Below are 144,179 nucleotides of genomic sequence, written 5' to 3'. Positions count from 1 at the left end.
TATTCCTATACTTATTTTGACTAAGTTAGATTCTCTTTCCAGTTGAAGTTGAAACTACTCATGACCAAGCATGTAAGCCTTCAGTAGTAGTCTTGAATAGAAAGGCCTAGACTAGTCTGTGGCTTTGCTGACACATTTTGTACTGACTCATGGACTGTTCAGTAGTAGTAGTTTATAAGTTTGTCTGAACTTTTTGAACAGCAGAACTTGTACACTGTTCAGAAGTCAAACACCAGGTAAATTATAGATAAAGTAGGCCTACACTATTTCCTTCCACAATTTCTAGAGCTTTGAGAAGCAGAGACCCCAGAGACTAGTGGGTGACGGGTCCCTTGCTGAAGCTTGATTCAGTACAAAAAGCGGTGGTAACACCCATAACTGTGAATACTCCCCTCTAGTGTTCATGTGACCAGTGGGGATGCGACTGATTTAGAAGTAGGATTCCAAGTCATAGAAATACTGAGAGATTAGGCTAAGGTGGGTGCTTTGGTGAATATACTCTTTATATATTATATATATATATATAATCTTTAGCTGGTCCCAGCCAATATTTTTTTCAGTGAACAAGAGATTTTTTTTTTAGATAATTCTTTTTTTACTTTAACTTTACCATGTGCGTTGCCTACCATCCCATTTTATATTTTGTACTGCAGAATGAGACAGGTGATCATTACCAAATTGCCACTATTACTAATTCCTCCAAACCACTGGTCCTTATCGGAGAGTGGCTACTCATTGTGACCCTTCATTCCTATTTCTATTGGAGCTCTCATCTCCTGATTCGAGTGCCACTTTCTCTTCATAGTCTCTAAAAATAATTATTCATAGACTGTTGTGAAATGTGAAAACAATATTATAGCAAACATTTAGGTGTTTGAATCCTTCTCAATTTTCTCCTCTCAAAGCAAAGAAATTTCTTCCTTGATAGCTATTAAACTCACTGGGACTGAGTTTGTGCTTCCAACTTGTGGCACTATGGCTTACTTAAGAATGTTTCTGGCCCCAATGTGTATAGGTGCATCTATACCTATTGTGGGATATGAAAGAAATCTTTAGAGTTGCTCCTAGGTTTCCTGGAGGACTGAATGCAGGTAACATCAAGAGGAATGATGGACTCTACTCAATAATGCAGGGACAGGGTAAGGAAGACCGTACACTCCAAAGACTATGGAAGCACATTTGAAGCCAGAAGAAAGTCTGTGCTCTGCCTTGGAACACAGAAGGAAGGAGTTAAAGAGGAAAGGGGGGGGGTCTATATTCCAGACTCGTATCCATGTGATACTAGTGAGTCCATTTCACTCATTAATTATACAACTATATACTGTAGTATCTATAGTGTCTTGGATATATCAAATTTCTTAAATGAGCAATATTGCTCAAAAGAATCATCTGAGATGATGTACAATTCCCAAACTCTCTTAAAGAGCTATTTTAAAGGAAAATCCAGTCTTAGAAACACAAATTTTCATATAGGAGTGCACTTCACCAAAAACACTAAGTTGAGGGACGCCTGGGTGGCTCAGTTGGTTAAGCGGCTGCCTTCGGCTCAGGTCATGATCCCAGCGTCCTGGGATCAAGTCCCACATCGGGCCCCTTGCTTGGTGGGGAGTCTGTTTCTCCCTCTGCCTCTGCTGCCACTCTGCCTGCCTGTGCTCTCTCTCTCTCTCTCTCTCTCTCTCTGGCAAATAAATAAATAAAATCTTTAAAAAAAAAAAAAAAACCACTAAGTTGAGGAGCTGTAGAGATGATCCAGAACAGGAAAGAGTGATTTAGGGCAAGAAAAGTCACCCCTAGAAGGAGCAACCACTGATAGTTGGCTCTTTGAAGTTGTAGTTTATCTATCAAGGACAAGTTCTAGGTGCTGCCAGCCAAAGGAATGTTCTTTGGCAACAGGAGTAAAGGTAGCTTTAGGAAGATGGCGTACCCTGCCCTATCAAGCACATTCAGTTAGATCTCCCTTGAAGAAGATGGTGAACCTCTGTGTATAGTGATGCTTCAGTTGTTAGTCTGGGCTGATCAGACAATCTCTGGTTAATTTCTGTTTGAGAATTCAGTCTTATGACCTGAGTAGGAAACAGGATCATAATTTTCAGGCACTTTTTTCTGATAGCTTGAGCCAATTACATAGGCTCTAAATAGTGAAGTGGCTCTCAAGTTCTAACTTGGGAGGGAGTAATAAAAGGAAAATGAATTGTATATATTCTCTTCCAAAGTAGTCCTACTTAGTGACAACCAACTCCATTTTTATCCTGTAATTTTCCTTCCTTTCCTAATACACTGATTTATCTGGCAAACAGATAATTATACATTTGTCATTTGGAATTATGCATGAAATTTCAATATCTTAGTTATAAAGACTACATTTTCCTTTTTAAAAACTGAACTTGGTTATTAAATTTTATTGTGGAAAATTTCAAATAGAAAAAAGAGTTGTATAGCCAACCCCTGTTTATCCATTATTCAGCTCCAGTAAGATATAGTCAATCTCGTTTCATTTAACAACCACCTCCAGGCCCTGGATTATTATTTTGTCCCTCCTCTATCCCACCTACCCCCAACATCCTGGTCAGGGATTATTATTATTATTTTTAAAAGATTTTATTTATTTATTTGACAGAGATCACAAGTAGGCAGAGAGGCAGGCGGGGGGGTGGGGGGGCGGAAAGCAGGCTCCCTGCAGAGCAGAGAGCTCGATGTGAGGCTCAATCCCAGAACCCTGGGATTATGACCCAAGGCGAAGGGAGAGGCTTTAACCCGCTGAGCCACCCAGGCACCCTGTCAGGGATTATTTTAAAGCAAACTCCAAGCGTTGCTATTTTGTAAATATTATTTGCACATCCAAACACCATTATTCCCCCTTCCCCAAAAATGCTTGGTTAATATAAAATATCCAGTTAGTGTTCTAAATATCCTCATATACTTCATTATTTTATTTTTTTTTTTTGCGGGGTCTGTTTCTTCAAGTCAGAATCTACACCAAGTTTCCACATTGCTTTTGGCTGGTAGGACTCAAAAGCATCTCTCTTTAATATTTCTTTTAATCTGCTAGTTACCCTTTCTTCGTTTTTCTTGCCATTTTTCCCATTAAGAAACCACATCATTTGTCCTGCAAAATTCTCACATTCTTGATTTTTGTTGCTTGCATGTTTTTCTTAAAAAACACATTATCTCATTTTTATCTACAGGACTACCTGATGAGGTAGGTAGAATAGATGTTCTTGCAATTTAGCATATGAGTTGATCAGAATACAGGAGAAAAAGTAATGGATATTGCTGCTATAAACATTGGGGAGCAGATGCCCCTTCAAATCACTGTTTGTATCCTTTGGATAAATACCTAGTAGTGCAATTTCTGGGTGATGGGGTATCTCTATTTTTAACTTTTGGAGGAACCTCCATACAGTTTTTCAGAGTGGCTGTACCAGTTTGCACTCCCACCAACAGTGTAGGAGGTTTCCCTTTTCTCCACACCCTTGCCAACACCTGTTGTTTCCTGACTTGTTAATTTTAGCCATTCTGACTGGTGTGAGGTGGTATTTCATTGTAGTTTTGATTTGTATTTCCCTGGTGCTGAGTGATGTGGAGCATTTTTGTGTGTGTCTGTTGGTCATTTGGATGTCTTCTTTGGAGAAATGTCTGTTCATGTCTTCTGTCCATTTCATGACCAGATTATTGGTTTTTGAGTGTTTAGATTGATAAATTCTTTATAGTTCTTGGATACTAGCCCTTTATCTGATAAGACATTTGCAAATATCTTCTCCCATACTGTAGCTTGTCTTTTAGTTTTGTGGACTATTTCCTTTGCTATGCAAATGCTTTTTATCTTAATGAAGTCCCAGTAGTTCATTTTTGCTTTTGTTTCCCTTGCCTTTGGAACCATTTCTTGAAAGAAGTTGCTGTGGCTGATGTTGAAGAGGTTACTGCCTGTGTTTTCCTCTAGGATTTTGATGGATTCCTGTCTCACATTTAGGTCTATCATAATTTTGAGTTTATTTTTGTGTATGGGTAAAAAAATGGTCCAGTTCCATTCTTTTACATGTGGCTGTACAATTTTCCCAACACCATTTGTTGAAGAGACTTTTTCCCATTGGATATTCTTTCCTGCTTTGTGGAAGATTAGTTGACCATAGAGTTGAGGGTCTATTTCTGGGCTCTCTATTCTGTTCCATTGATCTATGAGTCTGTTTTTATGTCAGTACCATACTGTCTTGATGATTACAGCTTTGTTTGATTGATTATTTATTTATTTACTTATTTATTTGATTACAGCTTTGTAATACAGTCCAGAATTGTGATACCACCAGCTTTGATTTTCTTTTTCAACATTCCTTTGGCTATTCGGGGTCTTTTCTGGTTTCATACAAATTTTAGGATTTGTATTTTAGGATTTTAGGATTTGTTCTAGCTCTGTGAAAAAAGTTGATATTTTGATAGGGATTGCTTTGAGTGTATAGATAACTTTGGGTAGTGCAGACATTTTAACAATATTTATTCTTCCAATCCATGAGCATGGAACGTTTTTTCATTTCTTTGTGCCTTCCTCAATTTTTCCATGAGTGTTCTATAGTATTCAGAGTATAGATCCTTTACCCCTTGGCTTATGTTTATTCTTAGGTACTTTATGGGTTTTGGTGCAATTGTAAATGGAATTGATTCTCTGATTTCTCTTTCTTCTGTCTTGTGGTTAGTGTGTAGCAATGGAACTGACTTCTGCACATTGATTTTATATCCTTCCATGTTGCTGAATTCCTGTACAAGTTCTAACAATTTTTGGGTGGGTTCTTTTGGGTTTCAGCATACTGTATCATGGTATCTGTAAAAAATGAAAGTTTTGACTTTTTTGCTGATGTGGATGTTTTCTATTTGTTTTTGTTGTCTGATTGTTGAGGCTAGGACCCCCAGTACTATGTTGAACAACAGTGGTGAGAGTGGACATCCCTGTCATGTTCCTGACATTAGGGGAGAGGCTCTCAGTTTTTCCACATCAAGGATGATATCCACCGTGAGTTTTTTGCATGTGGCTTTTATGATATTGAGGTATCTTCCCTCTATCCCTGCATTGTGAAGAGTTTTAATCAAGAAAGGATGCTGTATTTTGTGAAATACTTTTTCTGAATCATTGAGAGGATCATACACTTCTTGTCCTTTCTTTGTGTTTCACATTGATTGATTTGCAGATGTTGAGCAACACTTGCAGCCTAAGAATAAATCTCACTTGGTCATGTTGAATAATCTTTTTAATGTACTATTGGATCCTATTGACTAGTATCTTGGGATTTTGCCATCCATGTTCATCAGTGATATTGGTCTGTAATTCTCCTTTTTAGTGTGGTCTTTGTCTGATTTTGAGAACAAGGTAATGCTGGTCTCATAGAATGAGTTTGGCAAATTTCCTTCCATTTTTATTTTTTGAAACAGCTTTAGAAGAATTAAGTATTAATTCTTCTTTAAATGTTCAGTAGAATTCCACTAGGAGGCCATCTGGCCTTGGGCTTTTGTTTGTTGGGAGATTTCTGACTACTGCTTCAATTTCTTTGCTAGTTATGAGTCTGTTCAGGTTTTCTACTTCTTTTGTTTCAGTTTTGGTAGTTTATATGTTTCTAGAAATGTATCCATTTCTCCCATGTTGGCTTTTTTTTTTTTTTGGCATATAGTTGCTCATAATATGTTCTTATGATTGTTTGTATATCTTTAGTGTTTGTTGTGACTTCTCCCCTTTCATTCATGATTTTATTTATTTGGGTCCTTTCTCCCTTTCTCTTTTCTTTTTCATAAGTCTGGCCAGAGGCTTATCAATCTTATTAATTCTTTCAAAGAGCCAGCTCCTAGTTTCTTTGTTCTACTGTTATTTTGTTGTCTATTTCTTTGATTTCTTCTCTAACCTTTATTAATTCTCTTCTTCTGCTGGGTTTCAGATTTATTTGCTGTTCTTTCTCCACCTCCTTTAAGTGTAAGGTTGTATATTTGAGGCTTTTCTTGAGAAAGACCTGTATTGCTGTATACTTTCCTCTTAGGGTCGCCTTTGCTGCATCCAAAGGTTCCAAGATGTTCTGTTTTCATTTCTGGGTTGTTTTTTTTTTTTTTTTTTCATGATTTAAAAAAATTCTTCTTTAATTTCCTGGCTGACCCATTCATTCTTTAGTAGGATCCTTTTTAACCTACATGTATTTGTGTTCCTTTCAAATTTTCTCTTGTGATTGAGTTCAGGTTTTAAAACATAGTAGTCTAAAAATATGCAGGGAAAATCCCAATCTAAAAGTAAAAATTAAAATTGAAAGAGGCTTAAAAGTAGAATAAAATAGAAATAGATAAAATAAGAAAACAACTGAAAAGAAGAAAAAATAATCTGACAGACTAAAGAATAATAATAAAAAAACAAACTGATGAATGCTATATACTGTTTTTCCCCAAGAGCTGAAGTTTTGCAGTTCTCTATGGTCAGTAATCTTGGTGTTAGCTTGATGTTCCTACTGGTCTCCTGAGGGAGAGTCCTGTTGTGCTGATTCTCAGGTGTTTTAGTGCTGGGTGGAATTGTACCCCTCCCTGCCGGCAGTTTGGGCTTAGTGGAAGCTACTGTGCATTGTACTATGTGGCACTGTTTTGTTCCCTTAAAGCTTTCAGCACAGATGGAGAGGATGAAAATGGTGATGTCCCAATCTTTAGCCCTGGAGCTGAAAGTTTGTGTCCCCACTCTTCAGTGAGCCCTCACAGAAAAACAATCACTCTTGTCTCCCTGGTTTCTGTCTGCACTCTGTGTTCACCCAACAGATGACTGAGCATTTTTACTTCAAGTATGTGACCCAGTTTTGAGTCTCCAAACTTTATGGACTCCTGTGTTGTGGACCCGTACTGTTCCTCCTACAGGAGGGAGAGGGGTCTTGCCATGCTTCTGTCTTTTGCTGGGCCTCTGCTTAGAGAGTGGTTCCTGTATGGTGTAGCTGTTTGAGGTTTATTGCAAAACCAAGCAGGAAGCTGGCACCTAGACTGGCTGTTTGCAGCCAGCTTTCTTGCTCCAGTGCTTGGGAACTCTGCTGTACTCAGACACTCCATTCCTTTTGCGACCCCAGGCATCCTGAAACCACACTGTCTCACCAGGGATTTAGCCTGGCTTTGGCATCCGAGTGCCTTTCAGGCAGGGACATCCCTCACTGAAACAGACTTCTAAACTTCCAATTTTGCACTTTGCTGCTTATATCACTTTCCAGTAGCTGACTTATGGAGGCTCCCTCCCCCCATGGTTTATCTTCCAGTATATCACTTTGGATTCACTTCTCCTCACCTCCTACCTTGCAAAAAGTGATTGCTTTTCTACGTAGCATTGCAGCATTCTTTTCTCAGATCTCTGGTTGATTTCACAGATGCTAAGAATGATTTGATAACTATCTAACTGAATTCCAGGGACCTGGCAAAATTAATGTTCCCTACTCCTCTGCCATCTTAACTCCATCCCTTCAAGACTTTCTTGAATTTATTTTTTCAAAGTATTCACTCATTTGATTATTTCTTTGTCTCATTTGCTATACTAGATTCTAAATTCGGGGTTCAAAATCCAGTATTAGTTTATTTGCAATTGCTTGCAGTCAAATGTATGTGACTGATATTCAGGATCTTTATAGTAAGAAACAAAGGCAAAGGAGGCTGTGTAAATTCTCATTCACTGCTGAGGTAGAAACAACATTTTCTAGGAATAACGAAATATCTTCTATGTCTCTGCTTATTTTTCACTGCCATCTACTGGTGCCTGATGTTTTCGACTAAAATCCTTTAAGGAAATTTATCAAAAGGACTTCTACAGAGAAAGGAATTATGAAGTCATAAAAATTATTAAAGAAAGTTCTTTTGAAGGAATAACTGCTTTCTTGACAGGTAAATCTACCTTAAATATACAGGAAAAATCACCAACTTCTAAAAAAAAAGTTTTCATTATATCTATTACAATATCCCCCAAGCATTATTAGGACTGATAAACTTGCAGATCATCACCTACAACTTTTTATAAAATTAACATATAATGTATTATTTATTTCAGGGGTATAGGTCTGTGAAACATCAGTCTTACACAATTCACAGCATTCACTATAGCACATACCCTCCCCAATGTCTACCACCTAGCCACCCTATCCCTACCCCCTGCCCTTCCAGCAGCCCTTAGTTTGTTTCTGAGATTAAGATTCTGTTATGGTTTCTCCCTCCCCAGTTCATTTTTCCCTCCCTTCCCCCATGAACCTCACCCTGCCTCTTAAATTCCTCATATCAGAGAGATTATATGATAATTGTCTTTCTCTGACTAACATTTCCTTAGTATAATACCTTCTAGTTCCATCCACATCTTTGCAAATGGCAAGATTTCATTTCTTTTGATGGCTGCATAGTATTCCATTGTGTATATATACCACATCTTCTTTATCCATTCATCTGTTGATAAACATCTAGGTTCTTTCCATAGTTTGGCTATTGTGGACATTGCTGCTGTCAACATTCAGGTGCACGTGCCCCTTTGGAGACTACATTTGCATCTTTAGGCAAATACCCGGTAGTGTAATTGCTACGTTCTATTTTCAACTTTCTGAGAAATCTTTATGCTGTTTTCTAGAGTGGCTGCACCAACTTGCATTTTTACCAACAGTGTAGAAGGGTTCTTTCTTTGTACACTCGCCAACATCTGTCATTTCCTGACTTGTTAATGTTAGCCATTCTGACTGATGTGAGGTTGTATATCACTGTGGTTTTGATTTGTATTTCCCTGGTGCTGAGTGATTAGCACCTTTTCATGTGTTTGTTGACCATTTGGATGTCTTCTTTGTAGAAATATCTATTAATCTCTTCTGCCTATTTTTTGATTGGATTATTTGTTCTTGGGTGTTGAGTTTGATAAGTTTTTTTTTATAGAATTTGGATACCAGCCCTTTATCTGATATGTCAGTTGTCTTTTGGTTTTGTTGACTGTTTCCTTTGCTGTGCAAAATTTTGATCTTGATGCAATGCTGATAGTTCAGTTTTCCCTTTCTTTCCTTGCCTTTGCCAGTGTTTCCAGGAAGGAGTTGCTGTGGCTGAGGTTGGAGAGGTTGCTGCCTGTGTCGTACTCAGAGATTTTGATGGATTCCTGTCTCACCTAGAGGTCTTTCATCCATTTTGAGTCTATTTGTGTGTGTGGCATAAGGAGATGGTCCAGTTTCACTTTTCTGCATGAGGCTGTCCAATTTTCCCAACACCATTTGTTGAAGAGACTGTCTTTTTTCCATTGGACATTCTTTCCTGTTTTGTTGAAGATTAGTTGACCATGGAGTCGAGGGTCTATTTCTGGGCTCTCTATTCTGTTCCATTGATCTATGTGTCTGTTTTTGTTCCAGTACCATACTGTCTTGATGATTACAGCTTTGTAATAAGGCTTGCTGTCTGGAATTGTGATGTCGCCTACTGTTTCAACTTTCCTCTGGCTATTTGGGGTCTTTTCTGGTTTCATACATATTTTAGGATTATTTGTTCCAGTTCTGTGAAAAAGTTGATGGTGTTTTGATAGAGATTGCATTAAATATGCAGATTGCTCTAGGTAGCACAGACATTTTCACAGTATTTGTTTTTCCAATCCATGAACATGGAACACTTTCCCATTTCTTTGTGTCTTCCTCAATTTCTTTCATGAGTACTTTATAATTTTCTGAGTACAGTTTCTTTGTCTCTTTGGTTAGGTTTATTCCTAAGTATCTTATGGTTTTGTGTAAAATTATAAATGGAATCCTTAACTTCTCCTTAACTTCTGTCTCAACAACTCCTTAACTTCTTTTTCTTCTGTCTTGTTGTTGGTGCATAGAAATGCAACTGATTTCTGTTCATTGATTTTATATCCTGACACTTTACTGAATTCTTGTGTAAGTGCTATAAGTTTTGGAGTGGAGCCTTTGGGTTTTCCATGTAAAGTATCATATCATCTGCAAAGAGTAAGAATTTGACTTCTTCTTTGCTGATTCAGATGCCTTTTATTTCTTTTTGTTGTCTGACTGCTGAGGCTAGAACTTCTAGTATTATGTTGAATAGCAATGGTGATAGTGGATAACCCTGCTGTGTTCCTGACCTTAGGGGAAAAGCTCTCAGTTTTTCTCCATTGAGAATGATATTTGCAGTGTGTTATTTATAGGTGGCTTTGATATATTGAGGTATGAACTCTCTATCCCTATACTGTGAAGAGTTTTGATCAAGAAAGGATGTTGTACTCTGTCAAATGCTTTTTCAGCATCTATTGAGAGTATCACATGGTTCTTGTTCTTTCTTTTATTAATGTATTGTATCGCATTGATTGATTTGTGGATGTTGAGCCATTCTTGCAGCCCTGGAATAAATCCTACTTGGTCATGGTGAATAATCCTTTTAATGTGCTGTTGGATCCTACTGGCTAGTATTTTGGTGAGCATTTTGCCATCCATGTTCATCAGGGACATTGGTATGTAATTCTTTTTTTTTTTTTTTTTTTTTTTTTTGATGGGGTCTTTGTTTGGTTTTGGGATCAAGGTAATGCTGGCCTCATAAAGTGAGTTTGGAAGTTTTCCTTCCATTTCTATTTTTTTGGAACAGTTTCAGAAGAATAGGTATTAAATCTTTAAATGTTTGGTAGAATTCCCCTGGGAAACCATCTGGCCCTGGACTCTTGTTTGTTGGGAGATTTTAGATACTGCTTCAGTCTCTTTACTGATTATGGGTCCGTTCAGGATTTCTTTTTCTTCTTGGTTCAGTTTTGTTTGTGTTCAGTTTCAGTTTGTGCATTTCTAGAAATGCATCCATTTCTTCCAGATTGTCAAATTTGCTGGTGTATAGTTGCTCATAATATGTTCTTATAATTGTTTGTATTTCTTTGTTGTGATCTCTCCTCTTTCATTCATGAATTTAGTAATTTGGGTCCTTTCTCTTTTCTTTTTGATAAGTCTGGCCAGGGGTTTATCAATCTTATTAATTCTTTCAAAGAACCAGCTCCTAGTTTTGTTGATTTGTTCTACTGTTCTTTTGGTTTCTATTTCATTGATTTCTGCTCTGATCTTTATTATTTCTCTTCTCCTGCTGGGTTTAGGCTTTCTTTGCTGTTCTTTCTCCAGCTCTTTTAGGTGTAGGGTGAGGTTGTGTACCAGTGACCTTTGTTTCTTGAGAAAGGCTTATATTGCTATATACTTTCCTTTCTAGACCACATTTGTTGTATCCCAAAGTTTTTGAAAAATTGTGTTTTCATTTTCACTTCTTCCCATGAATTTTTAAAAATTCTTCTTCAATTTCCTGGTTGACTCTTTTATTCATTAGTAGGATGCTCTTTAGCCTCCATGTATTTGACTTCTTTCCAACTTTCCCAATATTTTGGTACTAGTTGAGACCTGATTCGTGAACTAGGATGTGATCTATTCTGGAGAATGTTCCATGTGCATTAGAGAAAAATACATATTCTGTTGCTTTGGATGGAATGTTCTGAATATATCTGTGATGTCCATCTGGTCCAGTATGTCATTTAAAGTCTTTTTTTCCTTATTGATCTTTTTTTTCTTTCTTCTTCTTCTTCTTCTTTTTTTTAGGTGATCTGTCCATTTTAGTGAGGGGGGGCATGTTAAAGCCCCCTACTATTATTATATTATTGTTGATGTGTTTCTTGGATTTTGTTATTAATTAGTTTATATAACTGGCTGCTCCCATGCTATGGGCATAGATATTTAAAATTGTTACATCTTCTTGTTGGACAGGGCCTTTAAGTATGGCATAATGTCCTTCCTCATCTCTTTTTATAGATTTAGGCTTAAAATCTAATTGATCTGATATAAGGATTGCCATCCCAGCTTTCTTTTGTTGTCCATTATCATGGTAAATTGTTTTCCACCCCCTCACTTTAAATCTGGAGGTGTCATTGGGTCAAAAATAAGTTTCTTGTAGCCAGCATATTGATGGGTCTTGTTTTTTTTTTTTATCCATTCTGATACCCTGTGTCTTTGATTGGGGCATTTAGCCCATTTACATTCAGGGTAGCTATCGAAAGATATGAATTTAGTACCATTGTGTTGCCTGTAAGGTGACTGTTACTGTATATTGTCTCTGTCCCTTTCTGATCTACTACTTTTAGCCTCTCTCTTTGGTTAGAGGACCCTTTCAATATTTCCTCTAGGTCTGGTTTGGTGTTTGCAAATTCTTTTAGTTTTTGTTTGTCCTGGATGCTTTTCATCTCACCTTCTATTTTCAATGACAGCCTAGGTGGATATAGTATTCTTCACATATTTTTCTCATTTAGTGCTCTGAATATATCTTGCCAGTCCTTTTTGGCCTGCCAGGTCTCTATGGATAGGTCTACTGCCAAGCTAATATTCCTACCATTGTATGTTATAGACTTCTTGTCCCTAGCTGCTTTCAGGATTTTCTCTTTGTCACTGAGACTTGTAAGTTTTACTATTAGATGACAGGGTATTGACCTATTTTTATTGATTTTGAGGGGGACTCCCTGTGCCTCCTGGATTTTGATGCTTGTTCCTTTCCCCACATTAGGGAATTCTGTGCTATAATATGCTCTCATATACCTTCCCCCCGCCGTCTTCTTCTTTTGGGATTATCCTAATAATTATTAATAATTATCTCAAATATTCTAATATTGTTTTGTCTTATGGTATCACTTATCTATCGAATTCTCCCCTTTGTGGTTCAGTATTTATCTTTTTTTTCAGCTTCTTTATTTTCCATAATTTGGTCTTCCATATCACTAATTCTTCTGCCTCATTTATCCTAGCAGTAAGAGCCTCCATTTTTTATTGCACCATATTAATAGCTTTTTAAAATTTCAGCTTGGTTAGATTTTAGTTTTTATTTCTCCAGAGGGCATTTTTATTTCTCCAAAATGGGATTCTCTAGTATCCTCTTTTTTTTTTTTTCAAGCCCAGCTAACATCTTGATAATCATCATTCTGAACTCTGGTTATGACATCTTACTAATGTCCATATTGATTAGGTACCTAGTCATCAGTACTGCCTCTTGTTCTTTTTTTTTTGAGGTGACTTTTTCTACCTTATCATTTACCCAGATACGAGTAGATGAATGAGAGAACAAAATATTAAAAGGGTTGCAACAACCTCAGAAAAATATATGCTAACCAAATCAGAAGAGACCCAAAACTGTGGGGAGAAGAAAGGAGAAAGGAAAAAAGAGAAAACAAAATATGATTAGAACAGATCCATACACTTGATTTTGGGTGTATTTTGGTCTGTTAGAAGAAATGGCCTCCCCAAACTTTAAAGAAAGAAAACTTTTTATGTATATAAAAAGAACGGTAAACATGATGAAGGGATGGAATATGATTATAAAGATGAAAATTTTAAAAGATTATAGAAAAGGAATTAGTGAGATGAGAATTTGGTTGAAAAAGGAAAAAAGAAAAAAAAAAAACAACAGAAACAAGAGAATGTGATCAGCCTGGAAACTAGAACAAAGTTATATACTTAGGTTTAGGGTATATTTTGATCTGTTAGAAGAAACTATCCCAAAATTTTAAAGAAAGAAAGACTTATATGTATATAAAACATAAGATTAAATACAATGAAGGGATAGAATATGAGTATAACAATAAAGATTTTTAAAAGATTTTTAAAGGTATTGATAAAAGAGTTTTAAAAGGTTAAAATACGAAAGAGGAAATTTTTTTTTTTAAAAGAGAATAAGAGAAAATAAAAAAATGTTAATTTTGAAAGACTGAAGAATCATAGGGGAAAGCTATGAATTCTATGTGTTTCATTCCCCTAGCTCTGGAGTTGCATGGTTCTCGTTGAATAGTGGATTTAATCTTGGCTGGATGTTTTTGCTGGTCTACTGGGGATAGGGCCTGTTGCAGTGATTCTCATATGCCTTTGCTCTAGGTGGAATTGCACCACCCCTGCCAGGGGCCAGGATAAGTAATCTGCTCAAGTTTGCTCTTGGTAGCTTTTGTTCCCTGAATGCTTTCTATACAGTTTTGGAGGAAGAGAATACAGATGGCAGCCTCCCAGTGTCTGGCCTGGAGTAGCTGAGAGCTCAGGGCCCCACTCCTCAGTGCACCCTCAGAGAAAAGCAGTTAATCCCTCCTGTCACTCTGGTCTCTAGCCACACTCCATGCTTACCCAGCCTGTGATTGAGTGTTTCTGTCTCTGGTGCATGGCTCCATTTGGAGTCTCCAAACCCAGCCAGTTCCTGTAGTGCACTCCTGTGCCTCTCCTCCTAGAGGAAGAAGGAGGGGGTCTCCCTGGATCTGCCACTTTTGGAGGTCCCTGCTTGAAAAGCAGTGACATGGGTTTGTGGGGAATCACAGTTTTTGACAATCCCAAGCTGAGAGCCCACTCCTTGGCTCCATCTCTGCTGCCAGCTTCCTGGGGCCTATACCTGGGAGCTCTGTCACACTTAGACATCTCTGGTCTTTCTTGCCCTGTGCGTTCTGAGACCACACTGTCCTGGTGAGCGCTCCATCCCCTGCTTAGCATCTGGAGCGATGTTCCTCAATGGAGCAGACTTCGAAAAGTTCCAATTTTGTGCTCTGCTGCTCTACCACTTGCCACGAGCAAGCCCCTCCCCCCACAGGCTATCTTCCTGTATATTCACTTCTCTGCATGTCCTACCTTCCAGAACGTGTTCGCTTTTCTGTCCCTAGAATTGCTGCTTCTCTCTTCAATCTCCTGTTGAATTTGTAGGTGTTCAGAATGGTTTGATAACTATCTAGCTGAATTCCTGGGACCTGATAAAATTTAGGTCTCCTACTGCTCCACCGTCTTGCTCCTCCCCCATCACCTACAACTTATAAGGCATAAAATAATTTTAACTTCTAGCCAACAATTCTTATCACAATTCTTACCACAATCACTGGCAAACTAATTTTCAACAATATAACAATATAGTGCAATACATCTGATTGTTAATTATACACTTTATATGTGTGTGTTAGGTTCTGAAAATGGAGGAGGACAGATAAAAGCCATGTCTTATCCCCAGAGAGGAAAATTGCATATTATGGGGGAAGAAGGTGGAAGAAATTTCTTATCATTTATATTTATCTACTTATATACAAAACACATCAACAAAATACATTCAAAATTTACTTAATCTCAATAGGAAAAAAGGTATTTTTTTGCACTTTGAATTTATTAAAATAAATACGGTTGAATTAGCTCTCCAAGGTGCTAATAGGATTTAGACTTTTTGATATATCTTATTATTGAGTCTTGTGTTCTTTTGTGACTATTTCAGAGAGAATAAATTGCTGAGGTATTTTTAAAAATCATAGTATAGTTGACATAGTATATAGCCTCAGGGTTTTTTTTTTTTTTGTAAACTATATGAGATGTTGCTGTTCCAAAGCTGGACATTTTATTATATAAATATACCTACCATTTTTATAAATCATTAAAAATTTTCTCACCCCTATTACAAAATGGCAAGTAAAGGATTTTTAAAACATAGAACTAAGGAAATCAAGGTTAGAGACTAGTTACCATGTCTAAATTTACTCAAAAACAAAGCAAAGATGGTATAGACTTTACCTTCACAATTTTCATGGTAACTAGAGAAAGAGAAGATAGATGTTTTGTAAATTAACTAGTTGTTTTAACATATGTAGGATAAATTGTCTATTTTTTTGTATTGTTGCCTTTCAGTGGTTGATGGCCCCAGATACATCCACATCCACATATACATACATTGCATAAATATAACACATATTTAGTGTCAGAGCCAAATACTGTACCTAATGGCCTGCAACAGATACTTGAGTGTCAAGGTGGGGCTCTTTGCTGGTTAATGGGCCTCAGAACCATGGTTTGTTAGTCAGAGTCTTATCATTTGTTAATATACTCACAAAGAATTTGAGTTTTCTAAAAATCTGATTTTATATTTTCCAAAAAACCCAACACCTATTCCTTTTTAAAAGGAGATATAAGGACATATAACATTGTGTTAGTTTTAAGTGTACATGAAAATGATTTGATGTATATATATTGTGAAATAATCAGCACAAGACTCATTAATAGCCATCACCATACATAGTCGTATTTTTTTCTTGTAATGAGAACTTTAAAGATTTACTCTCAGCAACTTTCAAATAGGCACTACAGTATTCTCAACTCTAGTCACTATGCTGTACATCATAACACCAGGACTTACTTGTCTTAGAACTGGAGGTTTGTATCTTTTGACTACCTCCACGCATTTCACTCCCCTCCCCACCACACCCCATTTCTGGCAACTACCAATCCTTTCTATGTATCTATGAGTTTCTTTCTTTCTTTCTTTCTTTTTTTTCTAACGGAATAAATTTGACATAACATTGCATAAATTTAAGGTATACAAATGTGTTACTTCAATACATGTATATGTTGAAATATGATTGCCATTATATTTATCACATTATAGCATAGTGTTGTCTATATTTACTATGCTTTAGTTCTCTATAGCTTATTTACTACTTGTGACAAGTTTGTACCTTTAAACAACATGTCTTATTCCCCATCTCCTGGTAACCTCCATTTTACTCCACCTTTTTATAGGTTTGACTTTTTAGATTCCACATTTAAGTTATAATCTTACATTATTTGTCTTTCTCTGTTTGACTCATCTCCCTTAGCATAATATGTTCATGTTATTGCACCCATGTTATTGTAAATGGTAGACTATCCTTCTTTCTCATGGCTGAGAGATAATCCATTGTATACATATACCACATCTTCTTTGTCCATTTATCTGTTGATAGGCATTTAGGTTGTTCCCATATCTTGACTATTGTGAATAATGATGATACAATATGAGAGTGCATATGTCTTTCTGAAATCCTTTCCTTTGGATGGAATCCAGAAGTGGGATTGCCAGATCATATAGTAGATCTCTGTAATTTTTTTGAGAATCCTCATATTGTTTCCCATAGTAGTAGGACTAATATACTTAAAAAAAAAAAAAAGCTTTATTTGTTTTTATTTGAGAAAGGGAGAGGGAGAGGAATGGGGAGCACAGGGAGAAGAAGTACTCAAGCAGGCTCCATTCTGAGCACAGAGCCTGATGTAGGGCTCAATCCCAGGACCCTGAGATCATGACTTGAGCTGAAATTAAAAGTCAGCTGCTTAACCAACTGAACCACCCAGAGGTCCCCAATTTGCATTCTTAAAACAGTGTATAAGAGTTCCCTATTAACCATGTTCCCACCAGCACCAGTTGTCCTTTGTCTTGATGACAGTTATTCTAGCATATTTGAAGTAATATCTCATTGTGGTTTTAAACTACAGTTCCTTGGTGATTAGGGATGTCAAACATCTTTTTATGTGCCTGTTGTCCATTTTGATTCTAGAAATTTATTCATTTCTTCCAGGTTGTCCAGTTTATTGGCATTTACTTTTTCATAATGCTCTCATACAATTGTTTGTATTTCTGTGGTGGTGTCTCTTCTCTCATTCATGTTTTTATTTATTTGGGCTTTCTCGCTTGCTCTTTTTTTTTTCTTTTTCCTTGATAAGTTTGGCTAGAGGTTTATCAATTTTACTGATTTTTCCCCCCTCAAAGTACTCTTGGTTTTATTGATCTGTTCTATTGGTTTTTTAGTTTCTATAGCATTTATTTATTCTCTGATCTTTATTATTTACTTCCTTCACTGCTTTTAGGTTTTATTTGTTGTTCTTTTTCTAGCTCCTTCAGGCATTAGGGTTATGTTGTTTGAGATTTTTCTTGCTTTTCAATGTAGACGTATATTGCTTTAAAATTTCTTCTTAGAACTGCTTTTTGCTGGGTCCAGAAGGTTTTGACCAATTGTTTTCATTTTTATTTCCACGTAATTTTTTAATTTCTTATTTGATTTCCTGGTTGACACATTCATCATTTTGTAGTACGTTATTTAATCTCCATGTGACTCTTGTCTTTCCAGATTTTTTTTCTTGTGGTAGTGTAGTGGTCAGAAAAGATGTGTGCTAGGACTTTGAACTTTCAGAATTTGTTGGGGCTTGTTTTGTGGGCTAATTTGTGATCTATTCTAGAGAATGTTCCATGTGTACTTGAAAATAATGTGCATTTTGCTGTTTTAGGATGGAATTTTTTTTCTTTTCCTTTCTTTTCTTTTTTTAAATAGACTCCACATCAGCATGGAGCCCAATGCGGGGCTTGCACTCACAACCCTGAGATCAAGACCTGAGCTGCGATCAACAGTCAGATGTTTAACCAATGAAGCCACTCAAGCACACATAGGATGGAATGTTCTGAATATATCTGTTAGGTCCATCTGGTCCAGTGTGTCATTCAAAGCTATTGTTTCCTTACTGATTTTCTTTTAGATGGATCTAGCAATTGATGTAAGTGGGGTATTAAAGTCTCCTACTAATGTCTTATTATTGATTAGTTCCTTTATGTTTGTTATTAACTGTTTCATATATTTTAGTGCTCCCTTATTGGCTGCATATTTATAATTAGTATGTCTTCTTGTTGGATTGTCCCCTTTATTATTATATAACATACGTTTTTGTTCTAAAGTCTATTTTAACTCAGTGTTGCTACTCTGGCTTTCTCTTGACATCCATTTGCATGATAGGTAATTCTCCATCTCTCCACTTTTAATCTGCAGGTGTCTTTAGGTTTAAAATGAGTCTTGTAGCCAACATACAGATGGATCTTGTTTTTTAAAAATCCATCCTATGTCTTTTGATTATAGGATTTAGTCCATTTATATTCAAAGTAATTATTGATAGATATGTAGTTATTGTCATTTTATTACTTGTTTTGTGGTTGTTTCTGAAGATTTTCTCCAATCCTTTCTTGTCTTTTATGGTTTGCTAGTATCCTTTACTGATATGTTTGGATTTAACTTTTTTATTCTTTGCATACTTAATGGTTTTTGATATATAGTTACTGTAAGATTTTTATATAACCTCTTCTGCATAGAGCTGTCTGTATTAAGTTGATGGTTGTTTAAGTTTGAACCCATTCTTTATTCCTCTCTTCCCCATGGTTTAGATATGTGGTGTCGTATTTAATTTTTATTTATTTATTCATTTTTCAAAGAGTTTATTTGTGTGTGTGAGAGAGAGCATAAGCAGGGGGAATGGCAGAGGCAGAGGGAGAGGCAGGCTCCTTGCTGAGCAAGAAGCCTGATGTGGGACTTGATCCCAGGACCCTGAGCTGAAGGCAGATGCTTAACTGACTGAGCCACCCAGGCATCCCATATGGTGTCATATTTTATATCCTTTTGAGTTCCTTGGCTGATTTTTTTAAATAAAAATATTCACTTTTACTGCTTTTGTGCTTCCTGACTTCATGCTGTGATTTTGGTCTTCTCTTTCCACTCAAAGATTTCCTTTTAATATTTCTTCCAGGGCTGGGTTAGTGGCCATGAAATTTAGTTTTTGTCTGGGAAACCTGTTTCCTTTCCTTCTGTTCTTAAAAATAGCCTTGCTGGATAGAATATTCTTGGCTGCAAGTTTTTCCCCATTCAGCACATTTATTCATTTAGCCAGCATATAGTACATCATGTTTTTGATGTAGTGTTCAATGATTCATTAGTTACATATAACACCTAGTGCTTATCACCACATGTGCCTTCCTTAATACCTATCACCTGGTTACCCCATCCTCCCACATCCCTCTCTTCTGTAGCCCTCAGTTTGGTTCCTGGAGTCTAGAGTCTCTCATGGTTTGTCTCCCTCTCTGATTTCTTCCAATTCAGTTTTCCCTCCCTTCTTTCGTGATCCTCTGTGCTATTCCTTATGTTCCACATATGAGTGAAACCATATAATTGCCTTTCTCTGCTTGGCTTATTTCACTTGGCATAATCCCCTCCAGTTCCATCCATGTCAATGCACATGGTGGGTATTCATCCTTTCCAATGGCTGAGTAATATTCCATTGTATATAGGGACCACATCTTCTTTATCCATTCATCTGTTGAAGGGCATTTTGGCTCTTTCCACAGTTTGGCTATTGTGGACATTTCTGCTATGAACATTGAGGTGCAAGTGCCCCTTCTTTTCATTACATCTGTATTTTGGGGGTAAATACCCAGTAGAGTATTTTCTAGGTTATAGGGTAACTCTATTTTACTGTCTTGAAAAAACTCCATACAGTTTCCCAGAGTGGTTAAAACAGCTTTCATTCCCACCAACAGTGTAAGAGGGTTCCCATTTCTCCACATCCTTACCAACACTTGTTTCCTCTCTTGTTAATTTTTGCCATTCTAACTGGTATAACGTGGTCATGTCACTCCCCTCTGACTTGGAAAGTTTCTACTGAAAAATCTGGTAATAGCCTTATGGGGTTTCCTTTGTATGTATGTAACTGTCTTCCTTTGTCTTGTTGACTTCAATATTTTTTTAATCACTATATTTTGCCATTTTAATTACAATATGTCTTGGTGTAGATCTGCTTTTGTTGATTTTGTTGAGGTTCTCTGTGCCTCTTGGATATGGATATCTGTTTCCTTCCCCAGATTAGGGAAGTTTTCAGCTATTATTTCTTCAAATATATTATTTGCCCCCTTTTCTCTCTCTTCTGAAATTCCTACAACGCAAATGTTAATACATTTGTTGGAGTCACTGAATTCCCTCTGTATATTCTTGTTTTGCAGTTTTTCTCTGGTTCAGCTTGATTACTTTCCATTACTTTGTCTTCTAGGTCATTAGTTCATTCTTCTGCTTCTTCTTGCCTGCTATTCTCCCCACCAAACATGTGTCTCATTTTGTTTTTTGAGCCCTTTATCTCTATGTTATTCCTTATCTCTGTTAATGGTCTCACTGATGTTCTCCACTCTTATCACATCTGGGTAGTATCTTTATGATCATTAAAACTTTAAATTTTCCATCAGGTACATTACTTATACCTGTTTCATTTAGATCTCCAGTGATGGCCTTGTCCAGTTCTTTCATTTGGGACAAATTCCTCTGCATTCCCATTTTGTCTACGTCTCTGTTCCTGTTTATCTGTGTAACATAAGTCCATCATGTCTCCTGTTCTTGAGGATAATGGCTTTATGAAGAATAGGTCCTGTAGTGTCATGCAGTGTAGGGTCCCTTGTTCTTTAGGGCCTGCTGCTTTTGGGAGTGTCTCTAGTGTGTGCTGTATGTGCTTTGCTGTTGTGTCCTGACCACATTATCCTTCAGGCCAGTCAGCTGCAGAGGCTCTCTTTCCCTGTCATGGGTAGTTTTTGGTCCTTGGCCTGAATGTTGTGCATTTTAACTAGGTGTGCTCTGGTCTGTTTGTGAAATGAGAACTGTCATTGCCACCACCACTGGAACCAAGGCCTCAGAAAACTTCTGGGTCAGGAATTGTGTTGGTAGGGGTTTGGGCCAGTCTTCTGAGCCCCCCGCCCCCCATGCTGGGACTCATGAGGGTCAGCATGACTGGGAAGGGCAGTTCCACTGGAGTGTAGGGGACAGGGCTTGGTGTAGATTAGGTAGTAAGTGTGAGTGCTGTGCTGGTTCCCATGGGTAGCCCTGTGCTTACGCTGAGGGATGGATGAGGGAAATGGCTCTGCCAGTTCCTTTGCTCCTGGAGAGGTCTGTCTGTGAATACTGCCTCTCTGGCATGTGCTCCAAGATGAACAACCTCTTCACCGTGTGCCCCATGTGCTCTTCAGATTGCTGTTTCCACAATGTGTCCATGGGCTGTTTGTCCTTCCTTTTCTCCAAGAGTAGCCCCAATGTCTTCCAAGCTCTCCCAGAGCCAAGCATGGTGACCTTTATAATCTGAGCTTTAAATCCCACTGGTTGCAAGAACTCATGAAAATTGGGCCTTATCACTTTCCAAGCCAATTTCTAAAGTTTTTTTTTTTTTTAAATTTTTTATTTATTTGACAGAGAGAGAGAGAGAGAGAGAGAGAGAGAGAGATCACAAGTAGGCAGAGAGACAGGCAAAGAGAAGGGGGGAAGCAGGCTTCCTGCTGAGCACAAAGCCTGATGTGGGGCTCAATCCCAGGACGCTGAGATCATGACCTGAGCTGAAGGCAGAGGCTTAACCCACTGAGCCACCCAGGTGCCCCCCAAGCCAATTTCTATAGGGATTTACTTTCCCTGTGTGGTAGCGTGTCCCTTGTCCTTCTCCAGGACTATAGCTCCCTCTGTTTCTCTCCCAAGCTGCATCTGCACTTCTTTGATGTGGCCTCTTTTCTACCTTTAGTTGTGTTGTTTGTTCTGTCAGTCTTCAGATTGACTTCTAGAGTATTTAGGACGATATGATAGTTATCTAGTCAGATTTGTGGGACACAGGAAACCTAGGGCCCTCCTACTCTGCTCCCATATTCCCTTCTCCTCAGATCTTTCCTTTTTCTTTCTTTCTTTTTTTTTTTAAGATTTATTTGACAGAGATCACAAGTAGGCAGAGAGGCAGAGAGGCAGGCAGAGAGAGAAAGCAGGTCCTTGCTGAGCAGAGAGCCCAATGTGGTGTTCGATTCCAGGACCCTGGGATCATGACCTGAGCTGAAGGCAGAGACTTTAACCCACTGAGCCACCCAGGTGCCCCAAATCTTTCCTTTTTCTTAATGAAGGTTTTTCATCACTATAAACTTATAGTGGTACTGCTTTTGCTGCCTCCCATAAGATTTGCTGTTTTATTTTCATTCAAGGCATCTTTTTTTTTTTTTTAACCCATTGATAGTTTGATAGCATGTTGTTTAATCTCCATACATATGTAATTTTCTAGTTTTCTTCTTGTAATTTTTAGCTTTATAATATTATGATCAGAAGTTACTTTAAATGATTTGAAACTTATCATATTTACTAAGACTTGTTTTGTGGCTTAACGTAAAATCTGACCTGGAGAGTCCCATTTGAGAATGTCTGTTCTGCTTTTGGGTGGAATGGTCTGTAAATGGTCTGTAACTTGTAGTCTTAGACTACAAGTTAGACCAGATGAACAGACATCCAATGTTTTTTGTCTTGTTGATTTTCTGTCCAATCTATCCATTGATAAAAGCGGGTGGAGACTGACATATCCTACTATTATTTTATTACTATTTCTACCTTTAACATTTGCTTTACATACTTAGGTCCTCCTAATTTGGATGAATAAATATTTACAAGTGTTACTTCGTTTGACCCCTTTATCATTATACAGTGACTTTGTCACTTACTAGTCTTTGTTTTAAAGTATATTTTGTTGGACAAGCATAGCTATGTCAACATTTGGTTTCCATTTGTAACAGCTTCTTTCTCCTCATTCCTGAGCTTATGTGTGTCCTTAAAGATGTAGTAGTTCCAGTAGGCAGCATAGTTGGGTCTTGTCTTCTTCAATTTGTCCAGCTATTGTTTTGATTGGAGATTTCAATTCATTTACATTTAATTATTGGTAGGCAAGACCTTACTAGTATCATCTCATAATTGTTCTCTGGCTGTTTTATAGTTCTTTTCTTCCTCTCGCAGTCTTCCTTTGTGAGTTGTTCATTTTCTGTAGCTATTCACTTTAATTTCATTTTTTTTTTTTAAAGATTTTATTTGAGAGAGAGAGCATAAGCGAGCACACTAATGCACAAGCAGAGGGTGAGGGCAGAAGGAGCGGGAGAAGCAGAGTCCCTGCTGAGTGGAGAGCCCAACGTGAGGCTTAATCTCAGGACCTTGAAATCACAACCCTAGCTGAAGGCAGATGCTTAACTGAATGAGCCACCCAGGTGCCCCAGTTCTCTTTGTGCATCTATTATAGGTTTTGGTGTGTAGTTATCATGAGTCTTACATGAAACATCTTTAAATCCATTAGTCTATTTTATGCTAACAATTTACTCTCCTACAAAAACTTTACTTCATTCTCCTTTTGTGTATCTGATGTCACAATTTGAATCTTTAGTATGAACAAATTACTGTAGTTATTTTTACTACCTTTGTCTTTCAACCTTTATACTAGATTTATAAAATGATGGACCCACCAGCATCACATTATTCAGAATCTATGTATTTATTTTGGTCAGTGAGATTGATACTTTTTCTTTTCTTTTTTTTTTTTTTTAAAGATTTTATTTATTAGAGAGAGGGCACAGGCAGAGGGAGAAGCAGGCCCCCTGCTGAGCAGGGAGCCTGATGTGGGGCTTGACCCCGGGACACTTGGATCATGACCTGAGCAGAAGGCAGACACTTTACCAACTAAGCCACCCAAGCATCCCTCAATGTTTTGTATTTACTAATACCCTTTCATTTCAGCTTGAAGAAATCACTTTAACATTCCTTGTAAAGCTTGTTCAGTGATGATTAATTCCTTCAGCTTTTGCTTATCTGTAATACTCCCACTTTTAATTCTGAAGGACAATTTTGCTATGATTCTTGGTTGGCAGTCACAAGTTCCCTCTTTGTTGTGGCACTGCACTGGGGGGATGGGGTTTATAAGACTGTGTCATTGCTGCTTCTGCCCACTCTAGTGTGGGTTTTTCTCTCATTAACCTGATGGATAGGAATCGCTTGGCTACTAGTGTCCGGATTTCTCTTAGAGGGAATTGTTTTGTACATAGCTGTAGATTCAGTGTGTCCATGGGAGGAGGTGACTTTAGGAGCCTCCTATCTCACCACTTTCTACTGGGACCAATTCTTTTTTATTTGAGGATGTAAAATTTAAAATGTTTAGAATAGTAGTTATTTAATTAATATGGAACAATTTATATGGAACAGTTTTTTTCTGGACATTAGCACAGATCTTTCTGAATAGGTTTTTGATCTGTATCCCTCTTTTTTTTTTTTCAAATTTATTTGAGAGAGAGAGAGTACAGTGAGAGAACATAAGCAGGGAAGCAGCAGAGGGAGAGAGAGAGAGAAGCAGACTCCCCGCTGAACAGGGAGCCTAATGCGAGGCTCGATCTCAGGACCCTGAGATCATGACATGAGTTGAAGGCGGGTGCTCAACTGACTGAACCAACCAGGCACCCCCTGTATCTTTTTTAATAGGACAGCAGGTACTAAGGAATGCACTCAAGTGAGCAGTGTAACCAACTGATCAAGACATTATACTGGCTGGTCTGGCATTAGCTTGCGGCCATAATTTGGGTTAATCACCTTTCACAAAATAGATTCAACTGCTAACAAGGGGACTGGGTGACGGTACAAGAAACTAAGTGCAAATTTAGTGTTAAATGTAAAAAAGATTCAAGTTGTAAATCACTAACACTTTGGTGTATGATCAGTAACACATTTCTACTTAGTCTGGTGGCTAACTTAAATTCCCATTACTCTTACCAAAAATAAGCTGTTCACCAGAAGAATTTAGGTGTCTTTAAAAGTTTATGTGTAAAGTAGCATACTCTAGAAAGATATTCTTCTCATCCTCAGAATCAATTACAGGAAACATTACAAAAAATTTAAAATATATTTTGTTAATTTTGTACTATTTAATAGTCATAATGGACTGAATGTGTCTAATTTAAGACATTTATCTGAGTTTGGTAGACCTATGGCCAAATTATATAAAGAATCTGTTTTAAAAGGGCTAAAAAATATTACTGCATTGAAGGCTCTCATATTCTAAGTATCTATGTAAATGTGTCCCATAGGAAACAACACAGCAAATCTGATTATTGTACTTAAGAAAATTCCCGCTTTGAATACTGTTAGAAAACAAAGCACAAATTTAAAGAAAACTTTTACAATATAAAAATAATTTCCTTTTCCTTTATCTTAATCATATACCTTAAGTAAAAAAGATAAAAGATCTTAAATAAAATATGCAAATTGGAATAGGTAAGCATCACTAACATCAAAAACACAAACTCCAAGTTGTTTTACATAGCCACATATTTAAATGTATCTAATTTTCAAATACAATTGCCTGATAGAAAATGCTCCAGTCTGCTAGAAATGGTGTTGTGTTACCAAAGGTCAGCTGCACACAAAAATGATGTTGCTGAGAGAAATGGCCATTTGACCTGGCACTCTTCAGGGTGATCCACTGCACTTACATGGCTGTTAAAACTGTTAATTCTGCCAGCTGTTCTTGAGATACTCAATGACACCTGTGATTGCAGAAAATTGCTTCCTGATAGATATTGTAGGATATATATCATTTAACAGGACTCCCAGTAGCCTTGGATTTAGAGCCAACTCCATAGGCACCAGGTTACAGGATATATAATGTTTACTTTTTTTATTTTTACTGCCTATAACGTTTCTCAATAAGTTTGGAATTGTATTTATATTTAGTAGTATAGGTACCTATAAACCTATTTATGGGTTCAGTGTCAGAACTGTGAATTACAGACACTTGGGAGAGAGGAACCATCCCTTAGATTCCTTCTACATATGCCTCAGTGTCCAGCACAGTGGTATTTGCCTAATTGATATGTTAATTCAATAAACATTTACCAAGACTTCTTTACATCTTCCATTTTGGAATTATTGTGGAAAGCCAATTTTGAGATTTCCAGGCAGTGAAAATTTAACATATGAAAGGCACTTGCCATTACTGATCGTATTTCAAAAAGGTGGTATTAAAGTTAGAAGTGGCAATTATTCTGTTACTGCTCACATATGTGAAGTGGAATCCAAGGGTAATAGGACTTAAAGGATTCAACTGAAGCAAAAATGGAGGGTATGAATAGGATTAGACTAGAAAAAAAATTTTTTTGGTAGATATTGCAGTGATAAAATAATTATCTTCATGAGGAAATACTGAGAAGGAGATAAAGTGACATCAAATAAATCTTCCAATATAATAGAGCATAATTCTAGTAAGTTTTTGGGGAAATTTTTTTTTAATTTGCGGACCTCTTTCAAACAATTAGAGTTTTTAATGCACTCTGAACTGTAACTAAACAACTACACATTACTGACATGTTTTGTTAAGATGCAAGGAAAATTCCAGATTCTTTTAGTCTGAACAACCAAGAAATGAAAAGAGCCCAGCCTTAGATTTATATACTTTTCTTATAAAAATAAGTTGTTATGCCAATATTTATCTGAAAATGGCAGCATTCAACAGCAAACTAATAAATGGAATAACCGCAGTGTCATTATGAGCTACAGTGAAACAAAACAGTAAAGTTACTTTTCCTATTTGAATAATAAATCAGACGAGTGAAAAAAACTTCAACTGTGGGGGGAGGGGAAGAGGCAAATGTAAATAAAGGATCTATATCAAAACAAAGTCCAGAAGACAAAAACCATAAATATTAGAACAATACTTCAAAAGTCAATTACTATCGCAGGGTAAAACTTCTAAGAAAGCTATTCAGAAGATAAATAAACACCTATGTTTAAAATCCAGAACTCTAAATACCTGATATACTTGATATACTTGGGCCCACTACACAGCCCACTTACCAGCTCCAAATATTGTTTTCCTCAGGTATTTCTAGAGGCTGTAGAAATCTACTGGGTTCATTTATTGTTACAAAAACTTTTCTCAATTGTGAAAAATTAAAATCAGTTCTTTAAACTTTAGAAAGAAAATGGAAAGTTGCTTCACTATAAAACACCATTAAAACAGGGTATGTTTGCCACAATGGGAGTGTGTTTTTTTTTTTTAAAGGAAACAGAATCTGTTTCATCCCATTTCAGAACAGGTGACAAAAACTAAGTTACGTCTCTTCAGGCCAGCCACAAAACTTTAAGAAATAAGAGACCAGTTTCGTACAACTTAGACACATATGTACATAACTCAACAGGCTCCTGTTTGTGCCAGCCAGTCTTAACATCATTTCCAGGGGTCAGTAATCTATGGCCCATGAACTGAATGTGGTTTGTGGTCTGTTTGTGTATGGCCCTGAGCTAAGAATGGTTTTTGCATTCTTTTAAAGGGCTGTAAACAAAACAAAAACAGTATGTGACAACTATATATGGTTTACAAAGCCTAAAATCTTTACAATCTGGCCTTTTATAGAAAAAGTTTGCAGACCCTTCATTTATACCAGTGTTGTACAGAATTCAGACAGTGCAATTACAAGTCCAAGATAATGTTCATTTATTCCCACCAAGTAGTAACATCCTAAAAAGATGTCTTCTGATGTCATTTGTTAGAATTCCTTCTCTTTTTTCTTCATCTTTAACATCATTAAAGTTCATCCTATAATAATGTAAAAGTGATTGAAAGAAAAAGTATGAATTTATATTAAAATATTGATTAGTTTATAGTATTCTACCTTTTAAAAAATAACTAATGGATCACTGTATGAAATACACCTTGCCTAATTGTCACAATGGAAAAGGATATCTCTTAGTTCTTACCTGTCCATGCAGATACTGCTAATTACACTTAAGTAATAATATTGGTATGTTTTTAAACTTAATTTCATTTATGATATTCTGGTTTACGTCTAATAACATTTTCTATTTCAAAGGTTTAACTTGAGATAAGAGTCATACTTTAAAACCTCTCGAGGAAGCTGATCTGGTAAAAACATCGGAAAAATGTTTTTATAAAGAAGATAAAGATTTATAACTCCCAAAACAGGATGTAAGCCCTCTGTGTTGGAGTCTGCAGTTCTAATATGGCTCTGCAAGGCCAGAGGTCTCTAGCCCTCTCCAGAATCTGGGTTGTTCTTTTTTGTCCTTCTTTCACCTTATAGGGAAAGAATACAAAAAACCTCATACGTGATTTTATTAAATTCCACTCAGAAGCACTCCAGCACTCTTTGGCCTGTTTTTAAGTATGTCCTAGGATGACAATGATTTTAAAAAGGGAAAAAAGAACAGTTCTTTCACAGAATAGCAAAGGGCTTGCACTGCCTCTTGAGTAAGAAAAATTCAAGAAGGGGCCAAGACGAATATGGTTCCAATATATCCTGACCCTACCAGAGTAGATATTTTGCCTTATAAAATATTTTATGAGGCTCCAGTATATTTATTCTCAACAAGTCAATGCTTTATTTATAATTGAACAAAATTTAAATAAAGTAGTGAACTATGGCCATAACTTGAGTTAAATGGTTTTATGTATCTAAATTTCTATGCTTATTAGTGCCTACAAGCTACATTCTGATTATCGTATTTTCCAAATTAAGAAATTTCAACTTTACTATTTTTTGAAGCTTCTACTCTACCTGTTTATTGATATAATGTACAGTAAGAATAGATAATGTTTGCCAAAGCTCTAGATTTAGTCCTTACCTTATCTCTCTTTCCATGATTTTGGAGATTTTTCAATTTTTCATATATGAAGGTAGCAATCTCTTTTGCATCTCTGGAATCTATTTGCTCTCCCCAAATATTTCTCTAAAATTAAAAACACTCCTGTTATAATCTTTAAGGTATCTATTCAAAACATGACATTTCCATTTAAGAAATTTGATTAAATATTCCTTAAAAGTTCTAAATATTTGAAACTCAAATTTCTTCAAGGAAATAATGCTGCAAAAGCAGTTAACTCATAATTTACTTAAATACAATACTGTTACGGGAACATGAAAATAATTCATTGGAAAAAATGATATTGCTAACTCCAATTGCCTTAAAATAACTAAACTGTAAAGAAAAGACAGCCCCCATAGGATTCAAATCATTCCAATCTAATACAAATCATAGGCACAGTTAAAATCTTGATCAACAACACTGGAAAGTACTGTATGTCTCCTGGTTCTCATTTGCTCAGAGCAGGACGGTGGCTGAAAATCAGGGAAGGGGGCAGGTCAATATATCAGGCTTGCTTTTCTTGGATCTGGTGTTATTTATTTCCTTCTGGGTGGGAACTCCACACTGTATGTTAGGATTTTGTTTTTTTTGTGTTCCTGCCCACCTGATTCGTACTGCTATTTACCACAATCATTATTCTGCTTTGATTTTCAAATCTGGCCTGGACTTCCACCTCTGTCTTTTGGTTTGGACAGGGGTATTTGGGGTCCTAATGTCTTCTGGGCTTCTCCTGCCACATGGTAACATCTTTTCAAACAGCTCTTTCTATGGCCTGATTAATTCTGTGACTGCTCATTATACTGATACTTCCCTAACACCATCTGAGTGAAGACCCCTATCTATGTCATAAATTTCTCAGCTGTTCTGAGAATCAAAGTCGAGTCAATGATTCCAAAGAAATGAAGATTCAGGTACTAGTATAAGCTCCTTTACTCTCACTGAGTTCTGCTTACCCCAGGCTGTTCTTAAGACAGAATTAACCTCTTTGCCAAATCAAAATCCTTCACTGAAAAATTGAGATGACAACACTAGACTTCTGAAATTCATCATCCAATTTCATTATTTAACTCCAAAATATAATTTCTAATAAATAAACATGAAATCTTAAGCTGATGAGCTTTCTCAAAAAGTATAAAAATATTTGAAATGACTTACTTCAAATGTTTTACCAGAAAACATGAATACATAGCCAATCCTTATTTAATTACATTGTCAAAAATGTCATGCTTTTTACCCAGAAAGATAGCAAAAGTCATGAATACTTTCAGTTAGCAATTATATTGGTTGAAAGGTATATGCATTTATATAAATGACCATAGGGGTTATCACCTGAATTTTAAGAACCATCAGTGGATGTCTAGTTTTCTTTTTGAAGGGGGAAAAAAAAAAAACATAGTGGCCCACAGAAGGGAGCTATAACCAAACCAAGGAACCATAAGTTTTATTTTATAGTCTAAATCACTAATTTATATTTCTCAAGATAAATATTTTGGTACTAGTCTATTTCAAAAATATTATGAATTATGATAGTATTCTTTTAATTTTTTTTTGTTTCCTGGGAAAAATAATAATAAAGGTAATATTTTTCTAAAAATAGGAAATACAGAACTTCACAGAAAATAATTACCTTAAATCTCCACTCAGAAAACTACTACTAATATTCTAGTATGTCTCTTCTGTAGTTTCTGTAATCTAGGAGTACAAAAATTTTAAGGCAGTGGGTCATCTGAACTTTGAGACAGAAAAACCTTTTAAAATCACGTGATGCATATTTTACTGAAGCTTCTTTTCACATATACAAATGAAACAAATGACAAAGGGAGAAAAAGCTAATAAAAACATTCAGACTAATAACAAACCTTTCCAACTTGGTCTGCTAAAGGAGAGGCACATATACGAAGGCCTTGTACGTACCTTTGTTCTTTCGTAGGGAAAAAATTTAACAGTTGGATAGGCTCTGATGCCAGCTTTCTGGCATGTTTGGGCATAAGCCTGACAGTCTACTTTTCCAGCTTTCACTTTTCCTTTAACCATCTGAAAAGAGAGAAATATGGTTTGTCATTCTCTGTGGTATAAACTATTTTGGCAACCACAAAGCAACATAATACAAATATTTTCAAATCTTTATCACTGTCAAGACTTAAGCTTTCATCCTTTCCATCCTGGTAAGACCCTTCCAACTTTTTACTGGCTCTTTAAACACCTGTTTACCCAGAAACACCTCTCCAAGAGCAAATAAACTCTTTATCTTATCAAGAAAAGCTCCTTCCTGGTACCCACACCCTGTCCATCACACCACAAACACCTCAGATTCTGTCCTCATCCACCTTCTTCCTTTCTCTGGTCTCACATGCTGAGGGAGCACTCTTCCTTTTGTGGAAGGCTCACAACTCTACCTAAGCCTCCAGTCCCTCTGTATCAGGCCTCTGACTTGCTCTTCAGGGTATGGTCTTTTTCATATTGAGTAACCTTCTGCTATATTCAAGATACTGTTGCATTACAAAATAAGCTAAATACAAAGGGAGTAAAACATTTTGTTGAATTATTAAAGAAAAAGGAAGCATAAAAAAAGAAAAAGATCTAGTAAGTGGAAAATAACCTCTTATTTGAAGGACAATCCAATAACTAAACTAATCTTTTATGACTCCTGGAAATCCCTTTGCTGAAGAAATCTCCATGGCTTGGGATTTTCAGCTTTTGTTTTAGGCTGGTGAAACTGGAGCTTTCTCATTCTATTGAGTGTTTCACAGCCCATGGGCAAACCTCCCTGAAGTCAGGAAGCTAACAATCTGGATAGGCTAATGAGAAGGCTAACAGTGACAGAAACAATAAACATTCAGACTGTATTCAGTTTATGCATTCAGTTAAGTTTTATAAGCATTTACTGAGTTAGACAAGACTTGTAAAACTAGCCCTCAAGAAGCTCAGTCTTATGGAGGAGACAGGTAACTAAGTATTTAACATTCATTATGTAAGTACACCAAAGGAGTACAAGATATTAAAGTGAACTGACTGAAATGGGGACAGTGAATACAGAAGTGCCAACTGAAGCTGGGTTTTGTAGGATAAGGAGGAAAAGATCCACATGACCAAGATAAGGAAAAGGCATTTTAGAGATAGGGAACAGCATGTACTTGTTCAACAAACTTGGAGTACCTCGTTGTGGCTGAACTGTAAGGTTTGGGGTAGGGACAGAGAGAAAGCCAAAGAGATAGAAAGGGTCCCATCAGAGACATGATGGTGCAACCTAGGATGCCAGGTCAGAAAATTGGTTCACAGGAAGCCTGAGAAGAGAGTATTTCAGAAAGATGATCAGGGCAGAACTGAAGAAGGCAGACTGGCAACATGAGAGTAGCTGAAAGGTACACGAGATGTCTCGATGAGATGATGAGGGCTTGAACAGAGAGGCTAGCAGAAGAGATGGAGAGGAGATGTCAAATTTGAAAGGCATTTAAAAGACAGAACTGATAGGATCTATGATGGCCTGCCAAGCAGCAGAGTAAAGGAAAGAAATAGGGAACAAGCAAAACTGAGGTATCTGGCTGTTAGGTAGACGATGTCCTCAATCAAGACAGAGGTGTTAGCTAAAAGCGTTAATAAAGAAGGAAGAAATCTGCAAAGATTATAGTCGTAGAAATGAAATGGAATTGAAAAAAAATTCACAGGAAACTTAAGAGAATTAATATTTAAAATAATTATAGCTAATCATTTAATATAGCTACTTTTAAAATAACTGTTATTTTATCTAATTATTAAAACATGTATATGACTACAAGTTATTTAAGTAGAAAGACAAGACTTACCCTAGCTAAGAGCTCAAACTCTGGAGCAAAATTCTGGCAAGGTCCACACCAAGGAGCATAGAAATCAACCACCCAGTGATTTTTCCCTTGTGTAACTTTTTCATTGAAAGTCTGAGGCGTCAGATCTATGGATGCTTGAGGTAAGAATCTGTGGCAAGGGATCAAATTATTTTTCATTATATGAAACCAAAGGAAACATCTAAAATATAATACTGTAAAAGTTTCTAAGTAAAAAAGGCCTTCCAAGTTATCTTGGTAAATTATAATTCCTTACGAAGTAATTTAAATTGCCACAGCCTTAAGCAACTCACAATAAATGTAGCTAAAGACATAAGAGGAAGGTAAATAGTACTGAATCTATTTTATATGATGATGCATATTTTGATTACTCACCCTAGACCCCAAATTCTCAGGGAATAAGCATCTCTATTCCATCCATTGTAACTACTGAAAGAAGAAAATTGAAAAAAAAGTTTTAAATACTATATTCTATTATTGGATATGCTCAGAGAACCATCTCTCTGCAGCAACTGAGAAGTTTAACTTATTGACTAGATACCATTTCCCTTCTCAGATACACCTACCTATAAATGCTGCTTACATGGCTTTCCAAATAAATTTTTCTCTAGTCTAGGTGTTTTTTTGGTGCTCCAGACAGCCCCGAAGTCTAACTGCCTTCTGGACAGCTCCTATAGATGCATGGGAATGGTAACACTCCAAATGTCTAAGACTTCAGTTTAGAACCTTTATTCTGGTCATTATGTCTGTCAAATTCCTACCCACTTTTTAAGACCCATGTCAAAAGCCACCTCTTAAATGCAGCCTTTCATGATTTCCTCTCATAGCTGTGATCCTTCCCTCCTTTGCAATCCATGGTTCAGTTTTACTTTTTACATAATGTTCTTTATATTCTGCCTTGCACTTGAGTTTTCTACCCCAAATGCCATGTGGTGTTACAGAAACAGGATGGGCATTGACACAGACTGGGCTGAATCTTCAATTATAAACCTTAGCAGCTGTGTGACTCGACAAAATTATTTAAGGTGTGTTAATCAGTTTACTTATCTGTAATAGGAGGAAAGGCAAGAATTCTTATTTCTCAGGGTCTATGGGAGGACTAGTGGGAATAACATGAACAAAAGGATCTAGTATAACACCTGAAACCAAAAACTAACTTACTAAATGTTAGTACTTCCTCCGTTTATTTTTTTCTATAATGGCGTGCCAGCTTCGTAAACACTGAGATCATTCAATTCTTTTTTCATCTTCAGAGGTTCTCATTAGCACATCATCTTAAAACACGGGGGGCTCCCAAAAAATATTTGTTGGGTTAACGTCTATTTAATTAAGATAATTTTTTTTTAAAGAAGCTTATTTATTTAAGTAATCTCTATACCCAACATGCAGCTGGAATGCATGACCCTAAGATCAAGAGTCACATGTTCTTCTGACTGAACCAGCCAGGCACCCCTAAGATAACTTTAAAATTTTAACTGTTTAAAAAAATGTTATAATAAATGTCTTTACATTTTAGGCAACACTTACTGATACTGATAAGCTTTATTTGATTTTGGGGGGAAAAATCTTATCTCAGGGTATCTCCGAACATTTTCTTGGGCACAAAAAGAATGATACTGTTGGCAGTCTATACTGCCCACATTGATCAGTCCAGTTAATGTCTATAAAAGAGAAAGAGAGAAGATAAACAGATCAAAGTGATTAGAATAAAATTAGAATTAGAATAAAATATAACTTTATGTTTATAATAGAGAAATTACCACTGTGAGATGATTATTATTTTTCAGTGACTAGAACACTTACAGTAATGAACTGAGAATGTAATGCTGTAGTTAGGACCCTACTACAATTATTGCAGATTAAACAACAGATTTCATTCATGTTCTATGTGGGGGGAAATTACGTATTTATAAAATTAAGTGTTAGAAACAAGGAACTAATGAAGTTCCTTGCAATGGTATTTCAGTTCTTTTTCAAATAGAGACCTGCATTGCAACACATTGAAATCATGCCCAAATTTTAAAATTTTACTGAAAATCTTAAATGTGAAGATACTAGAAATCACTTTTACCTGTTTGGTTTGTTCACTTTTTCTTAGAAATATAAAATAGAGATTTCATTTTCCATTCTCTTATTTAGTAACTTTCTTCCAATCCTTCATAACACTATGTCTATTTGTATAGAAAATAAAGGGATTTGGGGGTTGACTTTGGCAAAAATTTGGCCAGATACGTACCAAACAAGTGACACAGGAAAAAAAAAAAAGGTATCTATACCATTCACCCAACCAGACAGAAAGAGAGTTGAAATCTAACTGGTATAATCAGAACTGTTCTAAGTGATAATCTAGATAGAGGTGGGTTCATCTCAGTTTCAAAACAGTTTTGTTAAATACACATTCATGCTATATGTTAAGATTTTTTAAGAAACTACTATACCCGGGCCATTCTCTTCCATTCTGGCATTAGGACTTGACAGGGATGACACCAAGGAGAATAGAAATCGACCATCCAGACTTCATCCTGTTTTCTCTGTTTAACTAGTTCGTTGAAAGTGGTGGGTGTCAGGGTGATCACTGAAGGATTCATAAGATCCTAAAGAGAATATAACTTTCATTATAACAATATAAAAAAGTGTTCACATATTCTTGGCAAATTGTTGTCACTTAGAAAAGTTCCTGTTTCTGAATAATAAAAAGATACTTATGGATGTTTAAAAGATAATCGACAGTGAATTATTTTAAAAAGGAAGGAATTATTCCCAGTTAAGTTTAGACTTTGCCCATTAGCCTTCTTAATTCAAGGTTTATTATAATTTTTTCTTACTTCTATGTATCATTAAAATCATCTTAGTAGAGAACAGAGGCAACTTCACTTAAGGTGACATTAGATGGGACAAAAAGTTCTAAGAGGTGCCCAGATAGCTACACAGGCCAAATAGTCTTGTTCCAGAACCAATGATTGGTTTAGAAACGATCCTTTCTTTAATCATTAATGAAAAGCCCATTACTCTATTTTCCTGACAGTCTGATTGGAGATACTGCTCAACCTCCCTAAACGCTCACTTGCTCCAAATGCTGTCTTAATACAGCTTCAGTCTACCATGATAGGGTAATACTAACAAAAATGTTAGCTTCACAGGGGAAATAATAAAAAACAAAACAGCACAAAACCAAAAACCAGTTAAAAATAATTTACCTCAGTAAATTACATACTATAAATTAAAATACCTCTATGAATTCCAAGATCTGTTCAGCAGAGTGGTGTCCTTCATATTCATGAACATTGGACTGGTTGAAAACCACTGTTGTTGGATAAGCCTGAATGTTATACTGTTAGGAATAAGAATACAAACTAAAGATTTTATGCATTTTACCTCTTGGTTGCAAATTTATAACCAAATTGCTTTTAAGTAGCAACAGTAACATTTTAAAAACCCATTGCTAAACTGCTGGTGACTGAAAAATTTTAGCCTGGCCAAATTTGGCAAAGAAATGGATTCACAGTTGCACTGATAAATTACCCTTTTTTATAGGTAGTCCATTAGCCATAAAATCTATGGGCAATGAAACATTGAGAAGTGCGCAAAGCCATAATATGGCTGATTATGAGCGTGGGCCCTTTTGACTCTCTTGAAGCAAGATGGATAATACATTCTGGGGACATGAGTCATAATTCCTTAAGTTAAAATATGGTTGTGTATGCATTATTCTTTCTTTATCCTTGCTACTTCGTTTCCTTTATTTTCTTCTACTACTAGACAAATTGGAGCATTATTGTGGTTTCAAAGACTCAAGTCAGAGATTAGCCTTCTCTTTACAGCATTATCCATCTTGCTTCAAGAGAGTCAAAAGGGCCCATGCTCCTAATTAGCCATATTAGGGCTATGCTGTGTGAATTCTCTGTAGCTGATCTTTGCATCCTTAAAGTTGACAAGCACTCAGCAGCAAACTGGAATGTTTGATTAGGATTCAAAAAACTCATTAGGTATGACTGTTTAGCATATGCTGGACATCTTTTTAGCACTGAAATATGCAGTTTCTCTTCTTAAAAGCTTTTATTTATTTATTTGAGAGAGAATCTGAAGCAGATTCCTTGCCAAGCACAGAGCCTGACATGGGGCTCAATCCCATGATCATGAGATCACAACTTGCGCAGAAACCAAAACTCTTGAGGCTTAATTGACTAGGTCACCCTGGTGCCCCTTAAATATGTAGTTTCTAATCTATTCTGTATAACAACTCTATTCAGAAGCTAAAATTACCACATCAACTTTACAGACGAGAAAATGGAGGTATTGAGAGGCTATGTGACTTGGTCAAGCTCCACCAATTAGTGAGTAATGACTCCTGGCCTCTATTCCAGGTGAAGCTGACACCACAGTTTTAAAATCTTATGTTTTACTCAATTATCTCAAGGATATTTAATAGTTTTGATAAAAAGTAGAAAAACTAGAAGAATTCAAATTAAGGTAATCATTATTTATCACATGGTTTGTATCTTGCTTAAGAACTTTTCAATGTCACATATAAGACGTTCAAAACCAAAGATCTTACATTAGTTTTTAGTTAAATGAAATTTCAAACAGAATGAAGAGGGAAATCACCTGACAAATACCCAGATATCCCTTCTCAATATTTAAATTTAACTTCTTTGTCACCCTGGCAGATTGCTTAAATTCTGTTTTTTGATCACATTTCCTTTCCTCCCTGAAAGTAAGAGCAATCAATATCCTCAAATAAGTATATATCCAATCCACAAATGTTTTGATACTTTTGTGACATGCATAAGTATCCCTGGGTAATATAGTGAAATGCTGAAGCATTAAAAATTTTTCTGTAATTCTATCATACTCTGTAAGCTATTCTGCAGCTTGCTTTTGTCATCTTACAATGCATTTTTGAGACTTACCCATGCTGGTAAAGATAGATTTAGTTTTAAATGCTCTATGGTATTCCATTACATGACTGGATCATTTATCGATATACTTGCTATTATCAGATTTCAAAATTTTTGTTAATTTGTTTACAGATTAATTTGATGGATTGTTGTAATTTGTACTTTCTTGATGGTCAGTGAAGTGCAAGATTTTTTATGTTTGTTGGATTTTTCTAAAAAGTCTCAACTTTCTCATCTACTTAAACTCACTTGTAGTCAAATATTTTGGCAGTAAGGTTTTCTGTCAGTTACATGTGCTATAGTTTTTGGCAATAGTTTTATCATTTAATGTAGTCAAAATCATTCACATTTTTACCTTGTGTGTGTGGACTGAGAAATTTTTCCTCACACAGATGCCATAAAGATTTCACTCTACATTTACTTGTTTTTAAAACCTATCATTTTCTTTTCCTTCCTTCTCCTCTATTTTTCTTTTTCTTTTTCAAGTTGGCTTTTATAGAATATTTAAAATACACATGCAGGCAGACAGCAATACATTTGCATATACTCTTGTAGCTATAATAATCTTCCACGCATGGGCACACTTACTTCATTTATACTCCCTCCCAACTCTATTCCTATACCAATATTATTTTATTTTATTTTATTTCTTAAAGATTTCACTTGCTTATTTATTTGACAGAGAGAGAGAGTGACAGACAGACAGACAGTGAGAGGGGGAACACAAGCAGGGGGTGAGAGATGGAGAAGCAGGCTTCCCGCCGAGCAGGGAGCCTCAATGACCTGAGCCAGGGATCAATGACCTGAGCCGAAGGCAGACGTTTAACAACTGAACCACCCCAGCACCCCCACCGATATTATTTTAAAGCAAATTCCAGATGATTTATTGTTTCATCCATATTTCCGTATATTTAAAATATAAGAACTTTCCTTCAAGTGTATATACACACTTACATAAAATATAAGGCCTTTCCTCCAAGTGTAACTACACTGTCATTTTTAGACCTAAAAATGAACAATTCCTGTTAATTTTCAGATACCCTGTCAGTGCTCAAATTTTCCTAACTACCGGTTGCTCATTTTTTTGCAGTTGGTTTGGCATCCAAATGAGACCAAAACATTGCATTTGAGTGATATGTCTTTTGAATTTCTTTCATCTCTTTTCCCACCTTTCAGTGTACCTGACCAATAAATTAGGTATTTGTCCTGTAAGATCCTCTACATGCTGGCACTCACAGATTTCATGCCCATGGTTTCATTTAATGTTCCTCTAACTGATTCCCTACACATGGAGAGATCTCAAAGTGTGATTTGATTTAGGTCTCAGAGACTTGTTCCAAGAATATTTTATAGATGGCATATACTTTCATTACAAGATATATGGTTTCTAGGTATTCCTGGAACTGAAAAATGAACATTAATTAACCTAAGAAAATATTTTATTATAAACAAAGGTTCAAAAATCTTGTTCATTTTTAAAATTTCCATCTACTAAGAAAACAATTATGAGGAAAACCTGAGAATCAAACTACAGACTGCCAAAAGGCAATATTGCATCAAAAATTATAAAGATTTTAAATAATGAAAAATCATATATTTTATCACATAAACTAAATATTTTCCTATGTTTGATAAATAAGACCATATCCACATTCAACTCTTTTTGTTGTCTATTCATGTTTTAATCCAATCATAATTTTATATCATTTTTTGAAATATTTATTACTCCTCTAAATATAGATGCACATTTTAAGTTACACTGACAAAGGTCTCTATTTCAAAACTATTTTACAATAGTGTTAATTAGAACAAGTATTTTATACGTACCATGTTACAGAGTCCCTCATGAACTGTACAATCTAGTGTACCAAACTTAAGCTGACCGTAAAGATGCTTTGATGCTTTTCGTAACTCTGGCAATAAAGCTCGACACGGTGGACACCACTATGAAAGAAAAAATATAAGCACAGAGTTACAGGGAACAAAAAAGCCACATTTCTGCAACAAGCAATATATACTAAGTAAGACAAACCATACTTAGTGGCAATCTTTTGTGTGCCTGCCTGTGTATTTAATTCTTGGAGGGGCAAGTACATCCCTGCCCCCTTGGAAGCAGTATCTGATAGGGGCCAAAGTGAGTAGCACAATTTTGGTATTCATGGCTCAAGACTATCTAGAAAAAGTCTTTTTGCTATGATAAGAGAAAATCTGACAACACTGAAACAGACAGATAAAAATTACTTACTGGGGCAAAAAAATCAACGAGCCACGGTTCCTTGTCATTGGCAGGAAAATTTTGAGGTCCAAGTGTGGTAACATGAGAATTAACACTTTCTTTGGCAAAGGCAAGTATATCATATAGAATCTTCTTTCCTTTGAAATTGAATAAAAGAAAAATTAAAATCCACATTCTTCCTTTCTACCCATATAAACATTTCAAAGTTTTTATACTTAATATATGAAAAAAATGAAGATAAACTTATTGAACCCACTGATTTTGGTGAGGGTCTAGTGTTCTTTATACTATACGTAAACAGGTTTGCTCTGCCAGGAGCACCTTTCTTATATGCTTCTGTTTCTTGGAGGACCTATCTTTCCAATATTTCTTTATCTTCAGAGGCAGAGTAACCACTTCTTGCAGTATTTGTGTTCTTTATGCTTACCTGAACTATTACTGTGGCCCAACTACTAAATCTGCTTCTTCAAACTCAACTTCCCTTATGAATTCAAAACCTGTATTACCAACTACCCAGTGAAAGTATTCACATGGATGTCATACAAACATTTCAAATATATTAAAACTGAAATTGAGTTATTTTCCCCAGGACTTGCTCCTTTTCTCACCTTCCCTATCTTGGCAATGACATAATAATTCACTAGGTCGATGAACAGAGTGAGAACTAAAAAAGAAATAAAGAAATAAAATATATAAAAAATGAGTCAGAGGCCAAAGAATACAGTAACTGACACTAAAAACACATGGGAGGGAATGAACAGATTAGAAGCAGCATAATGGACCAGGAATCTGGAAGACAGAGTTGAGGAAATCCCCCAGGCTGAAAAGCAAAAAGAAAAGAATAAAAAACGAGTACAGGTTAGGTTAACGGACCTCTAGGACAGCATCAAGCATACTAATCTTGACATTATAGAGGTTTCAGAAAGAGAAGAAAGAGACTAAAAGGCAGAAAATTACCTGAGGAAATCAGAGCTGGAAAACTTCCCTACCAGGGGAAGGAAGCAGATACACAGATTTAGGAAGCACAGAGAAAACCAAACAAGAAGAATTCAAGTAAATTCAAACCCAGACACATTTTTAAAATGTCAAAACTACAGAGAAACAGAAAATCTTAAAAGCAGCAAGAGCCATGCCAATAGTATATAGCAGGGTACCCCCATATGATTATAAGCTGATTTTTTCACCAAAAATATAGCAGGCCAGAAGGGAGTGATATAATATATTCAAACTGTTGAAAGGAAAAACTCTACAACCAAGAATACCCCATCCAACAAAGTTATCATTCAGAATCAAAGGAGAGAGTTTCCCAGGCAAACAAAAGTTCAAGGAGTTCATCACCTACACCAGCCTTAAATGTTACAGAAACTTCTTTAAGCAGAAAAGAAATGGCCGCAGTTAAAAGAATGTTATGAAAAAAAAATCACTGGTAATGGCAAACATTAGTAAACATGCAGAAAAGGCAGTGGATTGATCACTTTTAAGGCTAGTACGAAGGTTAAAGAGAAAAAGTAGTAAAACTTGTATCTACAATAATTAGTTATGGGATACACAAAAGATGTAAAATAGGATGCCAAATAAAAGTCAGCAGGGAGAGTAAAATGTAGTGCTTTTAAAATGCATTCAGGGGGCGCCTAGGTGGCTCAGTGGGTTAAAGCTTCTGCCTCTGGCTCAGGTCAGGATCCCAGGGTCTTGGGATCGAGCCACGCATCAGGCTCTCTGCTTGGTAGGGAGCCTGCCTCCCCCTCCCTCTGTGCCTGCCTCTCTGCCTACTTGTGATCGCTGTCAAATAAATAAAATCTTTAAAAAAATAAAATAAAATGCATTCAAACCTAAGTGACAATCAATTACTATACACATAGGTTGTTACATATGATCCTAATGGTAACCAAAAACCTAGAACAGATGCACAAAGAAAGTAAAAGAAATGCAAATATAACACTAAAGAAAGTCGTCAAATCACAAGAGAAGAAAGGAACAGAGAAAAACTACAAAACAGGCAGAAAATAATGAAGAAAATGTCAATACATACCAATTATCTGTAAATACTATAAATGTAAATGGACCAAATGCTCCAAACAAAGGACACATGGTGGCTGAATGGATAACAAAAGCAAACAAAACAAACCCCCCTCTATAGGCTACTTAAAAAAGCCTTACTTCGGATGTAAGGACATACAAAGTGAAGGGATGAGAAAAGATATTCCATGCAAATGGAAACAGTAAGAAAAATAGACTAGCAGCACTTATAACAGACAAAATAGACTTTACAACAAAGACTGTAATAAGAGACAAAGAAGAACATTTCATAATGATAAAGAGATCAATTCAACAAGAGGAAATAATTATAAATATCTATAAACATCAACATAGGAATATCTAATATGTAGAACAAGTATTAACTGATATAATGGGAGAAAGTGACAGCAATACAGTAATAATAAAGGACTTTAACACATCACGTACATCAATGGATGACAAATCATGCAGACAGAAAATCAATAAGAAAACAGTAAACTTCAATGACATATTAGACCAGTTTGATATTACAGATATATACAGAACATTTCTTTCAAAAACAGAATACATGTTATTTTCAAGGGCACACGGAACACTCTCCAAGAGATTCATGTTAGGCCACAAAACAAGTCTCAATAAATTTAAGAAAAATGAAATCATACCAAGTATTTTTTCTGACCCAATGGTATAAAATTAGAAATTAAAACTAAACAAAACTGAAAAAAAAAAAAAACCCAACCCCCCACAAACACATATACGTAGAGGCTAAACATGTACCTAACAACCAACGAATCAAAGAAGAAATGAAAGAAGGAGACAAAAAAATACCTTATATGACAAATAAAAATAAAACACAATGTTCAAAAATCTTCGGGACCTACCAAAAGCAGTTTTAAGAGGCAAGTTTAGGAGCATCTGGGTGGCTCAGTGGGTTAAGTGTCTACCTTCAGCTCAGATCATCATCACAGGGTTGCTGGATTGAGCCCAGCATCTGGCTTCAGTTGTACTGAACAGGAAGTCTGCTTCTCCCTCTGCCCCCTCCGTATTCTCTCTCTCCCTCCCTTACCCTCTCTCAAAAAAAAAAAAAAAAAAAAAAAAAAAAAAGCAGCAGCAAGTTTATAGAGATACAGGCATAAGAAAACAAGAAAAATCTTCCTCAGAAAAAATTTCTTCAGGAAACAAGAAAAATCTCAATCTAACCTTACATATCCTTACATATTAAAGAACTAGAAAAAGAACAAATAAATGACTCTCTGCTCAAAAACTAATAGAAAAAATCAACTCAGTAAAGTAAAAGGACACAAAATTAATATACAAAAATTTGTGTTTTTTTATTTCCTTTTTTTTTTTTTTTTTTTTTGAGGGCAGGGAGGGCTGCCTGCAAGACATGGCTGAAGAAACAGAAGAGGACAGAAATAAATACAGTCCTCATAGACTGTAAGGATTAATGTTATTAAAATGTCTATATAGGGGCACCTGGGTGGCTCAGTTGTTAAGCATCTGCGTTCGGCTCATGTCATGATCCCAGATCCTGGGATCAAGCCTAGCACTGGGTTCCCTGCTCAGCAGGAAGCCGGTTTCTCCCTCTCCCACTCCCTCTGTTTGTGTTCCCTCTCTTGCTGTGTCTCTCTGTCAAGTAAATAAATAAAATCTTAAAAAAAAAGTCTATACGATCTCTAAAAATCTACATGTTCAATTCAATCTCTATCAAAACATCAGTGGCATTTTTTTACAGAATTAGGACAAATTACCTTAAAATTTGTATGGAACCACAAAAGACCATGAAGAAATCAAAGCAATCATGAAAAAAGAAAACAAAGCCACAGGTATCGTACTCTCCGATTTCAAGATATACTATTAAAGCTATAATAATCAAAACATTATGGTATTGGCACAAAAAAACAGACAGATATATCAATGGAACAGAACAGAGAGCCAGAATAAAGAGAAACAAATCCATACTTATACAGTCAATCTGTGACAAAGGAGATAAAAACATAAAATGGAGAAAGACTTCAATAAACGGTATTGGGAAAACTAGAGCTACATGCACAAGAATGAAACTGGACCACTTTCTTATACCATATGCAAAAATCAATTTAAAATATATTACAGACCTAAATATAAGACCTGAAGCCGTAAGACTCCTAAAACAAAACACAGGCAGAAGACTCTTGGACATCTGTCTTACCAATATCTAGAAAACAAAGTGAATGAAGAAGCAAAACAAAATAGAAGAGACTCATGAGAATAAACTGGTGATTGCCAGAGGAGAGGGAGGTGGGAAGAGGGTGAAATAGTTAAAGGGGATTAAGAGGTACAAACTTCCAGTTACAAATAAACAAGTCACAGGGGTGTAAAGCATAGCACAGAGAACTAGTCAAAAATAATGTAACAACTTTATATGGTGACAGATGTTAACTAAACATCATGATGATTATTCTGCAATGTACATATAAAAGGGAGTTACTATATAATACACCAGAAACTAAAACTGTATTCCAATTATACTTAATGAAAAAAAAACTTAAAAATACTTAGAGAAATCAGCAAAGTCAAGGCAGAAAAATGACGTGAGACTGTCAATTTTACCAAAGGATCGTAAGAGAGTAAATGAAGGAGATGATGAACTGGAAATAAGGCAGCATACATGGGACTGAGAAGGAATTGGAATTATTTCAGAGATAAAGAAGAATAGAACTCCATTATTAAAATGTGGTCATTTTTAGCATTTTCAGGAGACAGTACAGTTTAGTGCTGCTATAATCCTAGGCTCTGGAGTAAGACATATTTGGGTACAAAATCTACCTTGACTAGTTACTAGTTGTTGATCATAGGCAAATAATTATCCCGAGCCACTGTTTTCTCCCTTGGTGGGCTGTTGTGAAGATAAAAACAGAAAGGGAAAAGTATGTGAAGCCTTTGGAAAAACATCTGACTTGTAAAAAGTACTAAATAAACAGGAGTTACTGTTAGGTTCATCTTGCCGAGACTTCGCTCACACAGCTCCTTCAGCTTAGCCTCACTTCTTGCTTTTCTGTATTTGCTTTGAGAAACTGAGCATTCAAATGTTATTTCAACTCAAATATCATCTCTAGATCTATACTAAACATAAGTCTTTTGATCTGATCTTATAATTTATACATACTGGCCATTACAATGTTTTTCCTACTTTTCTTACAATTTCCTGTCAACTACACCAGATGATATTTTAAATTTTTTTCTTTTAAACATTTTTTTAATTCATTCATGAGAGACAGAGAGGGGCAGAGGAAGAAGGAGACTCCCCGCTGAGCAGGGAGCCTGATGCAGGACTTGATCCCAGGACCCCAGGATCATGACCTGAGCTGAAGGTAGACACAACCAACTGAGCCACCCAGGAGCTCTGGTACTTCAAATTTCTTGAGAGAACTTTGCATTCCTAGCATATAACATCAGTCAGTATCTGTTTTTCACTTAGCTGTGTTACAGTTAGTAGTATTTGCGTTTCTTTTGTACATTTGACCTTTTTCAGGACAGGGACTATGAGGTAGCCCAAATCCTCATAATTGCAACTGTACCTACATGAATGCAGAACTAAAGTCCCACACAAGCTGAAATGTAAAAATGTAATTATAAATTCAAGAGAGATAAAAGTAGCCATAGAAATATTTAATAGTCTAGCGGGAAGAAAAATCTGGAAAATGCCCATGGTTAAAATACCACTTCGGCACACTAGAAATGGAAACTATAGGTATTGCTTACTTTTGTTAATAAGACCCCTAAATTTTGAACTAATCTGACAATGTCACCAGCATTCTTGCTGAAACACTAGTCAAAATAGTGAGCACAAAAAAAGTTAATTATTTTAAAAAGAGAGTAAAATAACTAAATATAATTCAAAAAATCTTTCTCCAAAAGAAACCTATTTACTAATAAAAGTAAAGTTATTTACAGTAAGTATATTCATATAAAATAAGGTAAAAAGAACCACAAAAGATCCCAAGTAGCCAACATGATCTTGAAAAGGAAGAACAAATCTAGATATCATGGTCCCTGATTTCAAGATATAGGACAAAGCTATATAGTAAACATGACAGTATGCAATGGCACAAAGACAGACACTTAGGTCAATGGGACAGAATAGAGACCGCCAAAATAAACCCATGCTTACACCGTCAGTTATCTTTGACAAAGGAGACAAGATTATACAATGGGGAAAAAGAGTGTCCTCAGTAAATGTTCCTAGGCAAACTGACCAGCTATATGCAAAAGAATGAAATTCAACCACTTTCTTACAACATACACAAAAATAAAACTCAAAAGGGAACAAAGACCTAAATGCGAAGCCTGAAACCAAAGAAATCCTGTAAGAAAACTTAGGCAGTACTCCCTGACATTGGCCTTAGTTACAATTTTTTTATAACTGTCTCCTCAGACATGGGAAATAAAAGCAAAAATAAACTGTCAGGACTACACCAAAATGAAAAACTTTTGCACAGTAAAGGAAACAACAAAAAGAAAAGAAAACATACTGAGTGGGAAAAGATATTTTCAAATGATACAACTTTTTTTTTTTTAAGTTTATATACAGGGATAGAGAACGTGCGAGTGAACTGGGGGGTGAGGGGCAGAACAACAAAGTTATCTTTTTTTTTTTAGATTTTTTTATTTCAAAGAGAGAGAAAGTGCCTGTGCACTGAGCAAGTGGGGGAAGGGGCCGAGGGAGAGAATCTTCAAGTAAATACAGAGAACTGGTGGTTACTTGAGGGGAGAGCAATGGCAGGATGGGCAAAATGGGTGAAATGGCATCGGAGTTACAGGCTTCCAGCTATGGAATGAGTAAGTCCTAGAGATGAAAGGTACAGTATAGGAATATAGTCAATGGTACTGTTAATAGCATCATATGGGGACCAAAGGTAACTACACCTGTAGTGAGTACAGCACAGCATACAGAGTTGTGCAATCACTGCTGTACATCTGAAACTAATGTAATTGTGTGTCAACTACATGTCAAGTAAATTAACTAAAAAACAAAATAAAAAGTATAATTAAAAATTAATATTTGAAAACGAATATAAATTTTTATCATTTTTTCCCCTTCTTACCATGATGAATTTCGTATTCCCTGGTTCCTTGTCCTTTAAATACTGCCAAACATGGCTGAAACACATACAGATTACTACAGATGTCTGGTGCAGAGGAACAGTCAAACTTGCCAACCTGAAGTAGAAGTTTAATTTGATGAAGACAAAATCACATGCATTCATTTTTAATATATTCATAAAGGAATGACATTGCTCTAACAATAGTTTCTAAACAGAAATTAACTGGCCATGAAAATAAAAGATGGAAATAAATAATTTACATTAACACTGAAACACAATTTCGTTAAGGGGGAAAAAAAAAACACCTTCTAGAGAGTTCAAAAACCTGAGAGAAATTTTCCAGAAAATAGGAAGTTGTTTAAAAAATCCACTTTTTTGGGGCGCCTGGGTGGCTCAGTGGGTTAAAGCCTCTGCCTTTGGCTTAGGTCATGATCCCAGGGTCTTGGGACTGAGCCCGGCATCGGGCTCTTTGCTCAGCAGGGAGCCTGCTTCCTCCTCTCTCTCTGCCTACTTGTGATCTGTCAAATAAATAAATAAAATCTTAAAAAAAAAAAAAAAAAGAAATCCACTTTTTCGGGCACCTGAGTGGCTCAGTCGGTTAGGCGTCTGCCTTTGGCTCAGGTCATGATTCTGAGGTCTTGGGACAAAGCCTGCACGGGGCTCCCTCCTCCACAGGGGCCTGCATCTCCCTCTCCCTCTGCCTGCTGCTCCCCCTGCTGTGCTCTCTTTCAAATAAATAAATACAATCTTTAAAAAAAGTTTAAGAAATCCACTCTTCTAAAAATATAAAGGATATATTTATATAATTTGAAGTGTGGGGGAGAGAAAACTCTTTCAGACCTAGAAGCAGACATAATAAAGCAAAGTGACGATTTCATTCACTGTAAAGAAAAACAGCATAAAGAATACTAAGAGGGAAATGATAAACCAAGCAAAAAATATTTGAGTATTTCAGAGGATCCACTAAGAAAGAAAAGATAAACATCCTATTAGAAGAAAGAAAATGGGCCAAAGACAGAAAATAGAAAAAAATGGTAATTTGTCAATAATCACAAAAAACTTTTTCAACCCCACTAGGAACCAAATAAATGAAAATGAATATTATTAACATATCACTGTGGCTTATCAGAATGGTGATTAAAAATGTTAAAACCATGGTTGGCACAGGTATGGAGAAATGGTTACCAACATGTGGTAAGAATATAAAATGATACAAACATTCTGGAGGACATTGGTAATGAGGACAATTTAAAAAAATATATAATCTTGGTTAAAAACATTCTCCATACTGCATTTTTACAGTATGTGTTTTTGATATAAAAAATAATGGAAACAATGTTAGTAAAGGAGGATTTGTTAAACAATTATGGTGTAACCATATAGTGAAATACTACCTAGACTTTAGGGAGGATGATATCCCTAGGATGATATTTATATCATGTTTAATAATGTACTTAATATATTTATCATCTCTAAAGAGGTATATATTTGTCATCTCTAAAGACCAGGCAGTACTTTGTATACACATATGTACATATACATATAGACACATATACACATATTCACATATACACATACATACACACACCAGCATATAAAAAAATAAATGATATTGTCAAATGGAAAATTCTACAAGAGAATACAGCAATGGTTTGTCAATAATCATGGTTTGTCATAATAATGGTTTCACTTTCCATAATTTTGGTTCCCACTGGTTAAACTATAGTCCAGAAGTATGATTCTCTTTCTCAGGCATTTTCAGGTCAGTAGTAGCTTAACATGTCACAATGCCTGCGTCATTCACCTGACTTCATCTCATCATGTAGACATTTTACCATCTTGTATCAATTCACAAGGGTGAGTACAGTATAGTATAATAAGACACTAATACATAACTTTTATTATAGTATATTATTATAATTGTCCATTTTATTGTTATTGCTAATCTTTTACTGTGCCTAATTCATGAGTTAAACTCTATTAGGGAAAAAAAAAAAACCAAAAAACTCTATTAGGGATATGTATGCATAGGGAAAAAAATAAGTACATATAGTGTTTGGTACTATCTGTGGTTTCAGGCATCCACTGGGGGCCTTAGACCATATCCCCTGTAGAAAAGAGGGACTACAGTATAGTTAATCCATTTTGGGGGGTTTTCTTTGTTTTTGCTTTTAAAGATTTATTTTAAAGGAAGAGAGCCAGATAAAGAAAGCAAGAGTGGCAGGGGGAGGCAAAGGGAGAGGACAAGAGCAACTCAAATAGACTCTACACTAAGTACAGAGCCAAACGTGGGGCTCCATCACATGACCCTGAGATCGAGAGCTGAGTCGGAGACTTAACCAACTGCACCACCCAGGTGCCCCTATACTCAATCCATTTTCATTAAAAAAGCTCATAAATAAAGTTACAGGTATGTCTATTACACTGGCTGTTACAATACGCATGATGTAAACACACATATCTATGCCCACATACTAAAACATATGCAGAAAAAGTCTGAAAAGTTACTCGGTAAATTTATAGTAGGGCTATTAACAACAGTAAAAATATTAAATATTTTAATTCATTTTCGAGCTTATTTATATATCCTAATTTTTAAACTATGAGTACAAATTACTTATATAAACCAATAAGAATTTTAAAAAGGGAATGATATTCTTCTATGGTATGCATTCCAAAAAACTGTCTGATACAGATATATCACATGCTAGCTACTAAAGAGAAATGAAAGTTAACTGTTTTCAGACATCACTGTAGATTCTTAATAGAAAAACAAAATCACAGCAGAAGAACAAAAGCACTTAGGGCTTTCTAAACCTAGATTCCAATAAGCATTTTTATGTTAATTAAAATATAATTTCATATATTAAATTAATAAGAAAACACGCTAGCATAAGGCTAGGCAAAATGCTTTTTTCTTACTTGAATATGTTCATTTTTAAGTAGAGTTTTTAGTTTCTTCAATTCAGGATCATTTGAATTTTCATGTTTTCCAAAATTAAAAAATATGAGCCACCGATGATGAGCCAACCGATCCTTCGAAGTGATAAAAAGGAAAAAAAAAGTGATAAAATAATGTCAGAATCAAGAAATTCTAATGGCCCTATTCTTTATTTCTTTGATTTAAATTTTAGCTACCATACCCATTACTTCAAAATACTAAAATTCAGCCTTATTCACACTTATATTCTGCATTTCTTTGGAATGTTATGTAAGTCGATCCTATATTAAAGGCTAAAAATCACCAAATTATATAATCTAAAAGCAGATACCTGTGCCAAAAATTATATATAGTTTTAATGATATATAGCTAAAAAGTTGGGGGGTAGGGAAGGAAGCTTTTTCAGGTTTGGCAGAGTTTGGTAGGGATACAGACTTAGCTCTGGGATCACTGAGTAGAAAAAAAAATGATTTTACTACAAACTCAGTCTTTCTAAAGCTGCTTCTTAGTTCTCAGTGAACAATATAAACAGTTCTGTAAGCAAGAACATAAAATTCTAAATCAGATCCAAAGTTACTTTGTGATCAGAATCTTGGCTTTTCTGACACTCCCGCTGAGGCACCATTCAGGACTGATTATGTTGTCTTGAACTCCAGACTCACCCTGAAGTTGCAACTCCAGCAATTAGAGTTTAACCTAGAATAACTAATATATATATATATATGTTATATTTATATATGCAATCCTTTGAAACTGCTACTTTCTAATGATGAATAAAACAAATGCTGATTTTAAAATGTAAGACTTGAAATGTTACCAACATTTACTACCATTTATTACCATTAACAGAAATATTACCTCTAGTGTGTTTGCCGAAAGTAGTTCAAAATCTGGAAGATTATGCATTATTTCCAAATATATTTCTTTAGCATCCAATGAATTAAGGAACTAAAATAAGAGAATCATATTATAATCTTTTAAATCGACATCCATTTATTTTAGTGTCTTTTTTCCATATAATTCTTTTTTTTTTTTAAAGATTTTATTTATTTGTCAGAGAGAGAGAGGGAGAGAGAGCAAGCACAGGCAGACAGAATGGCAGGCAGAGGCAGAGGGAGAAGCAGGCTCCCCGCCGAGCAAGGAGCCCGATGTGGGACTCGATCCCAGGACGCTGGGATCATGACCTGAGCTGAAGGCAGCTGCTCAATCAACTAAGCCACCCAGGTGTCCCTAATATCAAGAGAGGACTGATTTAATTAACAAAGTATGTCACATTTAGTGGATGGATTGTTACTTAGGGATTGTTGGTTTATCCATTTATGTGTTATTTATCTCTAGCACATAGTATATAATATACATAGGCACTATATATAGTGTCCACTTACATGCCAGATAATCTTCTAGGGAGTTGAGGTATAACAGTAAAAAAAAAAAAAAAAAAAAATCAAACTTAAAAATGTATTGTGGGAGAAAAATAAAAATACAAAGATAATATATTAGTGTATACTATAAGGGGATAAATGCTCTAGTAGCAGTGGAAGTGGATTTTAAAACGATTTTAATGACAGAGTCACAAATTCTCCTGATACAAGTTATAGACTATGAGAAAAAGAAGAGTTAAGAATGACTGCAAGGTATTTGACCTGAATGATAAAGGATGGATTTTTTTTATCAACTGAGATAGAGAAAACTGTGGGTAGAGCAGATTTATGGGAGGATATTAGCAGTATAGGTACAGATATCTAAGTTTGAAAAAAATCAGTTCATATTCCAGGGGAGATGTCAAATAGGCAGGGGAATATGTATGTAGGTCTGGAGTGGAGGTCAGAGGTTTGGGCCACAGATAAAAGTGGAAAGTTATCAGCATGAAGTCCTACATATATGTATGTAGAGATCTGGAAGAGTATTTGTCAAGATTTGATGGTGCTTATCTACGGGTGGTTTGGTTTTAGAAGAATTTTGATCTATCTATATACATTTCTATACCCACACATGAACTTCTGTAGTGAATATGTGTTACCTTTGTTGACATCAAGAAAGCAGAATTAAAATACAGAAATAAAACTATTGACACTTTGTCTTAATTTATTATTGTCTTTTGAAGTTCCCTAGGGACCTATCTAATATCCCATTATTTATCTTAGCTCCTTGATAACTAGCTTGAGCCTCAGTCTCCTCATTGATAAAATTAGGGAGGTGAACCGTACAGTAGATTGCCAAACTGAGTTTATACCAGAATCTAACAGAGTGGTTTAAAAAAACAAACACGAGTTCCAAACATACAAATGATCTATATTTTAACATTAGAAAATACACATATAAATGGAAACCAATGAAAATTCATATAACCTAAGAATGTTTTCCATACTTCTGGGTTGTAAAGTGCAATGGTTTTTACCACTGTAAAATAATCCTTATAGCAGACCTTACCATTAAATAGAATCCCAGAAATTAAATACTTGTTCTAAATATCAAATGTTTATTATAAGTGGATTCATTTCCTTGTTACTGTTTACAAAATGATTTATAATGTTTGAATGTATGTGTTCACATATATATAAAGAAATTAGTAACTCATACCAAAACACTGCTTTTCTCTTTGTTACTTAAAGTGGCTCCAGGAGGAAAATAGGCAGTAGTACTTGTTGTAATATCCAAACTTTTACAAAGGTTGTCCTGGGTGGCACAGTCCATCCACCCTACATTAACAAGACCATCCTATAGTGCAAAGAAACAACAACAAAAAAACCCCCAAACAGGTCACGTGTTAAGTAAAAGAGAAAGTTAAAGGAATTTAGTTTTATTTAGAAAACCCCAACTTTCCTACTGTAAATTTAAAATTTTTTTAAAAAGTTTAAACAATAAATGACCAGATTTGAATTACATGATTAATAAAGTTGGTCTAATAGATATAAAAATTCTACCAAACATATATAGAAAACATATTTTTGAGCACACATAGATTCTTCATAATTTTCCTAACTGATAAACTTCCAGGCAGCAAAGGGAGCTCCTACAGTGTTAAAGTATCAACAACATACAGATTACATTCCCAACCATAATGTGATGAGAGCTAAATATACAACAAAATAACAATATTGCAAAAACAGTAAGAAATAAAGTTTGGAGGGACACAAACACTTATAAATACCTCTTTGATTAAAGAAAAATTCAGTTAGGTTAGATATTTAGAAGTGAATGACAATGAAAGTACCACATGTCAAAATTCTAATTAGGAAGAAAAGTTTTATAGCTATGAATACACTTATCAAAAAACAAAATTTACAAGTAAGTGTTTAAAGAACTACGAAAAAATATTTAGAATCAATTCTCAAGTGTCTTTCTTAATACGGTCATAGTTTTACAAAATAATTGATGCTTACCAACATGCCACTGAGCCTGAGTTGCGTCTGTGAAGTCAAACAATCTAGCGAGGAAAAAAATTGTAACACAATTTTAGCTTTATTAAGTCTGTACTTTATTTTGCCTTTCACCCCAAACTAACACAGTGATTCTAAGGCAACTGACTGGACTCCACTGGTAAATGTCCATACATGCTGACACACATGCACACGCATGCACATTCTCTCCCTAGTTTCCCAGGATTTCTAGCTAAAGGTAATCTCTTTACAATGATCCTCTTAAATCTCTGCTCCTATCAATAATCCCCTTGATCTAAGAAATCTCATGATTTTGGAGAAATGAAATGTAATGGCTCTATTTGATAAAAATATATAAAGAACATTTAAATTTAAAATACACCAGTCTTTTATTTAATTTTAATTCCAGTAGTTAACATGCAGTGTTTCAGGTGTACAACAAAGGGATTCAACAATTCTATACATTACAGTGCTCTTCATGGCAAGTGTATTCTTTAATCTCCATGACTTTATTCACCCATCCCCCCACCCACCTTCCCTCTGGTAACCACTAGTTTGTTCTCTATACTTCAAAGTCTATTTCTTGGTTTGTCTCTTTTTCCCTCTTTCTTAAATTCCATGTGTGAAATCATATGGTATTTATCTTTTTTTCACTGACTTATTTCACTTAGGATTATAGTCTCTAAATCCATCCATGCTGTTGCCAATGACAAGATTTCATTATTTTTTTTAGGCTGAATATTCCACTATATACCATAATGCCACTTCTTTATTCATTCATCTATTGGTGGACACTTGGGCTGCTTCCATAATTTGGATATTATAATTAATGCTGCAATCAACACAGGGAGCTATGTATCTTTTTCAACTAGTGTTTTCATATTCTTTGGGTAATTACTGGATCATATGATAGCTCTATTTTCAACTTTTTGAGGAACCTCCATATTGCCACAGTGGCTGCATCAGTTTGCATTCCCACCAAAAAGTGCACAATGGTTCCTTTTTCACCACATCCTCATCCATACTTGTTTCCTGTTTTTGATTTTAGTCATTCTGATAGGTGTGAGGTGTGAGATGCTCAACATAACTCATGATCTTTTTGTGTGTGTTGGTCATCTGTGTGTCTTCTTTGGTGAAATGTCTATTCATGTCTCCTCCCCATTTGCAAACTGGATTATTTGTGTGTGTGTTGAGCTACATATGTTCTTTAATATTTTCTTCTCCCATTCTATATATTGTCTTTTAGTTTTGTTGTTTCCTTTGCTGGGCAGGTTTTTATTTTGATGTAATCCCAATAGTTTACTTTTGCTTTTGTTTTTCTTGCCTTAGGAGGCATGTCTGGAAAAATGTTGTGGCTGATAGAGAAATTACTGCCTGTGCTCTCTTCTAGAATTTTTATGGTTTCAGGTCTTACTTTTAGGGCCTTACTTCATTTTATTTTTGTTAATGGTGTAAAAAAGTGGTCCAATTTTCCCAACAGTATTTGTTGAAGGGACTTTTTCCCCCACTACATATTCTTCCTCCTTTGTAGATTAATTAACCACAAAAGCACGGCTTTATTTTTGGGCTCTCTACGCTTTCTCTTGATCTGTGTCTATTTTTGTGCTAGTAGCATACTGTTTTAATTACTATAGGTTTGTAGGAAATCTTGCAATCTGAGATTGTTATACCTCCAGTTTTGTTCTTTTTCAAGGTTGCTTTGCTATATGGGATTTTTGCAGTTCTATACAAATTTTAGGATTATTTGTTCTATTTCTGCAAAAAATGCTGTTGGTATTTTGATAGGGTTTGTAGTAAATCTACAGATTGGATTTGGATAGCATGGACATTTTTAACAATTTTGTTCTTCCAATCCATAAGCATGGAATGGTATCTTTCCATTTGTTTGTATTGTCTTCAGTTTCTTTCATCATGTTCTATAGTTCCATAGTGTACATCTTTTACCTTTTTGGTTAAGTTTATTCTTAAGTATTTCACTACTCTTGGTGCAATTCTAAATAGGATGATTTTCTTAATTTTTCTTTCTGCTGCTTTATTATTAGGGTATAGAAATGCAACAGGTTTCTGTATATTGATTTTGCACCCTGCAACTTTACTGAATTCATTTATCAGTGCTAATAGTTTTCAGTGGAGTCTTTAGGGTTTCCTATATGTTACTTGCAAATAGTGACTATTTACTGATTACTATTACTATTTACCATTTACTGATCTAGATGCCTTTTCTTTTTCTTGTCTGACTACTGTGGCTAGGACTTCCAGTACTACACTGAATAAAGTGGTCAGAGGGGACATTCTTGTCTTGGCCCTGATCTTAGGAGAAAAACTTTCAGTTTGTCACCACTGAGTATCATGTTAGCTGTAGATTAGTATACAGCCTTTATTATGTTGAGGTATGTTCCTTCTAAACCTACTTTGTTCATAAATGAATGCTGTACTTTGTCAAATGCTTTTTCTGCATCTACTGAAATGATCGTATGCTTTTTTTTTTTTTTTTTTTAAGATTTTGTTTATTTATTTGACAGACAGAGATCACAGGTAGGAAGAGAGGCAGGCAGAGAGAGGAGGAGGAGGCAGGCTCCCTGTTGAGCAGAGAGCCCAATGCGGGGCTCGATCCCAGGACCCCGGTATCATGACCTGAGCGGAAGGCAGAGGCTTTAACCCACTGAGTCACCCAGGTGCCCCCATCATATGGTTTTTATCTTTTCTTTTGTTGATATCACATTGTTGATATCACATCGATTGATTTGCTAATGTTGAACCACCCTTGTATCCCAGAATTCAATCCCACTTCATTATGGTAAATGAATTTTTTAATGTATTGTTAGAGATTTTTGTATCTATGTATCTATGTTCATCAGAGATATTAGCGTATAGTTTTTTTTTTTGTAGCATCTTCTGGTTTTGGTATCAGGGTAATGCTGGCCTCCTAGAATGAATACGGAAGCTTTGCTTCATAAAATACAATATAGTTTTAAAAAAACTCATCATTTTTATGAAAATGCTAGGATACAATGAGACATATTTAGAAGCAAGGGAGCTGTAGCACCATACAGCTTTTAAAGATATGTAACAACAACCTACCTGGGGTGAAAAGTAAAAGAATGTCAGAAAGTTTAAGTTTTCTTAATGTGTGGAAAAAACAGAAATCTATGCATTAGACCAAAATGAAACAAAATCCCTCAATGATAGCCTAATTTAAGGGTTATTTTTGCTTGAAGGCAATATCTTCCTAAGATGGGCCTTACAGGATAGGGGTGAGTGGCTGATTTTAGCTGAAGGCAATTTGTTCTCAATACAGTAGCATGAAGCTGACAGGTAAAGTCTGGGTTAAAGACCCATGTTGGAATTAAACATATGAAAATGTATTAATGAATTGGGGTATTCTGTAATAATGGGGCTGATTTTTAACCGATCTCATTGTTTGAATAGAGTTTAATAGTTTGTGGTTTGGTACCTAGAGTACTGAATTTTCTAACTAATTTACTGGTAAAAAGTTTCCTAGAAATGGAAAGTTGTCATCTTCAAATATTTTATAAGGCAACATGCATACATTTTTGATATGTTAAGTATGAGACAAAGTCCATAATACCAAAAAATTATTATTTTGGGAGGGTTACATCTGTCAACAACTAATTATTTTTGCAAACTGCCAAATATATCTGTGGTTATCCGAATGTACTATTTATAATGAGAATAATTAAGTTGAAAAACTGGACCACCAAACAAAATCATAAATGAAATAAATGAAATCTCAACAAATTAGTAATCTATAACTTATGTGTAAATTAATAAATAATTTAAGTATTTGTTAAATGAAAAATTGTAACTGGATATGAACTGTAGTTTGAAGTACTGAAATCAATTACAGTAGAATACTTAAGACTGACAGCTAGTCAAAAGGTACAAACTCCTTGTTAGAAGATTAACAGGTTCTGGGAATGTGATGTACAGCATGGTGATAATAACCGATATTACTGTATCATACACTTGAAAACTGCTAAGAGAGTAGATTTTAAATATTCTTACCATGAAAAAGAAATGGTATTTATGGGACAGAAATGCAGTGTTAGCTAATGCTATGGTGGTAATCATTTTGCAATATGTAAGTGTATCGACAGGTTGTATACCATGAAGGTACATTATTTATATGACAACTTTATCTCAATTAAAAAAATAAAAATTAAGTATCTTGGTTTTTTCATCATTACAAAATAAAAAAATTACCTCCTCCTTTGGAACAAAAAGTGATCAGCCAGCCAACACCAGCAGCAAAAGCAGTTTGTATGGCATTAACAAAATTCCCTTGAAAGAAAATTAAGCAAATTTCTGATTATCTATTACTGGAATTCAGGAATTCATAAAAATCCTCTTGAAGCATATCAAATTCCTACATTAACTTTCCATTGTTTTCATCATCTAAAATCTTAATTCATTATTTCATTAAGAAATTGGTAACTAAAACTGGTAACCAAGGCCTCTGTGATCTGAGCTTTGTCTACCCATTCAGCTAGCTGTGTTTTGCCTCATACTATTCCACCTGCTGCCCATCTTTCTGTTAGGTTTATGGCAAAGTAATGGCAGTTTATAACGTTCACAGTGCTCTTTGAAGGCTTCCTCTTCATTTTCATGACAGATTGGGTCTGACTTCATTCAAGAAGTATCTTCTAATCCTTCCAGTTTTCCTCATTTGAATTCTTTTATATCCTTCATGTTTCCCTAAGACTGCCTCTACCATAATAGTTATTACACTGCGTTAATGGTTTACTAATGCCTTCCTTGCTAAAACAATGAGAATTACATATTACTGCAGCCCTAATATTTAACACAGTTCCAGAGACATTACTTGTATTCAGTGAATGGTGTGAACATCTTACTAGATATGACTACTATTATTTCATGGGTATCACAGAGTATAACCCACCTAAAGTCACTTGATGAATTAAAAGTCTAAGATTAGAGGAAAGAGTTTTTAAACTTTAAAATTACACTGGACCAGGAATTGACTGCTTGATACAGTACACTTATGAAAGCAATAAAATGCTTGGTTAACTAAACATTGTACTCTGAAAGCTGCCATTACACCTAGCATCACACCATATTCATTTCCCATATCTTAATGCTTTAATTTCTATACAAATCTGATTCACTTGTTAAATACCAACTATTTAGCAGAGGTCAGAAAAATAACAAAATTCCCTTCTTTTTAAAAAGCATGGATAAGATAGCTTAAAAATTCAATATTATGACCAACGTGTTAACACTATTACTGAAAAAAAATTAAAATACCAAACTCAAAGTATCCTTGAAAATTAAAGAAATGAAAATATAATTACCTGTCCATAATTCTGTCACGGTGCTTCTAACATGCTGCATGGCAAAACTCACTAAACTTTCCTTTGATCTGTCACCATGATATTTCACTGCAGCCTTTTTTTTTTTTTTATAAAAAGAAAAACATCTTTTATTGTTTCTTTTAAAAACTCAGTAGGAATAATACCAAATGCTTTCAACTTTACCTTATTTTGAATACAATAAGATTTATTTCTCAATACTATTTCCAAACGATATACTGCAGATCTTGATTGTATAGATTCCACAAAAGACATTTCAACAACACTATTTATAATAGTTTTCTAGTTTGTTTTTTCATTAGAAAAAGAAGGAGATATCAGAACTTTATATTCAATGAGACAATACAGGTAAAATATTTTGTGAACTATGAAGTACAATATGCATAATGGTTCAGTTAAGACAGAAACCAATGGTAAACATTTAATTTTGAAATAAAGAAAGGTCAAAGTAATGGCATTTAAATTATTCACAATATAATCCAAAATGTTTATTATGACCAGACTCTAGTTAGATGGCACCTAAACTCATATTTAAAGATCAAAACATTCTACAAAATCATGTATTGTGTTCTCACTAGTATTTTCCTTGTCATAAAGTTCCAAATTTAAAAAATGCCAACTTTACCCCTTACCATTCCAGACCTAAAAATGAAGAGGCTGGGATAACTGTTGACTCCCTTCATTCGGCAAAGCATTCTATCATCACCACAGTTTACAGCACCAATTCGAAGTAATCCATCCACTTCTTTAGCAAAGTCTCTCCACTAGTAAGAAAAAAGAGTAAGTATTGCCCTGATAAGGTAATTTTTCTTTCCTTGAACACTCCTCAAGCTACGCATTCTTAAAGAAGAGTATTTTTATCAAATAAAACCATACATATATGAAAGTATTTGATAATTGATAGTTATCATTACTATTAACAGAAAAAAGTCCTAATATATTAAAAAAACACTCGGCAGATCAGAATAAAATTTTAACAATCAAGATGTAAAAAAATACATACTGTGGGAGCTAAATCATGGCAGTGTGAACATCCTGGAGAGTAAAAGTTCACAAACCAAAGTTCTCCAGAATTAACAGCAGCATCTAAAGCATATAAAACCAAAACAACTTAGAATTATTTGCTGAAGGTTTGTGCATATTTTAGTTAAAATTTTGTTTTAGTCATACATCTTCCATACTACCTTTGTTATTTTCTGTGGAAGTTTTTCTTTCTTTCTTTTTTTTTTTTTAAAGATTTTATTTATTTATTTGACAAAAAGAAAGATCACAGGTAGGCAGAGAGGCAGGCAGAGAGAGAGGGGGAAGCAGGCTCCCCGCAGAGCAGTGAGCCCGATGTGGGGCTTGATCCCAGGACCCTGGGATCATGACCTGAGCCGAAAGCAGAGGCTCAACCCACTGAGCCACCCAGGCGCCCCTGTGCAAGTTTTTCTATAAAAAGAGAACATGTTACAGTTGACCCTTGAACAATATGGGCTTGGATTTTTTTCTGATACAGTAATGTACCTGTATTTTCTCTTCCTTATGATTTTAATAATTTTTCCTCTAGTTTACTAGTAAGAATAACAGTATATAACATATATACAAAACATGTGTTAATCTACCATTATGTTACTACAAGGCTTCTAGTCAACAGAAGGCTATTAGTAGTTATGTTTGGGAAAGTCAACTGGGTGGGAGGCCAGTGCCCCAACCCCTGCACTGTTCAACGGTCAACTGTGTATCAACTGTCAAACTAACAATATTGCAAAAAACCTCCTTTGGGCACATACTTGACTAAAGCAAGACACACTTGTCACCATGAAGCTCTGAAGAGATGTGGCATAAGGAATCAGCAGCCAAACCTCATACACAAGTTTGTGTGGATAAGAGAAATAAATGAAGAGGAGAAGCAGTGAGAGAGCTGGAAATTTAAGTTCATCTACTGACTGCAGAACAGGTTAAATACCTGGGTAAATCAGTTCTGACAGCTACTTCAAATTTTCAAAGAATGAAATAAGACAACTACACAAGACAGTAAGGACTGTGGAGACTAAATTTAATCTTTGTCCTTAAGTCATTTACCTAAACTCTTTTATTAGAAAAACATTAGATCACGGTTTTTAACAGTTTAAAACACAAACACATATTTGCTAATATAATGGATCTGAATATCACATGATATCTAGCCAATAATCTATTATGCGTTATAATCTATAAAATGACCAGATGTAAACTCTTAAGAAGAGAACATAGACAGTAAATTTCTTTGACCCCAGCAGTAACAACATTGTTTTAGAAATGTCTCCTAAAGCAAGGGAAACAAAAGCAAAAATAAACTATTACATCAGAATAAAAAGCTTTTGCACAGCAAAGAAAACCATCACCAAAAAAAGAACCTCCAAAATCAGAGAAGATAAATACATAAGAAGTTTATAAAATCCAATACCAAAAACCCCACATAATCTGATTAAAACTGTGCAGGGGATCTGTATATTTTTCCAAAGAAGATATACAGATGTATGTAAAAGATGCTTAACATCACTAAACATCAGAGAAAAGCAAATCATAACCACTATGAGATATCACTTTACATCTGTCAGAATAGCTAGAATCAAGACGAAATAACAAGTACGGCAAGGATGTACAGAGAATGGGACACTTGTGCATTGTGGATGAGAGTGTAAATTGTTATAGGGAGGTTCCTCAAAAAACTAAATATAGAACTAACATATGATCCAATAATTTCACTGGGTATTTACCTAGAAAAAACAAAAAACTAATTTGAAAGATAACATGCACCTTTGTGTTTACTGCAGCATTATTTATAATAGCCAAGATACGGAAACAGACCAAGTGTCCACTGACAGATTAACAGATTAAAAATGTGGTATCTATACAATGGAATATTAGCCATAAAAAGGATGAGATCCTGCCATTTGTGACAATAAAGATGGACCTACAAGGTTATTATGCTAAGTGAAATAAGTCAAAGAAAAACAAACACCATATGATTTCACTTATATGTGAAACCTAAAAAACAGAACAGATGAATAAGTAAACAAAAAGTACAATCAGACATGTAAGTACAAACTGATGGTTCCCAGTGGGGAGGATTGTGTGGGGAAAGAGCAAGATGGTAAAGGAAGTGGGAGTTACCAGCTCCCAGTTATGGAATAAATAAGTCATGGGAATAAAAGATACAGAGAATACAGTCTGTGGTATTGTAACAGCATTGCACAGTGACAGATGGCAGCTACACTGGTGAAGAACACAGCACACCTACAGAGCTGTTGAGTCACTAAGTTGTACACCTGAAACTAATGTAACATAGTGTGTCAACTCTACTCAAAAAACAACTCAATGTTTACTTTCAATTTCAAGACACATGGATCTGTAGAGAAAAGTTAATCTGTACATTAGTGGTAAAGCATATAATTTATCATTTTATTAGCTATTCCCTGGCAATGTTTAGAAAGTCTGACCAACAGATCATTCTATCTAAGTGCCTAAAATAATTGCCATATAAACTTGGACCACCAACTGGTAATAACTTAGGTAAAACTTTTATAAACTCAGTGAAGACTCTAACAGAAACAGGGTTGTTTCATTAGCTATAAATAAGAAATGAGATGGGTATTTATATATAAGAAGATAAAGAAATGATTAGACAAAATAGGACTGATCATAAGTCTTTTTTTTTTTTTTAAAGATTTTATTTATTTATTTGACAGAGAGAGATCACAAGTAGGCAGAGAGGCAGGCAGAGAGAGAGGAAGGGAAGCAGGCCCCCTGCCGAGCAGAGAGCCCCATGCGGGACTCGATCCCAGGACCCTGAGATCATGATCCAAGCCGAAGGCTTAACCCACTGAGCCACCCAGGCGCCCTGATCATAAGTCTTAAATAAAAGTATGACATATGACAAATCTGAATGGCATTTAAGTTGAAACAAAACTGTTCACAGTGAAAAAATGTCCTTTTGGTACTTTTGTTTTCACAGAGCACTTTTAACGTATTTATACAGTTCCCACTGCTGCTGAGTAAAATTAAAAATATTCTTAATGCTGTGTTATTGACGCTCAATGTTTTTACAAAACCCAGCAAACAGAATAAAACAAGTATATTTCAGAATGCAACTTTCAGCTTCTAAATTCTACAATTACAGTAGTGTCCACTTATATCCACACAACGACAGCTAACAACTTGTTAGCTTAGAAAAATGTAACAATAGGATGAGGTCATAAACACGTGAGGTAACAGAGATCAAAGAGTTAAGAGCATAAATTACTGAGTAAGAGAAAACTAAATGTACAAGTGGTAACAGAGATCGAAGAGTTAAGAGCATAAATTACTAAGTAAGACAAAACTAAATGTAAAAGTATAGGGAATACAGTCAATAAGACAATTGATGAGTAACTCTAATGCTAACAGGTTCATTTCATTTAAGAAAAAAAGAGCAGCACAAGCATAGGCTTTAAGATGAACCAGAGCTGAGTGTATGCCCTATCTCTGGTACTGTGTCAGTCAGGAACGATTATGCTATAGTACACAAGTGATTCCAATTATGCATGGGCTGACAATAAAGGTTTATTTCTACCATTTATTACATGTCTATACTGAGTTGGCTGCAACTCTCCGTGACCCCTGGCCGGTGGAGCAGGCTCTATTTTCAACAATGCTATTTCTCCTGAGAGAGCAAAATGGTGAACTACATGTTGGCTCTTAAAAGCTTCTGCCCAGAAGTGACACACATTACTTCTGTTCACATTTCATTGGCCAAAGTAAGTCATGTGGTCATGCCCAAGTTCTACAGAGTCGGATGTATAATTCTCCATCACAGAGAAGGAGAAACAATCAACATGGATGAATATAGTAAAATATACCACAAATACCTAATAGCTGAACTTAGGTATGTAATTGTTTTTTTCCCCTCAAATGCAGTTTGTAATTTCTGGGGAAAAAACCCTAGTATCAATATTGATGTTTGTTGTGAAGATTAGGTATGTTAAATATTAATTGCCTGGAATAGGAACTGATGCTCACAAATTAAAGCAATGTTTTATTATTCTCTTCCACTTACCTACAAAACATTCTTATAATATGACCACTTATTATTTGGAAGAACTTTGTCGTAATAACTCACTAAGAGGCAGCACAGGACTTGCTGGCAGACAGCACAGTTGTGAAATCAACAGCTCCATGAAACTGCACATTAAAAAATTTTTGCTACGATTTTTGTCCCTCAGAATGAAGCCTTTTAAGAGGATGTTTATTTATTCATTGATTCACTTTAGTTATTGAGAAATAATTCACTCCCTGATGTGACTATTATGGAAAAAAATTAGAAAATTTAGGGTATTAAAGGAAGTTTGTGTTATTATTCCCAATGGTAGAATTTCATCTTTCTTGTCCCAAGGAAAAGGGTTTCAAAAAAAAGTCTTATCAATGAGAAGCAATCCAGTATAGCCCCTATTCCTGAGATTCCCCAAAACCTTACTAAGGATCCAGTTATGCACACATTCCTGCAAACATGGTCCAGAATGTTGAGAAGTTCACCCTATGCAGGCTGTGCTTTGTATCATTTCAAGACTGACTGGGTTTTGTTAGATGCCTTTACATCTTGTATTAACTAGATATGTCTGCTTCATAACTACAAGAATTACAATTCATAATCGTTAATTGAAATTAACAATAACTACTCTTCAAAAGAAGAGTTTTCTGACAAATAATTGAACAAAATCCTAGATTTCACCTTGTTAGATGATGGGGATTTAAGAAAAAAGAAAAGAAAAGAAAAAAGGCAGAGGTGCTGTGAGCTCCTTTGCAATTTCTTGAGTTTGTCTTCAAAAGGATGCCTGTATTATGTAAGTACTATTCAGAATGACTAGTAAAATTGAGATGTCCTCTGCTTTTGCAGATACTGTCTAGAATTTGCTTATAATGACTAAAAATCTACTTTTCTGTAACACATAAAAAGACAGTATGAACCATGCTTAGTAGGAAGGATGAGAACCTTAAGTAGAGTTTACTAATGAGATTTTCTCTTCTGTACTATAAACACTCTAGAGTTCAGTACTGATAAAAGTGAACTATGTAATTAGCACTAACTCTCCCACAACAACTGCAAAATTGGACAAAATATAAGACTTCTGCTGAAAGCATCAGACATTTACCAATATAGTAAAGAACTAGAGGGCCAAAGCATGGAAGGAGGTGAAAATCACAACGCCGGCATTTTCAAGAAAAGGTAGCTGACTGGCAAGAAAGTGAGCAGAACTTTCAATACATTCATGAGGCTAGAGGGACAAAAATAGAGTACAGGGCAAATCTAAGAAAGGGTCCTCTAAATAAAGATGAACTGGAAAGTGACCAGTCCTCTCAAAATCCAAAGCTCGGCTTTTGAATCATTTCAGTCTCTGGATAAAACTGATCTGAGGCTGTTAGTGACCTCAGCCAGAAGAAAGCGTAACTCCTCTCTGGGAAAAGAGAACAACATAATTTTAAAATATCTTTGCAATTATATGCATAGTTATACAACAACAGAACTAAGTAACACAAACCAACAGAAATAACCAGTAATAGAAAGAAATACACAACCAAGTAGGTCAATGTCATATTTACACAAGTACAAATTGATACTATCTTGCTTCAGCTTCTTCAATTAAAACATCTGGAGCAGCTTGCTTCAGCCCAGTTACAGAGTACCTTCAGAGATCAGATGCCATGGTGCCAACTATGCACTGAACCTATCAGTATTAGCTTATTATTTCCGAAAAATGATCTCTAAGGTTTTGTGGCTGCATTTTTAACTACTCTTTGGGGGCTGTACATGAATTATTAGCAGTTTTTAATAACTGTTCCATAGTGACACACCTGAAAATGTTTGAACCCATATGCAATATAACCATCAGGAAAATCTCTCATTCTGGGTTACCCCATTTAATTGGTCAGTTTTCAAGTTCTGTTCAGTTCTTCCAATTCTATCTCTGATTCCAGTTTTCTGCCCTACTGGTCCCCAAACACTCACTGGCAAACCAGCTGATGAGAGGTAATAAGAGCCATAGAGGAAAGCTATAGCTTCATATAACTACATTCAGTGGAGTTATGATTCTCTAGCTTGTGATATGAGTACCATTTCTGTCCACCAAAAATCCCCCCCCCCCAAAAAATCAAATTTTTCCAATTTTCTTTGTATAGAAGACACACCTTTTTACTTTAAGAACTTGTTCAAGTGTTCATGTATAGGACTATTGACAAAATGCACTGAATATCTTTGTAGGCCTAAGCTCACCAACAGGATAGAGAAAATAAGTGCAGTTCTTGGTCAGAAGAAACTGTTCAAAATCAAGCGACTATTAGACATCTTTGATAATGATGATGTGTGAGAAACACTATATGCATTATTTTTTGCAGCTAGTATGCTATTTTTATTTTCTAAATCAAATGAGATAATAGAACAAAATAAAATTGAAATTTGAGGTAAAATATTTATTTGAAATAGAAAGACTAAACCTATTTTATACATCTGCACAGCCTTTGAAAGTAAGAATCTAATCCAATAGTTTAGAGTTTCTAAAATGCAATGGAAGATTTTAATAGAACTGTTATTTTTACATCCATTTTCACAAAAATGAAAGTCAAAGTAAATCTGTTTCCAAAATAACCACAGTTAACCAAAACTCTGAAATCCAAAAGCTCCAAAACTGGGAATTTATACGTAAGTTTGCAGCAAGCTCTCATGGCATCCAAACCTGTCCTGACCTGTTCTGGGGCCACTTATCATTCATTCTTTTTCTTTCTTGTGTACATACTGACACATTTACTCTGCAGAAAATATTAATGTTTTAGAAAAAAGTATACTGCCCAACATTCTGCAAAGAACATTATTTAATCCACAGTGTATTGATGAAAAGTAATAAAATGAAACTTCACTAGAGTTGGAGGCTGGAATGAGAGACCATACCTCTCAGCATCAATTACAGTAAGAACTGTCAATTATAAACCCCAACAGAATCATTATTAACAGAAAAGAATGATCAATTATAGTCTGTAGATCTGCCAATTAAACTGTTGTCACTGTGAACTCTTGCTTTCCTCCAATGGATTTTCATTCAGAGCAACCCTTCCCAATTTCCTCCTTTTTCCCCATAAAGTAACATTCCTCTCTGCTGTTTGTTAGACTTGCCTATGTTTTTGCCCTACCTTGCATGTCCCAAACTGTAATTCCCTGCTATTCTTGAATAAACCCTTTCTTTTTCTGGTAAAATATCCTGTTTTCAGGTTGACATTATTTTGCTCCAGGCAGGACCCCAACAACTATGAGACAGGTGAGCAGCAGATGCTGGCACCCACAGAGTCAACTGAGCTAACTCCTTCCTTACAACTCTGTAATCTGAGGTTAGGTTTTTTTTCCTGGATTTTGAGTTCTGTTCTCTGCATTTTGAGCTCTCCAGGATTTATTCAGAATCTGTTTTAAGGCTTTGTTCTTCTTGAGAGTACTCGTTGGGCCTTTGGTCCAACTCTTCTTTGGAGCCAGACTGTTTCTGTGGGAACTGCACTGGCCTTTGGTTCAACTCCTTTTTGGGACCAGACCTTTTCTATAGGGACTATTCTTGTTGGGACTGTACTGGCTTTTAGACTGATTCCTTCTGGAACCAGACTATTCCTACTGGAACTGTGCTGTTTAGGAATTTTTCTTTTTGCTTTAGGAAAAAAACTCTAAGAAATGGGGTACTAGTCATCAAAATGCTTTGAGGGTGTCTGTACTTCTAGGACTTCAGCAGGTTTTATGTTTAAAAACTATGGTCCTTCCTTATGCATATTTCTAAGTAAATGGACCCACTTAACTAAATTTAATTTTAGAACTTCAGTGACCATTATGGTGAACTATGGATCTCCCCAAACTTACTTTCCTCAAAACTGAACTGGATAGCCATGGCTCTACAGCTGTCAAAACTGAATGGGATGCCTGTATTCCCTGGTATTTTGAAGCATCTTACCAGGAACCTAAAATTGCCTCTGCAAAATACAATTTTTATACTAAATGAGGAGAACAATTAAAAAAAAGGCTAAAAGGCTTCCTAGGGCTCCTTCCCCCTCCCCGATCTGGCCTCAGAATGTGTACAGCCCCCCACGCTCAGGCCCCACCTCCACTGTCATCATCCTCCTTCCCTGCTACACACCTCTACCTCCACCTCCTCCAGGCCCTTGGGTTCCTCATTTGAATTTTCTAACTGCACTTCTCTGAGTTATTTGGAACCTCTCCCTGCTCCCATCTCTCCTGAACCTACTAAACCTGCCCCATTAGAGACTTCTGAGAATCCAAATAAACCCCCAAATTTCTTAGGTTCCCCGGACTAAAGCTGAATTACAAGCCATAGTTAGTTTCCTAAAGTGAGTGATGACCCCCATAGGTCTGCTGAAGATTTTCGCATAGTTATTCAAACTTACCAACCTGGTCTCTCAGATATTTTTCAGTTAGTCTACATGCTTGTTCATGAGGGCCAGACCAAACGCTGGATGAAATCAGCCCAAGGAGAACATCCTGAAAGGGATTCTGAGAAACAGACCCTGAACTTTTGGCAAGATGTTAGAACACTTGGCTATAAACCTCCACTGAGCAATTATAGCAGCCTTTCCTAAGCCTGTTGCCTGGAACAAAATTCAGGCTTGCGCACAAAAAGCCTGATGAGCCTGTTCATGAGTATTACAATGAACTTCAAATTATCTTTAAAGAAAATTCTTTTCTTACTGTGCATGCTGAATCCACACAGGTAGCATTTAACTTTATGTTTATTAGCAAGCTGAACCCGGGTCTCTTTTAGTTAAAAGAACCAAGACAAAATGGGAAACTATGTCCACTACAGATTAAATTTTGCAAACCAGCCTGTTCACAGCCTAAATGAATCACCTGAAAGACAAACCACTAAAATTCTTAATTTTCAACCCCAGCAAATGAAAGCCGCTAAGCAAAACCAAAACCTCCTAGTGTCTGCTGTTGTTGAGAAGAGCCAGGACATTGGATAAAAGACTGTTACCCTCTTAAGTGCTTCAGATGTCTTTAGTCCTCTAGACACCTTTCCAATGCCTTCCTAATTCCCACTGATAGGGATCCAAGGAACTACCAGGCATCTTCCCAATCTTCCCACTTAATTAGCTTGGAAAAACTACTTGTTTTTCCCTGTCCCTAACACCAAAGCTATAGTCTTTCTGCTCTACCTCACTGCTATATAAAGTCAACTTGCCCCAGAGTACTGAAATAGTTCAAATAGTGCGGGTCTTTAATCAACCTCAAAAGCCTCCTAGCTCTGACCCTATTGCCTTTTGTCTTGGGTCTTTAAGAAATATCCACCTTTATCTCCTTAGTTCTGCCACTCTATTCATTTACCAGGTTGACATTTCTTAGAAAAATATTATGCCAGAGCAAGGGCTACATTTTGAATTCAGGTAGGCTTCAGTGGATCCCGAACTTCCCCCCCAACTCGGAAGCTAATCTCTAATTGCAAGGTTTTCTTGGACTGACTGGACACTGCTGAAAGTGGATTCCTCTGGCTCAACTTCTATATGCTTTACTAAAAAAAAAAAAGGACACACCTGACCCTGCTATTTGGAAAGAGTGGATAGACACAGCTTTTGGGACTTTAAAGAAAAACCTAGTAAAGCCCCTAATAAATGCTTTTAGACATCCAACTTCCCTTTTCCTCTTTGTATGTGAGAGAGAAGGGAAGGCTTTGTCTGCATTTTCCAAACCTCTACAACAGGGGGAAACCTCTTTTTTTGATCAGCTTTTTGGAAATAGCCTGATCCTGTGATCATGGATCATGATCCATGATCATTAATTTGATCATGATCCTGTGATCAAATTAATCCTTTACTTGGTTTTTTTCTGAAGGGTTAGAAGGTTGAAAATTCACAAGTCCTTCTTTCATCTGATGTGTTATCTGACTCTGGAACTCTTATCCAAATTCATGGTCTCTGAATTTGCAACCTTACAGGTTGTATGGTTAGATAACATTTGTTTCTAAAAGTTCTTTTGAGATAGCAATATTGTTTTAATACATCTTTGAGGTTTTGTTATTTTTTGCAACAAATTCATTAACTATTGCTTCACGTATACTTGCATTGTACTGTCCCAAATGCACTTTGTAAATTCGTTGTGCGCTTGCAATACTCACTGATTGGCTTTCATAGCCACCTAAGTGGGGACTTCCAAGAGGCATCCATAACTCTGGGTTTGTTTCTGTTGGGAGAACCTTTCTCCCCTTTGTTGGAGGAAGTGCCAATAAATATTTTCAGTTAGTTACTTTTTCTTTTTTTTTTTTTTTAAAGATTTTATTTACTTGACAGAGAGAGATCACGAGTAGGCAGAGTGGCAGGCAGGCATAGAGGAGGAAGCAGGTTCCCTGCTGAGCCGAGAGCCCGATGAGGGGCTCGATCCCAACACCCTGAGATCATGACCTGAGCCAAAGGCAGAGGCTTTAACCCACTGAGCCACCCAGGTGCCCCAGTTAGTTACTTTCTGATCTAGGGTCTTGGTTTAGAACCCTCATAAAATCTGATTTAGGTTACTTCTTCTGTTTTGCATGATATATTTTAAGCTTTGTATTTTATTGCCTGGCAAACTTTTGTAAAAATCACATACCCAGTAAGGAGATGATCTCCAATGCTTACAATCTTGATAAATAGGAACTATACATGAGAAATGCCTAACCTTCCTTGTTATTCAAATGTGACCATAAATGGTTTCTAACTACTACGTACTTTCCTTGAAGTAGGATGTGTGGACCAGAAAAGGTCCTTCCTGGCACTGAGGAACAAAACCATTAAACATGGAAATCCTGGCTCTTATCAGAGATGCTTTTGGATAAAGATCCTGACCAAAAAGGGAGAAATGTGGGACAACCTCATTAAAGTAGACTGGGAAAGTTGAAAAGGGGAGGCACACCACTCAAAGTCAATTACAGGAAGAACTGTCAAATGAAGATCCTAACAAAAGAATCATCAAGAGTTAAAAATGATCAATTACAGGCCACAATAGGAAAAGATGGACATTGAGTCTTCTATAAGAAATTGACTACCCCTGCAAATCAGCTAAAGAAACTGTTATCACTTGGAATTCTTGCTTTTCTCTAATGGACTCTCATTCAGAAAAACCTCTCCCAACTTCCTTCTCCATAAGATAAAAGTTCCTTTTATTTGCCTATGGTTTTACCATAGCTTGCATGTCCTGAGTAACAATTTTCTGCTATTCCTGAATAAACCTATTTTTGCTGGTAAAATAACTATTTTATTTTAAAAGTTAAAAATACTGATTATCATGTTAAAACAACAATAACAACAAAAATTCTAAATTTCAAATATATCTGTCCTTAAGAGTTTTAGGTAAAAGATGGTCTTGGACTAGTTTTAGAAAACCATATGATCATGAACTTACCAAACTCTCTTCTATCCAGTGTTATGATTTCAGGATCATCATCATAAATACCTAATTTAAAAGTTAAAATTATAAATTAATAGTTCATCACAAAAATAAATTACCACAGAAAAACAGGTTACTTACTCTTGTTTATTCATCAAAAATCAGATTACTATACTAAATCTCAAAGTTGAAGAATGTGCAACAAACGAACAAAAATGAGAGTAAATAATACCACTCGTGATGCCTCTGAAGAGTTATAAAAAACAAAAAAAATCCATTTCCTGATAGGGACTCTTATAGTTGTGCATAGGAGTTCCTAATATTCCCATGATTTCATCTCCACAGAAAATTTCTATTATTATTTTTTAATTGTTTATTTTGTAATAATTAGAGACTCAAAGGAAGTTGTAAAAATAGCAGACCTCTATGTACCCTTCCCTTAGCTTCCCCTAATGGTGACTTATGTAGTTTAAATAAAATATCAAAACTAGGAAATTGACACGATCTGTTACTCTTAACTCGACTACAGACCTTACTTCCTTCTCAGATTACATGGTTTTTTAAATAAATGGTATCACTAAAATATTTTTTAATAGTCTTAGGATTTTTATAGTAGAGATCAACTTATTTAGTAAATATAAATTGTCATAATTAAAATCAATGTGAGAAAATTTCTTACTATGTGAAATATAAAAAAATAATACTAGTGATGGATAAAGACCAGGTGTTAGCAAACTTTTTCTGCAGAGGCCAGTTAAATAGGCTTTGTGGAATGTATAGTATTTGTCATAGCTATTCAACTCTGCCCCCAAAGTGAAAGAAGCCAAAGATAATATGTAAATAAATGAGCCTGATTTTACTCTCATAATTATCATAGTCTCGTAATTCTATGATTAATAAAGCTCTATTTATAAAAGGAGGTGGCAGGCCAGATTAGCCTGTGAAACATAGATTGCTGACATCTGATACACCCTACTGCACTGCAGTGATTATAAATGAAAATACTATTTTGGAAAAAAAAAAGTCAGTCTAGAGAAAAAAATACTCCAATATGAATTTAAAGTATTTATGTGGTCTACTACAAAAGAATATCTCAGTTCTTAGCCTGCATTTCAGGATAATGAAAAATGAAGAGAAATGCTGGGTAAGTGAATGCTCCCTCTTGCCTTGATACCTGTGTTTATTTTACTTCCCCTCCCCTCCTTTGGAATTCTGCTCCAATGTTATATTTAAAAAGTGACACATATTAACTACATAAGCTTAGTAGTAAAACAAAATTAGTTTTCAAAATTTACTCAAATAAAAACGATATTTCATACAGAGTATCATATCATCTTACCAAAATCATAACGATAATAATTCCAGCTTTCATACTGGCCTCCTTCTTGATTATCTGCAAGTCCCTTTTCTCCGTATTTGTCATACTTTTTCCGCAGATCTTCATCTTTGAGTACTTCATATGCTCTATTTATTTTTAAAAAATCACTATGTGCGTTTGGGTTATTCTATTAAAAATATTAGATATAACATTTGTTTTAGGTATGTGATCAAGTCTCTTCAAAGCCTATATGAAGATTTAATTTAATCTTAAAGATTTCTGGGAGAAAAAGTAAGGAGGAGATGACATGAAATGTGTTATCACAGGTTAAAATAAGAAAGTATTTCTAAAAAACTACAATCTTCCAAAGAAAAAAAAGAATAAGGAAAGTAACAGAGAAATGAGAATTGATGCCTCCAAAGGCTGACAGATACGGTTTTACAGTGTATCATTCCTTCTAAGAAATGCAACTGAGAAAGACTAAACCTTAGAAACATTCAAATTTGTAAATATTATGCTACCTCTAAAACCATTACAAAGAAATTTGTTGGTTATTTTTCCATTTGAGGCAACAGCAACTTAATATTAACTAAAAACCACCCCAAACAAAAAACAAAAGGTATGTGCCCCAATCCACCAGATAATTAAATGGGACTGGTGTCAGAGTAAAACTCAAAACCGGATTAGAAATGTTCCTCATTTGTTACTGTTGCACAGAAATGATTTCTAAGGAATGCTTTCATCTAAATAATAATTAGCTATAAAAGGACTACCATCTTTCATACAGAAACTTTAAAAATCATGTTCTGTAATTTTGAAAGAAAAATAAGAAAAATAAAAATTCTAAATAGAGTGCAGATCTCAGGAAAGATAGCCAACTAACAAGAGTTCTACTGCTAAGCTGTATGCAATGAAAATAAAATAACTCTATTTAAAAACTTCTACAGAGGAAACAGAAAATTATAAACCATGCCTTTCTTCTTGATAAGCCGAATCTCATTAAAAAGTTACAGAAATTACTAAAAATATTCTAAGTATTAAAACATTTTATTTTGAAAAAATGACATTATTGAATACATAATCAAATATTGATGATGGGAATTAACTGGCTTTGGCTGTTATTAAGTTTTAATTTGTAGTAATTTCTGATTCTGGTCTGGAATTTGTATGTGGGAGAAAACAGTGAAAGATGAAGCATGGTTCTTACTAGCTCCTACTGCCATTTTTAGCAAGAACCTTTCCAGTTCTAAGGAAATAATTTTTGTTACTTTTTTTTTTTTTTTTCTTTTTAAGATTTTATGTATTTCTTAGCGAGAGAGCATGCACAAGCAGGGAGAGTAGCAGGCAGAGGGAGAAGTAGGATCCCTATTAAGCAAGAAGCCAGATGTGGGACTCAATTCCAAGACCCTGGGATCTTGATCTGAGCCAAAGGCAGAAGTTTAACCAACTGATCCCACCCAGGTGTCCCTTACCTAACTTACTTTATTAAAAAAACTACTTAAACTACTCCACAACATTTTTGTTGGCTTTGGAATTAACACCTGTAATGGACCTGTTGTAAATTAGTTTTCAAATTAAGAGGGAATTAAATTTTTGGTATCAACATTCCTTCACATTGTTCTCAACTAGAGTATTTCGCTGCTTCTTAGTACAAAAACTGAACTGTGATTTTTGACATGATTTTTCTTAACCATGTGAGCACTTATTTAAAATTTAAATATGTATCAAAACTTTACTAAAATACATTAATTAGAGATATTTAAAAAGAAAATTTTACCTACCGGGTTTTTATCAGGATGTAGCTTCAATGCCAATTTCTTGAAAGCTTGTCTTATTTCTCTACTGCTTGCAGTTTTGGATACTCCAAGTAAACTGTAAAAATCCTGATCTGTGCCCACTAAAACGGCCATATATACTATTAGAAAACAAAGAATGATCCTTTTGAAGTCTCTGACATAGTCATTTTTATTTAACCAGACTTCCATTCTTTTTCTTATACAAGTTCTGATTTAAGTGAACATTAAAATACACCGCTGGTTCCAGCTGATATAATATGCAAGTTGGAGAAGTTCTGTTCACATTACTCCAAGAGTGCATCAAGCATCATGAAATTGTCTCCCAAAATGTCAATCTAAAGAGAGGAAACCAGGTAGTTAAAAATACATTTTAAAAAATAGTACTAACACTATTAAATAACATGACCAGTAATAGTCTCCATTCAGTGGCAAATCACCGTTGAGGACCCAGACTCTATCCTCTGGGGGCCCCTTCACTGCTTCCCTCTCCAATTTGTGAAACTACTCAAGAAAGGAGATAAAAGGTAAAAGGTAGTATGTAGTTGTAGCTAGCTAGAACACTTTAAAAACAAACAAATTCAACTATTTGCTCTGATCAGCACCAGAACACAAGCTTGGGAAAAAGCGGTTTCCTTCCCTTTGCTATCTAGCTTAAGAACTGCTCTTTTGTAATATCATTTCCTTTTTAACTACTTATTTATTTATTTATTTTTTTGCCACTTAAGTCTACATCGGTTTCATTTTAATCAGATTTCACTTATAGGAAATATCCTTTGGAGGGGCTAGAAGGAAATATAGGGTCTTTTTTAATATAATTCTCCCAAGAATGGCATGAATTTATATTGTTTTAAGAGACAACATATTTGGTATGGCCGTTTTATCCTGAGTTTTCTCAAAAAGTGCTTACACTATACATAGAGACTACTTTATACAAATAGCAGAATAACTACTAGAAATGTAATTTTATTGCAATGTTTCCGTTTGAGATAAATAAAAAGAGAAAAATAAAAAAAACAGAAGAGAAGGAATCACTTATTTTGACATGCTCACCTGTAAAGGGTAAATAAGTTCCACTTCATCAGATCACAAAAGATCTCAAACTGCTTTGAAAAAACTAACTTTAGCATTCTCAGTTTTTCCTTTCTTCATTTAATTCTAAAGGTCTATTTCTAAACTTTCTTACCTGCAAATGGTCTTTGGCTCATTCCTAACTCCTCCTTTTCATGCAACCAAAACATACCTTTGTAAAGTATGGTGATGGAGAGTAACAAATACCCAGACTAGAAAGCAAGACTGGAGAGCAGGAGAGAACATATTCCTAAACACCCCTTTGGGATAAGTGGTGTTCCCTGCCTAGCGGTCGTTCTCAGCGTGGGTGTGGCTTACTCGATCAGTGCCAAGCTTCGGGGACAGGTGGAAGCTGCAGGCATAATGCAATCCGAAGGCTTTCTAGCTGCCATCACTCCAGAATGGGATGCGGGAGAGGGGAAAGATGGGACGCATTGCGTGAAAGAAACTATTAAGTGTTGCTGGTGTATGAAGTCTCCGGCCGGACATGGGAGAGAGGAGCTTGAGTAGCTGAGGTTTAAGTGAGAAACTGGAGTTAAAAGCAGGGAACCGAGGTCGGAAGGAGGGTGACGATGTAGGTAATCGGGTAAAGATGGGGAGCGAGAACACAATAAGCCGGCCGCAGGGGCGGAGGAGAGGGAAAGGGAGATTGAGGTGCACAGGCATTTCTCTCGCCCTTCCTGGAGAGCCCAGGCCGCCGCCAGCTCCGGCTGAGCCCCGGGCCCCGGCCCATGCCCACCTCGGTGTAGCGGGGTCGCTTCCTGCAGCTACTCCCCCATCCTCAAGTCCCGGCGGCGGACCCCACCCGACCGAGCGCAAGCTGTGCGCGCGCGAACGAAGCACGCCCTCTCGGACCGCCGGGCCGCCGCGCTCGGGACGGGGGAGGACAAGCCGCACCGGCAGCAACGAGCGCGGCAGCTCCAGTCGGCTCCTCGCGCCCCGGTCCCCACGGCGAGCCGGGGCGGGGCCTGGCGCGGGGCACTGTGGGAAAGGCGTGGAGGACGCGGCCTGGGAGGACCTGCGGCAGGCTCTGCGGGTGCGACGGCAGCAGGGTGGGAAGGGCGGTGTAGGTTTAGGTTGACGTGGCCGTCTGCGCGGAATCCGGCTCCGGCTCCGGCTCCGGCTCCGGCTCCGGCTCCCACTCCAACCCCGACCTAAGAAACCCGCTCAACCCTAGAACGCCGCGCCCCCGCACCAAAGCGGCTGGCGCACGCGTGAGCCGGACGTAGGAAGACGGAACCCGCCCCTTCCTGCTCCAGTTGCTACGGCGACGGAGAAACCCAGAGGGCACGATTAGGCGTTCAACTTCCGTGTAGCTCTGTTCTTAAAAGGAAGGCAGCGTCGTGAAGCATTTTTCTGGTTGGTGGGTGGGTGTGGCAGAGAAGGAAAATTTTGTGAGAGAAGGGTAGGTTGGCCAAAGTGATACTAATTACAGTGGCAGGATGAAAAGGAAACTTGGGAGAAACAAGAATGTGTGTGTGTGTGTGTGTGTGTGTGTGTGTGAACAAACATTTGAGGATTCTACAGTATTGTCTGGTTTCCTAGTCATCCAACCTAGAAACTAGGGAGTTAGCCATATTTCTCTCTCTCACTTTTACATTTAAATGATATGGTACAAAAACCGCATTTTTCATCTCCGGCAACATAGAACAGTTGAAGTAGCTACATTTGCCATCATCAAAAGAAAAAAAAAAATAACATTATGAGGATACCTGCTTAGAGCATTAACCCTAACATGAAATAAGTCATAATTGGTATGAATTTCTTGGGTAGTAAATCAAATGTAAGCTTATAAAAAACTGATGACTGTATGGAATCCATAGCTGAACTTACTATATACTGCAACAAGGAGGAGGAAGTAGGTTAACAAAAGCAGAAATATTAGAAGAGTCTAATATAATAGTAAATATGTACCAGGAACTGGTCTAAGCACACATGTATTAATTCAGTCCTCCAAATCTCATAATGACTATTCCTCAACTGAAAAATGGGTATAATGAGATAAATATGTGATAGACCTGGGAATCACATTTAAGTAGCCTGGCTCCAAAGACTGTAGTATTAATCATTATGCCACACTGTGTGAACCAACAAAATCTTTAAGCTGGAAAGAAAAACAGAACACTGGAAGATCAAGCAGGGATCAGATCACAGTGAGTTTTACACTATGATGAAAACATAGGCTTCATCTTTTTGGTGATGAAAAAACTACTTAAAGCTTTTAAGTAAGGGACTGAGATTGTATTTGAAGCTGTTGGAAAGTGAATCCAAAGGGAACCAGATCAGAAATGAAGAGCAGTTAGGGGAATGCTAGATAAAGTAAATTTGGCAGGAGATGGTGACTGGTTGGATATTAGAAAGAAAGAAGAGGAAGGATCTAAGGTTACTTCTGGTTTAGGTAACTGAGCACATCCCCTGAAATGAGAAACTCAGGGAAAAAAGAAAGTGTTCTTATTTGGATATACCTATTTCAAAGTTCTTGCATTATGTCCAAATAAATACATCCAGCCTAAAACTCATGGGAAGTGTCTAGATTGAAGAAAAAAAAAAAAAGGGATATTATCAACTAATCTGTGGTAGTTGGAGTCATAAGTATTAACTAAGATTACCAAGAGAACGTATGCAAAATAAAAGCTGTGAGCCAAGGATAAAATCTTGGGGAATTCTAATATTATGACTGCTGCACAACAAAGGAAACCATCGACAAAATGAAAAGACAACCTGTGGAATTGAAGAAAATATTTGTAAATCATATATCTAATAAAGGGTTAATATCCAAAATATGTAATGAACTTATACAATTCAAGAGCAAAAAACCCCCAAACAATTCAATTAAAAAATAGGCAGAAGATCTGAATACACTTTTTTTCAGAGAAGACATACATGTGGCCAACAAGCATATTAAAAGGTGCTCAGTGTCAATCATCAAGGAAATGCAAATCAAAACCACAATGGGATATCCCCTCATACCAGTCAGAATGAGTAATATCAAAAAGACAGAAAAATAAGTGTTGGCAAGGATGTGGGGAAAAGGGAACCCTTATAGGGTTGTTGGGAATGCAAACTGGTGCAGCCACTATGGGAAACAGTATGAAAGTTCCTCAAAAAATTAAAAATAGAACTACCATATGATCCAGCAATTCTTCTTCTGGGTGTTTATCCTAAGAAAGTGAAAACAGTAATTAGAAAAGATATACACACCCTTATATTCATCGCAGCATTATTAACAATAGCCAAGATATGGAAACAACCTGTCGATTGGCAGATGCATAGATGAAGAAAATGTGGTATATATGTAAGATAGAATATTTTGCATCCATAAAAAAGAATGAAATCTTGTCACTTGTGACAACAAGAGTGGATTTCAAGGGCATTATGCTGAGTGAAAAAGGATGTACAGAAAAAGATAAATACTGCATGATCTTATATGTGGAATCTAACCCCCCCCCACACACATACACACACACCATGAAACTTATAGATACAGAGGACAGACTGTTGGTTGCCAGAGACTGGGAGTGGGAGGTGGGTGAGATGGGTGGAGAAAGCAAAAATGTATAATTTTCCAGTTATAAAATATATGAGTTCTAGGGATGAAATGTACAGCGTGGTGACTATAGTTAATAATACTGTAATGCATATTTGAAAGTTACTAAGAGAGTAGATGCTAAAAGTTCTCATCACAAGAAAAAAAAATTTATGGGTATGTATGGGACAGATGTTAATTAGGTTTACTGTGGTGATCATTTTACAATATATATAAAAATAACATCATCATGTTGTATATCAGAAACTAATATAACGTCAATTATACCTTAATTAAAAATTCACAAATTAAGAAAAAAAGAACGTTAGCTCATGAAGACAGGAATTTTTGTTTGTTTGAATTACTATTGCATCCCTAGTTGCTCTTGGCACGTGATGGGTACTAAATACATATTTCTTATATGAAACAAATTAATTTGAGGCCTGGGCTGAAGAAGAGCTCATAAAGGAGTAAAAAAAGAGATGATCAGAGATGTACAAAAACAGCTGAATATCAAGGAAGTTATTAAGAGTGATCAGGTGAGACACTGACTATAAATTGATAACTGGGCCTGGCAGTTAGGTTATACCTACCACAGCAAGCACATATTTGGTGGATGGTATGAGTGGAAGCCAACTTGCAGTGGACTGAAGATTAGATAGAAACTGGGGAGATGGAAAGAGCAAGTGTATAGGACTCTTGAAAGTTTGGATGAGAAGAGAAGCAGGGAAATTGTGTTACAACTTGAGGAGGATATGGTTTCAAAAGATGAAATGCTTTAGGCCTGGAAAAGCTTGAATATGTTTCAAGGCTGATTAGAAGCCAAAGGAGAAGGAAAGAGAGATGGAGGAGGAAGAGGAGAGAGGCAGGGCAGGAGAGAAAGGCTGCTGATATAGAAGAGAGGACAGAATCAGGGACAGAGATGGATGAATTAAACATTTCATTTATTCAACAAATTGTTTATTGTCCACTGGCCTAGATCCCTGGGGTATTATGGTCAGCAAAGACATAGCTCCATCCTGAAGAAGCAGTGTAATGGGGGGGGCACATCAATCAATTATAAAAACAAATCTATAATTATGAAGGAAAAATACGTAGTGCTGTGAGAATGAATAATGGGGAATTGATCTAATCCTGGGTGCAAAGATTTTGAAAAGGTATTGCCAAAATATATAAAATAAAAAGAAAAAAAATTTAGTGAATATGGGCAAGGAATTAGGGAATGAATGGTTTAGGCAGAAGTAATAGGAAATACATCGGCTTCATACTTCTAAAGCATATGGATTGTTCAAGGAACAAAAAGAACATCAGAATGCAGTAATCCCAGGGGCACCTGAGTGGCTCAGTTGGTTAAGCGTCTGATTTCCCCTGAGGTCACGATCCCAGGATCTTGGGATTGAGCCCTACATTGAGCCCCACATCGGGCTCCTTGCTCAATTTCCCTCTGCCTGCTGCTTCCCCTGCTTGTGCTCTCTCTCTGTTAAATAAATAAAACTTAAAAAATAAATTCAGTAAGTCCCAAGGAAAGATTCAACAAGATGAGACTGGAAAAGTAGACAGGGACAAGATCATGTCAAGTTTCATTTTAAGGATTTTGGTTTTTTCTCTAAGAGCAGTGAGAAGTCATGGACAAGTTTTAAACAGTGGAATGCCATTATTATTATTGTTATACATTAAAAAAAATCTGTGAACAATCTCAAAGTAACAAAAAAGTTCAAAGTATAATTTAAATAACTTTGTTTCCCTCAGCCTTTTTTTTTTTTTTTAAGATTTTATTTATTTATTTGACAGGCAGAGATCACAAGTAGTCAGAGAGGCTGGCAGAGAGAGAGAGAGAGGAGGAAGCAGGCTCCCTGCTGAGCAGAGAGCCCGAGGTGGGGCTCGATCCCAGAACCCTGGGATCATGACCTGAGCTGAAGACAGAGGTTTTAACCCACTGAGCCACCCAGGTGCCCCTCCCTTAGCCTTTTGAGAGTAAATTGCTGACATGTTTCCCCATTACCCCCTAAAATTGTGGTGTGTATTTTTTTCAAACAAGGACATTCTTTTGTAATCCACAACACGATCATCAAAAATCAGAAAATTAGCAATGATACATTAATACCATCTAATCGTCATATCTCCTTCAGGCTTTGCCATTTGTCCCAATAATGTCAGTAGGATTCAGGGTGTAATGACATGTTTCATTAGCTGTCATAGCTCCTTAAACTCCTTCAGTCAGAAAAGGTTTTACAGTTTTACCTTGACTTTCAAGACCTTGATACTTGTGAAGAATACAGGCCCACTATTCTGTAGATGTCTCCCTCTTTTGGTTTGTCTGATGTTTTGTCATGATTAGATTTAGGTTATATATCTTTGTCAGAAATACATTTAATAGAAGTGACACTATGTTATTTTCACTGAATCTTAATCAGATGGCCCCAAAGTTTGTTTTGTTTTATTATTGTGGTGTAAACTTAGATCGCTTGAAGAGTATGTGAAGCCCTTCTACTCTAAAGTTACTTTTTTTTCTTGGTAATTAAGAAATGCTTTGTGAAAGGTACTTCCTAATTCTGTGAATAATCTATTCCTCATCAGACTTTGAATTTATTCATTATGCTATTATGGATTCATGGATTCTTATTTTAAGAGGTTAAGATCCATTACTATCATTTTTTTGGATGCATAAGTTGTTCTAGATTTGAACTTTTTTTTAATTTAATTCAATTAGCCAACATATAGTACAAAATTAGTTTTTGATATAATGCTCAATGATTCATTAGTTGTGTGTAACACCCAGTGCTCATCAGATCTTGTGCTCTCCCTAATGCCCATCACCCAGTTACCCCATCCCCCAATTTGTATTTCTTTCAGACTGGCTTCTGTGTTCTTTTGATAGTCCCCATCACTTTTTGATTGTGCTTATTTTACTGCACAATAAGATGTTCCAGACTCATTCTGGACTTTTCCTGACTCAGTCCTGATATCAGCCATTTCTATGGTTCTGTTTCTTTTTTTTAAAAGATTTTATTTATTTATTTGATGGATAGAGATCACAAGTAGGCAGAGAGGCAGCCAGAGAGAGAGAGGGGGAAGCAGGTTCCCTGCTGAGCAGAGAGCCTGATGTGGGCTGCTCAATCCCAGGACCCTGAGATCATGACCTGAGCCAAAGGCAGAGGCTTAACCCACTGAGCCACCCAGGTGCCCCTATGATTCTGTTTCTTCTGAAGAATGATATTTAGATAGCAAGATTTAGGTGCTAGATATGTTCCAAGCTTTTGGGATGCTGTTACTCCCAGGCCTTCTTAGTGGACAGAAGTAAGAAATATATATGTACATACTCACAAACATGCTCATATTTACATATTCATATTACATATATATGATATATATATATATATATATATATATATATATATATATATGACTTTTAGTTCAGACTAATATCTCCAATGCCTATACAATGCTACAGGAGTCATTCCATTTGTTCTAGTTTTCTATTTTTCCTGAGAGTAACTCTATTCCCTGAAAATGAGAAACATGGTTCCCATTATCCTTGATATACATACACCTAATATTCAATTCTCTTGTATGTTACCAATCTCCCGTTTCTGACGCTGGCCCCTCTCCTGTGCATTTGCTCTCTTCATCCCACTTGGGTTCCCACACAGTATACTGGGCCACTCTAGGTGCCCTGCTTACTTCACTTCACACTTATAAGTTTCCAACTTATGCCAGCTGCCCTCCCAACAGGACACCCTGAAAGAGCTCCATTATGCAATAAGTCATTACCACTCCCATCTCTCCATCTCTACCCTATATGGACACTCTTCTCACCTTGATTTGGCTCTGACATTGTGCCTGTCCTATCTGATGGCTTTTGGTTTGGATTCAGAATGGGAAAGGGCCATGATTATTTTTAGTAATCATTTTAGCTATAGGTTGAAGAATATATTATAGAAGGGCAATAGTAAGTATAGGAAAGCTGGCTAGGAGACCTTGTAGTGGCCCCGGTGATAGATAATGATGTCCTGGACTACAGTGGAGTTAGTGCAGATATAGAGGAGTGAATAGATTGAAGAAAAAAGTAAGAGGTAATATATATAGAGAATTTGGTGATGAACTGGTCATGGTGGGGAAAAGAAAGGTATTTGGAGACACATTTCTATGTCAGGCAATTGACATCATGATGTGCACCTGCTTCAGGGAAACCAAACCCTTACTAGCCTCAGTATAATAAATCAAAACTTGATACAATAGTTCTGTCATGCATGAAATATGTTATAGCAAGGACTGTTTTGTTTTTATTCTATCTAGGGCATTGTTACTCATCCAAGATCAGCTCACTTTTCTTCTGGAAAATAATTTTCTGTAAGCCATTCAAGCATATTTGAGCATTTCATCCTTTCCTATTGCATTTGTTACACCATATTGTAATTAAGTTTCATTGTTCAGTCTACTATAATGAATTCTTTGAGATCAGTAATCAGAATTTATTTACTTTTTTCCTCAGTGTCTAGCTAGAACAGTGCTTGGCACCTATTCAGTGCATGCATATTGATGGAATGAAGAATCAATATTTATCATGTGCAAAGAGGAAAGAATGGCCCTTTGTTCCTAAAGTCATTATTACCTGGCCTGGGGAGGAACATGAAGAACAGGTATTCACATGTAGAAGCATAATAAAATAAATGTCAAATGAGTGGTAAAACAATATGTTCCATAAGGAATCAATTTGGGGCTCAAGTGCTCAGAATGGAATCAGAGTGCAGTAAGGGTGTTTCCGAATTTTAAAAAAATGCCTAATAAATTTGGAATTTCAGAGCCAGGTAAAATCTTTCAGGTCATGGAGTCCATTCTTTAAATTTGCAGAGGAGGAAACTGAGGCCCAAGAAACTTAATGAGTGACTTGCTTAAAGATACTGAAATGCAAATGGATGAAATGAGAATATAACCCATGTCTCCTATTTTCCTAGTCGGTGTGAAATGGTAATCATAACTAAAATTTAGATGTGCTTTATATGTCCCAGGCACTCTACCAAGCACTTTACTTGTATTAACACATTTAATTGTCATAACCACTCTGTGAGGCAAGTGCAATTATTATATTAATTTTACAGATGGAAAAACTGAGGCTAAATAACCAATGTTACACAGTTAGGAGGCAGTAGAATTTGGATGCCAGCCTGGGCAGTCTAGATCTGGAATCTATAAGGAATACCACAGTCAATTAATTGAAATATTCCTGATGGCGTGAAATTGCAGAAATCAGCATTTCTGATTTAAACTAAATAAGGTGTTATTTTCATATAATTTTTCATAACAACATAATAACCTGTCACAAGTGTTTGATCTTGGGGGTAAATTGTAATAGCTTATTAGATCAGATCAAGTTTGTAAGGACAAAATAGCTGATGTCTTAAAATCACTTAAAGCATATACTAATGGAATTGGTATTTGATATATGTGTTGAGTTTAGTTGAATTTGTGGTTGCTTATATCTGTGATAATTATAATTTCTTATTCATCTCCAATAAACAAGTCAACCTTCAGCTGTAGCTGACCTATCTTTCATGCTTACTTCCCTACTTCCCAACTATTTCGACACTATAGTTTGTAGTGCTAAATAACTTATGTGTTAAGGGGCGCCTGGGTGGTGCAGTTGGTTAAGCATCTAACTCTTGATTTTGGCTCAGGTTGTGATCTCACTATGGTGGGATTGAGCCCCTCATTGAGCTCTGCTCTCAGTGTGAAGTCTGCTGGTGTTTCTCTCTCCTCCCTCTGTCACTCTCCCTGTAATCTCTCCCTCTCTCCCAAACAAATAATCTTTAAAAGGAAAAAAAAATGTGGTAATTAAACACTTAAGTTAATAAAAGTCAAAATAAAGCAAACATACGAATGTATACACATGTATACATATGTATAGACACACATATATGTACATATATTTTGTAAATATTGGTTTTACTTGGCACTATTTCCTACATAAATACTTACTAAGTTGAACTGAAAGCAAATAAAAAGCAAATATGGATTGACAGTCCTAGTGAACTTATTTTTTTATTTTACTTGATAAACAGTAGGGGACCAAGAGATCAGATTATAAACTGGTAAAATGTGCCTGCCAGCCTATTACATCCCAAATCTTTGGAAATGATAGAGAAGTTCATTAAAACAAACAAACAAACCCCACCTCATCGTTGCAAAACAAGTACCCTTCTCCATGGACCAGAAAGTCTGAGGAATCCCTAAAACGTCAAAGGCAAAAGATGTTAAGTGGACAGAAGAAATCACTGAGCAAAGCATAAAGAAAAATGCTGTAAAATGTGAGATGGCTTCGGATGTTTGTAAGTAAAGAAGAAAATAACATGACAATGAGGGAACTTGTAGCTGTTGGTTGAAGGACTGTATTTAAGGGAAGCTATGCAGGCTGGCCCCTGTGTTGGATGTCCCCAAGAATCACCCCAGGTTTGATGATTCACTAGAATGATCCATTGAAATAAGAATATAATTGTACTAATGGCTAAGATTTCCTACAGGGAAAGGGAACAAAGCAGAATCAGTAAAGAGAGAAGGTGTATGGGCAGAGTCTGGAGGAAACCAGTCGGAGTTACACAGGTCCTCTCCCAGTGGAGTCACACAGGACACACAACTCCAGCAATGAGTTGTGGCAACATGTGCAAAGTGTTGTGACCATATGTAACAAGGGAACCTCAGTAGTGACTAGGTGACCAACATTTTTACTGGGAGCTGAAAGTGTAGGCATCCCTTGTTTAGCATGCACCAAAATTCTAGACCGTGGAAGGAAAATAGATGTTCAACACAAAACATAATGTTTTTAGAGTCCAAACACAGGGAGACATGCTTGCTATTTAAGGAAAGATTTTTTTTAACAGGAAGTTGTTTATCAGCCAAGTTCCCAGACACCGGGCAAGGACCAAACTTCCAAGCAGAACTTTCCAAGAATAGGAGTCTTAGGGTTGCTCTGTTAACTTTTTGGAAGATGTCATATTCAGAAAATTAATGATTGTTACAATTCTCCCAGTCACACATTTTCTCTTCCTTTGTGAGCATAAAGGAGTTTGTATAGTGCACAGAAGTAGCAAGAGAAGTTAAGGAGTATACACAAAATGGGCTGTGTGCATCTCAGATGGTACACAGTTGATTGTCTGGCGGTGGGAGCAGGGACAAATTTTTTTAACATTTTATTTTTAATAAAAAATAATTTGAAAAATTTAACTTGTATTATTAGAATGCTAGCTACTTGGAGTCAGGGATCCAGAACACTGATCATGCTAGAAAGGGGCTAGTGTTTTCCCAGTCAAAATCCCCACAGCACTAAGAATCTGAATCTGATATCTGGCCTTCTAAATGCCTGGGTCCTAGCCCATAATGTGATAAGCAATAGAAGACCTGGACAACAACTACTTCTTTCTCAGAAGTTTTATCACAGGCCTGGTGTGTTCGATGTCTCTTCATTTGACATTGTTTGCTCAACAATTGGCACGAAAAATTAGGGCATCTGAGCCAGCATTCCAAGGTCCGCAGATCAAAGACCTACTCTGGAAATGAGAAAAGCCCAAATAGGGCAGTATAACTAGCTTCAAGGATTGGGAAGGATAATTACTAATGTTACAAGAACTAGTCCTTTGAAGTCCCAAGTTTCTTGAACAGTAAATTTGCTGAGAATGTCAAGACCTGGGGAGCTAGATTGCCAATATTTCATGGCTGTTATTAGGGCCTTCGAGGGAGTTGCATAAGACATGAAACAGAAGGATAAAGGTGAACTGAAACTGCAGGTGAAAGTGCTAGCTGAATATTCTGGTGGGTGCAATATGCAAAGAATTTTTAGATAAAATGAGACCAAGTAAATGGATCATTTCCCTAACCCGTGTTCTATAACTAGAGCAATGTAGGTTGTCACATAAACAGGGTATACACTATACAGTAAGAGACAGAGCATGTTATTAGGGTACTATGTAGAGTAAGAAGAGGGGGAAGCATACAGTGTGTGGTCCTCATTATCATCCCTTCTGCTTCCTGCTTCCACGAAAGTGATAACCTTGAAGGAGACCAAGTAAACTAACAGAATTGCTAGGCAGGCCTTCACAATGAGATGACCTCTTTCAGAAAGCTATGTAGTTATGGCATTTAAATAAAGGGGCCAAATGGTAGCTGCTACCCAATCCCACCAACCATGATCCCAGGTCATCTGATGATTCATACATTAAAGCAGAGGCATTGACTGTCCAACTGCAGATGCCCAGAGTTAAAGCCTTGAGAGTATGGTACTGTTTACTTTGAGGCCATCCAGAGACACTCCAATCAGACATGGGTTATACTTTATGGCCCAGAGAAGAGTAAGCTGATCTGTCTAGCATAGGATCATATGACTATTCCATGTACGTAGTACCTGCAGAGTGTGTGGCTATGAAGTGCTGGGATAGGTGCCCCAAATAGATAAATTTCAATTGTCTGCTGCTCAGCATGCCATTGGAGACCAGCTGGACCTCCTGCCTAATGCTTTATCTGCCCTGGGTACATCTCCTCAAAGGTTTATTTGTTCTTAGCCATCTTTTAGCAATCCAGAAAACGGGGCACATGAAAATGTCCTGAGCAGAACAAATACAGCTCAGTACCCAAGCCCAGATGACTTCCCACAATCTTTCCTTTTCTTTCCTACCCTCACTTGATCAATGAGTTAGGAAGCCCAACCTGCATCCTGTGCCAGTGGTGGGTGGACACTAACCTAGACCCACTGCTCTCTCCTGACTCAGTGGTGGCCACCCTCTCTACCTCATCCCTTATAACAGTGCACTTCTAGGTGCAGACACTGCACTTACGCACTTATACAGACACTCTATTTTGGACACAGCCCTTATCATACTTATGAAACGTGCACTCATTCTTATCTCTATGAAAGGTGGAAGAGTGTGGTGGTAACAGGGGAAGTCCTAAATTCCAGAGAAGCTGGTATCTGGTTTGGTGGATTAGATAACACTTTATGATTCAGTACAAATTGCACAATCACTTGGTAGCCCGTGGTGAGACATTATTATCTGCCAGGGTCTAGCAGAAAGCCAAGAACTACTTTCATGTTGATCATAATTGTTACAAAAGGATACCATTGCCATAAAACAAAACTCTAAAGACCTAGGCTGTGATTTTCTTAGTGGAGCATATTAATAGTACCTTATGGTAGTTCAGTCTGCCAAAGGCACTTTTAGTATCATTGGTTGTGTTGGTGCTAAGGTCCAAGAGATGGGACCATTACATCACAGCTTAGATCTACTTATTTCAGACTCTTTCACAATTCAAGTCCCTTTAAAACTGGTCAGTCTCATGAATTACTTGGTATATGAGTTGGAGTAATACATCTATATATTGTAGATACACTCTCTAAAATTTAAGAAGCCACCAAATGTTGAACCTCTTTCTTTATGATCAATGCAGCAACTCATCCCATTATGCCATTGGTGTCATTTATACCATCATAACTTGTATCAACTCATATCATTAGACCACTTTAAAAGAGATACTCCAACGTGTCCTGGACCACTGGACCTCTAGCAACTTTACCAACATGGTGAAGTCCTGAAGTTTATCTCCTATTTCTGGCATATGTATGCCTTAGTAAGCCTTGGTACATTCTGTTTATCTGTTCCAAGTCAATATAGCAGATCAGTATGATGGTCTTTAGGATATCAGAATGATCAAAATTCCTCCAAACAAAATTATGACAGTAAGAGGTTTGACATAGTCCTGGAATAAAGATGTGCTATACCTGGAGGTGCCAGGTACATGAAAATTGCTTCTGTTTTTTCTTATATAAGTAAAAACCTAGCATTTAACAAAAGTTAGCATTTACTAATGGTGTATCAGGGGCCAAAGATTGTGCTTGATTTTTTTCAGCTAAGAAAATATATTTGAAAATGTAACTTTCTTTAGCATTATCACTTTATTCTCTAAGAATCTATGATTTTTGTCTTAGCTAAAAAGGCAGTTAAATGAGTATATGTGAAGAATCACCAGCCCTGCATGTCTCAAGCCTTTAACGGTGGAATTATGTCTGACACTTACCCAGAAATGTAAATTTTTCCTTTGGTTTACTTTTTTTGTGTCTGTGGGAACAGTTTCAGATGCTTCCATTTGACCCTTTCTAGCATAAAAGCCCTATCTCCCCTCAAGGAACCAAATCTGGGATTCTGCCAGTTACTGAGCATACCTGTTTAAAGCATACATTCTAAGGCAGGGAAAATAACTATAGAATGGGTTCTCATTCTCTGGATCTACTATTAGACTCAGGCTACGCTCTCTGAGCTATACTTTGCTTAGTAGATTATAGTGGCATTTTGGGTTTCTAGGGATCAACACAAACTCAGAATTACTGTCTAAAAATTTCCATAAAGTCTGATTCTTTTTCTTTCCCAAGGACAGTGTCAGTCTGGACAAGGGCCCTGGTCCCCCTGAGGCAGGCGATGGGGGAAAACTCATAGTATATTCCTGATCTCATGTTACAAATCTCTCTCTCACTTGAGTTCTGGGCGTTGGTTCTATCAGGGAGCTAAGTAAGTCTGCCAATCTCCACTGTGGTAATTTATTTTTCTGTCCAGGATACCTAGAAGTTTTCCTTCTGTATATGCCAAACAGTACCTTAATAGCAGACTGTCATTTATATTTCTTGGAACCTATAGTCAACTAGCCATTGCTACAGATTACTGCAGGTCAAAATACTTTATTTTCATTCCATTTCTGTAATAATTGCACCCTCCTATTCCTGCTAGTTAATCCTACCTTCTGGCCTCTACAATTTGGGAATTTTATTGTAGAGTCTTATCTCAGTGAGATCAGCAACTCATTTCTATCGTAATATTCTCCATATAGCATTTGTGGCCATTAGGGCTCTTCAAAGATGCTGCTGCCCCTCTCCCAATGTGTTTATTAATACTTGGGTGAAGTTAGTGTTCTTTTGTTCCTCCTGAAGGGATGGTTTGGGAGAGGGAGAGCAGGTTGAAGATCATTGATCTGTTCCAGCTTATCCTTTCTCCTGAGCCTTTAGACTTCTTCCTCTATAGTATTCGAGGGAAATTCTGACATTTTGACCTCATTAACCACAAGCCATCATTTAATCTAGTCTTCATTTAGCTGACCTAACAGATTATTAGTAGGTGCTAATGCCAAAACATTAAACATGATATCCTTAACTTACGTCCATGAATTTGGCCCAAGTTGAATATTCTAGATCTCTTGGTCTAAATATTTATAGAACTCCTCCATCTACATGCTTCCCAGGCCTTGCTTATTATGTATTGGAAGTTCTACTATTTTTTAAATTTTTACATTTTTCTTTAAAATTAAAATAATTGAATAATTTTGATTTATAGAAAGGTATAAAGATAGTACAGAGAGTTCTTGTATATTCTTCAACTAGTTTTCCTAAATATTTATACCCTATATAGTCATGGGACATTTGTGAAACTAATATTTTAACATTGGTACTATACCCTTAACTCTACTACAGGCCTATTTGGATTCTGCCAGTTTTTTCCCGCTAATAATTGGCAATTCTTCTACTTCATATTGTGTGCACACTATTTCTTGGGGAAGCAGGTCTGGTACTGCTCAATCTGGACTTTCTTGGGCCTTGAATGTATAAAGCCTGGAGTGTTACTGAATGTATAAAGCCCAGGGTGTTACGGGCCTAGAATGAATGAGAAGTAGTAGGGTAAGTTCTGGGAGTATCATCAGGAGGCACCGAAAGCATCTAATATTCAAGGGTGGAAAAAGAAAGCTTCAGTAAAAATTCACATTTGAAAAAATGTATAATGGGAAATGTAAGTCGACAAACACATATATCGAAATTCTGAGCACAGATCATACCCTGTTGGATGTGAAAAGCAAAGCAGAAAAAGTCAGTCCTATGGTTAGCCAGTATGACAGCTTTCTGAGGTTATCTCCTTTTTACCTTATTCTCCCTGGTTTCTCTACTTTCTAGGCAATGCTCCTTTCCTATTATCCTCTATAGTCACATCTGAGGAACCACTGGGAAGGAAAGGTAGAAAGAATGAATTTATTAAGGTAAAAGAACGAGTTTATAAAGTGAGAAAAAAAACAAATTGAAAACCAGGAAATAGCTAACACAGATGAGAGAATAACTGCAGTCCGGGCTCTGTTCTAAGTACTTTTCACCCTGTCATCCCTTTAAATTTTATGAAGTCTTCTGAGGTAGATATGATTGTTCCAGTGTCACAGAGGGAAAGTGAGGCACTGAGAAGTTGCCCAGGGTTGGACAACTAGTGGGAACAGACCTGGAATTTGAACCTGGGTATCCTGTTTCTAGAGTCGGCACTTTTGAAATAGGAGTAATGCTGGCCTTATATGCACCTTTTAAGAACTGCTTCTTCGGGGTCACCCGAGTGGTTCAGTGGGTTAAGCATCTGCTGTTAGCTCAGATCATGATCCCAGGGTCCTTGGATGGAGCCCAGAGCCCCACACTGGGCTCACTGCTCAGCGGGGAGTTTGCTTCTCCCTCTCCCTCCACGGCTCCCCCACCTTGTGCTCTCCCTTTTTTTCTTCTCTCTCTGTCAAATAAAAAAACTGCTTCTTTGTTTGCCTTAGTTCCATGAATCTTATGGATGTGTGCCCTGCTGGCCCTCAAGAGTCAGGGGTCTTGGGGTCCTATCCCTTGGATGGGAGTCTTAAAGTTGGGGTGCTGGATACATGACCCAAACTCCTCACTTCTCAGGGAGAAGCTGGAAGCTGGGTGTTCCCTCTTGATTGTATGGTGCCTGTGCTAGGGTGATGTTTGTGGCAAGAATGTGTCTCAGCTTTTCTTACCCATCTTGATGTTCGTACTCTCTCATTTGCCAATGTGCAGGAGGCAATCAGTAGTTTCTGGATATCTTTCAGAGGGTATTTCTCTGAGTGTAGCTGTACATTTGGTGTATTTGTGGGAGGAGGAAATTTCAGGAGCCTCTTGTGTTGCCATTTTGGTCTTTCCATCTTTTTCAGTTTCTTTCTAAGTACTATTTTAATCACATAAATCTTGATACCTTGTGTTTTTATTCTTATTCAGTTCAAAACATTTTCTATGCCTCTTGTGATTCTTCTTTGACCTGTGGGTCATTTAGATGTAACGAGGAGAATAAACTAGTGCTTACGGCAAAGAATTGTTGTGAAGCGGTAAAAGGACCATGGTAGAAGTGATGTGTTTAGGGGCAGTGCCTGACATCTAAAAATTGTTATGAGTCAGATATTGTTTTCACCTCCAAATTTATCTTTGGGGTTCCTCACTCTGCTTTAAGAGGAAATCTAAATTGTCTCTTATCTTTGCTACTATAAACCTTGCTTATTCTTTCACACCCCTTGTTACTACCAATGTGAAATAGGAATGCTTTGAGAACCCAGGCTTTCTTATATTGCTAACATGTAATTGGTCTCTTTAATTAACCACACTCTGTGGATAAGAGGAACCACTACCTAGTTTTTGTTACTTTTACTTGCTTAGCAGCCATGTGCCCATTAAAATTCTGTGGCCAGAACAGAACAAGAAAAGAACACAAGTGTGTGTGTGTGTGTGTGTGTGTGTGTTTTGTTGTTGTTTGTTTGTTTGTTTTTTTAACCTTATTGCTCTTCTGATTGTCTTTTTCAAACAGAAAAGTTTACTTTAGCCACCTTGGAATACATTAGTCATAACCAGTTTCAAGTTAAATGGCTCTCTTCTTCTCAATGAATTTATTTTATACCTAAAAGAATTTTTTTTAACTAAATGCTGTTTCCAGGGGTTATTCCTTTTATCTCAACATTTTAAAACATCAAACAGAACTGAATGTGCCTCTTGCCCAAATTAATATAGTCCAAGCTCAGATTACATAAAAATGTTAAAACCTCATCTGCACACTAATATGCAAAAAAACATCCTCATGTTGAATAAAGATGTTAAAGAAATAGCACAGATTTCTCTATCTCTAAATGAGGGAATAGGGTTTCAGGGAAGGAAGTGGACACTGAAAGGCTTCTTTCAGATTTTCAAACATTGAACTACTGTTCCTGTTCGTCTAGATACAAGCACCTGACCAGGTGATGACATCTTTTGGACTTTTCATACCTAACAGCTAGCCTCTCACATTTTGATATAGGTTTCTACTCTGTTCCCCAAGGAAAACTTTTAATTTCTAGAATAGACTCTTCAACAAGAGCTTAGTATTAGATTGAACAATTCTGTTGGCATAATTGAGCACAAAAACCTGGTATGTTCCTTCTCAATAGCAGTGGATACTTCAATGCAGTTTATTCCATTTATAAAAAAGTTTTATAGCATAATGATGAAATCAGCAATAAATCTGTGGTTAAGTAAAACTGTTTAATTCTACTGTCATTTTTTTCCCTTTGAAGACTTAATCCTCATCAAGATTAATTTATATCCAAAGACCTAATCTACTTCTTGTAAAAATGTCCTCTTTGATGCCTTTTTAAAAAATTAATTAACAATGTTAATTAGTGGAATAACTTTTTTTTTAATTTACAAAGCTAAGGGGCAGATTGTCACCAAGGCATTGGCAGCAAACATACTCTCACTATGCCTATCCTCCTGTCTCTATTATTGTTGTTTATTTCAATTTGTAAAAATGTGACTGAGCCAGGAAAAATGCCACCCACTAATAATTAGGCAAAATGGGCTGCCAAAGTGTACTGGGAAAGAAAAGTATCTTCCCAGTGAGAAAGACTTTACTTCATATAATTTTATTTGAAAAATTATTATACATGATATTTTCTTCTGAAGATAACTGGAGATTTTGAAATTTCTCCTGTATTCTTAAATGTAAACACTAAAACTTTGATTTTATTTTATTTCTGCTTCAACAATTTGACAGTTGCAAAAGCAAGAAAACTACAGGCTGTAGCTTGCCACGTTCTCTAGGACATATCGGAGAAAAAAATCTTTAAATATTTCAATTAATCATCAGAACATGAAATACGGTCTAAGAACTCTTGGGGACCCCAAACTGTTTCTAGGTATCCTAGAGGTCAAAACCATTTCCATCATAACAATGACATGTCAATTATTTATAAACTGTTTCCATAATAATGGTAAGATGTAAATTGCCTATAAATGATTTTCATAATAGTGAGGTATTAATTATGCTTTGCTTACTCTCATTCTGTTACAAGTAAAGTTTTTCAGAAGCTACATGATGTATCATATCACAGTAGACTGGATGTAGAAGCAGGTGTGAAAATCTAGCCATCATTTATAAGGGCCAGATATTAGAGACTCACAGAAATGTAAAGTATTATCATTTTCCTAGTTAATTTTTTAGGGAAAAATTTAATAAACATGTTAATATGTAATGATTTATTATTTTTAAAATGAATTAATACATATTTTTAAATTTTCAACTAGTTTCTAATGTGGTAAATACCGGTAGACATGATGGACTCAAAAAAAATTTTTTTGAAGTCCGCAGTAATTTTATGCATATAAAAAGACCTTGACAAAAGCGTTTGAGAACCCCTAATTAATCCAATTGCCGAGAAGACTTCCTACTTTATCGCTCTATCCTGAGAACTGTGCACTTGAATTTTTACCTAACATGCTTACTCATTTTAATGACCTCAACTCCATTTCTAGTGCATACCTTCTTCCTGCCGCCCCCTCCCCCATACAGATCTAGATTCACTGCTAAATCAATTACCTTGGATCCTGAATTTTAGAGTCCTGAATACCTGCAGCAATTTGGTGACTTGAGAGGCAAAATCTCTTGGTGAGGTATGGAGAGATAAGTGTCCAAAGAGTGATCTTCAAAGAACTGAGGTTTTGTAATTGGTAACATTTCTCCTATACCTCCTATGTTCATGTAAACAAGGCAGCAAGCACTGACCAGAGCTAGGACCTTACCATCTATGGATGGTCTATAATACATTATACTTTGTCTTTTGCTTTTAATCCTTACAATTTGGAGCTATATAGAATTGACTCATCTCAGTAGTGAGGACACTTAGGTTTGGAAATGATTTGTTCAAGACAATGCAGCTAATCTGTAGGGTTAGGATTTTCAGCCCAGCTTCATTAGCACATGGCCAGGTGAGCAAAAGGTGCCTTTCAATTCTTTTTGTGATACTTCTTCATTAGATTTTACATTGAGGGAGGTCTGGACCATAAAAGACATTTAATGAATACATTTTTGTATGGAGGCATAAATTTGACCCACCCTAAAGAGTTAAGTTCTGTTTAGTAGGTTTAGGATTCTTTCTCTTTTCTCTCAGATCATTTCAGCTCTCTGATTAGAATCAGAAATTCTAACTGTTCCTCTGCTTATAAAAGCATTGTAATCAGAGATCTTTTAGCATGGAGATCACTGACTTTTCGAGTGCTGAAAACATTAATGAGTAAAGACATGCCTGTCTCTTCCAGAATGTAAATTGGAGTTAGTCTAAGAGGAACTTAAAAATAAATTGTCACAGGAGTCTGAAGAGCTATTAGAAATAAAGACTAATCCCAAGTAGGATTTTTTGTATAACATGAAATATATGTCTTGAAATATTTCCCCACACCCTCTCCTGCAAAGAAATTCTATCTTACTTTCATTGTCTATTTAGAACAATTTGGTTGGTTAAGTTCTGCTTTAACATTTGGCCTAAAGTATGTGGACAGTTTCATGTCATTAACTTCATCTCTATTTGCCTTTATAACTTGAATTCTTAAAAGGTAATGGTTATTCTTCAAGAAAGTCCTTTGCCTTTCCTACATCTGAAAGATCACAAGGAAGAGAGTGAATAATTCACACAAATCCAAACTGATAGATTTCAACTGCTACTTACTCATTTTATTTTGAACAGGAAAAGACTTCAATTAAGACCAGTTACATCAATAGTAGCAGATGAGTAAAAGAAACGAAATCTTGCCATTTGCGACAACATGGATGGAACTAGAGCGTATCATGCTTAGCGAAATAAGTCAAGCGGAGAAAGACAACTATCATATGATCTCCCTGATATGAGGAAGTGGTGATGCAACATGGGGGCTTAAGTGGGTAGGAGAAGAATCAATGAAACAAGATGGGATTGGGAGGGAGACAAACCATAAGTGACTCTTAATCTCACAAAACAGAAGGGGGGTGGGGTTATGGACATTGGGGAGGGTATGTGCTTTGGTGAGTGCTGTGAAGTGTGTAAACCTGGCGATTCACAGACCTGTACCCCTGGGGATAAAAATACATGTTTATAAAAAAAAATTAAAAAAAAAGTGGAAAAAAAAATAGTAGCATATGAGTAACACAAACCACGTTGCTATTAAAGAGTTTAGACTGGTTCAAAGTAAAAATTATTAAGGTGGCATATGAAAATAAGTTAAGAGAAATCTAAATAATTAAGAAAATAGGCTTTAAAAATATTGCTCTGTTTTAATATCAATTCCTTTATATTTCCTTATTCAGAAATATTTTATAGTTTTTATAATTATGAAAAATAAGACAATGAGTATCTGTTTTCTCTGACTTCATCTTTAATTCATTGCATATATTTTATCATGTGCATCACATTTAACCTCCTGTGCACATTTCTCCTCTCCCTCACTACAGTGCAAGCTCAAAAGGTCAGAGAACTTACTGTTCATCTTATATTCCTCACTAAAAGCAGTAGAGTGCTTTACATATTCTTTATGTCCAATAAATATTTATATATTAAATTATTACTCACTACACATGCTAATGTTTCTCTCACAATTTCAATTTTAATTCTATATGGGTTTCTCTAGAAAAACCTAGACTCTAGAACTGCACATTTGAGTCCTGCTTAGATTTTGTTTATTTATTCATATTCTTTAAATGAGTGTCAACATAAAATGCAGGAATCTCCTAAACAATAATGAAAATTGGCATTATTAGGATTGTCTCAGTCAGTTACTTTTGCTGGAATAAAAGTTCTGGTCTTTGATCCTACCCTGGAAATTGCATCTCCTCTGTCATATTTTTGAAGGTGGCTTAGATTCACAAGAAAGTGAAAGTGAATATGTAACTTCAGACAAATCCAGCAGTCTTTGTTATTTGGACGCAGGTTTCAAAGATAAACACATCTTAACTTTTAGGATGAAATAAAATATAAATAAAACTGGGCAGAAAATAAACACGGTATTCATGTCAGGGAAGACATATTTCCTTTCATGAAAACTAATGAGGGTATGTATTCCATGGATCTTTTTTTTTTTTTTAATGGGAAAACTCCCCACAGCTAATTTGCTGTATGTTGTATTTTAGAGACAGTTGAGTCATGAGAGTAAGGTATCCCCACAGTGAAGCCAACCTGAGTAAGCCACTAATTTTTATTCTCAGGAAATGTGACTGCTATAAAAGTACTTGTGTTGTCAAGAAGAGTGATAAGATGGTGGCAAAGAAAAGTAGTTTTTCTCATAAGAGAGAAAGCTGGAGACTAAAGCCTTGTCTGTTTTTTTGTTTTGTTTTGTTTTTTTTCCCCAACAGAAACCTGGAGCCAAATGACCAGCAGCCTGAGCACCATGATCAAGAGCAAGGTCACAGGAGAATGAGACAGATTTGCTTTGAAACCCAGCTGTGCCAGTTCAGCCTGGACAGGTCAGTTAACTCCTTTTCTCCTTATCTGTAAAATAGTCATAATGATTCCTTCATAGATTGTTGTGAGAATGATAGAAGACCATGTTTTTAAAAAAGCATGGTACATAATAAACATTCACAAATGTTAACAAAGGAAAAAACAAACTTGTTCTTTCTACAGAAGCATTCTTACGGCAGGGAATGGTATTTCATCATGTCATTTTAGCCTGGTGGAAATATCTGTTAAGAGCCTGCCACTATCCTTGAAAAGTTCTCTACGCTAAGTAACCTCCTATGTTCTATTACTTTTTTGAAAACGAATTAACTCATCAGATAACAAATATGCAGTGTAAAATCATACGTCTGTAGTCTTTTTTTTCTCTTTCAAACATTATTTATTTATTTATTGAGAGAGAGAAAGAGAGAGGACAGTGAGCGAGAACACAAGGGGAGAGGGTCAGAGAGAGAAGGTGAAGCAGGCTCCCCGCTGAGTAAGGAACTGGACACGGGCTCAACCCCAGGACACTAGGACTCTGGGATCATGATTTGAGTCCAAGCAGAGGCTTAACCCACTGAGTCGCCCAGGTGCCCCATATATCTGTAGTCTTGCTTTTAAATCAGTTTCTTATAAAATATATCATATACATAAAAAATACCAGTGCTTTTTTATTCCCTCAGGGAACTGGAAAAATCAATTTTCAGAAACTAAAAAGTAAGACAGATTCAGTCCCAAAATTTGGTATATTTACCAAAACACAGCAACTTGGGAGCCTGAAACAATTAGCAAATCATACCCACTTCCTTAATAGGAAAAGAAAGAGTGAATTGCTACCTGAGTGTGGAGAGTGGGTAGTACAGAGTTTTGTCTAGAAGCATTATTTATCCTGATGAATACAATTCCTAGCCTTGTTTCCTTTGCGAAGGTTCAGGGTAAGGGCTGGAGCCTGAATTTTACTACTTATACCTTTTTCCTCGAGTTATAACTAAAAGAGAATAATCATAGACATTTGACTCAAAAGGGATCAAGACACGAAGATTATTATTAATAAAGGGCTTTGTCAGGGATAGACATACAGTCTTTAATACTTAAGAATCACTGAAATATATTACCGTCTGATCCTCCTGTTAGTTGGTAAGTATTGCCAAGTGTCTGAAGAGGTTCTTTGGGAGCTAGAGGTCTCAGGGCCAAATGCACTGTGTTCTCATGTTCTCCCACATGAGTATATTTAGAGATGAAATCAGCTTGAAAGGAACAGTAAGAACAGTCTTAAGGGAAGATGAAGTCATAGCCCAGCAGTTTTATCTCTTTGCTTTGGTGATGGGGTATGTTATGTGCTCACCATGTGCAAATGTCTCTGGGCTTTAAAAGGAAATATATATATTTTTAGGATAAGCATAAGCATAAAAAGGAGTAGAAAAAGAAAAATTTCTCATATACTCCCCACCTCAATATGATGACACTTTTCTGTGTATCATTTAGTTTTTATAAATCTGTAAAAATACTGAAAAGATATTTTTTTGGATTTTTATACTCAAGAATCATAATATATTTTTAATGTTATATCATAATCCTTATAAACATATTCAATGATAGCATAGCATATAATATTTCACTAAATGAATTCAGCATAAGTTATTTAACTAGTCACCCTATGGTTATTTTCAGTTTTTAAACTTGTTTCCAGGTTTCCCTTTGCTAATAAGTAAATAAATAAGAAAAAGAGAAAAAAGAAAATGAGTAGGCAGTATAGAGAATGGGAGAAATGATTTAAAAAAAAGTCTACCTGATAAGGGTCTAGTATCTAGAATATATAAATAACTCTTACAACTCAACAAGGAAAAGAAAAATAACCCTATTTAAAATGGGTAAAGATATTTCTTCAAAGAAGATGGATAAATGTCCTGCAAGCACATAAAAGGTGCATAACATTATCAGCCATTAGGGCAATGCAGATAAAGTCAGAGATACCACTTCACATCCACTCTGATAGCTAGAATAAAAAAGATAATAGCAAGTGTTGACAAGGATGTAGCGAATCAGAACCTTCATACATTGCTGGTGGGAATGTAAAATGATGCAGCAACTTTGTAACAGTTCCTCAAAAAGTTAGAGTTACCATATAATCCCATAATTCCACTCTTAGGTACATGCTTCACAGTAATGAAAACATATGTAAATGCAAACACTTATTCATAAATGTTCACAGCAGCATTAATCATAGTAGTGTAAAAGTGGAGACAACCCAAAAGTTTATCAGCTGGTGAAAGGAAAACAAAATGAGATATACTCATATAATAGGATATTTTTGGCCATATGAAGAATGAAGTTCTGATACACACTCTAACATGGATAAACCTTGAAAACATTATACCTAGTGAAAAGTCAGATACAAAAGGGCACATATTGGGTTCCATTTATATGAAATGCTTACTACAGGCAAATCCTTAGAAACAGAAGTAAGGTAGGAGCTGCCAGGAAATAGTGGGGGAGGAACTTTTAATGAATATGGAGTATCTTTTCAGGCTGAAAAAAATGTTCTGGAATTACATATGATGATGGCTGCATAATTTTGTGAATTTACTAAAAATCACAAAATTGTTCAATTTAAAAAGATGAAGTTCATGGTATGTGAATTTTATCTCAATTGAAAACAACAACAGTAAAAACCCTGCTAAGCCATAGTCCAAAAGCAGATGAGTTGGATAAATGACAATTACATGACAAGACTTTTATTCTTTCCCCCTAGGAAAAGAATTTTGAAAGAGAGCTGGAAAATGGATTTATAAAAAAAACTAATAAATTAGGTAATCTCTGACTATGTAAGATATAATCATAATAACTAGAAAAATATAAATTATCTGAAATGACCCAAGAGGAGGTAGACGTGTTTGCACTGATTATTGTGTAGGCAATGCAAAAGGTTTTTAGAGATAACAATAAAAAGTCACTAGGCCCAGATTATTTTATACCTGAATTCAATCTAACTTTCAAAGGACACGTAACTCCTTTGTTATTAACTATTTCAGACCACATTTTTAAAGACTGGTTCATGTGTGCATGCAAAATAGACACAATTTGTTTTTCAAAGACAACCTTCATACTGAGCACTAGTAAGAATAATTTTTAAAAAATACATGAATACAGATATGACCATCATAACACAGTAGCAAATTAGATTCAGCAACGCATTAAATATTAATAAACCATGACCAAGTGATTTTATTTTATTTTATTGTTTTGGTTTTCAGGGTTCGAAGATAGTTTAACACTAGGAAATCTATTAGTATAAATCATGACCTGAGCAGATTAAAGAAAAAAAACACCATGTAATTATATTAATTGATGTCTTTCTTTTTGGTATTGCTGGCATATTCGGAGGGTATATTTTGGAGTCAATTCTCACTCCAGTCTGCACATAGCTTCTGGAGTACTCAGCAAATTTTCCAGTCCATAAACTTGTAGAGAGAAGAGCAAGGAAAGGAAGAGTGTGGAGAATCTTTTATAGTTTCTCTAGAAAATCAGGTTGCTAAGGCCAGTTAAATCAAGTTCAGACTGGTTCAAATCAAGCTCATTAACTAGTTCCGAATCATTATATGATATATGATGATTAAGCTTGCTTTAATGACTAATGGGATAGATTTTGTGTCTTATTAAAATGCAAATTATCTTGGCAGGGGTGTTATATTCAGGTTCATTTGCCAATTACAACAGAAGAGACTGTTAGGGAAGTGGAGAGGAGGAAAAATATATTGGATACTCAAGATGGGGAGACAAGTGTACCATCAAGAAAGCAAAAGTACTTCAGGAGGAAGCAAATAATATATTATGTGTTAATAAAAAAAATATATATTTAAAAAAGCAACAAACCCTTCAGATGAATAGCATCAGAAGGTATGGTATGAAAGAGCATCAGAAGGTATGGTATGAAAGAGGTCATACCTGACCTCTGACTCAATGAGAAAGGGAAGGGTAGATTCAGAGGATGGGCAGACAGGAGAGATTAGCATTCAAGAAATGCCTTCCATGGTCTTGGCTTTTGACAGGCATTTTAATAATAGCAAGCACATGACTGTTCACAATTTATAAATGAGGAGACTGAATTTCAGAGAGGTTATCATGTACAAGGTGATCCAGCTCTTAAAATGCTAAGCCAAATTTTAATTCCAAATTTGTCTCTAAAGTCAGTATTGTTTCCATTGAAATAATTAAGGGAAAGAATAGTCAATGAAATAGTTTTCCTCAATAATGAGAATATGAGATGTGTATTATATAAGCATATTGTACAAAGCATACAAATAATTCCCAACTAATTTACTAAATACTTTTTATCAAACAGAAAGAAGAAAAATAGCCAGTAGGGATTATTTTATTCTCTGATATATGTTTCATTAAGCATTGAGACCAGGTCAACCATCTGTCTCTCTTTGATAGCCAAGGTTTTACAAAGTTAATTTCTGCATATATATTCTCTCTCTCTCTCCCTTTCTCTTCGAATTTTATGTTATATAAAGGACACAGATGTATCCTAATATGTCATTTAATAAATCATGATTTTAATATTTATCTGGCCAATAAAAGTTAAATGGTTTGCATTTTAAAAAGAATTCTAAAGATTCCTTCTTTAGGAATGCCAATGTGGAAGTCCTTGAGTTGATTACTTATAGGAGAGTTTCCAGGTTGGGTTTGTAGTCTACTTTAAAGCAGAATAAAAAATAAACTAGTGAGTTTTTCTTAGTTAGAATTGCTTAGCTTAAGTGTCTAAATAGCTTACTTTCCTCATATATTTAGTTAGCACTTTATATTCATCAGAAAATAAAATATATAATATTTAATATGTAACATACATAATATATATTTCTCTTTTTCTTGTTCTTTAGGTTTTTATCTAGAAAGTAGTTAAGCCCTTGATCAGTGGAAAGTTTCAAGCTTTTCCCCCTGCTTTATTTTTTGCATTGACTGCATATTTTGGACAATTAAAACTTTGGATAATATAAGTGGTGTCTTGCTGGCTCAGTCTGTAGATGATGGGACTCAATTTCAGGGCTGTGAGATCAAGCTCCACACTGGGCAATAGAGCTTACTTAAAAATATTAGATAATGTTAAACTTGTCAATTTTCTTTTCTTTCTTTTTTTTTTTTATTGTTTCTGGATGTTGAGTTAGTGTTAGAAAACTTCTCTACTCCCGGTATATATAGTAATTCTTCTGGTCTTGCACTTGTCTTCTCCCCAAAATTGTATAATTTTTTTTTTTCCATTAAGATATTTGACCTATTTGGAGTTTACCTTTGTGGACTCAGTTTTTATTTTTCCATATTTACAAAGTGCAGTCAGTTCTATTGTAACATTTGTTTTGAAGACACAAGTTGTTCCAATGTAATTGGTATATTAGGGAGCAGTGTGAACAGTATAAACATAATATTTATTGTTAATATTAATGAACAATTCTGACTGTGGGAAATACTAAAGGCACACAGAAAATTATTCAGCTGATTAGAGCTACACTATTAAGGAGAACACAGTATGCATGCAGACACACACACACACACACCCCTCAATTATCTACCCCCTACCTCAGTTCAACACAAGTTTTATCCTATAAGGTTGTGTTTTGCTATTACTTCACACATTTGTAAACCTCCTATGCTAAAAAAAGAAAAACAAAAAACAATAACAAAAAAAAAATCCCCACTCATTCCATATCCCAAACATGTCTAAGCATCCTGGATCCAAAATACCAACCAGTGTGTAGAAGAAGAAAAACAATAAAACGTGAAATAGTAAAGATTTTCAGAGAAATGAGAAAGTACATGATTCCCTTCAAGCAGAAGGTATGAAGGAATTTACATTGCAGACAATCAGAGACTGCACAAATATAAAACATACATCTATGGCTGGAACAACCTCAAGTACTGTGAGGTCAAGAAGAATAACACTTTATTTTATTTTATTTTTTTAAAGATTTTTAAAAAGATTTTATTTATTTATTTTACAGAGAAAGAGAGAGAGCACAAGTAGGCGGAGAGGCAGGCAGAGAGAGGGAGAGAGGATGAAGCAGGCTCCCGACTGAGCAGAGAGCCCGATGTGGGGCTTGATCCCAGGACCCCAGAATTATGACCTGAGCTGAAGGTAGAAGCTTCAACCCACTGAGCCACCCAGGCGCCCCTTATTTTATTCTTTTAAAGATTTTATTTATTTATTTGACAGAGATCACAAGTAGGCAGAGAGAGGAGGAAGGGAAGCAGGCTCCCTACTGAGCAGAGAGCCCGATGTGGAACTCGATCCCAGGACCTTTGGATCATGACCTGAGCCGAAGGCAGAGGCTTTTACCCACTGAGCCACCCAGGCACCCCAAGAACAACACTTTAAAGAAAGGGAAACAATGGAAAGACAATGGAATATGGATTGAAGGCTAAACTATGCTGACAACAACTTTTCTCACAATGAAAGAGGAAAGTATAATCTAGATATAAGGCCTTAAAAAGACATGGCCAAATCCTGCAGAATTGACTTCTTATTTGGAACTATTGGTTTGGTGATTTGAAACATTGCTACAGTTTCAAAGTCTTCAGCTGTCTGGCAAAGATAAGAGTACAGAAAAGAAAGCCACAAAAGAATTTTCAGCAATGAAACATATTAATTGAAGTAAGCTATATAATGTGTCACATTACAGTTTTGATGAAACAAGTCCCTATTAAAAATGCATGCCCATCTCAAAGGGAGCAAAACAGGCTATTTAAGTATTTAAGGTTGGGAAACCGTGACAATTCTCTTTCTACTACTTCATAGTGAGTTACAGGCTGCACCCTTTCCTAAGTGTCCTTCTGCAAGCGAACTTCAGGTCATTTTCAAGGTTGAGTTCCATTTTTACTCTAGTTATTTATATATTTCTTAACCATTAAGCATGTGTAAGTTTGTGCTATACTTTTAAAAATTAAATTCCTGTCTTTTTATGTCACTGATGGCTTTTTTTTTAAGATTATTCATTAATTAATTTATTTGAGAGAGAGAAAGAGCACAAGCAGAGGGAGGGCCAGAGAGAGAGTGACAAGCAGACTACCACTGAGAAAGAAGCCCAACCGGGGCCCCATTCCAGGACCCCGGGATCATGACATCAGCTGAAGGCAGACGCTCAACTGACAGAGCCACCCAAGCGCACCCGCAGATTCAATTTTGTTTCATGGTCAGTCTGACTACCCATATGCCAATGCTATATTATTTTAATTTTTGAGGCTTGATAATTTAATATCTAGTTTTTGAGGTTTGATAATTTAATATCTAGTTTTAATATCTAATTTTTGAGTTTGATAATTTAATATCTTCATCTTTCTGCCCACCTGCCCAGGCATAGTTCCTATATTTTAGGGTATTCCTGTCCTATTTTTCTTGCTTGTTTTGTCTTGTCTTGTCTTTTCTATTCTTTAAAGATTTTATTTATTTATTTGAGAGAGAGAGCAAGCATGAGTTGGGGGAAGGGGCAGAAGGAGAGGGAGAAGCAGACTCCCTCCTGAGCAGGGAGCCTGACATGGGGCTCAATCCCAGGACCACGAGATCATAACCTGAACTAAAGACAGATGCTTTTTCAAATTATGTTATGTTAGTCACCATACAGTACATCATTCGTTTATGGTGTAGTGTTCCATGATTCATTGTGTATAACACCCGGTGCTCCATGCAATACGTTAAAGACAGACCCTTAACCGACTGAGCCAACCAGGCACTTCACTTGCTTATTTTTTCGTATTGATTTCTGAACCAATTTCATGGACTCTAGGAAGAAAGATGTTGATAATGTAAAGGTATCACATTATATTAAAAAATCAACACAGACAGAACTGACATCTTTCTGGTACTGAATCTTCAACTTCATGAAAAATCTCTATAAAATGCCTTCTGTTGGGCGCCTGGGTGGCTCAGTGGGTTAAGCCGCTGCCTTCGGCTCAGGTCATGATCTCAGAGTCCTGGGATCGAGTCCCGCATCGGGCTCTCTGCTCAGCAGAGAGCCTGCTTCCCTCTCTCTCTCTCTGCCGGCCTCTCCATCTACTTGTGATTTCTCTCTGTCAAATAAATAAATAAAATCTTTAAAAAAAAATGCCTTCTGTTTACTCAAGTCTGCATTTTTCTGTTTTAGAAGTTTTTTTTTTTTTTGTAATTTTCTCTTATAGAGGTTTTTATATTTCTTAAGTATATTTCTATTATTTGATATTTTTTGTTGCTATTCTAAATGCTATTCTTTCCATTATGTCATTTAAATGGTTGTTGTTTTAATAAAGTCAATTGATTGCTGTGGTATTAATTATATATTCTGTTACCTTACCAAGCTATCTTACTGTTTGTGGTTGTTTTTCCATTGATTTTCTTGGGATTTTCAGGTATACATCATAACATTATGTAATTTTTATGTTATTAAGCAAGAGAAAGCACTGAGAGAATTTTCCCATTCACATGCTCTAAATGCCTTTTCTTCCTTAACGGAATTAAAACTAATACTATGCACTGTGAAATAGTAGTGGTGTTGTTTATCCTAGTCTCATTCATGCCTTTTAAAGGAATGGTCCTAGTATTTTCCCATTGTGTGAGTTTCTGGCTTTTGAGCTGCAATAGCTTTAACAAGTTTCTACCTAGTACCATTTTATTTATTTATTTTTTTAAATTTATTTCCAGCATAACAGTATTCATTATTTTTGCACCACACCCCGTGCTCCATGCAATCCGTGCCCTCTATAATACCCACCACCTGGTACCCCAACCTCCCACCCCCCGTCCCTTCAAAACCCTCAGATTGTTTTTCAGAGTCCATAGTCTCTCATGGTTCACCTCCCTTTCCAATTTCCCCCAACTACCTTCTCCACTCTAAGTCCCCATGTCCTCCATGCTATTTGTTATGCTCCACAAATAAGTGAAACCATATGATAATTGACTCTCTCTGCTTGACTTATTTCACTCAGCATAATCTCTTCCAGTCCCGTCCATGTTGCTACAAAAGTTGGGTATTCATCCTTTCTGATGGAGGCATAATACTCTATCCCCAGGGGTACAGGTCTGTGAATCACCAGGTTTACACACTTCACAGCACTCACCAAAGCACATACCCTCCCCAATGTCCATAATCTCACCCCCTTCTCCCAAACCCCCTCCCCCCAGCAACCCTCAGTTTGTTTTGTGAGATTAAAAGTCACTTATGGTTTGTCTCCCTCCCAATCCCATCTTGTTTCCTTTATTCTTCTCCTACCCACTTAAGCCCCCATGTTGCATCACCACTTCCTCATATCAAGGAGATCATATGATAGTTGTCTTTCTCTGCTTGACTTATTTCGCTAAGCATGATACGCTCTAGTTCCATCCATGTTGTCGCAAATGGCACGATTTCATTTCTTTTGATGGCTGCATAGTATTCCATTGTGTATATATACCACATCTTCTTGATCCATTCATCTGTTGATGGACATCTAGGTTCTTTCCATAGTTTGGCTATTGTGGACATTGCTGCTATAAACATTCGGGTGCATGTGCCCCTTTGGATCACTACGTTTGTATCCTTAGGGTAAATACCCAATAGTGCAATTGCTGGGTCATAGGGCAGTTCTATTTTCAACATTTTGAGGAACCTCCATGCTGTTTTCCAGAGTGGCTGCACCAGCTTGCATTCCCACCAACAGTGTAGGAGGGTTCCCCTTTCTCTGCATCCTCGCCAGCATCTGTCATTTCCTGACTTGTTTATTTTAGCCATTCTGACTGGTGTGAGGTGATATCTCATTGTGGTTTTGATTTGTATTTCTTTGATGCCAAGTGATATGGAGCACTTTTTCATGTGTCTGTTGGCCATCTAAATGTCTTCTTTGCAGAAATGTCTGTTCATGTCCTCTGCCCATTTCTTGATTGGATTATTTGTTCTTTGGGTGTTGAGTTTGCTAAGTTCTTTATAGATTCTGGACACTAGTCCTTTATCTGATATGTCATTTGCAAATATCTTCTCCCATTCTGTCAGTTGTCTTTTGATTTTGTTAACTGTTTCCTTTGCTGTGCAAAAGCTTTTGATCTTGATGAAATCCCAATAGTTCATTTTTGCCCTTGCTTCCCTTGCCTTTTGCGTTGTTCCTAGGAAGATGTTGCTGCGGTTGAGGTCAAAGAGGTTGCTGCCTGTGTTCTCCTCAAGGATTTTGATGGATTCCTTTCGCACATTGAGGTCCTTCATCCATTTTGAGTCTATTTTTGTGTGTGGTGTAAGGAAATGGTCCAATTTCATTTTTCTGCATGTGGCTGTCCAATTTTCCCAGCACCAGTTATTGAAGAGGCTGTCTTTTTTCCATTGGACATTCTTTCCTGCTTTGTCGAAGATTAGTTGACCATAGAGTTGAGGGTCTATTTCTGGGCTCTCTATTCTGTTCCATTGATCTATGTGTCTGTTTTTGTGCCAGTACCATGCTGTCTTGATGACGACAGCTTTGTAATAGAGCTTGAAGTCCGGAATTGTGATGCCACCAACGTTGGCTTTCTTTTTCAATATCCCTTTGGCTATTCGAGGTCTTTTCTGGTTCCATATAAATTTTAGCATTATTTGTTCCATTTCTTTGAAAAAGATGGATGGTACTTTGATAGGAATTGCATTAAATGTGTAGATTGCTTTAGGTAGCATAGACATTTTCACAATATTTATTCTTCCAATCCAGGAGCATGGAACATTTTTCCATTTCTTTGTGTCTTCCTCAATTTCTTTCATGAGTACTTTATAGTTTTCTGAGTATAGATTCTGTGTCTCTTTGGTTAGGTTTATTCCTAGGTATCTTATGGTTTTGGGTGCAATTGTAAATGGGATTGACTCCTTAATTTCTCTTTCTTCTGTCTTGCTGTTGGTGTAGAGAAATGCAACTGATTTCTGTGCATTGATTTTATATCCTGACACTTTACTGAATTCCTGTATAAGTTCTAGCAGTTTTGGAGTGGAGTCTTTTGGGTTTTCCACATATAGTATCATATCATCTGCGAAGAGTGATAATTTGACTTCTTCTTTGCCGATTTGGATGCCTTTAATTTCCTTTTGTTGTCTGATTGCTGAGGCTAGGACCTCTAGTACTATGTTGAATAGCAGTGGTGATAATGGACATCCCTGCCGTGTTCCTGACCTTAGCGGAAAAGCTTTCAGTTTTTCTCCATTGAGAATGATATTTGCGGTGGGTTTTTCATAGATGGCTTTGATGATATTGAGGTATGTGCCCTCTATCCCTACACTTTGAAGAGTTTTGATCAGGAAGGGATGCTGTACTTTGTCAAATGCTTTTTCAGCATCTATTGAGAGTATCATATGGTTCTTGTTCTTTCTTTTATTGATGTGTTGTATCATATTGTATCATATTGACTGATTTGCGGATGTTTACTCCAGGGCTCCAACCTTGCAGCCCTGGAGTAAATCCCACTTGGTCGTGGTGAATAATCTTTTTAATGTACTGTTGAATCCTATTGGCTAGTATTTTGTTGAGTATTTTCGCATCTGTGTTCATCAAGGATATCGGTCTATAGCTCTCTTTTTTGGTGGGATCCTTGTCTGGTTTTAGGATCAAGGTGATGCTGGCCTCATAAAATGAGTTTGGAAGTTTTCCTTCCATTTCTACTTTTTGGAACAGTTTCAGGAGAATAGGAATTAGTTCTTCTTTAAATGTTTGGTAGAATTCCCCCGGGAAGCCGTCTGGCCCTGGGCTTTTGTTTTTTGGAGGTTTTTAATGACTGTTTCAATCTCCTTACTGGTTATGGGTCTGTTCAGGCTTTCTATTTCCTCCTGGTTCAGTTGTGGTAGTTTATATGTTTCTAGGAATGCATCCATTTCTTCCAGATTGTCAAATTTATTGGCGTAGAGTTGCTCATAGTATGTTCTTATAATAGTTTGTATTTCTTTGGTGTTAGTTGTGATCTCTCCTCTTTCATTCGTGATTTTATTTATTTGGGTCCTTTCTCTTTTCTTTTTGATAAGTCGGGCCAGGGGTTTATCAATTTTATTAATTCCTTCAAAGAACCAGCTCCTAGTTTCGTTGATTTGTTCTATTGTTTTTTTGGTTTCTATTTCATTGATTTCTGCTCTGATCTTTATGATTTCTCTTCTCCTGCTGGGCTTAGGGTTTCTTTCTTGTTCTTTCTCCAGCTCCTTTAGGTGTAGGGTTAGGTTGTGTACCTGAGACCTTTCTTGTTTCTTGAGAAAGGCTTGTACTGCTATATATTTTCCTCTCAGGACTGCCTTTGTTGTGTCCCACAGATTTTGAACCGTTGTATTTTCATTATCATTTGTTTCCATGATTTTTTTCAATTCTTCTTTAATTTCCCGGTTGACCCATTCATTCTTTAGAAGGATGCTGTTTAGTCTCCATGTATTTGGGTTCTTTCCAAACTTCCTTTTGTGGTTGAGTTCTAGCTTTAGAGCATTGTGGTCTGAAAATATGCAGGGAATGATCCCAATCTTTTGATACCGGTTGAGTCCTGATTTAGGACCGAGGATGTGATCTATTCTGGAGAATGTTCCATGTGCACTAGAGAAGAATGTGTATTCTGTTGCTTTGGGATGAAATATTCTGAATATATCTGTGATGTCCATCTGGTCCAGTGTGTCGTTTAAGGCCTTTATTTCCTTGCTGATCTTTTGCTTGGATGATCTGTCCATTTCAGTGAGGGGAGTGTTTAAGTCCCCTACTATTATTGTATTATTGTTGATGTGTTTCTTTGATTTTGTTATTAATTGGTTTATGTAGTTGGCTGCTCCCACGTTGGGGGCATAGATATTTAAAATTGTTAAATCTTCTTGTTGGACAGACCCTTTGAGTATGATATAGTGTCCTTCCTCATCTCTTAGTATAGTCTTTGGCTTAAAATCTAATTGATCTGATATAAGGATTGCCACTCCTGCTTTCTTCTGATGTCCATTAGCATGGTAAATTGTTTTCCACCCCCTCACTTTAAATCTGGAGGTGTCTTCGGGCTTAAAATGAGTTTCTTGGAGGCAACATATAGATGGGTTTTGTTTTTTTATCCATTCTGATACCCTGTGTCTTTTGACAGGGGTATTTAGCCCATTAACATTCAGGGTAACTATTGAGTGCCATTGTATTGCCTGTAAGGTGACTGTTACTGTATATGGTCTCTGTTCCTTTCTGATCTACCACTTGTAGGCTCTCTCTTTGCTTAGAGGACCCCTTTCAATATTTCCTGTAGAGCTGGTTTGGTATTTGCAAATTCTTTCAGTTTTTGTTTGTCCTGGAAGCTTTTAATCTCTCCTTCTATTTTCAATGATAGCCTAGCTGGATATAGTATTCTTGGCTGCATGTTTTTCTCGTTTAGTGCTCTGAAAATATCGTGCCAGCTCTTTCTGGCCTGCCAGGTCTCTGTGGATAAATCAGCTGCCAATCTAATATTTTTACCATTGTATGTTACAGACTTCTTTTCCCGGGCTGCTTTCAGGATTTTCTCTTTGTCACTGAGACTTGTAAATTTTACTATTAGGTGACGGGGTGTGGGCCTATTCTTGTTGATTTTGAGGGGCGTTCTCTGAACCTCCTGAATTTTGATGCTCGTTCCCTTTGCCATATTGGGGAAATTCTCCCCAATAATTCTCTCCAGTATACCTTCTGCTCCCCTCTCTCTTTCTTCTTCTTCTGGAATCCCAATTATTCTAATGTTGTTTCGTCTTATGGTGTCACTTATCTCTCGAATTCTCCCCTCGTGGTCCAGTAGCTGTTTGTCCCTCTTTTGCTCAGCTTCTTTATTCTCTGTCATTTGGTCTTCTATATCACTAATTCTTTCTTCTGCCTCATTTATCCTAGCAGTGAGAGCCTCCATTTTTGATTGCACTTCATTAATAGCTTTTTTGATTTCAACTTGGTTAGATTTTAGTTCTTTTATTTCTCCAGAAAGGGCTTTTATATCTCTCGAGAGGGTTTCTCTAATATCTTCCATGCCTTTTTCGAGCCCGGCTAGAACCTTGAGAATTGTCATTCTGAACTCTAGATCTGACATATTACCAATGTCTGTATTGATTAGGTCCCTAGCCTTCGGTACTGCCTCTTGTTCTTTTTTTTGTGTTGAATTTTTCCGTCTTGTCATTTTGTCCAGATAAGAGTATATGAAGGGGCAAGTAAAATACTAAAAGGGTGGCAACAACCCCAGGAAAAAATGCTTTAACCAAATTAGAAGAGATCCAAAATCGTGAGGGGGGAGAAAGGGGAAAAAAATAGGTTAAAAAAAGTAAGAAATAAAAAAAAAAATAAAAAAGAAAGAAAAAAAAAAAGGAAAACACCTAAGAAAAATGTAAAAAAGAAAAAATATATATATTAGATAAACTAGTAAAAAATCGTTAAAAAAGAAAAAGGTAACAGTTAAAAAAAAAAAAATTTACCCGAAGGCGAGAAAAAAAAAAAATGAAAAAGAAAAAAATTAAATTAACTGCAAGACTAAAAAAAAATCACAGGGAAAAAGCCATGAGTTCCGTGCTTGGCTTTCTCCTCCTCTGGAATTCTGCTGCTCTCCTTGGTATTGAAACCGCACTCCTTGGTAGGTGAACTTGGTCTCGGCTGGATTTCTTATTGATCTTCTGGGGGAGGGGCCTGTTGTAGTGATTCTCAAGTGTCTTTGCCCCAGGCGGAATTACACCGCCCTTACCCGGGGCCGGGGTGAGTAATCCGCTCGGGTTTGCTTTCAGGAGCTTTTGTTCCCTGAGCGCTTTCCGTAGAGTTCCGGAGGACAGGAATACAAATGGCGGCCTCCTGGTCTCCGGCCCGGAGGAGCCGAGAGCCCAGGGCCGCACTCCTCAGTGCGCCCTCAGAGAACAGCGCCCAGTTACTCCCGTCTGCCTGACCTCCGGCCGCGCTCCGAGCTCTCCGAGCCTGCGACCAGTTCAAGGTAACACCGAGCTGTGAGCTTACTGTCGGCTCTGTCTCTGTAGCCGGCTTTCCCGTTCCAATACCCACAAGGTCTGCGACACTCAGACACCCCTGCTCCTTCTGTGACCCTGCAGGACCTGAGGCCACGCTGAACCCGCGTGGGCTTCGCCCCGGTTTAGCCTCTGGAGCTATGTCCCTCAGCGGAACAGACTTTTAAAAGTCCTGATTTTGTGCACCGTTGCTCCGCCGCTTGCCGGGAGCCGGCCCCTCCCCCCGGGGTCTATCTTCCCGTCGCTTTGGATTCACTTCTCCGCCGGTCCTACCTTTCAGAAAGTGGTTGTTTTTCTGTTTCCAGAATTGCTGTTCTTCTTCTCTTCGATCTGCCGATGGATTTTCAGGTGTTTGCAATCTTTAGATAAGCTATCTAGCTGATCTCCGGCTAGCTGAAGTAATCTCAGCCTGCTACTTCTCCGCCATCTTGACTCCTCCCTACCTAGTACCATTTTAATGAGGGCTTTTTTTTAGGAAGAAGAAGACAATTCCTGGGCTCAGCTCAGCATCATTAGATAAAATAGGCTGTCAGGAACATACAGAAGTAACAGCGTTAAGTAGCAAGCAGGCTTCTTGAGTTTTTATTAAGTAGTGGGGAAAACTTTACTTCTTTGAATATATGCCTTTGAATCTACCACTGAATTTGTTTCATGTTTCACTACAATGAGAAGTGGCAGTTCTGAATAGACTATGGACAAATTTGTATGTGGGGCTGGGGTGGATGGCAGATATATGTGTCTCTGAATGAAACTTAATGGTTAATGAAGGTGATTAAATCCAGAAGAACATGTCGATTTTTATTTTGCCTCGGTCTCTGCATCCTAGATTTCATATTAATAGAGATGATATTGGCTTTTTTACTTGAAAATTCTCTACAGACAGGTACCAGATTATTATAAATTAAAGTAAGATCATAGATTAATAAAAATTTCAAAGGGATAATTAGGGGATGATTTAATGGAGGTCGGCCCCCCGTTTCATTGTGTTTGCCTATAGTGCTTAGTGGCAGACATGTGGTACTTGGTAAATATTTGTGTAAAGAAAGAGATGAATTTTGAGGCAAATTTGAAAACAATACAACTGCAGTTGCATTGCATAGTAGTGTAGTGAATAGTGTAGCATAGTGTTTAGTACATAGCTTTTGGTGGCAGACTTTGTGGGTTTAATTCCTGACTATATCACTTACTAAGTCTGTGATTATGGCCAAATTCTATTCATTCTGAGCCTTAGCTTTTTCATCCTTAAATATGAGATGATAGAACTTACTTCATAGGCTGTTGGTAGGTTTAAATCAGTTTATATTTATGAGAAGTAAAAATATTTCTTAGCATATAATAAGTACTTTATAAACATTAGTGTTTTTATTGAATGGCAAGTTCTACCAGTTTTATGGCTAAATGCTCTTCTTTGTGATCACTTTTTAGGGTGATAAGTTTAGAAAATATGGGTGATTTGTTTTCTTAAGAAGAAATTAGGATGTTTTTCTTGTAGGATATTTTTCTTATACCTAAGGTTTCTTATTATAATAGTCTCAGTTTTTATTATATCAGAGAATGTGTCCTAGGAATTTCAGTTGAATAAGCCACATATTTAAGGAAATGATATCTAAAGAAGTCTGTGATTAATTGTCATATATAAAATGTGGTGCATAAAACAAAATTAAAAACTAAATCTCAAAGAGAATTAAATTTCAATATATTTACAAATCACTTAAAACATTTAATAATATTGTATTGAAATGCTGTTCTATTGTGCTATTAAGATAAAATAGATAATTCTTAAAGACAAAATATTTTCTCAAGTGATACATTTTCTGAAAAACGATTCTCACAATTTTTTGTTTAACTTTTCTTCACATGCTATAGTGTAGATCTACATCTAGAGAAGATACATTATGGTAAAAAAAAGTGGGGTCATATTATGTCTTTGGGCTTTATTATCTTTTCCTAAAAGTAGAAATTTATATTAGGTAATATCATATCCCATCGAATTCTAGAATTTCATGAATTTCTTTTGAAATTAAAGTACCTTTAAAGTAAATGGATACAGAAAAGGAATGAGATTTATTGATCATTTTAAGGTAAGTTATAAAAGTAAATAATGTGATTGATATAAAATATTCACTTGAATACACCCATAACTATGAAAATGTTTTATATTAGGTATTAAGATTTAGATTATATGGAAACTATACATCTGCTTTCTGCCCTAAGTTTTGATAACTACATTTTGCTATTAAAATACTTTATGGAGGGGGGCATGCCTGGGTGGCACAACTGGTTAAGTTGTATACTCTTTCTGCTCAGGTCATGATCTCAGTGTTGTGGGATCAAGCCCCATGTGGGGTTTGAGATTCTCTCTCCCTCTATTTCTGCCTGTCCCACTCATGGTGTGTGGGTGCATACTCAAGCACATGCTCTCTCTCTCTCTCAAATAAATAAATAAATAAATAAATAAATAAGTCTTTTTAAAAAAGGTACTTTAAGGAAAAGCCTGCTTTCATTACAATGACATATTTGGTAGCAACTGATGGTGTGACTCCCATTCTAGAAAAATGTAAGTGATTCATTGTAACCTGTCAAGAATCAAGATAGCAACTTCAGCAGACTATTTCTTATTCTTAAGAAATTTAAGGATCTGAAATTTTGCCCTCTTTATAGGCCAACAATTTAGTCTCATGGATGCTATCAGAAACACAAGACTCTTAGATTAGAGAGAAAGAATAATTTATTAATCACAGCAATAGTGATAGATACAACATTTTTGTATAGGTTTTTTGAGCCTCTATTCCCCCAGTACTATGTAAATAGGACTAGGTAATATCTGTTTACATTGTAGGTGGTTTTATAGGAGAGAAACGCTGAACTTAAAGAAATCACAATCTTTTATAATGGACATTAGGTTACTTACCTTTGGCAAGAGAGACATTATTTCTATTTACCAAAGTTTTTCACTACCAATACTCCTGAAAAGATGATCTAGAACAATAGATATTCAGTGCCTCTGCTCATAAGAAGTGTAAAAATATGCGAGACCCTTAGAGAATTCTCTCTCAATACTTATACCCCTTGATAACTTTTCATACTCTGATTAGTTTTCAAATAACTCTTACATGTTTAGATGAAGGCATGGCATGTCAAAGCTTGAAATTTTGAGCTCAGTCAAAACATTTCCAAAGTCATCAGTTTGGAATAATCAGAATTATAGAGTTTCTATATTGGGCTAGACAATGATGTGTGTAAATGGCATGGCTAATTATAAAATGATATATCTTCATTAATATTTGGCAGCAACTGGATTCTGATAATATTATATGTAGCATTATAATTCTTTTCTGTCCCATTGTAATTCTTTTCAATCTAGGGAAATTACTCCAATACTGTCTAAAAGTCAATCCCGGAATCATGTGAGTAGTAGAATGACAACTTGACAAGTCAGTGAACAACTAAGGGAAATACACATAAGAAGTTGAAATAGATGATGTTTTAGAATGGGGCTCCCAATCTGGGGCAATAAGACTTGAGGAGCCATGCAGTCATTATTACAATCAGAATGAAGATCCAAGAATTGCCTCTAGAATTGCAAAATTTCTCAGGGGGAAAATGGTACAAGTTTAGTCTAACTAAAGTGGATATTTGTTAAAGATTTTATTATTTATCTATTTATTTAGAAAATGTGAGTTGGGGGGAGGGGCAGAGGGAGAGGGAGAGAAAGAATCCCAAGAAGCCCAGAACCCAATGTGGGGCTTGATCTCATGACTCTGAGATCGGGACCTGAGCTGAAATCAAGAGTTGAAGGCTCAACCAGCTGAGCCACCTAGGCACCCTAAAATGGATATATGATACCTGGCAGACATCACAGAGACAGTCTGTCATGAATATCGCTCAGCTAAACTCCTAAGGTCTCTCAGAGAATCCAGAAGTCATTAAAATAGTTTTTACTAGTGACAAATCAACATGTTCCAGGGCAGGCCCTCAATAGCTGAGTGGGTTCCTCATCATCCAACACCCCTCAGGTGATGTCAGATCACCATAGCCTACCTTCAAAAATCTTGTTAGGTGGGTTTAGCCAGAATCCTCCTTTAGCCCTACTGTTTCCTTTCAGAAATTTTCCATCCATTGACCCCTACCCTACTCTTTAACTCTATATCTCACTTGCCCGTGCTGTATTTGGAGCTGAGTCCAATCTCTCTCCCCCACTGCAGTATTCCATCTTCCCTATGTGGACTCTGAATAAAATTTTCCTTACCAGGCTTTAACAGGTTTCCTTCAATATTATTTTTTCTTTAATATCACTCAAAAGGGTGACCCATAGACCAGCAACATAGCCATTATCTGAGAGTGTATTAGAAATACAGAATCTCAAGCCCAACACCAAGCTATGAATTAAACCTGTATTTTTAGAAGATTTCTCAGGTGATTCATGTGCACATTAGAAATGGAGTCACATTGCTATGTGATTGGGTTCCAATGCATGTCTCTAAACCAGGGCCATTTTGGCTAGATAAGAATGCATGGAAACGTTTTTTTTATTTTTATTTTTTATTTTCTAAAAAGATTTTATTTATTTATTTGAGAGAAAAAGAGAGAAAGAATGAGCAGTGGTGAGGGAAAGAGGGAATGAGAGAGAGAGAGAAGCAGACTCCCTACTGAGCAGGAAGCTTGATGTGGGGCTTGATCCTGGGACCCGGAGATTATGACCTGAGTTGAAGGCAGATACTTAACCAACTGAGCCACCCAGGTGCCTTTTTGGAAATCTTTCTTAAAATAGAGAGGGAGATAAACTATAAGAGACTCTTAATTTCAGGAAACAAACTGAGGATTGCTGGAGGGGAGTATGGTGGGAGGGAAGGGGTGGCTAGGTGATGGACATTGGGGAGTATATGTGCTATGATGAGTGTGAATTGTGCAAGACTGATGAATCACAGACCCATACCCTTGAAACAAATAATACATTATATGTTAATTTAAAAAATAAATGAAAAACAAATGAAAAAATAAAAAAGAAATTCTCAGCCCCTTACACCAGAGATTCTAATTGAGTGGATCTTAAGTTCAGGAACAAGCTCTCCCAGCCTATTTAATTGTGATACACCATTGTCCTAGGCCTAGGACAGTGTTTACCATCTATGACTTGATTTAGTCCCAGATCAGTGATTCTCAGCCTTCACTGCACAATAGACTCACTTGAGAAACTCTTAAAAAAAACTCAAAGCAAGCCCTACTCTGAGAGTCTTCATTTACCTGTACTATTTTAAGACTGAGGAATCCATATGTTTTTAAAGCTTCTCAGGTGATTTTTTAAAAAATTTTTAAATATTTTAAATAAACATATAATGTATTTTTAGCCCCAGGGGTACAGGTCTGTGAATTGCCAGGTTTACACACTTCACAGCACTTACCACAGCACCCCCCCCCATGTCCATAACCCCACCACCTTCTCCCTTCCCCCCTACCCCCAGCAACCCTCAGTTTGTTCTGTGAGATTAAGAGTCTCTTATGGTTTGCCTCCCTCCTGATCCCATCTTGTTTCATTTATTCTTTTCCTACCCCTTAAGTCCCCCATGTTGCCTCTCCACTTCCTCATATCAGGGAGATCATATGATAATTGTCTTTCTCTGATTGACTTATTTCGCTCAGCCTAATACCCTCTAGTTCCATCCACGTCATCACAAATGGCAAGATTTCATTTCTTTTGATGGCTGCATAGTATTCCATTGTATATATATACCACATCTTCTTTATCCATTCATCTGTTGATGGACATCTAGGTTCTTTCCATAGTTTGGCTATTGTGGACATTGCTGCTATAAACATTCAGGTGCACGTGCCCCTTCTGATCACTACCTTTGTATCTTTAGGGCAAATACCCAGTAGTGCAATTGCTGGGTCATAGGGTAGCTCTATTTTCAACTTTTTGAGAAACCACCATGCTGTTTTCCAGAGTGTTTGCACCAGCTTGCATTCCCACCAACAGTGTAGGAGGGTTTCTCCACATCCTCGCCAGCATCTGTCATTTCCTGACTTGTTAATTTTAGCCATTCTGACTGGTGTGAGGTGGTATCTCATTGTGGTTTTGATTTGTATTTCCCTGATGCTGGCTTCTCAAGAGATGTTAATGTGTCAGGCAGAATTAAGAAATATTAATTTTTATAATTTAGACAAGTTGTGTAGGTGGGAATAAATAAAAGGAAACTTGGACTTTTTTCTTAAACAGAAGAGTTCTATATGAGATAGACCTTTTAGAAAGATTATTTTCATGGTGGTATAAAAAATGGATTAAAATGACAGGGCTAAGGAGTGTGAAAACCACCTGTAATGGTGCAGTTGGGAGCTGTTCTACTGAAATACTGACAGTAAAAAATGGAAAGAAAAATTTTGAAAGAAGAAATATTTAGAATGAAGAATTATCAGTTCTTTGAGGTGAACTCTTTCAGTAAGGAGTGTGTTCAATAATGTTAAGAGTCAGTAGAGAGGTCAAGGTTCGATTGAATTATTAGGAAGTCATGGAGATTTCTGAGAGTATTATTTCAGTAAAGGGGTAGGAATACAATTTAAATTTGCAAGAGATTGTAGAGAAAATTAATATTGAAAAACTATGGAATTAATGATGAACAAAATATGGTTCATTTAGAATCCTTAACCAAGGGGCGCCTGGGTGGCTCAGTGGGTTAAAGCCACTGCTTTCGGCTTGGGTCATGATCCCGGGGTTCTGGAATTGAGCCCCGCATCGGGCTCTCTGCTCGGCGGGGAGCCTGCTTCCTCCTCTCTCTCTGCCTGCCTCTCTGCCTATTTGTGATCTCTGTCTGTCAAATAAATAAATAAAATATTAAAAAAATAAAATCCTTAATCAAGAAGACAAGAAAGAAATAACATGCTTACTAGAAAGGAAAAGGAGTCTAGTGAAGGTAATTGTCTTAAAGAAGAATGAGATCTACATAAAAGGTAAGTGAGAGACTCAAAGTAGAAAGCAAAACAAAATAAACCTCTTTTTTTTTTTTTGGTACAAACTATGGGAGAAAATTCAACAAATTTTACTTGACTGATGGGAATATTTGTCCAAAGTTCTATAGGATTAAAAAATAAAACCTTGAGAACACTTTCAGGTTTTGTCAAAACAAGAATTCTCATCACCTTAATCCATGAAATAGAAATACCTGAACCTGTATGGCCATTTATTAAAAGTTATACCTTATGGACACAACTGCCAGAACAAATAATGTCCTTTGATTTTGAGAATGGATTTTTGTTTGGAGTCCTTGGAATGGTGGAGTTAGGGTAGATAGAAGATCAGTACACTTAGTTTTATCTATTAAAGATCATTCAGCCTTTTCTGCCTAGAATAGCCTCTTTGGGGGAAATAGCCAGTCAATTCAAAATTCAAACTTTCTAAAAGGCTGTTTCTTTTCTATCTCAAAAGTCTCTCCTCTCCTTACTCTATCTCAAGAGACTAAGGGTTTGTGTGTAGTGTATAATGGTGGTGGTTAGCATACATTTACTCATGACAGGTTCTCCATTAGCCTGAGTTTTGTCCCTTTTTCTCATACTGGCCTCCACTAAAATGAGGTGGTCTGATCTGATCTACTTCTGTAAAGGCATGCTTATACCTTCTTGTTTTAAGACTAGTGATTAAGCTTCCTCTGCTTACAGAACCATGGATATGACATGGTTCCTCTCATTTGTCCCCACTTATAATGCACCTGCTAATATCTCCTACCTTGACTAATTGACCACAGCGTCACTAAGAACCAGATCTTAGTTTTGTTTATTTTTTCCATTGTTTTTCTGGTCTCCATTTCATTTATTTCTGTCTGATCTTTGTTATTTCCTTCTTTCTTCCAACTTTGGGCTTAGTTTGTTCTTCTTCTTCTTCTTCTTCTTCTTCTTCTTCTAGTTCCTTGAGGTATAAAGTTAGGTTGCTTATTTGAGATCTTTCCTTTTCAGAATGTAGTCTTTTATTGCTATAAACTTCCACTTAGCACTGCTTTTGCTGCATCCCATGGGTTTTGGTTTGTTGTGTTTCCACTTCGATTTGTTTCAAGATACTTTTTTATTTCCCTTTTGATTTCTCCTTTGATCTATGGATCATTCTAGAGTATGTTGCTTAATATTTATATAATTGTAAATTTTTCAATTTTCCTTCTGTTATTGATTTCTACTTTCATACAATTGTGGTCAGAAAAAATATTTGGTATGATTTACAAAGCTTTGCTTTGTGGCCCTACATATAATCTATATAAGAAATGTTCTACATGTACTTGAGAAGGATGTGTGGTTTGCTACTGTTGATGGGATGTCCTGAATATGTTTCTTTAATCCCTCTGTGTATAGTGTTATTACTGTCTGCTGTGTCCTTACTCATTTCATGTCTGGATGATTTGGAATCGAGTTCAGGATTCAGAAGCAAACCTAGGTTGGTGGACCTGCCTTGAGAGTACAGATAGGTATATCTCCCATTGGACCCCTCTCTGGGAAGTACTGCTCCTGAACCATGGCATGAGGGACTGGAGCCAGGTCAGGACTTTCAGAGTCCACAGCTCTGGCTGAGGTTGGTGGGGACTGTTACCTAAGGCATGAGACAGTGTGACTTCTCCCAGATTCCTTAACAGATGGTGCTAGTGGTAGGATCAAGACCAAATAAGGTTGCAGCTAAGTCCACAGAAGGTAGAGCAGTTTCTGAATCTGTAGTCAGAATCACAGTGAGTGCCACCAGTGTGTGGACTTGCTTTCACAAATTGGCCCTTTTTGGTCTTGGGCTCCACTGGAGTTTTGCAATCTCCTACCTGGATCCTAAAGCTCCTACAAAGACATTTTTTTGGCAAATGGCTGTCAAATTGTTGTTGCTATGGAGGGATATGAACAGTGGACCTTTTATTCTGTCATCTGGTCCTGTCCTATCTTTTTTTTTTGATGTAATAATCTTTATTAATCCAGATTTAAGGGTACTGATTTATATAAGCATGCCAATTTTTTAAAAAATTAAATTAATTTATTTTCAGCATAACAGTATTCATTATTTTTTCACCACACCCAGTGCTCCATGCAATCCGTGCCCTCTATAATACCCACCACCTGGTACCCCAACGTCCCACCCCCCGCCACTTCAAACCCCTCAGATTGTTTTTCAGAGTCCATAGCATGTCAATTTTTAAAAACATTTTATATATTTATTTGACATGCAGAGAGAGTACAAACAGGGAGCATCAGGCAGAGTGAGAGGGAGAAACAGGCTTCCCACCCAGTGGGAAGCCTGATGCAGGACTTGATCCTAGGACCCTAGGATTATGACTTGACTCAAAGGCAGACACTTAACCAACTAAGCCACCTGGGGTGCCCTGGGCATGTAGATTTTTTATGAAAAGAAAACTTAAACCTATGAGCCAGAAAATAATGATGATGATGATGATGATGATGATGATAAAAATAAGTTAAAGTGAAAATGGTAAAATTTAGTTCATTATAATAGTTATCAATTTTTTGTGGTGTTTGAAATTTTCATAATAAATTAGGCAAAGAAAAAATTTGATTTGATTAAAATTTGTCAAGGAAACAGTTTATAAACTTCAGAAGATGTCTTCTAAGGAACAATTAACCTTACTCATATCTACTTCGTATTTTGAGTTTACTCTTTCTTAGAAAAACTGCAGTGCTACAAGCCATCATCAAAAGACTTTCTGGACATAAAATATGCATTGTCTTAGACTGAGAATGAAAAAGGAATGCAATCTACTGATTTATGTATCTCATTAGAATAATGTCAAAGCAGTAAATTCACTCTGTATCGTACTTCCTTGACATTATGAAGTGTGCAATATTGATTCAGAACTTCCACTGATCCAAATGCATGAATTAATTAGAACAATTTGAAGGTCGAGTTATTTCCTTCTGTCAGACCATAAGATAATTGGATAGGTAGTGGTGCCCTTCTCTTAAATGTTGTATTCAATCACATGTCATCCTCCTTTGCTCTTCAGATCAAAAGATACATTTTTTTGTATGCGATGTTTATCATTTCAGTGCATGTCTTTGTATTTTAACTATACTTGTATTTATTCCTAAACAATATACTGATGTTTCAAAACTATATAAATGAATAGTATATTATGAATATACTATAATTTACATATCTATTCTAGTATTGATGGATAGTCAAATTTTATTCAATTTTTTGCTCTTATGAGTAAGGTTTATGTATGACTCCTTGGGCGTATTTGCAAAAAATTCTTCAGAGTGGAACTACTATGTTTATAGAGAATTTGGGTTTCTTCTGTAAATTGCCTGTTCAATTTTTTTGCCCATTATTCTACTGGGATGCTTTTCTTTTTCTCATCGGTTTTTCTTTATGTATTTGGTATACTAACCCTTTGCCACTTATAAGAGATGCAGACAAATTTTCCTCCGTCTATGTCTGGTGTTTTGACTTCTCAAAATTGGAAACTATTTTTTTTTGTTAAAGATTTTATTTATTTATTTGTTAGAGTGAGCACAGGCAGACAGGGTGGCAGGCAGAGGCAGACGGAGAAGCAGGCTCCTGCTGAGCAAGGAGCCAGATGTGGGACTCCATCCTAGGACGCCGGGATCACGACCTGAACCAAAGGCAGTGGCCGAACCAACTGAGCCACCCAGGCATCCCTCCAAATTGGAAACTATTAATACTCAAATGTTTTAACAATCAATGATCCGTTTCTTTATCATTTATTTTATTTTAAAAATAGAGAAATCTTGCTGAAGAAGTTTTAAAAATTTTCTTGAATTCTGTATTTTCTTCTAAAAAGTTTAAAGTTTGATTTTAATGTGAGTTTTCAATTATCTTGAATTTATTTTTCTACTACTTTAGCATTGTTTTTTTTTGGCTGCTCCAACCTTTCCACACTGTAAATGTTTTTTCCCAATACATAATCTGTTCCTCAGTTCTTTATTCTATCCTATTTATCTACTTCTGAGGTCATGTGACACCATCTTAAGCTATATAATATGTCTTGATATTGGGTAAGGTAAGCTCTCCCCATATTTTTAATTTTTTTTTCAAAAATGGTCTTGGCTAGTTGTGGCTCTTTTGTTGTTCATATCAATTCTTTTTTAGAGTCAGATTATCAAATTCATATAATGTTTTGATTTTTGGTTGGAATTGCATCAGTTTTACAGAATAGGGAGAAGTCTCTGTCCTTATATTACTTAGTTTTCTTTAATGTTTTTTCATAAAGTTTATAAATGTCTTACATATCTTTTACTACATTTATTCCTAGGTACCTTATGTTTTTGTTGCAACATTATAATATCTCTTAAAATGCTAGGTTTCAGTTATTTATTGATTGTGCATATGGATGTATTCGATACCTTATATTTGATTTCTTTTTTAAAAAGATTTATTTATTTATTTATTTATTTATTTATTTAAGAAAGAGATTGAGAGTGCACATGCAAGCTGGGGGATAGGTAGAGGGAGAGAGAGAGGGGGAAGCAGACTTTCTGTTGAGTGTGGAGCCCACCGGGGTCTTGATCTAATGACCCTGAGATCATGACCAGAATGGAAATCAGGAGTTGGATGCTTAACTGAGTGAGCCACCCAGGTGTTCTATCAGTAGTTTCTTATAGGATTTTATGTATCCAGTAATACTGTCTAATAATAATAATGTCAATTTCCTCCTCTTTTCCTTAATACTTTCTTTTTTATTTCTTCTTGTCTTTCTTCAGAAGTAAGGATAAACTTTAGTAGTATATCAAATAATGTAGTAATAGTATTCTTGTATCTAATTTTAGTGGCAATGCTTCTAACAATTCACCATTAACCATGAAGCCTCTGAATGCATGTTTGTAAACAATGGTTGGGAAAGTCTTTAATCCTAGCACCTAACCTTGCTTCTGGCACACAGTAGATACTTTTATTTATTAATAACTAGATACTTAGTATTAATTATTGATTTAAATTGAATTATTCTTCCTAGTATATGGATATATATTATGTAAGAGTATTTCTATCAGGCATAAAAATCCTATGAAATTATATGCCTAAGTGTAAAGTGATTATGGCTTGCAATCTGGTAACATCTTAAATTATCCAGAGTAGGTGTCAGCTTGAATATTTAAGAATCTTTCTAATCTCTGTGATAAACAAGAGGGAACTACTCTGTGACTAGGGAGAATTGATTTATGACAAAACTGCTGTTTTTAAACATGTTATTACCAGCTCACTAGGCATAAACATCCAAATGTTAAAGATGTCATCCAGAAGCTATGTTTTTGTGCTTGCTTTCTTTATAAATCAATAGTAAAGCATTAGGAGAGGGAAAGCAACTTCTACTGTTCTGCTACTGAATTAGTTCGTATTGCTTTGTAACAAATTATCAGAAATTTAACAGCTTAAAACAACACTAATTTATTATCTCAAGTTTCTGTGGGTCAGGACATTGGGCATAGATTAACTGAGTTCTCTTTTCAGATCTCACAGGGCTGCAATCAATATGCCAGCTACAGTTTTCTTCTAGGATTTGGGTCTTCTCCTAAGCTCCTTTAGGTTATTGGCAGAAATGTGGTTCCTTGCAGTTTAGGACTGAGGTACTTGTGTTCATGTTAGTTGTTGGATGGGGACCACTCCAAGTAACTAAAAGCCAATTCTGTAAGCAGCTCACAATATGGCTATTTGCTTTTTTTCTCCCCCTAAATCAACCAGAGAAAATGTATGGGTTCATGGGATTAGGTCAGAACTACTCAAGGTAATCTCCCCTCTGATTTGTACAAAGTCAACTGATTTGAGACCTTAATTACATCTACAAAAGTCTTTTTGCAATGTAATACAATGTAATCCTGGGGTAATATTTCCTTATATTCATTGGTTCTGCCACACTCAAGGGGAGAGGATTATACAAAGGAGAGTTCAATGGGGATCATTTTAGGATTCTGACTACCACAGCTATTATATACTCCTATGTAGAATGTCACTTTCTTTCATTCTTTCAGAGAAACATTTTCTTTCTTATTTCATGGCATCATTGCATGCAGGTCTCAACAAATCTTTCTCTTTTCCAAACATTTGCACATGCCTTAAACTGCCATATGCCTTGAATTGATAGTTTGGTTTTAGCCTTATTTCTTAGGTAAGCCGGGGGACATTTCATATGACATTTAGTAGTTGGAGGATAAGTGATAGATTTTAATTCAAGAGCTTCTGCATTTCATGATTTTAAGCTGCTATTTCAGCTTCATTCAAAGCCACATGGACACACACACACACACACACACACACTCATACATGAGCAGCCATATTTATAGTATTTCTGGTGATTTACCCAGAATTTTAATATTGTATTGGTATTAGTCAGTAATAGGCACTGGTGTAATTTTATTCTCTTCCATTTTGAATACAGAATGTCTAAAAAATTACGAGGGGCATTGGAGAATCTTAAAATGACAGAAAAAAATTTTCATGGCATTTTGTTTACTTTGGGGAGATGTGCACTTTATTAGCAGTGCCTACATTTTAGTAGCATTTTATAGTTTACAAGATGTTATACCACATTTTATGTTATTATGCCTAATAGCACTGTTATAAGGAGTGATGATTTCCCAAATTACACAGGCAGGATTGGGTAGAACAGGAAATTCAACTGAGGACTTTTGACTTCAGGTATAAACCTTTTTCATACATCTGCCTCATTACCACTTGAGTAGAAAGAGTTTATAATATACCTCTTATATTTGTATTAAATAATGGAGACAGAGTTTTCTAGAATTAAAAGGGTATTCTTTTGTATGGTCTTATTTTGTGCAACTTTTAACTGGTTTTGAGGGATGAATCTTTCCTTTCCCAATAATTTATATGAAATTCTTTTTGAATTGGTTTTATTTTATATTATGCTCTATCATATATAATTTGGCAGATATTTCTGGTCTTCTCCTGCTCTCCTTGTATTTTTATGAGGCTGTATATCTTCTTTTTTGAAAGAGAGAACAAATGGAAAACATGGCTGTTAGATTTATTCAAGGATTTCACAGCCCTTTATACTTACATTGTTCTGTATCATTCACATTTCATTATCTGGTGGCAAATTTTCTAACAAAAGAAAGATAGTAATATCCAGAATGGAACTATTCATGAGGTTTGAAGATTTATGAGGAAATTCTACTATGAAAGTCGCTTTTCTTAAGTAGATGGAGCTTACAAGTATGTTGAAAGATGGTATAAACCCATAGGTATTGGTAACTTTTAAAATTAAATTATTTTGCATGTAATACAGATACATGATAAGTGTAAATAAGTTAAAAGAATGTGTGGTGAGAAGTGAGTTTTCTTCCTGATTCCATGTTAATCTCTGTTAGTAGTGTGGTGACTTGCAGGGAGTCTCTGATTAATACTTTTTCAAAATGAGAAAAAGGATTTGCTAATGTTTAAAAGTATAGCAGAATTAAAGAACGAGCAGAATTTAAGAATTTAAGAATGAAAATTTAAAATGGCAGTAAAATGCATTTGCATGTGTAAGGGAGAAAACTCCCAGATGTGCAATTTCCAAAAGGATACTGTTCTTAAACTGAAACAGAATTGAATGATCGAGAGAACACGTCACTATTTGTGCATGCTTGCTGGATTCACTTATTAGCTGCTTCTGTCATTTTCTTGCTAAGCTTGTTAATAGGATCCATTCCTTCAGTTATCTTCTCTTGGACTAATCTCTCAGTTATGGTATGGAAGAAAATGATGTCATTATAGAATCAAGAGATATTGTGGGTTGAATTGTGTACCTCAAAAAGATATGTTGCACTTCTAACCTATGGTACCTGTAGATATGGCATTATTTGGAAATAAGGTCTTTGCAGATATAATCAGGTGAAGATGTGGTTACATTGGATTAGGGTAGGCTGTAAATTCAATAACACATGTCTTTATTAGAAAGCCATGTGAAGATGCAGACATACACATGGAGAATACCACATGATAGTGGAAGCAGAGATTAGAGTAATGCAGTGACAAGCTAAGGAATGGGAATGTTTGTTGGTATTACTGAAATCTAGGACGGAAGCATGGAATAGGTTCTCCTTCAGAACTTCCAGAAGTAACTAAGCTTGCTGACATGTTGATTTTGGACTTCTAGCCTCCAGACATTAAGAGAATAAGTTTTTGTTGTTTTAACCTGCCCAACTTGTGGTACTTCTTAATGGCGACTCTGTGAAACTAACAAAGGAAGGAAGGTAGAAAGAACCTTTCCTTTACTGAGAAACTACTTTCATGCTAATACAATGGCAATACACATATTATCTCATTACTAGTCTTCTTATAAAAGCATTGCAAGGTAGATATTCTCTTCATTTTACAGATGGAAAGACTCAGGGTTAGAAGTCCTAAAGAACTTTCCAAAGTCACACAGCAAATGGTCTCTGTCTGATAAAGAATCCATTACACTACCCTCTTATTGATGATCACTTATTTACAAAGGGACTTATAAATGGTTTTATCCATCTGAGGCTGCCTCACATGGTCTCATTACAGGAGCATTAGAAGCAAAAATTACATCTATTGGTGCCTGAAATTTTATTACTTTTAATAATTTATATTTCTTTTTAAAATATAAAAATTCCAGAAAGATTGACAAATTATGTCAATGAAAATATAAATATGTCCGAGGGTTTTTTTTTCTTTCTTGATATCACAGAAGATCTATCAACTTAAGAATACTGTTTGCTGAACTTTGGAATATGACCGCAGAGTAGGAGGACCATAGGCTCACCATTAATACAACTACATAACTATCAAATCATCCTAAATACCCAGAAAGTGACCTGAAGACTGATAGGATAAGCTCCACAATTAAAGGCAGAGAAGAGGACACATTGAAGAAGGTAGGAGGTGCAGAGATGCAATGGGAGAGAAACAGATCTTAAACACTACAGTAGGGAAGAGCAGTGGTCACACAGAAGGGCAATAGACAGACTAGCACACAGGGGAGTGCACAGATAAAATGAAGCCCCCATAGCACTTGGTTTGGAAAGTGACAAGGCCTGAATTTTGTGAGTTCTTGCAGCCAGCTGCTTAAAGCCTGGAGCATTAAAGGTCAGTGGACTTGGTTGAGATAGAGCCCAGATGGCATTGTGCTGCTTTTAGAAAAAATTTTTGTGGGAAAGCAACCTGTGACATACAGCTTGGAAACAATGATCTGAAGAGGACCTGGGATACGCAGTGGGAGGTTATCAATGTGCCAGATAGTATTCACAGAAAGACCTTTCTGGGAACAAAGGAACTGGCAAAGCCATTTTCCTCCTCTGCCCCTCAGCATAAGCACAGGGTCACCTGCAGGAACCAGCATGTGCCAACACTGGTTAACAAACTTGCTTACACCAAGCCCACCCCCAGAGCTCCAGTGTATACTGCCTTTCCCAGTCACACTTGCCTCAGTCCCAGCATGGTGGGTGCCTTCCCCCAGAAGACTGGCCCAAACCCCTGCTCAAACCATCTCTCCCCATGTGAGTTTTGTGGAGCCTAGGTTCCTGTGATGTTGATAACATGTCTCATTTCACAAGCAGACCAGAGCACACATGGTTAAAATGCACCACATTCAAGCCAGGGACCAAACATTGCCCACAAGTGCAAAGAGAACCTCTGAAGATGACTTGCCTGAAGAATAAAGCAGCTGGAACACAACAGCACAGCACACACAGGATACATTGGAGATGCTCCAGAAGGGCCAGGCCGTAGGGAATAGGGGGGAATAGGGGATGCTACACACCAGGGCACTTCTCTTTCTTTAGGCCATTACCTGCAAGAACAGGAGATGTAGCTGACTTTTCTAACACACAGAAATAGGCATAAAGGCTTAGACAAAATAAGAAGAGAGAAATTTATCTCAAATGAAAGAGCAGGACGAGGCCATGGCCAGAGATCTGAGCAAAACCAGCTATAAGTAACATGCCTGATAGAGAATTTAAAGTGATGATCATAAGGATACTGCATGGACTTGCTAAAAGAGTGACAAGACTTAAGTATCCTTAACACAGAGATAAGGAATAACATAACAGATATAAAGGGCTCTATAAATGAAATGAGATATACCTGATGGAATTAACAGCAGGCTGGAAGCAGCAGGGGAATAAATTAGTGTCCTAGAAGACAAATATAATCAAGCTGAACAAAAGAGAGAAAAAAGAATAATGCAAAATTAGAATAGAGTTAGGGAACTCAATGACTCCATCAAACACAGTAACATTCATATTATAGGAGTCCCAGAAGGAGAGAGAGAAAGGGGGACAGAACACTTATTTGAAGAAATAATAGCTGAAAACTTCCCTAACCTGAGGAAGGAAACAGATATCCAGACCCAAGAGGCACAGAGAAGCTCCTAAAATCAACAAAAGCAGATCCACAGCAAGACGTATTATAATTAAAATGGCAAGATATAGGAAAAAATCTTAAAAGCAGCAAGGCATAGTAAAAGCAGCAAGAGATAGTAACTTACAAGGCAAACCCATAAGCCTAGCAGGGAATTTCTCAGCAGAAACTTTCCAGGCCAGAAAGGAATAGCATGATAGATTCAAAGTGCTGAAAGGGAAAAATCTGCAACCAAGAATAATCTATCCAGCAAAACTATCTTTGAGAATAGGAGAGATAAAGAGTTTTGCAGACAAACAAAAACTAAAGCAGTTCATGACCACTAAACCATCCCTGTAACAAATATTAAAAAGGATGCTTTGAGTGGAAAGGAGAGACCAAAAAATGACAGTATAAATGTAGGAAACACACAAGCAATAAAAATGAATATTTCTGTAAAAAAATCACTCAAAAAACTCACAAAATAAAAACATATAAAATATAACAACATACACCTAAAACATGGGTAGTAGGGGAGTAAAGAATGAGTTCAAACTTAAATGATCATCAACTTAATATAGACTACTATATGCTGAAGAAGCTATATATAAACCCAATGGTGACCACAAATCAAAAATCACTAAAATGCAAAAAATAAAAAGAAAGAAAGAAACCCAAATCTATCACTAAAGAAAATCAGCAATATCACAAAAAAGAGAAGCATCAGAGAAAATCTTCAAAACAACCACAAAAAAGTAATAAATAGGAATAAATACATGTCTATCAATAATTACTTTGAATGTAAATGCATCAAACAGGACTTAGGGTGACAGAATGGATATAAAAACAAGACTCATTCTGTATTCTGCCTACAAAGGACTCATTTCAGACAAAAAGATACCTGCAGATTGGAAGTAAGGGGATGGAGGAAACAGCTATCATGCAAATGGATGTCAAAAGAAAACCAAAGTAGCAATGTTTATATTGACAAACTAGATTTTAAAACAGACTGTAATAAGAGACAAGGGAAGACACTATATAATAACAAGGGAAGACACTATAATAATAATAATAATTGTAAAGATATGCACCCAACATAAGAGCACCCAAATACATAAAACAGTTAATAACAAACATAAAAGAACTAATTGATAATAATACAATTATAGTAGGGGATTTTAATAGCTCACACACATCAATGGGCAGATGATCAAAACAAACATAAACAAAGACACAACAGCTTTGAATGACACACTGGAACAGATATATTTAAGACATATATTCAGAATATTCCATCCTAAAACAGCAGAAAACACATTATTTTCAAGTGCATACAGAAAATTATCCAGAATTAGATCACATATTAGGTCATAAAATAGACCTCAACAAATACAAAAAGATTGATGTCATACTGTGCAACTTTTCTGACCACAAAGGTATGAAACTAGAAGTTGACCACAAGAAAGAAATCTGGAAAGAACACAAATACATTGAGGTTTAAATAACATGCTACTAGACAAAGAATGTGTCAACAAGGAAATAAAAGAATAAATAAAAAGTACAGTAAACAAATGAAAATGAAAACACAATGGCCAAAACCTTTGGGATGCAACAAAAGCAGTGTATGAGGGAAGTTTATAGCAATATAGGCCTTCCTCAAGAAGAGAGAAAAATCTCTAATAAACAACCTAAACTTTCACCTGTAGGACCTAGAAAAATAACAACAAACAAAACCTAAAACAGCAGGAGGAAGGTAATAATAAAGATTAGAGTGGAAATAAATGATATAGAAACTAAAAAAAAAAAAAGAACAGATCACTGAAACTAGGAAATGATCCTTTGAAAAAAATCAATATGATTGATAAACCTTTATCCAGACTTATCAAAAAAAAAAAGGACCCAACTACCCAAAATCAGAAATGAAAGAGGAGAAATGACAACCAACACCACAAAATACAGATAATTATAAGAGAATATTATGAAAAATTATATGCCAACAAATTGGACAGCCTAGAAGAAATGGATAAATTCCTAGAAGCATATAAACTATTGAAATTGAAACAGAAAGAAATAGAAAATTTGAACAGACTGATAACCAGCAAAGAAATTGAAACAGTAATCAAAAAACTCTCAACAAACAAAAATCAGATGGTTTCACAGGCAAAGTCTACCAAACTTTCAAAGAAGAGTTAATATCTATTCTCCAACTATTTCAAAAAAATAGAAAAGGAAGAAAAATTTCCAAATGCCTTTCGTGAGACCAGTATTACCCTGATACCAAAACCAGATAAAGATACCAGCAGCAGTCTGGTTCTCTGAGGAACATAGATGCAAAAATTCTCAACAAAATACTAGCAAACTGAATCGAATAACACATTTTGAAAAATCATTCTCCACAATCAAGTGGGATTTACTCCTCAGTTGCAAGGGTAGTTCAATATTCACAAATCAATTGATGTGATACATCACATCAATAAGAGAAAGGAGAAAAACTATAAGATCATTTCAATAGATGCAGAAAAAGCATTTGAGAAAGTACAACATTCATTCATGATAAAAGCCCTCAAGAAAGTAGGTATAGAAGGAATATACCTCAACATAATAAAAACCATATATGAAAACCGCACAGAAAACAAATATCCTTCTCAATTGGGAAAAACTGAGAGCCTTTCCCAAAGGTCAAGAACAAGATAATTGGCCACTCTCATCACTTTTTATTCAATATAGTATTGGAAGTCCTACCTATAGCAATCAGACAACAAAAAGAAATAAAAGACATCACGAACTGGTAAGGAAGAAGTAAAATTTTCACTATTTGCAGGTGACATAATACTCTATATAGAAAACCCTAAAGACGCCACTAAAACACTGCTAGAACTGATAAATGAATTCAATGAAGTCACAGGATACAAAAGCCATATACAGAAGTCTGTTGTATTTCTTTACACCAGTAATGAAGAAACAGAAAAAGAAATTAAGAAAATAATCTTATTTATAATTATACCAAAAATAATTAGATACCTAGGAATCAACCTAACCAAAGAGGTGAAGGACCTGTATTCTGAAAAACATAAAACACTGATGAAAGAAATTGAAGACAACACAAAGAAACTGGACAGATATTCCATGCTCATGGATTGGAAGAACAAATATTGTTAAAATCCCCATGCTACCCAAATCAATCCACAGATTTACTGCAATCTCTATCAAAATACCAGCAGCACTTTTCACAGAACAAGAGCAAACAGTCTTAAAATTTGTATGGAACCACAAATGGCCTTCAATAGTCAAAGAAATCTTGAAAAAGAAAAACAAAGCTGGAGGCATCACTATTCTGGACTTCAACTTACATTACAAAGTGGTAATAGTCAAAACAGTACAGTGCTGGCACAAAAAATAGATGCATATATCAATCGAACAGAATAGAAAAACCAGAAATGAATCCACAACTATATGGTCAATTAGTATTTAAAAAAGCAGGAAAGAATATTCAATGGAAAAAAGACAGTCTCTTCAACAAATGGTGTTGAGAATACTGGACAGCAACATGCAGAAAAATGAAACCAGACCACTTTCTTACACCATACACAAAAAGAAACTCAGAATGGATTAAGGAGGGCGCCTGGGTGGCTCAGTTGGTTGAGCAGCTGCCTTTGGCTCAGGTCATGATCCTGGACTTCCAGGATCGAGTCCCGCATCAGGCTCCCAGCTCCTTGGGGAGTCTGCTTCTCCCTCTGACCTTCTCCTCTCTCATGTTCTCTCTCACTCATTCTCTCTCAAATAAATAAATAAAATCTTTAAAAAAAAAAAAGAATGGATTAAGGACCCAATGTGGGACATTAAACCATAAAAATCCTAGAAGAGAACACAAGCAGTACCTTCTATGACATCAGCCATAGAAACTTTTTTCCTAGATATGTCTCCTGAGGCAAGGGAAACTAAAGCAAATCTCAACTATTGGAATTATGTCAAAATAAAAAGTTTCTGTGCAGTGAAGGAAAAACAAACAAAACTTAAGGCAACCTTCAGAATGGGAGAAAATATTTGTCAATGACATATCTGATAAAGGGTTGACATCTCAAATATATAAAGAATTTATCAACCTCAACATCCCCAAAACAAACAATCTAAATAAAAATGGGCAGAAGACACAAACAGACATTTCTCCAAAGAAGACATCCAGATGGCCAACAGACAAATGAAAAGATGTTCAACAATACTCATCATCAGAGAAATGCAAATTGAAACTAGAAGATATCACTGTACACCTGTCAGAATGGCTAAAACAAACAAACAAAAAACAAGAATGAAGGGTGTTGGCAAGGATGTGGAGAAAAAGAAATTCTTGTGCACTGTTGGTGGGGTGCAAACTGATGAAGCCACTGTGGAAAAACGGTATGGAGTTTCCTCAAAAAGTTAAAAATAGAACTACCCTATGATCAGCAATCACACTGCTGGGTGTTTACCCCAAAACACAAAAACAGTAGTTGAAAGAGATACATGCACCCTTATGTTTATAGCAGCATTATTTATAATAGCCAAGATGTGGAAATAGCCCAGGCATCCACTGATTGATGAATGGATAAAGAAGATATATATATCTATCTCACATAATGGAATATTAGTTATCCATAAAAAGAATGAAATCTTATTATTTTCAAAGACAAGGGTGGAGTTAGAGCATATAATGCTAAGTGAAATAAGTCAGTCAGAGAAACACAAATACCATATGATTTCACTCATGTGCAATTTAAGAAACAAGACAAGTGAACAAAAGGAGGGAGGAAGAGAGAGAGAGAAACCGGGTAAAAGACCCTTAATTATAGAAAACAAACTGGTGGTTACTCGAGGGGAGGGGGTGGAGGGATGGGTGAAGTAGATGATGGGGGTTAACCAGTGCACTTGTTGTGATGAGTACTAAGTGATGTATGGAGTTGTAGCATCACTATATTGTACACCTGAAACTAATATAACAGTGCATATTAACTAACTGGAATTCATAACTTAAAAAATAAGTAATTAAAAAAAGTAATTAAGAAAAGTTTTATGGTCAAATAAAAAAAAGAATATTGTTTGGCTGGTGATAAAGATGAGAGTGGCATAGTGAAAAGAGCACAGAAGGAGGAAACAGAAGAGCAGCATAAATACATCTGTTCACTTCAGGAGTTTGCAGAGTTTTGGCAAATTTTCTTATATATTTTTTGTCCTTCGTTTTTCTGTTAGGGATGACACTGTTTTCACTAGAGATTTATATTTGTAAGAGTGTGAAATATGAGGGCTAAGTGGGAATATTTGGCCATAATAGGATAGCAGAATGCATATGACACATTACCTCTCAAGCAACGGTTTGACATCCTAAATCTAATTGCAAAATTTTCATGTAATATAACTTTTTTTTACTACATGGAATACATTTTTGTTGTGAGAAAATTAAAAAACATGCAGGAGGAAAGAAGATAATGACAATGAGCCATAATCATACCATCTTAAGTCTATATTTCTATATAGACTTATATTTTTAAAATATTTATACAATTATGTCCTGGAAATATATACCATCCTAAGTCTATATTTCTATATATGTATATCTATCTATATATTTCTATATATTTATATATAGACTTAGGATGGTATATATTTCCAGGACATAATTGTGTAAATATTTTTAAAATTACATGGGTTGATTCTAATGTATGTTTTTGAACTGCTTGCAAATTTTTTAATAGAATAAGATTATTTAATTTAGGAATAGATGAAGATTTTTTGGGATGCCTAATACAGTCAAAAGATTATTTGAATTTCTACTAATAGACCAAGTAAATGGACAATTTAAAGATTCATTTTCATTTTGCACAGAAGTTAAAATCTCAGCCTAGGACACAGAGAAGAGAAAAGCATGACTCACTTAATTTGCTGTAAATTTATAGCCTTGATAAAGACTGTACCCAGAATGGATAAATAATGATTTTATTGTGTTTTTCCCAGCTCAGTTCCATTAGAATAGTTTCAAAGTGAAATTGTCAAGAATGTGTATTGTGTGCGACACCTGGGTGGCTCAGTTGGTTAAGCAGCTGCCTTCGGCTCAGGTCATGATCCCAGCGTCCTGGGATCGAGTCCCACATCGGGCTCCTTGCCCCGCAGGGAGCCTGCCTCTCCCTCTGACTCTGCCTGCCACTCTGCCTGTGCTCTCTCTCTCTCTCTGACAAATAAATAAATAAAATCTTAAAAAAAAAAAAAAAAAGAATGTGTATTGTAAATAAGCCGCAAGTTGGCTTGCCCGACAAAAGTAAGAGAAAGTAAAATTATTTGAGATTATTTGGATTATATGAAAATAGTTTTTCAGAGGTTTTGATTATACTGAATGTTGTTTTGCTAAGTAAATATCATTTCTAACTTTGCACTTAATGAGTCTCAGAGGTTTCTTGTTTGTTTGCTTGCTTATTTATTTGTTTAGAAGAAAAGTAATGTGGTTAAGTAGAATGATAACTCCTGGGGTACTGTGGTGTCGTGATGGCTAAGAACCTTACCTGTAGTGGATATGAGATGCAATAGCTAAGGTGAGATGATGGATAGTGCTACTAGTTGAATGATGTGGGAAAGTAAGGAGTGTATATTGTCTGGCCTGCTTTGGAAGCCTTGAAGAAGAACCATAGGCTCAGATCAGTCAAGTGTCAACTCAGAATACAATGACAGCCGGAAGGCTGTGTTTAAAGTCTCTCTTACATCTTGCAATCAGGGACTGGACTGGGACTGGAACTGAATTGTGAAGGTGGTCAAGAAGCAAAGGAGATGAAAGGAGTGGCCATGACAGGGGTTCTAAGTTCATATCAGGGCCTTTATAGTGGAAACTCGATAAATAGGATGAGGAAATTGGGTGGATACGCCACAGAAGTTTGAACTCTCAATTCTCCTGGGTGGCAGAGGTGACCTTCCCCTACATGTTAGAGAAGAGCAGCCTCTCCTTGCCTGCGGATGAAATACTTTGCATGAGAGACCTCCACAGGGCCAAATGCCTTGTAAAATGGTGTTGACTTGCTTAAGACATCCTCCTTTCTTCCTTCCTTCATTACCTATAAAGCAGAAATAAGAGTCGAAGCAGAATAGCTTGAGAGGGAAAGCTTGTGTGGGGGGGAAGGGGTAGGACTGCTTACTTTTCAAAGAAATGCAGGAGCTGAATAAGGTGTACCAGCTGGAACTTGGGAATGGTGGGAGAACATCTTGAGCACATTGGCCTGGGGCTTGTGTAGAAAGCAAGGCTGCAAAGTGGAGAGTTTATAGACTTGTGTTTATATGCCCATGACCCAGAATTTAATGTGCTAGAGAGGACACCTGGAGCCCATTTCAATACGCTGTTGACCTAATTATACCTCTTTGAAGGTAGGAGGAGAAACCAGAACTTCCTTGATAGAATATTGAGGAATGGAGTGAGAAGCTCAGGGTGGGCATTTTAGAATGGATTTATTATGTGAGACTATCACTAAAGCAATAAGAAATGCATTATTGAAGAAGATATTAGCATCTTTGAGAAGTTCTGTAGTAGCTGTTCTCTGTAGGCTACAGCACAATTGGAGATTGCCATCTGTGGTTGCCTAGAGAAAATGGGAGTGACAGGTTCTGTAATATCCGACGCCAAATGGTTGCGTTTTGGACATAATTACTATAATGGGCAACAAGGCCAGTGTGGCAACCAGGAAGCCTTGGCCCACTGGGATATGTGCCAAGGGCTCACACATCATGCTGCTCAGAAGAAGAGAGACGGAAAGCCCATCAGCATGTATCTTGTTAGCTTCAAAATATGGAAAAGTGAATTGTGAAGAGAAGGCTGATATTAGAGGGAAAATTGGAAAATAGATACTGGATCTGAGCTAGTTATCAGAGCGATCAGACCTAGTTTACAGATGCAGAGCCCACTGATTGAAGGGAAGCCTTGGTTCTTTTGGAAAAGGACCTTGAGGGATGCTTGGGTGGCTCAATCAGTTAAGCGTCTGCCTTCAGCTCGGGTCATAATTTCAGGGTCCTGGGATTGAGTCCTGCATCGGGGTCCTTGCTTGGCAAGGAGCATGCTTCTCCCTCTGCCTGACACTTCCCCTGCTTGTACTCTCTCTCTATCTCATTCTCTGATAAATATAGAATAAAATAAAATAAAGAAAGAAAAAAAATACTACTTTGACTCATTCATGGGGTGACTTTGTTGCCAGTTTCAAGTTGAGCCCATAGCAAAAAGAAGGCTGTGCAGCAGGTCTAGGCTGTAGGGCAAGTTGCCCTGTATCTCAGCTATGCAAGAACCAGATAAGGACTCCATATGCAGTGTCTGGAAGCCCAAACAAGAAGATTGCAGCATTTAGGGTTTTAACACAAGTTTGTCTTCCATAGGAGAGAATTACCAGCACTAGTAGAGACTGAATACCTGCCCATTAGCTAGCTGCTTACCACACCCCAGGTAGATCACTGAGTTGAAAAGTTTGGATAAGCATGGTGGCAATTCATTATAAAATGGTGCTATGATCTGAATGTTTGTGTCCCCCCATTTATATGTTGAAATATAACTCCCAAGGTGAGAGTACTAGGAGGTGGAGTCTTTGGGAGGTGATTGGTGATGAGGGCAGAGCTTTCATGAATAGAATTAGTGCCCTTTTAAAAGTGGCCTGAAAAAGCTCCCTTGCCCCTTCTGCCATGTAAGGTTATAGTCAGAAAGATAGCCATCTATGAGGAAACAGATTCTTGCCAGACACTAGATCTGTCGGCACCATGATCTTGGACTTCCCAGCCATTTTGGACTTCCCAGCCATTTTCAGGAAATAAATATCTGTTGCTTATAAACCACTCAGTTTATGGTATTTTTGTTATAGACTCCAACTGGACTAAGATAAATGGAAACTGTACTTTTGGGATCAGGCCCAAGTAGGTCATGAGGACAAATAAATTATGTTAATGGGTGACCTAAATTCTGTTTTACCTGACTCAGTTATACTAACAGAGTTTATCTCCCTTACCTCACATATAAGGACTAGTTCTCAGATAGGTTGACTCCATGTATGGAACAAAATATGAGCTTCTATGCCACTCTAGTACTACTCAAGAGTGACCCTAAAGGACAGTTGGGAAGAAGGAAATATTCCCAGTGAGCAGACATGTGAGCATTAGATATAGTTGTTTACTTTGTATGAAAGGACAAGAAGACTGAGGTAAAGATAGATCTCCCAAGAAGGTAGTGAATGACTTGGCTTGGGCAGGGGAATGGAATGGGCAGATTAGATTTTTTAAAAAATATTATATTTATTTATTTTTCAGAGAGGGAGAGAGAGAGAGAGAAAAGCAGGGGGAGCAGCAGGCAGAGGGAGAATTAGGCTTGCTGCTGAGCAAGGAGACCGATGTGGGACTCAATCCCAGAACCCTGAGATCATGACCTGAGTCGAAGACAGATGGTCAACTGACTGAGCCATGCAGGCATCCCAAGATTAGAAGATTAAGGACAAAATGTCTGAGTTAGAGGCTTGAGCTGGACAAAGGAGTGTGTGTATGTCTTCTCTCTAATGATACTATCCACTGGAACACATTCAACACACAAGAAAGACCAACTAGTTAGGTGGACAGGATGACCCTTTTGGTGGATATTGGTCAGCTTCTACATTGAATTACCTCAACATTTGCACAACGGGCTCATAAACAGAGTAGAGTTGGTGGCAGTGATGGAGTCTAAACGTGGGCTCAACTGCATGGAGTCCTTGCCATGCTGATCCAGCAACTGCTGCTACTCAATCGTGGACCTGCTAGAGATTTCAGTGATAAGCTCCTACTTTGTCATCATCCCATAAGGAGATCAACCACTTATTTGATGGCAAGTTGATTATACCAACCCCTTTCCACCCTGAAGATGACAGTGATTCTTCTTTACTTGAATTGGTATCTTCTTGAAATATGGTTTTTCTTACCTGCTAGCAGTTCTTCTGCAACACCAGAAGCACTCACACAATGCGTGATTTACTAAGGCAGTACCATATAACATTTTCTCAGATCGAGGGACTCATTTCATAGAGAAAGAGGTGTAAAACTTGGTGCACAGCCAACAGGTCCTCTGGTCCCACCACATACCACGTCACCTAAAAACACTTAGTTGATTAAAATTACAGAGTGGTTCAGCCAATGTCCTTCAAGACTTCCTTGAATCATTAGCTGATGTAGAATGAGGTGTTGCATGGCTAAAATGCACAGGTCCAGGAACTAGGACATAGAAATCGAACTGGTCTTTCTCAGCATCACACCGTGAGGTCCACCTGTTGAATTTATAGTTCCCCTTCTTGATAATTCCAGCTCTGCTAGATTAGGGAAACACTTTCACTCAGGAATACAATGTGTCCACTGAATCTGAGGTTTGACTACTTCAAGAGTGAAAAGTGACTCCTGTTTTATTACAGGCTCCTCATAGCAGTGGGCCAGCAGGTAAGAAAGGAATTATTATATTCATGGGGGAAATGAGCCTCAAGATCATGAAGACCTACGACTGCTACTAAATAATGGAACTCAGAATAGGCACAAGTGTTTCTATGCTGGTAATAATGATGAACCAGCAATTGCAGTGAGGATAGCATAATAAGAACAAAGCAAGTAAAACTCAGACTCTCAGGCTGAAGAGCTGTGTCACTCCACTAGGCAAGCAACTTAAATGAGTGAAGGAGGGACTGGTCAACCTGGCAGAAGAAGGGAGAAGAAAATAAATAAAGAACAGCAGACAAGTGAGATGATGAACATGAATTTTGGTTTGGGTGTCAGTTGTAGCATCTGTAGTTTGTGCCTCTAATCCTTATGTATTAAGCTTTTTGAAGCTTAATACATAAGCTTTGAACAGTCAGTAATAGATTGTATTTAATGTAGAGCACAGGTGAATCGTACCGGTGAATCGTACCGGGGTGGACAGTGCCAAGGTCTCTCTGGTGGCCTCACATCCTCTTCATCATTTCTCTGAGTCCAGCTGTGGCTGAGGAGGACAGTTCTAAGCATGTTTTGATGTATTTTGCACTGATAGCATCTTATCTCAAACATGTATGTCTTTGATTTCAGCCTTGGGCTTCTCTGGCATTGTAGATGCAGGAAGTATAAAATAGGCAGCTGGAATATAGATCTAGATGTTAGGAATTAGATCTGTAGCGGTAAATTTGAGTGTTTCCAGGCTATAGGAAGTATTTGAAGACATTGGAGGGAAAGAGATTCCCTAGAAAGAATTTCCCAAGGGAAAAAGAGAAAGGTCATGGAGAAAAGTCACAAAGAATATATAAAATATCTACATGTGAGGAACGGTTAATATATGTGCAAAGGGGGAAAACTGGTAAAAAAATAACTTGAAGAGTGGTCAGGGGTAATACCAGAATACTAATGTTTTTATTTAAGGATGACCTCATTTAGCCAAACGTAACTAATCCTCTCAATTTTATACATAATACGGAAATAAGACCACACACATACACACACACAAGGACATACACTTTTTTATAAAGCCCTTCTATACATTTCCATGTAACATAGATAAAAAAAATGATAAGGTCATTTGTCAAGATTATTCCTGCTCTACAATTAAGGAAATTGGGTCCTTGACTTTATTGGTAAAGAACTGATTGTTGGATGTTAAAGCAAAGCCTATCTTTTATTAAACTGTAGGAAGTAACTGTTCATCTTTCTGGACTTTGAATTTTAGTTTCTGATTTGAGGGTGGAGCTTCAGGCTTCACATATTCTATATAAATCTGTTCCTATTATGTGTATTGTTACAGCCTTGGCCTGATCTATGTGTCTCCAATATGGCAAGTACATATCTAGTTATGCCTCTATTTTAATCACTGTATGTTCATTTATCTATTTGTAAAAGCATTTATTAGTCACCCTCATGTATGGTCTCAGTTTGAGGTAGGAGACTCACATGTTTGATGAACAAATATTGTTTCTCCTTTTGGAAATTATAGACTGAAATGAATGCAAAATATAAACAAATAACATGTACACATAAAAGATGAAAGTAGCCCTACTAGCATTAGATTTGCTTCAAATATATTTGTACATTTAGATCACAGAAATATAATAAAATAAAATATAATACATATTAAATAAAATCTAGGGTTTTTGTTTTGTTTTCTTTCTTTCTTTTTTTTTTTTTTTTTTTGGTTCTGTGTAGATAACTAATGTCCTAAGATATTTCTCTTGGGAGAAAAAAAATCATACTAAATTTTAAAGATAAATACATTTTTGTAGCAGCAATAGACAAATTTACCATATTTCTAAATTTTAATGAGCATAGACAGAAATGATTAAAAAGAGATTATCCCCTCAATTTGACATTAAAAATACAAGTTAGACTCTAGAGGGCACTCTACTCCTGTTGTTTTTCAAGAGGTGGTGAAATTCTTTTAAACGCAGCATTTAAGGTTAGAGTTCTTATGCAAGATCTTGAAATAAGTATGGATTAATGGACTTTTGGGGTGGTTTATGTCCTTTTTTTTTTTAAGTTTTTATTTATTTATTTGACAGACAGAGATCACAGGGAGGCAGAGAAGCAGGCAGAGAGAGAGAAGGAAGCAGTCCGCCGGCTGAGCAGAGAGCCTAATGCAGGGCTCGATCCCAGGACCCTGAGATCATGACCTGAGCTGAAGGCAGAGGCTTTAACCCCCTGAGCCACCCAGGCGCCCCTGGTTTATGTTCTTTAATGCCTGAGTTGGTAATTAGGTTCTCAAGAGAACATAGATACATTTATAAGGTTAAATGTTCTAAGATGTATAGGTCTAATTTTTTTCTCTGCATTGCTTAATTATGTTTTACTTTATTTCTTCACTTGATTGTTATTGTTAGCAACATTATTATTATTACTATTACCCTTAAAATCCTTTAGGCAGAGTTTGAGATATTTGCTGGGAGTGCGATCATCATAATACTTTGATTTCCTCCCATTTACATGTCCATTAAATATATATGGGAAGACTTATCTGGTGCCTGGATTACAGTAGGTGTTAACTGAGTGTTCCTCCAGTCTGAATCCAAAGATTAAGAAAATTTATAATATTAATCAATATATCACATTATCTGTATCTGTGCCTTCTTTCCTGGTTCCTCATGGCTACATAATAGTAAGAACCTGGTCAGTTGGTGTTTGATTTAGCTGAGAGATGATTTCTTTTTGTCAGTAGGTTTTAGAAAATCTGAATTGGGATGCGTTTAACCTATTGCATTCTAAATTCTAACAATGCTCACATTCCCCTTCTGTGTATCTCACCTGTCTGCTGCATAAAAAGCTACATGCGTTTGAAACCTCTGCGTACATCCGGGATTTTTTGCTGGCAGCAGATGTCTCTCTCGAACTCCATTTTGTGGTCAAATAATCATTGTCTCATTAATGTGGTTTATTGGCTCTCCTGTACAAAACCCTTCAGTTTTCCTGAATCTCCCCATTCTTTACAGTTAGGATTTTATTTCCATTTGTTGGCTCAACTTTGCCAGACTTGACCAAGGGGAATTGAAGTCTTTGGAATAGTTCACTGCTGCTTTTTCCGTTCTGATTTTGCTTTCAATGCTAATAAGTTGTGTTCTACAAAGCTCCCAACATATACTCCATTTCCAGGAAGTGGGCACTGCGTTTTCTTCCACACAGCTGAATTGTACCTTGGTAACTTTCCAGCTACCCAGTTCCTCCCCAAGTAACTTGAATCCTGTTTTCCTTTCCAGGTCTGCAGATGGCCGTTACAGGCCACCAGAGGGGGCTATGTTTTCCGCTGCCCTTCAGCCACATTCTATATATTCCCACTGTAGTTTCCCACACCTTGTTGGATTCTCCTGACACCAGCAGCTACCCTCATAATTCATTTATGGAGTCATAATTCATTTATGTAGCACTTTCAAACACATAACTTACTTATATCAGCTTTGATAATAAGCATTTATAAATCAGATATCATCATTTCTTGTGTATAGATAGCAGAAATGTGGCTGAAAAAGTCAGGATTTGCACCATGTCTTCATACTGCAGATACCCGTGTGCTTTTTATTTGTTTGTTTGAAGTAACTGCAACTGGTAATATGCTTGAACTGCCTTGCCCGGACTTCTTGTTATGACTGAGTCTGCTTAAGCTCTCATCCCACATTGCAAGGCTTTGAGATTTTGAATTTGAATTTGAGCTTCTGTTCTGACTCTGAGAAGTGGATTATCATTTTATTAGGAATGAGCCTCACTATTCCCCAGGCTCAGAATACCACAATAAGCACACACAGGTCTCTTTTCAGTAAACAAGCTGACATTCTCTCTTCAAACAGTGCATCGCAAATTTACCTGAGAATAATCACCCCTTGTTACAGGCACAGATTACCAGAGTACCAGGTTTTACCCCTGGGGCACGCCGTGGTTTAGCAGGCCTGGGCTGAGGTCTGAGAGTTTTTTAAAAAGGGTTGTAGACAGTTCTCATCATCAAGCAAATTTGAAAATCAACTTCTTAGAGCACGGTCTCTTAGAATAGCGTAAAATTAGCCTGTTGAAGCTCATTTCCTTTTCTACATCTTTTTCTCGGTATATGAATGGAGCATCCTTCTTTCTTTGTGTCCTCC

General features: G+C 36.4%; 1 protein-coding gene and 1 long non-coding RNA gene across 4 annotated transcripts; one reads left to right on the top strand and one right to left on the bottom strand.

The window, feature by feature from the left end:
• Positions 1-26,045: 26,045 nt before the first annotated feature.
• Positions 26,046-76,185, bottom strand: DNAJC10 (DnaJ heat shock protein family (Hsp40) member C10). Of its 3 annotated transcripts, none has more exons than XM_032356147.1 (23): positions 76,072-76,185; positions 74,250-74,599; positions 72,490-72,655; positions 71,166-71,216; positions 59,757-59,839; positions 59,386-59,517; positions 58,736-58,829; positions 57,627-57,704; positions 53,406-53,449; positions 52,603-52,740; positions 50,881-50,970; positions 50,004-50,117; positions 47,082-47,196; positions 39,988-40,115; positions 39,570-39,686; positions 36,074-36,175; positions 35,283-35,438; positions 34,372-34,505; positions 33,220-33,273; positions 32,827-32,974; positions 30,938-31,057; positions 29,003-29,107; positions 26,046-27,959 (listed from the first exon to the last, which is right to left on the bottom strand). In XM_032356147.1, the coding sequence occupies exons 2-23, from the start codon at positions 74,451-74,453 to the stop codon at positions 27,948-27,950; spliced, it is 2,385 nt and encodes a 794-aa protein (XP_032212038.1). In that variant the 5' UTR covers positions 74,454-74,599; positions 76,072-76,185; the 3' UTR covers positions 26,046-27,947. The 3 variants fall into 3 exon arrangements, with proteins under 3 accessions (XP_032212038.1, XP_032212037.1, XP_032212036.1); XM_032356146.1 differs by lacking the exon at positions 76,072-76,185 and adding an exon at positions 75,448-75,537; XM_032356145.1 differs by lacking the exon at positions 76,072-76,185 and adding an exon at positions 75,315-75,343.
• A 7,171-nt stretch (positions 76,186-83,356) lies between these two features.
• LOC116596881 lies at positions 83,357-100,188 on the top strand. The gene is made up of 3 exons (XR_004288344.1): positions 83,357-83,498; positions 97,314-97,424; positions 100,151-100,188. It is a non-coding gene; the product is annotated as an uncharacterized LOC116596881 (long non-coding RNA).
• Positions 100,189-144,179: the final 43,991 nt, after the last annotated feature.

This window comes from Mustela erminea, chromosome 8 (genome assembly GCF_009829155.1).
Source record: "Mustela erminea isolate mMusErm1 chromosome 8, mMusErm1.Pri, whole genome shotgun sequence".
Classification (NCBI taxonomy): domain Eukaryota; kingdom Metazoa; phylum Chordata; class Mammalia; order Carnivora; family Mustelidae; genus Mustela; species Mustela erminea.
Note: the sequence above shows the minus strand (reverse complement) of the source record. Positions and strands in the feature narration are given on the sequence as shown.

Excerpts from the sequence above, each read along its gene's own strand:
- DNAJC10 (XM_032356147.1), bottom strand. The coding sequence starts at position 74,453 with ATGGAAGTCTGGTTAAATAAAAATGACTATGTCAGAGACTTCAAAAGG. Across the intron at positions 53,450-57,626 it reads TTTTTGTTCCAAAGGAGGAG|ATTGTTTGACTTCACAGACG; the intron begins GTAATTTTTTTA and ends TTTCCTCGCTAG. Across the intron at positions 29,108-30,937 it reads TTCCCTACGAAAGAACAAAG|AGAAATATTTGGGGAGAGCA; the intron begins GTACGTACAAGG and ends TTTTAATTTTAG.